Raw genomic sequence first — 144,179 nt, forward strand, 5'->3', positions numbered from 1 at the left:
AATAAAAGAGCAAGATTATTCACTGTAGTGTATAAAGTTTCAGATGCTGCAGCAGTCCTACCTTACTAGTCAATAAGGCATTATCCACTTCAGAAACAATGCAATGGCACATTAATTAATTAAGTATATATTAAATATAACAAAGTTATCAACTCCTGTTCTTGAAATTCTGCCTTAGTTCAGGCCTTTCAACTTTCCTCATGCATAAGTCCTAAAAGGCCAAATTCTGCAAACAGCTGATACAAATCTCTGCTGGGTTGAGTAGTGTTTACTAAATATTCATTCATTTAAATAATATTTTTGTGCAACAAGAGACAAAAGGTTAAGGATAACTCTAGATATTAAGCAAAGACCCTTGAGAGGAAGTACAATATATTTCCTCAAGTTGTTCAGACATCATCCCATTAAATTAGTATTAAAGTGCTTTATAACTACATATAGAATCCTTCTGCCTCTATGCAATTATCACACTTTGATCATTCCTGCAAATCTCCTATTTGTATAAATGCAAAGTACCAGCAGCCAAATTCCTTGTATGTACCATAACCACATGCAGGTCCAGTGTTTAGGCAGCTGTACAAAAATGTCAGCTTTCCTCACTGTAACATTCCTGGGGTACGATGAGGCCAGCTGAAGATGCCAGCCTTGGCTTCATCATATTTTCATATTCTAGGCCACGGGTTTGTCTGAGCTCAGACACAATACCTAAGATAAGAAGGCAGCACTTGCCCAGATAAGGAGAGTTACCACGCTGTGAATCACCGTGTGAACGTACAGCACACTCGTTCTTCAGCAGATCTGTGGGTGGGCACACAGAGCAAACTCCTCACAGGCCTGGTGCAAACCTGCTCCCTGCTCTGCCGACACTTCCCTCCCGCAGGGTGACTGCACTGGGACATTCCTGCCACGCTGTCAGGGAGATTCACACCAGCACTGACTGTGCACCAACCTCTCCTCTCAGGCGAGCGTGGAGATGACAAAACAGAAACGTCTGCCTGGGCATTTGTTCAGGGGCAGAACAGATGCAGTTTGCTGAGACCTGGCGAGTGAAGCCTCTGAAAAACGTGGGACTTTCTGCAGGAGCACCCACACAAGTTGTAAGTGCTTTAAAAATTGCACATGGATTTGTCTGAGCCCAAAATTCCCATGCAGGCAAGTTCTCTGTGAAATTTCTGGAGCTGCACTGTGTTACCATCATGCAAGTTAAGGAGGAAAAAAGTGCATAATGTACTCCTCTAACTTACTAATCACTGCTACCATAGTTGTGGAGAACTCTGCCTATCGTGCCCTGTGCTATTAAGGATTCTTGGGAGTATACACACACATAACTAGACTTGTAACACACAGAGGAGTCCACTTCAAAAATAGACTTAACCTATGCAAATAATGCATACAGCATGTCTTAGATTTCAGAAACAAACTCCAAGATGTAGTTGGTTTTAAATATCAAAAGGCACTATAAATGCAGTTTTAATCAGAAATTATTTTGAATCTAATTGATTTCAAATATCATTTTATGTGATCCAAAAAGCCCCAGACTTGCAGTTTCAATTTAAAGTTTAAGAACTCCTGAAATACAAATTTAAAGAAAAATTTTTAAGTTACTATGAGTAAGATGAGTTCCCAGCTTTTGTTTGTCATGAATGCTTAAAGATTAGCTTTGACAAATTTCTGATGTACTTTCAAATAAGTAAATATGTAAGCAGGTGTTTTAAGATTATAGTAATCAAGTTGTAACCCTACTATTACTGGATAATAAAGTATCACAGCTAACTGATTTGTATTTAACTATAAATGGCACTCAAATTACCATCTTCACAGACACTTTGTAAGATATTCTAATTATTTTCTTTAACTCCATGTAACAGGAACCAGGATTCTCTGGTCTGAAGTTAGTGCTGTGAACAGACTCAGGAAGAACACTGGTCATAAATGAATTCTTTGCCATCCTGAATAATTTTCAGGGCTACAGGCTGCTCCACTTTCGTAGCAGAACTTTTTCAGGACATATATGAGTGCCTTTTTCAGAGGTACACAGGATGGCCAATGGCACTTGAAGGTCTATTAAAAAGCCTGTATGAGTTAAGGGTTTAGTTGCTGGAAGGGGAAGGGGGCCAGGGGTCTGTTTAGAAACAAAGTTACTTATTTTTTTTTAAATGATCCACCTTCTACTCTGCTTTCCAGGTACTTGTCCAACTCTGCCTCTCTTTTCACCGCCTCTGGTGATACCTTTGGTGCATTCGGAAAACAGATCAATATCACACTCATGTTGTCTCGACTTCCCTGGTGGAAAAGAAAAAATGATTTGAGAAATGTATACACACCAGGCTAAACACACATCAAAGCATTTTAAATACAGAAATTCACAAATCATATGAGATCAGAATCCAACTTTCACTATTATGGATTAATATTATGGCTAGAATTAATCTCCCTGTACCCCTTACAGAATTCCAGGCCCATTCATTTGGTACAATTCTTCAGTCATTGTTTTTTCCACTTTTATGGTCTGCAGACTACATGGAGCCACTTAAAGACACCCCATTGTCATCTAAAAACTGACATGACTAATGAGTGACGTATAATTACAAAGTTGTGTTCCATCTTTTTTAAGTGCCATCCAATCATTTTGGGAAAACAGCTGTATATGTGAACAAAACCATTACTGCTCAAAAGCACTAATCAGGAAGGTGCTAAATTCAGACAGTAATTCCACTAAAAATCACAGCTATTAGGTTTTTTCTTCTCCTTTTCATTTAAAACATGAAAAGTTGCAAGTGATAGAATTGTTAGAAAACCAGCTGTAAGGTACTCAGATCTTTGCAAAAAATGTTTACATTTAAAACTCCAAATAAATGAACCCCAATACTTGAATACAAACACATTCTGCTTAAGCAAAGTAACTGTTTGGTTTACTTTCAATACCCCTGAGCTTTGGCCTACAAACATGCATCCACAGGCTTAACTTTTAACACTAATTAACTCCACTCATGTCAGCAAGATCAAGAAAAAGCCAGTGTGCAAAATAACAGTATATGGGTATGGGGAGGTGCTGACAGTTGGCTCCTGCAAAGCTTACAGCACTCACATGCCACTGTTCCTTTCCTGGTATTTTCTTTTAGGATTGCCAAAGAAAAATAGTAAACAAAAATATAACCATTATCAATCTGCCAAGGTGTTGGAAAGCAATTACAATTTTCTAGAAGGGAAACAATGATCCTGTTAGCCACGTGGGAAGAGCAGGGATGTTGTCTTGTTTCTTTAGAAAAAAGTTGGCTTTTTTTGCTTTATGACTTCCAGTTTACCTTTGCAAAATAAGTATCAAGCTATGAAACTCAGTAACTGCATCACATTGCAACTTATTAATACAAAGTAGAAGTTAATGCAGACAAAGTTACATAGTTTTGTTAAACCAAACAGTCTCATCTTCATCTACTAGAGCTGGTTTCAGAGCTGTACCACACAACAGTGAGTAAGAAATACAGTAATTAAACCAAAATAAAAACTAACTTAGGAAGCCAGGTCTTCAAAATATGAAGTCAAGGTTCATTGATTCTGCATGTATCTTGATGCAAATATGACAATAATGTTAATACTATGTGCCCAAGGAAGCAGGGGAAGATTAGGAAGGGGAAATACACTCCCTAGCCTGATTAAGTCTTAAGAGTTGAGGTTTTGTAAAGTACATTATGAAACAGAAAAGGGCAGTTATTGTCTTTAGCTTGCCCATAAATTCCCATTAGCTTCTAGTTTTCCACTGATCACAGTGTATCTGTACATGATTAATTAACCAAAACCACCCAGAAAAACATTGTTTCTGTTGTGTGTTCATTCCCCCTCTATCACCATTTTTGTAGGAAACATGGTCATCACTGTCAAAGTCATGTTACCATAAACCACTGAATATTTATAGACTGGAAGAAAAGTTATTATTAGCTTGCTCATAAACTTCTAATAGGGAAAGCACAGTAAACTCCTTCTCTCAAGTCTGGCTACCTTGTACAAGCAGGTGTCAACTATCTCATTGCAAACTTTCTCAAGGTCATCAGTGACTTCAAGTCTGGATCTTACAAAGTCACACAGCTCTTCATTTCCCATAACATCCCAGATACCGTCGCACGCCAGGATGATGAACTGATCGTCTTCTTCTGATCTCTCAATTTCATAAACTTCAGGCTCGGGTGAGACCAGCTGTTCTGTAGGACCTTTCCCATGGACACATTTGTAATCAAAGTCCCCGAGCGCCCTTGAAACAGCAAGGGAGCCATTCACACGCTGAATCATTACGGAGCCACCTGCGTTCTGTATACGCTCCTTCTCCAGCGGGTTACTTGGTTTGTGATCCTGCGTGAAGAAGTGAACCTTCCTGTTTCGACAGAGCAAACCTCTCGAGTCTCCACAGTTGATGAAGTACGTGTGTTGGGGAGAAATCATGACACCCACAGCTGTTGACCCACTTCTGTCTGCGCCATGCTTCTTCTCGGAGATGACTCTCATGTGTTCATCAATTTGCAGAAAACCTGTTCTGATGCCGCTCTTTACACTTTCCACAGATGGTGGCCCATCTGGCCCTTTAAAATCCTGGTTGCTCGTGATGTGATCTAATAAATGCTCACAGCAGTACTTGGCAACCTGGGATCCAGCGTGCCCATCATAGACAGCAAAAAAGGACCATCCATCAAGTCCATTTGGCAAACCAATGACAGCCGTGTGTGCATCCTCCATTTCCACGCGCCAGCCCTGCATACTGCTCAGACCGTAACGCAGCCCGTTCCCCTGCCCCTGGGCGTTATGCTTCTCCATCTTTGGCTTGTCTAAAAATGCTCCCATGGTGACCTTCCTTCAGTTCTACAAAGGAAAAAAACAAGGATTATTAAGATATTTCTTAAATGCCTAGTTTAAAAATCCTGTTGGAAGACATTAAATAATGGTACAAGTCATGCTAAGATGCCCAAAGTACACAGCTATAAAGCTGATTTTTCTGTGTCTCCAGTAAAATTTGCATTGCTTTCATCTAATTGAAACAAGGACACTACTACTAGCTGAACTGCACTTTTCACATTTTTCTATTTTCAGCTGTTTTACTTGAAAAATTTATGTTCACTGTCATTCATGGTTCTGACAAAAGCTCTAATAGAACTATGTATGAAACCAGTTTCAAAGAGGACTTGTTAACTGGCACACATCTGAATGGCTGTTCCCTGCAACTACTGAGCCATGAAAGAGTTCAATGTTTCCAGGACACTGGCATTCCCTAGATCCCTACCTGCTGGCCACAAATTCCTGCTAGCATTGCTTTTCTGGGAGCGATGGGGAAATTAAAGCAAAATGATTAGTTTGGGGTTTTTTTTAAGAAGGGGATTTCAGGGTTTTTTGGGTTCAGTTGTTATTTGGCTTTTTTTAAACAGATAAATTATAAGAATGACCAAGAGGATGCCAGAGTCTGCATAAAGGAAAAAGCAACATGATAAATTAGCAGCAGGACTGGGAAGGAACACAGCAGCTGTCCCTTTAGGCAGCAGCAAGCCATTAGTTTGGCTCAGCCATCTTGTGAAAGCTCATCCTTAGATTTTCGGTTAAATTACGCAGCAGCTTCTCAGATGTCTGTGCTGCAGATTTACTTAAAACCCTCATGTATTCATGCTTCACTGGAAGACAACTGCCCCTGACAAGTCTGAGGAAATCTGTTTGGAAATAAAATCACGTGTATTGTATATTCTTGTGTGAATCAAGATTCAAGCCAGACCCATACACAGCACCCTCTCCTCCTTCACTTCCTCCCTGGGATGTGATGCAGCGAATATTCATGCTTAAGAGAGTAAGAGTTATATTAGCAGGCAGTATAAACTGACTGGTTTATCTTCATGGCTTTCACACCCTAACCATCCAACCCACCCTTCTAATCCACATCACTTTATTTGTGCATTCATTATTAAAAAGTCATACAAAACAGGTCACACATTTTACATACTTGCAAATTATGCCTTGGGAAGCATCAAAAGAGTCTGCAAATCACTGTTACACAATACAAAGTAATGGAACAAAACTATGAGCTTTTCTGTTTGAAGACTCTGGACAAAAATTAGCTGTGAAAAGAACCTCAGAAACAGATTTTACCTGAGGCCCCAACTAACAGCTACACTAGCAGAAAAATCAGTACACCAGGGGTTTCAGTACACCAGGGGTTTCAGACATGTTTAGCTTGACCATGGAATATATTTGATTAGTTTTCTAAGTGACAACATCACGTTTTTATAACATGCTTTTATTGCAATACAGCACCAGCCATTAGTGACACCATATATCCAACAAAGCTCTTCACACTGTCTCTTCCACTGTCAACCTTTCTGAAACATCTGTGTTAAAATAAACAGTCAAGAAATGTTTATATTTGATCTCACCACAACAGTGATTCAAATGTGAGGCATGGGGACTGGTTATGCACTCTTTGGCTCACATGCTTTGCTAACAAAAACAAAACACATACTTCAGCTGTAGGGGGATGGCAGCAGCAATTCACCTCTGCTTCCCCTCACCCTAAACCCTGCTCTGGAGTTCTGTCTCTTCTCAAGTAAACACGAAATACTGATGCCCAAGCAAGCTGTAACTAACCAACAAAACAGAGTGTGCACCATGTGTCTTGTGTCCCAAGCACATGCAGGAGGTTCACATTACTGCAGTTGCTAGGAAAAAAATACGACTTAAGACTTTTTTATCTTCACATGCAACTCTAGTGAAGTCAGAGTGATCAAAATAATTACAGAATGCTGCAATAAATCACATGGGTAATTATTTTGCTGAATAACACTTTTTATTCATTCTATGATAGGAGCAGAGTTTAACACTGAATGTTCTTTTTGTTGAGGAGATCATTAAACAGAATGCAGATATTCAACTTTTTTACCTTAATTTAAAGCTCAAAAAGCAGAAACTGCACTAGCAAATATACTTCCGTACAGTATTTGACATTATTGCTGAATTTAAAATAAAACAGGAAAACATTAAGACCAGTGTACAGTTACACTGACAACACTGTCGAAATCTGGACTAAAAAGGGCCTTTTTTCTCCTAATCTCTCACCTTAGTATGCACACAACATTCAGAGCTATGCTTTGTAAACTGTTTGTCCTGCTCAGTAGTTTATCATGCAAATTAGAAATATGTACAGACAATCTGTGTGAAGTTCTAACAACTACAGAACTGCCAGCACACCTTCTAAGTTAACAAATCACTCTCCATTTAAGTACCAAATTGCCTTATCCCTTCCCAGAGGGAAACCTGAAAGCTGGAGGTCCTTGAAGCTAAGCTCTGTAGGTGAGATGTTGATTCAGGATTCTTCAGGAGTGAGAGTTGCCCACCATGGATGAGAACACAGCTGGGCAAAAGGAAAACCACGGTGTGGCCATGGAACAACTCCTTCAGAAACTGCCCACAGCAGGAAGTGATCCCCCTCTGAAAACTGCAATAACAGACTGCAGTTGTCTTCCCTGCCATATTCCAGCTAACCAGACTTTTACCAGAATAGCAGTCTAAACCTGGAGAATAGGCCAGGTTTTCAAAACCCTCACTGTATCTGCTGAAAAAGCATTGTTTATTTGTGGATAAGATGAATGTGCCAGATCTTCAGTTTTTTTCCCAGAATTCCAATTCTCATTCAGAAAAAATTCAGTTAAAACTGACCCATCTGTGAATTCTGATGAATTGGAGACTACCTGCTACTTCTCCCTCCCCATATCCTTAATGTGTAATTAAAACCTAAAGAATTTCAAGAGTCTTAGCTACGAACAAAATGAATCTTAAGGTTTACAAGAAGGTATGGACACACACAGAGAAATGCTGACATAAGAAAGCCATTTCTCCTTCCTGCTAGAAATACCTTTCAGATCTGTTTTTGAGTCCATATCTACAGAAACATCTTTCACACATCAGTGTCTACCTAAATTATGAGCACATTTGTCATTCTTTGATGAGGTGCTGTGTGCACTCAGTGACTGAGTTGGAATGACACCTTTGGTTAAGCACATAACTCCGTATGCAAATCTGATTAACCTATAGCAGTGTAAGTGCCCAAGTTACAGCATGACTTTGTTATGTAAAAACACAGACCCAGAACACGCGTGCAATAAGTGCAATACATAAAACAGATCCTGACCATGGCTTAACTCAGCCTCTCTTCATGTCTTTAGTCATCTTTCTTAAGAGAAGCCCTCATTTTATGATCTTTATTCTCCAAAGAATTAATCCAGTCACACATTTCTATGACCACATCAGAAAACTGCAGTCTCATGGCAGGAGACAGAACCAGTCCTCTACCCTGGAAGCCTCAACTTTTGGAAGCCTTGACTGATGCACATATGTAGTGAAGGAGACAGACATTCTTCCTGTTAAAGGCAAAGTAAGAGAAAAGGCACTTTAATCATGAAGTTTAGTGGCAAAATACACCACCCTTTTTTTTTTCCTTAAAGCAGGAACATTCTGAACAGGACTGTAAGGGTGGTGCCTTGTAAAAAGATCAGAGGTGCAACATTTTTTTCATAAATGGTGATTCTCACACATCATCTGGTGCTACAACTGCACAGCCATCAGCCAAGCAAGCTTCAATTTTAATCTAAGATGATTCCTGGATCACCATTTCCAAATCAGTGACTTCCATTAGTTTTAGGTCCCAAAAGACAAGAGCTTTCTGCAGTCCAAGTTTCTGGGTTTTGGCTCTGAAGAAGAGAGAAGCATCTGAAGAAAACTACATGTGAAAATGGACCCCTGTGAACAGAAATGAATGTGCAGGGGGGCGTCTCTGCATCTACAAGTGCATTTTAACCACAATTTCTGAAACACTGATTTTGTGGAGGTCAAACTGAAGGACAGCCTCTCCAGCAAGTGCACAGAAATCTCAAATTTCCAGACAGAAAAGTAAGAATACTGCACACAGCCTAGAAAAATCAACACAAATAACAAGGTCTTGGATAAAACACAAGAGTGCCAAAATTCAAAGGACTGCAGCATTAGAAACAAAACTGAAATAATGAATGGAGCATGCCAAAGAGTCAGCAGCTAAACTCTGAACTCCTTGAAAGTAGATGCAACTGGAGAACAGAGTGGCAAAGAAAAAGGAGGGTAATTAGTATACCAGGCCATGGACAACCAGGGACAACCACAGATACATCACTGGAATGCATGAAATCTCTTTGCCCCTTCATTTGTTCCTCAAATTGTGCTATCCAGGCAGCACAACTGTAATGCTTTCTGCTACACAGGAAAATAAATTTTACTGGTTTGCTATTTGCATGTTTATTTGCCTGAAGGTTCAAACGAAGATAAGCCCTAAATTGTTCACAAAAGACAGTTAATGCAATTCCACATACCCCTAACAGAAATATAAATTTATTTTTCCAAGGAATTTGGACAAAGATTTGATCATTTTGTCCCAGAAAACAAACCACCCCCATCTGAAACTTTCACTTGAACAATATGTAAATTAATAATCCTTTTTAAACAATGTTCAAGCTGTATTCCTTCCACTAGGATAAGCTGCTTACATGAACCACACTGAAGTCACAGGCACTTGTTCTAACCGAGTTGAGAAATACCCCCACACTCCAATTTCCTGGAACAATTCTCTCAGTGACACTACACCCTGTGTGTTGTAATGAGGACCATAGAGAAAGATTACAACCTTTACTTGAACTACAGGACACAGAGCAAGTCACCAAATTATACAGACTGCTACTGACTAGAAAAAGGGTGTTTGTTCACTTCAACTCCAGCCTGATCTGCAGCACTTTTCCCTCTGCCTTAAGCAGGCTGGATGCAGTAGCAGACAGCATGTAATTGTGCAAACGTGGAAACATTTTCAGAAGTTACAGCCTCCTGAAAGAAAAACTGACAGTACATACTGGATGCCCCAAATCAATTAATTTTAACAAACAACATGTCAGAGAACATCCCAGGGATCGGAAGAATGACTAAAATAAAACAGAACACGCAGATGAGGAGACATAATTACACCACAGTCATGGGCTGAATGAAGTCATGAAAAAGCCTCTTGCCAATGAAACTATTTAAAAGCTATTGGAGGCTATATGACTGAGTTCTGGCACTCATGCTTTGAAACATCAATAAAACACCAAAAAATTACAGTTGATATTTCTGAACGTGTACTTTCAGACACAGGAATATATGGCAGCTAGGAGACATGAACCGTTTATGTAAAAGAAATAAAATACAGAACTGGGGTTATTTCAGTAAACACAGACTAACCCACCAGAACATTTGTTTCTTGGGGATGCAACTGTAGTCTGTGTTCTGTTTCAGTCAGACAACTGCAAAAGGAAGAACATAAACTACCCATATGGGTAAGAAAATTTCTAATAACATTAAGAACTTTTGGTTTAGAACAGATGTAGGAGGTATGGCTTGTGGCAGACTAAAAAAACAAAAAAACGAAAAAACCAAAAAACAAAACAACAGAGGAAGCAAGGAAGCAAGTTAATAACTGTCTATATGAAGGAAAGTATGAACTATTCCAAATTTCCCTAACTTATCCTCCCTCTCTTCTAATAATTAATATGCAACAGTGATGGCTATTACAACTTCACAGCACAGCAGAAAATACTAAAATCACTGCACCTCTGATACAAACACCTATGAGCTCTGACCTCTTAATAGCTGGTCCACAGGCACTGCCATTTCACTGAGCTAAGTTGTTTGGAGAGTTGGTTTTTTTTTAAACATAACTTCTGCTTAAAATCCCTTCTCCTTGCTAGGAGCTGACAGCCTTTCCAAATGCCTCCCTGTACTAAGCAGCAAAATATTTTATCCCACGTGGTGAGTATGGCAGGGCAGGTAGGATTTAGGAGAGGATTATTAAAGCCTTCTGGAACACAGAAGGTAACCATTTCTAAGTTAACACCCTCCCTCCAACAACATGTTTCAGCTTCTTCTTAAAACATTATTTTCTGCTCCTACCTACCTTTCCTGCAGACAACTAGACCTGTTCCAAGGTTAAATGAGAAGCTTCTCAATATGAGTGCATTTTGGCTGAGGTTCAAACTCTCTCCAGCAGAGACACGTGTAATCTGATTTTTGCAAAAGGAAGCCTTGGACATTGAAACAGATAATTCACCTCTAACAAATTGTTCCTTCAGAAGTTTGAAAGATGGTGATGTAATTTCAAGAATTCTTTATGGACTTAATTTTGCAATCTGGTCAGTTATGGAAGAAACTATGTTCTTTCCAGAATCACCAAGAGCACTGCTGGGAATGGAAATTCACTACACTGATTCTGAGAGGAGATACAATTTGCACCCATGAGTGCCAGTCACTTATCAGGATCCTAACACGACTGGCACCCTCAGAACACCATTAAGTGAGTATTTCTTGGCCCAGACAGAATTCTTGCTTCTTTCTAAATATCTGTACTACAAATTAGAAGTGGGAAGGCATAAGAGAAAAAACCACACCAGCATCAAAGTATGAGCAGCCCAATCACTACGAAAAACAATTTGGTTGTAGACAACCAAAATGGCACTAACAAGAATTATGAAAACCAATGAGGTAGTTCTGCATAAATTCATGTGCTGCTGTCTGAACAGCATGAGAATGAAAATGCCAAGGTCCTTGCTTGAAAGCATTAATAAGCAGAAAACATGTCCATGCTGCTGCTGAGTTCAGCACCTTTCTGGTTATACTTCACCTTCCAAAGATTTCTTACTTAGAAGTGTTGGAAGATAAACAAAAGACACCCATTTGAGGCAAAAAGCTTAGACAACTGCTTTGTTAACAGTGCAGAAATTCCTGCAGGCTCCAGCCAAAATTCAGAGCCCCATTGAAACAACAGAAAAAAAGAACTGGAAGATCCAAGGAAGCTGCAGTCTGTGTAGACAGAATTTGGGAGAAAAGAAAGGCCTTGCTTCAGTTTATATATCAATGAGATGCAGTAAGATTCAAATTTTTTGAAAGAGCAAGGCAAACAAGTGAATTTAAGGATTCCAACCAAGCTGCTCATGACAGAAGGAGTACACAGTGCTACACAGCCATTCCAACAGAACTGCACACAGCAAGTTTCACCACAAAGAAAACATGGGTGAAAGGGAAACAGAAAGAGACAACCCAGAAGAATGGAGCTATAGGAAGTCATAAAAGTTGAATTACAATTTTTTCCAGTATTTGTAATACCACGAGTGCTCTGCCACTGTCATTTCTCACCATAGCAGATCATTTCCCCACTCCTAAACACTGTGGGTCTAATTGAAAATTCCTACTTGAGTACAAGCCACTCAGAGTGCAAGAATTTAGCAAATCTGAACACATCAAATTATTCAAATAACAGCTAAAATCCTCCTTTTCTCTAAATTGCTTTTTTTTAATCTTTTATTTACAGCTTGAAGCCTCAATATCTTCATTCACTGTCAGTTTTACCAATCAAACGATACCTGCCACAAAAAAGAAAGTTAAAGATTCACAGAGTAATGTTTTCTTTAGAGGCTCACATAATTCCACTGCCATTTCTGTGCCAAAGAAAAAAAAAAACAAATCTAACCAAACAAAAAGCATTTACTTTTTTTTTTATCAAGTTCAACTAAATCTATTCAGAAAAATCAAGACAACTGGGGAGTCCTAGCCCATCCTGCCCCTACCCAAAAGAGTGAAGATATTGGGTAAAGAGCCTCTAGAGCAGAATGGGTTTTGTCCATGACTGTTCTGGTTGTTCAAATGCATCTGAAGTCAAGCTATTGCCAATTTGTCTTTGTCAGTGTTTTAGCTAAGTGTTAAAATAAATCAGGAAAAAGATGCTCCGTGGAAAAAGGTCCCAATGGGATTATTCATCGGGACTCCTAAAACAAAGGGAGGCTCAAATAACAATAATTTAAAAAACAACAAAACAGCAACTGTATTAACTGAACTATTCCTGAAATATGGGGAAAAATTATACTCACACAGCCACTCTCAGTTCAGGAAGTTGCCATTTTTTTAACATTTTTTGTTGCCTGTGGCAATGTGTACAAATTTTTACAGAACCCCACCATCCCTCTGCTGTATGGTTTCACTGATAACCTCACCACAAACATCTTAACAATTTAGTTAATACAGTCCTAAACAGTTCAAGGAAACCTAACACATGGAATCATTCCTCTATCTGCTCCTTAATTTCTCCTGTGTTTCCAGTTGCTCACCAATGTCACTGCTCCTTTTAAAAACTAATTATTTAAAGCTTTCCAACTTCACATCTTCCTAACTTCAACAAGAAGCACCAGTCAACTGTTTATGGTTTGTCTTATGAGCAATTTATTTTAACAATATGGCTGAAAGAAACCCAAGTGAAAATTAAGTTTACACAGACAGAACTTGGGAGTAAAATAAAAATAAACTATTTTGAGAAAACACAACCAGTATGCATGTGCCCAATAATTAGAAGATGATGTCTGCATGGAGGCCCCGAAACTTCCTGTTTATCAAGCACTCAATATTATGAAATAATACACAAGCAATTTCCCAGACCCTTCACTTTACATGAAAACATTTGTGGGGTTCTAATCTCAGCAACATTAACACTATTCTGGTAAGGATATAGGAAAAGCAGCATACAAGAGAGACTCGAAACCTGATGACTACACACGGGAATAAAACAGCAATAAAATAGGAAATGTTCTGCAGTTACAGCTGGAACCTGGCTCTGCTTGCAAGGAAATGACATCAAAACTATGCCAGAAGAACATTAAGACCTGGAAGTTAAATCCTCAAAGCTTAGGAAAAGCTGGAGTTTGCTCACTTGTACACACACAGAGCTTTTATTTACAAAGCTATTTTGCCCTCACATCCCCAGCATTCCTATCTCATTAAAAGAACAAGGACAGAGGATGACTGCTGCAATAAAACAGATTTTTCGCTCAAGACTACATAAAATATAAAAAAGAAACCATTGAAAAAAACAACCCTTGTTCTTAGCCTTTTATGCAGACAGAAGCTTTCAGGACAGAAGGCTTTCCTCTGAGGGCACACTGATTGCCAAGTTCATTTCTATCACTACCAGCACAGAGGTGATTTGCCCATGATAAACAAGGTTTGCTCCTCTCACTCCAAACCAGAGCTCATGACAGCTCCAAACATTCTGGTCACTTAATGAGGACAATGTTGAATTCACCTGCTCTTCAAAAAATCAAAGCAGTGCTAATGCCAGCATTTCCTAAGCTTGCAGGGCCTTGCTCTGCAGCCTCAGAATGGTTTTTTACAGAGAGCAGCAGCAGTTGATTTTTAACAAGGGTCTGTCCAAATACTTACTGTAATTGACTGAGGGAACTAGAAGATTATTTACTGACAGCAGCTGATTCTTTCTTCATTAAATTTTCCTACAATTTAATGCTAGCTGCTTAACCGCCCACATTTTTCCACATTCTGCACTCCTTTCCAAAGACTGGGTTTTACTTAACAGCTGGAGAATTCCTTAAACTCATCTCCAAACACAAAGAGCTCAGGCACAATTTACACAGTTCTTGTAGCTACTGCATTTTACAGCATTTCTAAAGAAAAAATGCCACAGAACTTAATGGATAAATAGCTATGATATATGGTCAAGAAGAATACAGGCTGCCATTAGAATTTCAGATGACAAGGACGGTTGGCAGTAAAAATGGATTGTACACATAGATACAGAAAATCATTCACATTACAGCTGAGACCCAAACACGAGAGTACATTTCATTCTCTAGGTCACAATCCAGCAAGGCATTGAAGATGAGAGCAACATCACAAATCTGAGTAGTCCTACATAATTCAGCTGCACGTGGTGCATCACCACAAGCACACTGAAGTGCTTTGCTTTATTTAAACTGCAGCTATCAAAATACAAGTCATGTTACACTTGAGTTTGTTAGGTTTGTAAATTATTATCTTAGAAGACTTTAGAGACCTTTTTATCTACTAAAAGATAAATAGTTTTGAGAATTAACCTGCTAGCAATGAAGAGGCTAATGTACTTTTTCCTCTCTCTGTAAGCTGCATTTCTCTATGTTTCAATATTGAAACATGGTTAGCCAGTTTTGCTTTTTCTTTCATAACACTCTTAGATGTTCTTTTGATACATATAGATACATATATACTGCTATAAAGTTTACACTCTAAACAGTAGAAATGTACTTCATTGGAAATGTCTGTCAGTGAAAGAAGTTTTTATTCTGTTGTTTTAGTCACATATAAACACCTTTGGAGAAGAGCTGTTAAAAAAATCTGAGCAACTGTTTCATGTATTTATAAACACACTCTGTTCTGTAGACTCCAACAGGCAGCTGAAATATCCATTAGTGAATTGTACTGGTATTTGTGTTTAAACACAAACAAAATAAATAAGAAAAAAGATAGCAACTTGACAGAAATCTGTAACTCAGAATGTGGTTTAACACAGACCAGAGTTTAGCACACAAATACAGAAAAGCAGACCTTGCAGCAGTAGCTTAACACCCAGTGGTTACTGCCTCTACCCAGGAACAAAAATCAGCCTATTCACTCCCATGGTATCACCCTTGCCTTCTCCTCCTGCCCTGATTACAATTCCCTTGGCCTAAACATTCTTCCCAGTCTTAAGAGTCAAGTGATTTACTCTAGAAATATTAAATCTTATTAAATGCTAAATTGTTCCTTCACAGACAGAGAGCAACATAAGGAAGCTCCAAGTAGGAAACGTTATCTCCACTGTGATCTGCACCACATCATGGCTCAAACATATGAATCCTCCCTTAAAAACATTTTTTCGCGTTGGTGAATGGAATGCACATAAAATGCCATAAAATGTACATTTATGCACGTTCCCTGGATCTTCTAAATATCCTAAGAACGCTGTCTTTTTTCAGGGATTACACATTGTATACACAGACCTGATACTTTCCATTTGCCATTCATTCAATGAAGAGGACTGTAGTTAAGCGTGTAAATGTTACCGAAGTTTATTTCTTATCCTACTATTCTGAACTGAAATTTGGATCATGTGATTAAAACTACAGAGATCAGTAAGAGTTCAGCAACCAAGTATTATCAAAAACAGACTAATTCCAAAAGAACAAATAAGACTACAAGCTGCGTCATTTAGAAAGAAACAGATGATACGTAAATTCTTTAATAAAAAACTAAAAGTCAAGTATGATTTACGAGAAAAGAGGAGCAAAAATTGCAAAGGTCCACATGCTATAGCAAGAATAAATGCAGTTTGGCTCAGGTTTAACTATGATAAACCACTATTGTCTTGACTTCAAACATTACTACTGTTCAAGTCTTTCAAATGTCTCTGGTTTGCAAAGGCAAAATGAAAACAGTTATGTTACAGTACTTCCCATTCTAAAACTTGTTTATTTATTAGCACAACCTGCATCATTCCATCACTTAATTGCAATGCCGTTCTGCTTAGCCAATTACGTAAGTATTTTGTACATCAGAATTGACCTGAACACATAAAAATTAAGCCAACAGCAATGTCAACATTTTAGTAAGAAATATGCTATTCTTAAATTATTTATATTTAGGTCATCTTGTAAAAGCAGCTGCTTTAGATTCCCTAGTTCCACTAAAAACGAAAAGTGCAAGATCTCTTATTGACAGCTGCATTCAAAAACATACCAGTTACATAAGGTTGCAAATTATACTGTGCCAGAGTTAAATATCTAAGCATTTTAACGACAGTTCTCAAAATGCTATCTCAGCAAGAATGACTCAACTCCACTGTATAAGCTGCACTTCAGATAAGAAGCAACCAGCTTGATTTTATAGGGAAGAAAAAAAAAAACCCCAAAACCAACTTTTTAGTATTCTGCTTTAATTCAAATTGCTCTGAGTGAGCTCTGCTTGTTTGGACCTGCAAGCTTCACCAGTCATTTGGCATTTCCATCTCTCCTCGCTTTCAACAAAAGTATCCCGAACATACCTAGAGACAGTTAAGGAAATACTTGGAAAACAGGTAAAGTTTTCTACTGTACCTCCAGGGGAGAGATTTACCTGACAACCACCAAGCAGAGGACTAAACCTGCAAACCAGAGCTAGGCCTTGCTTGTATATGAGAAGAACATGGCTGTGCCAGAGGAGAGCAAGAGGACAGACAAACTCTCTCCATGTTCATCCCAGGATTTTAACAAAGATCTCTGTGAGGAAAACATTAATAACTGGCAAGATGCATCAGCAAGTCTTGTAGCCCAGTCTCATGTACAAAAGGGAGACACAGAAAGGCCTGGGAGTGAAAACTTTAGGAGCAGCTGATGCTGGTGCACCGATCCAAGCTGTTGTCCTGTAACACCTTTCCTTTGAACACTGCTGTGACTGGACAGGTAGTGTGCAAAACTTCCCCGGCCCACGTTTTCTCTGATGTTTCTCACAGAAGAAACTATGAATAGCAACAGATGGGAAGCTATCAGAGAAGAAATGTGGGTAGAAATTGCACAATTCTTGGTCATCTGGCAATTCACTCAGGGTCCTGAGTAACAGTAGCCATCCAGCTCTAATTCCACCAGTACTTCACAAAATCTGCTTCAGCCACCTAATCACTGAAACAGCTCAGGAAGGTGCTACAAGGGCTCCTATTTGGAAATTCATTTCCTAGAATACAAGAGTTAGAACTTCTACTTCTTAAATTGATTCTGCTTACTCTGATGCTAAATATCACAATCTAAGGAAAACATCACCTACCTTCTTTCCAGCTGCTGCTCTCATGATCTAAAACTGCCTTCTGCTTAAGAAAATAAAAATTTCCTTTGGATTAAATACCTTAAGGACCTTAAACTTTAAGGTTACCACAGAGGCCACCCCAGTGCACAGCACTTTTGCATTTGACAGAATATATAGCTCCAAAAAATTTAGCTTTTCCCAAGTGCTACTGTAAACTTAAACATTAGTCCTGTACCCACAAACCTGCCATCCACATGGCAACACTAAGAAGAAATATTTTAACCGTATCAAATAAATACAAATACATATCGAACAGATGTCTGCAAAATCAATTCTCCTGAAACCGTCAAACTGTTGTATCACAGCTACTAGAATACAATTTAATGCAACAAAAAGGTTAGACCATGCTGAGAACCTCTGGCATTTCACACGCAAGCCCAATTACCCAGCACATCGCCGCACAACTTTCTCACCGAGGACAGCATTTTCTTCCACGGACTTTTACCACGCACGCCGTGACAGATCACAGATCGTCAGCGCAACCTTTGCTCACGACATTGTTTTCAAAGGCACCGAAATCTCTCACAAACTTTAAACGCCCGAAAGGCGTTGGCGAGGGAAAGCCGCCCGCTGCCTCACAATGTCACTATTTGGGGAGCGCTTGATGCTCCGACCCTCACCAGGGTGGGGTGCTTTATAAATAGATGCGTGTTGTTGTTTTTTCTTTTTTTTTTTTGGTTTTATTTTTTTTCCTCCCAGTCAGCGCCGTGCCCCGAGCGTTAGGGTGGCGATGGGAGAGGAGGCTGTTTATAGCCTTTATTAAATGAACTCTGGGCGAGGAAAGGAGGGGGCAGGGAGAAAGGGAAAGCTGCTGCTCCTACCTGAGCCAGGCCCAGACCCCGCTGCTCACCCTCCTCCCGCCGTGCCCGGGGGGCTGCGGGGACACCCCCACCCTCAGCAGGCGCCTGCAATGCAGGGGGCTCCCGGCAGCGGCATCCCAGCGGGATCGCTCCCCCCCGTCCTCATCCCCTTCCCCATCCATCTCCCCTCCCTTCCTCCGGCCGCCCGACCCGCTCCCAGCTGTGCCGCCGGGGATGGCGCCGAGCTCCCGCGCTCTCCGCGCTCCGCCGCCCCCGGTTGTTTACAGGCCCCGGGGCCCCGCAGCGCCCCGGCCCCGCCGCCCCCTCACCCCGCCCCGGCCCCGCACTGCGCACGGACACACTCGCACTGCGCTGCTGCCGCCGCCGCCCCTCTGCGCAGGCGCGCACGCCGCAGGGGAGGGGAGGCGGGAGCGCGCGCGCGCGCCCCCGCGCCCTTTCCCTCCTCGCCGCCTCACTTCCCCGTTTAAAAAAAAAAAAAAAATCTCAAATAATTAGAACACGCAAAAAAAAAAAAAGGCAAATGGAGCTTTTCAGATTAAAAAAAAAAATTAAAAAAAAGGCGGAAAAAAAAAAAAAAGCAGCACCCCGGCAGGGTACCCGGATGTCGGACGGAGCAGGGCCGTTACGGGTATTACATCACCCTCCGCCCCGGCTCCCGCGCCGCGCCGCGCCGCGCGGGGCGGTGACGTCATCGGCCCCGCCCCTGCCCCTGAGGGAGAGAGGCTGGCGTGAGAGCTGGGGAGGGTGTTCCCCTCCCGATCCACATCGCCATCCCAGTCGCGATCCCAATCTCGACCCACATCCCCATCCCGATCGTGTTCCGATTCCAGTCCGCATCCCGGTCCCGGTGCGGCGGCGGCAGCAGCTCAGCCCACCTGAGGACGATGGAGCGCACAGTGGGTCCCGAGGCGCTGGCGGGATCAGTTTCTCTCCCTGAATCACGGAATCATTCAGGTTGGAAAAGCTCTCTGGGATCATCGAGTCCAACACCACCGTGTCAGTCACCGAGTGCCGTGTCCAGTCGTTCCCTAAACAGCTCCAGGGATGGCGATTCCATCACCTCCCTGGGCAGCCCGTTCCAGTGTCTGATCACCCTTTATGTGAAGAAATCTCTCCTGATGTCCAACCTGGCAGAGCTTGCGTCCTCTGCTCCTGAGGGACTCACGCTCGCCCGAATGGGAGCCCCGCAGGATTTCCCGTTGGAAGCACAACCGCTGGCGAAACCAGCAGCGGATTACCAGTAATGAACGCATAATGGGTTTAGTAATCCCACGGGTTTCAGCTCCCTTTGATGAGCGCTGGCCTGTGGACAAAAGACACGGGACTGTGTTCATGAAGCGACTCCCCCGTCAGCCTGCGGGGAACAAATGGAGAGGAGAAGCTTTTAGACAAACCTCTCTTTTGTCTCAAGGAGGGGAGGAAGACGCTCAAGGAGGCTGCGATGAGAGGGGGTGATTCTGGGAGGAATGGCTGATTCCAGCAAGCCAGGGTTCAACCTTGTGCCTGGGGATTTCTGAGGTGGAGTGGGTGCCAGGAGGAATGCTTCAAGGGGAGGATTAGGAATGCACATTAGGTAGCTCTGAGGATGTGAAGAAGGAGTTGAATACAGAGGCAGAGATGCTGAGGACTGGGAAAGGTGAAGTGGGTGCTTGGCAAGGTTGTCTAGATAGTTTCCATCTTGAACAGTAATCGCAGCAAACAGCCATATTTTAATGGCTTTAAACTGAGAGTAGTTTTAGATTGGAAATTATGAAGACATTCTTTACTGTGAGGGTGCTAAGGCCCTGGCACAGGTTGCCCACAGAAGCTGTGGCTGCCCCATCCCTGCAAGTGTCCCAGACCAGGCTGGATGGTGCTTGAAGCAACCTGGTGTTGTGGAAGGTGTCCCTGCTCAAGGCAGGAGGTTGGAACTGGATGGTCTTTAAGGTCCTTTCCAAAACCAAGCATTCTCTAAACTGAACATTCAGAGAGGCCTCCAATTGCAGCTTGTGTTCCCGCTGTCAACAACCATTAGTGCAGTTCATCAGTGACTCAGGGCAGTTTACAGCAAAACCCTGCCAAGAGAGATAGAAGAGTTGTGAAAAATACAACAAAAAACCTCATCGCTGTATGGCTTTCCTGTGCTAGATGACCTGGCCAAATTTTCGTGTGGTTTCAGAATCTCCATTTCCCATTGCTGCCTGTGGCTGGATGGAATGTTTGGACCCAATCTCCCTGTATTCAGCCTAATCATGATCCTTATCACGATACTGAGCACTGTTCAGTCCTGCTCAATGTTCTGGTAACTATTAAGGGCCTTTAGTTTAGAAATTTCAGGCCTTTATAGTTAAATGCAGTAAAATTTGTTGGTGGACACAGACCTTTTGAGACATTTAAATGCAAGCCCTAACCTTTCCCTTCCCAAGATTGCAGGGTTGTTCCTGCAGGCATGTGCCATGTTTCTTTACCTTCTCCATTTAAAAATAAATTTAACTTTTTCCACTTTTCCTCTTTAACTTTTTCCTTTTTTCCACTTTAATAAAGCTCTCCTAGCACTTCAAATTATATACAATCATGAATTTCATTTAGATTCCTTGTTACCTACATCCGTGTTTTGAGTGCTTTTTTAAAATAAAACTGAATGAAACCATGGCCCTGTATCTTTTTGGCGATGCCCTCATTTTAAGCTGCAAGAATGTAATGACAGCAGAGAGTTTGCTGCTCTCATTTGCTATTTATACACTTTTCAGGGGAAATGGGACTAAGTCAAATTACTACAATATTTTCTTAAAGCATAACTTTTATTTAGCTCCCTAGATTTGCTTGGGCTGTTGCACTGACAAGGGTAATAAATATTTACAAGAAATTCAAGCATCACTTGTAATTAGGATAAAACATCTGTGTATATAATATCCCTCTACTAAATGTATTTGTAGTTGATAAGACTACATCTCCCAGCATACAACTATTTATCTTCTCTTTAGCTGTACATCAAGTTGTGATACAGATGGTTTGGACCTGCAGTCACCACACTCACTAGCACCACAGTAACAAGAACCATTGTGAAACTCAACTCTGTATCATAAATCATTTATGAGTTATTGAGAAGGATCATATTTTACTGTTGGAACAAGAAAATTCTTTTAGCATTGTAGTCATATTTAAAATTATATGCTGCTCCCCAGCCTATTTTTGGAAAATATTATTTTGGACAATTTAAATTCTGTTTCCTGTTACAGCTTTTTAAAAGTCTTTAGATGGATAGTAATTGCCAAGAGCATTTCTAAAAAAAAAAACCCATAAACCCCTGTGTGTCTAAATAAACAGTTTTTTTGTCACCAATGCACACTCAGTTATTGCAGGCAGGAGGATGACTTTGTCCTGTCTATTCATTAAAACTCGATTTAGAAAATTCCACACTTAGCCCGATGAAGCTGTTCCCAATGACATCATTTCCCATAAAAAGAGAAAATGGGACCACAGTTGCTACTGGGGTCATGTGGCAGTGTAACTGCACTTTGGAATCAGCTTCCATTGCAGGGGCCATATTCTGTAGGAGCCTGCTGTAATCTCTGCATGCTGTATTGCTCAATATTGCTCAATACCTCTTTTAACTCTCCCTCGTTTAATACCAGTGATTAACCTTTTATTGTAAGGCATATCATGAAGTATCACAGTTTTGTCTGTGTTTTCCTCAAACAAGGGACTTTAAATACCAATATCACAGAATCACAAGATTACAGAATCTTGGAACAACCAGGTTGGAAAGAACCTCTGAAGATCACCCAGTCCAACCCCTGCCAAGGCAGGGTCACCTGGAACCGTGACACAGGAATGCATCCAGGTGGGTTGGAATGTCTCCAGAGAGGGAGACTCCACAACCTTCCTGGACAGCTTGTTCCAGTGATTTGCACTGTCAGTGTGAGGAGTTCTTCCTCGTGTGGTGGTGAGCCTTGTTGTTCATATCTTTTCTCCTCATCCTGTCTCCTTTTAGTTCATGGTCTTTTCTCCTCATCCTTTCTCTGGGCACCACCAAAAAGAATCTTCATGGCATCCACCTTTGAGATATTTGTATGCATTGATGAGATCACCTCTCAGTCTCCTCTGAACTAAACAGGCCCTCATCTCTCCTCATAAGAGGGATGCTCCAGGCTCTTGACCATATTTGTGGCCTCTCCACTGGAGAGGGTCCAGCTCCTGCTGGACCCTCTCCAGTAGCTCCTTGTCTTTCTTGAACTGAGGAGACCAGAATTGAACACAGGGCTCCACTAGGGCAGAGTAGAGGTGGAGGATCACTGCTGTAACTGTGAACAGTTGTATTGCAGCATTTAGATTTCTTGACTTCTCAGACAAAAAACCTGAACTTCTCTCATCTGAAACCTTCATTTCATCTTCCTTTACTTACTGTCCCTGTTCCTCCTCTCTTTTATGGTCTGCCATGAATATCTGATGTAGGTGGGAAATAATACATGTCAAGTTACTCTGAAGCCTAAAAAGTTGGTAAACTATGAGGTTGTGTTTGAAAAAGGATTTGTATCATGTGGTAATACTCATCTAAATATTAGATGTATAATCAAGCTGTTGTCCAGGTTACCTTGGTTTGGTGGAAGGAGACAGGTGATCATTACTGTCATGTTTTTGCCAGTGCCTGGAGCAGGTTGGGTGAGTCCTTTGAAGGTGACTTTTTCCTCTTCTGTGGTTTCTGTGAGTTCAGAAGAAGCCGAGATGATTACTTAGACTAGATCCTTAATTTTTACATAGCTAAAATTAATTCATTACCTTCAATCTTAGAGATGCTTAGAGGTCATCTACAGAAATCTTCATATTAATAATATATGTGACCTGTAATAGTGGGATGTTGCCACAACTTCATGTTTGGCTTGGGAAGTACTGATGCCCTGCCCCATCCCTTCTCCAGGGGGCTGCACCTATTTTTGGAATCCCAAAGCCAGATGGATGATTACTCTGCAGGCTTTCCATCTTCCTGGTGCTATTCCTGCAGTACCCTGGTGTGATGGCACCTGTAGGGATCTGTTCAGGCAGCTGTGCCTTTGGGAACTCCAGAAAATGCTGGCACTGTGGTGATGATTAATAATCAAGTGGTGTTTAAATCATCAAAAGCACACACCTAGGGTGGATCCTGCATCCAACCTGAACTGATCTGAAGGATGTCACAAAGATTTTGGTCACCACATACAAACATCCTGCGTTCCTGAAATGCAGCACTTTTGATTTAATTCCCTTTCTGTTGGACTTTTGAAAAGTGCTTCCCAATCTGCCATACTTTGTTGCCTCTGAGACCAGATCCATGCTCTGCTGATTGCTTTTAAAAACAACAGTTATGACCTCATTTAAAAACCAAATGCTGGTAATTTTCAAACTACAAAATTAGGTACAAAGTCATTAGGGCATCACAATGTGGTTTTCTTATTTTAGCTGTAAGAGAAAGCAAGTGATGCTCAGTCATGAGTTTTATTTTTCCAGGGAGAATTTGCTGATGGGAGTAGCCTATAATTCAAGAAAAGCAGCAAAAGCAAAGTACAGTAAAGACCAAAATATCAACAGAAGCAAAACCCTTTTATGCTGAAAATTAATATAAAACATATTTAATGTAGAACCATAATAAAAATGCGAAGCTTGTAAAAATAAGCACAATAAAAATATAAAGCATAATAAATATAAGCATAATACAAAATAAATAATATAAAATGCAAGCATATAAAATATGTATTATAAAAGATTAAAAGGAGAGTAAAGGTAATATATTTACCATTAATGTAAATTAGTATATAAAATATTATTAATATTTTAAAATATTGGGGAAGGATCATCCCTCCATTTTTCTCTTTTTTGTATATGAAATATGGGAAAAGCTTGGCATCTCCCAATTTCTTCAAAAGCCCAAAGATGACAAAAATCCAGGCAGCTCAGAAAGAGAAATGCAGTTTATCGAGGTTTTCAGAGCTCATCTGCAAAACACCTGCATTTCACATGTTTCCTTCTATCTGTAGCAAAATATCACCAAAGACCCAGTGGCTAGGAAAATTTGCTTTTCCTGTGACATGGGGAAATTAAAAAAGAATGTCAATAAAAAGTCTGCAGGAATTTTAAAGAAGATGAAAAATGAGAGGAAAGAACAAAAACATTTAAACAGTGATTTTTTTCCCCCCTCCCTTAGAATTTCTGCTGCCTTGGTAGTTGAAATGGAAAAGCCTTGCTAGAAAGCCTGTGTATCCTGAACTTATTATGGAAAAAGGGACAAAATAACCACGTTTGATGTCTGGAGAAGTGCTGGCATGGCTTGGCTGGCTGTGCCAATTCATTTTGGCCCCTGTCCCTGAGCTCTCCACCAGTTTCTCAGCAGTACAATGCATATGGTCTCTTTGGGACCATCTGTGCTCCTCCGCAGCACAGAAACCATCAATCAGCTTAAAGCCACATTAAGAGAAGCATAAGTTCATTTGAAGTATTTAAAAGGCTGGGGCAGATTAGTACACACCAGGGCTCCAGCAGGGATACCTTCCACAGTTCCTTCCAGCATGGAGGGGTACACAATTTAATCTTCATCACTGGACACTAAGAAATGCCTATGCCTTGGTATTCCATTTCTCAAAATCTGATTCTCTTGACAAGACCTTTTGCTGCAAGACAAGTTATGAAGTGGAGAACACCCAGAATACTTTGAATACTTTATCAGCCAGGCTTTCGCCTATTCTGTTTATTAGACTCTCTTCTCCTTTCAAAATGTGAGAGAAGTTGCTGGTTTTGTTTGCTCTTGGTCCTTGCAGGGTGTCCTCACTGCAGCCGGTGACAAAGCTGCCACTGACCTCGGCGTCGCAGGATCAATCCCCAGTCATTAGCGAGTTGTAAAAACCACTCTTAGCCAGCCAGTTGTAATGGGCCTGCCCACAATTGCCGGTTGTTTAACCTAAGAATTAGCTTAGCAATCACAGCTGAAATTACATGAGAGACTGACGATGCGTAAGAATATTTCATCCTGAGTCATCGAGAGTCTTATGATGCTCTTAAGGGGTTTATGATTATTAACATCCAGGCAAGAGACTCTGAAATTTGGTAAAGACTGAAATTTCCAGATGTGAGGGAGATTAGTTTGGATGAAAGGATGAGATTTATATTCTGTAAACTCCCTTTCCCCCCCTTTTGTCTTACCAGTCCTTTTCTTCTCTCAATATGTAGTCATCTTCTTTGTACAACCACGTACTACTTATGCTTTGCTACGTTCATTCACATAAATGTGTTTAATCAGTTGTCTCTTTTAGTTAGCTATGACACAGCTGAGCAGATGAAATTTTTTTTGTGTCAATTAAACAGTTAAATTAAGCTAAAAGCAACATCTCTGAGTCAAATAACCAAGACAGGGAGATATTTAAAATCTAAACATTACTCAGTATTTTGAAAAATAAGTTTTCCGCAGTACCAAGGATTCTGGAGAGTCCCAGATTTACAGGATAATCCTGGTCTGGAGCTGGATTTTTGCCACCTATGACCTTTTTTTTATTTGACAGGATAACCAAAGTTTAAATTTAGTTTCATTACATAGGTGCTGAAGGGGTATGACTAAGAAGTAAAGACATTGTTTCATGTTTGCTGGCATAAGGGAATTGGTAAAAATGGATATGAGATCACAAGTTCCATGTGTTGGCTTTCTTAGGAAAGCAAAACAAGCATCAGTTTGGATTTTTAGCATTTTATGGCAACCCTCACACTGCAGTGACAGTGTTCTGTTTTGTTGGGGATGGTGAATAACAAAATATTAGCAAAACAATAGGGGCCATTATGAAAAGAAAGTGCTCGTTGTGCATTTTAAGCCCACAGGTAGCAGGAAAAGAAGACCTGTATTGCAGGTCACATTAGCATACATTCTTTTGGAGAACATTTAAGGTGCAGCTTCATATCAGAGGATTACTCAAAACATGGATGCTACTTGGAGATAATCCAAGTCTCCACCCTAACCAGAAAAGTATCCTTCCTTCTCAGGAAATTTCAGTTAATCCAAAGGATTAAGACAGCTACTTCTTGAGGGATTGTGAATGTGATTTCTTTTAAGGATTTGAAACAAGTAAGTTTCCTTGCTTGTTTTCTTTCCTTGTAGTATATGACTCCCATATTTATTAAGATAAATCTATGTTTCCATTCTCTTTGTGTGTGTAAAGGCATTCACTATGTTTTTACAAAGGCATTGGCCTTTTTTTCTTTCATAGGAATAATCAAAATAATTGGCTAGTACTTGACATTTATCGTGTTGTAATTACTCCCTTGTGTTGTTTTCCTCTGTTTCATGTTGAAGATAAATAATAGGATCCCTTGTAAGAGACAAGATAAGGAAGGAAGAGTGGAAAAGCTTGTCTTACAAAGAAAAATGATGAGGTGAAAAACGGAAAGTAGTGGCCGTGGTAATTCACAGCAGTCTGCTGAAAACAGAATTGGAACCTTTAGCTCACTCTACAGAGGTCACAGGATTGCCATTCTATGACATAAATTTCAATTATTATAGACAGTGTCTCAACACGAAAGCAGCAGTTGACCTGAGCTGAACCCACGTTAGACAAGAGGCTCATTACCAATAACACCTGGCAAATGGGAATTTTCCTGCTGAAACTGAAAAGTGGAATTACACCCACACAGAACACTGAGCAAACTCCTGCTCTGCTGGTGACCCTCTGGGCAGGATTTGTGACTTCTCTAAAGACAGCACTTCTCATCTAACTGCAGAGACAACCTATTGAGAAACTCATAGTTAAAAAAAACCACAATTTCTAGTGTCACCTACAAAGCTAAAGTTTAGTATCTTTTCTGAACATAATCCTAAAAGCATTGAAGTTGATCCAGTGCCTTTCAAGTTAAGCTCAAGATTCCCACTGACTTCAGCGAGTCTGGATTTGGTTTAAATTTCTTATTCACTCATGAGAACTGTCAAAGTAACTTCCATCAGGTTAAGCTGGATTAATGATCCAGTAGTCACTCACCATAAAATCATGGAATATTTTTGGTTGGAAGGGACTTCTGGAGTCACCTGGTTCCATTCCTGGCTCAAAACAGGTCCAATGAGGAGTTGCTTAGGTTTTTGTCCAGCTGAGACACAGAATCTTGGCGTATCCTGAGTTGGAAGGATCGTGGAATCCAGATCCTGACCCTGCACAGAACAACCCCAGGAATCCCACCCTGTGCCCGAGGGCACTGTCCAAACCCTCCTTGAGCTCTGTCAGCCTTGGTGCTGTGACCACTGCCCTGGGAGCCTGTTCAGTGCCAGCCACCCTCTGGATGAAGCACCTTTCCTAACATCCAACCCAAATATCTCTGAGAATGGAAATCTCACCTGACTGGGCACTTGTTTTTGTTTCCCACCAGAATTTCCTGTGTTATAATTTGTGTTGTCTCTTATCACTATGTATCTCTGAAAAGAGTCTAAGATTGAAGGCAGCAATAAAACCTTCTCTTATCCCTCTGCCCTTACAGCTGAGCAATGACAGCTCTCTAAGTCTCTCCACCTTGGCTGGCCTCCACTGCACTTTCTCCAGTACATTCATGAATTTTCTTACCCAGGGCAGGTAAGATTTAAATACCCGTGGCCAGGATCTTGCCTGTGACATGTGAAATGCTTTTAAACATAATAAAAAAATCCTGCAAACCCATGCAAAATAAACCATTATTGTCTTTTGTGACTCTTCTGAACATCTTTGGGTTGACACCTGCGCTACCACCCTTTTCTGCCTGATCCTGGGCAATGCAGGAAACATTTTTAGGTGTTGGCATTAGTTAGAGCAGTCTTGGAGCTTCTTTTTCTTAGGTTTGGATAGCAGAAAGGAACTCCTGGAATACCAGGTGCACCAAACTTCCCTTCTCTCAATGCCAACGTGTCCTGCTCTTCATCTGGTTAAGAAAACACTGTGCTTTAATTCACTTCTCTGACATCCAGGGATTTCCCCAGATAATCAGATCTCAGTTTTACAGTGTTGCTGGAATGGGTGCTAATATTTAGCCACCTCCTTGCCTGTTTATCTCCTTCAAATATTGCTCTCTGAGCAGGACTGCGGCCTCTGGATTTTGTTAGCTGAGATCCACAGAAAAACCTCATCCCCAGCAGCCTATGCTTCTCGAACTCCTTACATAGTATCTTCATTAAAACGCCAATCACAGGGTGCTGCTAAGAGCCAGATCAGGCTGGGATCAGCTTTTTAGGCCATGTTCACTTTTGGACTTTTTGCCTGAGAAATTCCACAGGTTCACATGCTTGATTATGCAATTATTTTCTTGAATTCATTTTAAAAACTGCCCCTATGCTGAGTTCACAACCCCAAAGCTGATCTTCCTTGTGATTTAATCTCTGATAGTAAAAGGTTAAGAAAGAGAAATCTGGAATTTTCTCTTAAAAAGGTTCATTGGTAATGAAAAATCCCTGGTATTTTGTGTTTTGCTTTGGGAAGACCAGCAGAGGGGGCCTAAGCCAGAGAGCAAACCCCGTCCCAGATTTGTGCTGGAGTTGTGAACAATATCAGTGTAAAAAACCCAAAACAGCCCCACTTTATTTTACTTCTCTATTAAAACCAAAGCAGAATACACATGTGAAAAGGAAGGGACCGTAGCTGTCTTAGGAAAACTGCACTATTAAGAGGCTGTCCAAAAAGTAGTACTAATTATTAAGGAAAAAAAATTGTCAATTAGGAAAGAAATTTTCATTATATGACTCTGTCATTGGCTAAGAGCTACTAAAGGACTGATTCCTTGAAGTATCTTTTTTTGGAAGACATTCCCTCCACAAACTACTTAAGTTACCTCTGTGTCAGGAGATGGAGGAAGAAAACTTCTTTCACTGCAGGATTTAGAGCAGGCTCCCAACTTATGTTCCATGGCCACCCCAGGGAACTCCATGGTGGAGTTTTTTTTTCTGCTGACTATTGCAGGTGGCCAGTGAGGCAAAACTGAAGAGTCAGCCTGTTGTAAATACTCCTTTTCCTCCTCCTGCCCCTCACTCACAATATTCAATGTTGCAAGAGAGAAAGTTTTCCCTGTTCCCTTTGAGGAATCCTTTCAGTTCTAGTCCACTGAGAGAGCCTACATGGAAAAAAAACACCCTTCTGGAGTCATCACAGCAGATCTAAATGGAATAAATACTGTATATATACACATATGTAGAGATATATACATATATAAAATTCCAGATGTGTAAAGGGAATGCAAACCTTTCCATTAAATTTGGTGACCTTGGAAAAACCATCCCAAGCTGATAGACACAAAACAGGGACCTAAGAATCAGAGTGTAAATAACAATGATATTCTCTGCCTCTTCACCATGAGAAGATGGTTTGTTCTGTAGCAAGAAAGCAAGAAGGCTGTTCCTTTAAAGCAAAACAGAATTAACAACTTCTATCTTGACTTCTTCTAATGTTTCTTTTGAATAATCATAAAGAATTATGTGGAAGAAATGTCACACAAACAAAATGTTATTATCATCAAATGGGATTTTCTTCAATTTACCTGAACATGTTCTCTATTTCTGTTATTTAAATAAACACAGGTGATGTAGTCACACCCCTAATGTAAACTAAAAAAAAGTATGTTATGAAAAGGAAATGGATAATATGACTCAAGGACTCTGGGTTCCATCACTGTCCCTTCATAATAAACAAATCTTATCTTCATATAGATGGCCCATCTCCTGCAAACAAGGCTGAAGTTTTTCTGGATTTCTCTTTTTATTATTTCACTGAGTAAAAGTGCTTTTAATGTCAATAAACAGGAAGAGAAGTCAAAATAGAGTGGTCTGGAGGAATGTGCAGGTCTCAGGCAGACCTGACTTGGGTTCACCCTTATGTGAAGGACACATCTGGATCACTTCAGTCACAATAAAATATCCTGTTGGGTCGGGGGGTGGGGGGAGACTTGATGTGCAGGAATTCTTTGGCTGGAGGCAAACGTTGTCCTTTAAAAGTAATGTGCCTTTTTAAAACAAATACAGTTGGTGCAGGTGTCAGTGAATGCTCACACAGCACTTTGCAAACAAAACCCAAAGCCAAGCAGTTTATAATCCAATTGAAAAGTCATGGATGTGAAATTGGGGAGAAGGGCAGGGCCAAGTGGAGCTGCAGGTGGCTGGGATCACTGCAGGGTTTTACTGCTTCAAACACAAATGTCACACCAGGTACAAAGTGGAAAATGGCTCTTGCTTCTTATACTGAGGAAATCCTGCCCAGGGTATGCCACAAAAAGTCACTGACCAACACCGAGGAATCATCCTCTGTGCCAGAAGATGCTCCTATTTTTGTCCTGGCTGACTGAATAAGTATTGTCTTACCCCTGTGTATTTTATATTGCTATTTTGTATTTTTTCTCTGATGCTCTGTTGTTATAAGACATTTTTCTATCTATTTTTGTTTTTGTTTTTTTTTTTTTTTTTTTGGGGGGACCAAACAGGGGGGGGGAGGAGGGGGAGTTTTCTGTCTATTTTTATTTTTTTTTTCTTTCTGAGGGAGCAAACAGTGAGGTGTGAGGAGGGGAGAGGAGGAGAGAATGATTTACTCACAGTTACACTTCACTTATCTAAACAGCTGCAAAGACTTGTGTAACCACCTTTGCTCCGTCTTTGCTAGCAAGTAAAGCAATCTTTGAGCTTTCTAGTACTGAGATCAGCTGGACTGACCTGGACTGTGTGTGTAGCTGATGTCCCTCAGACATGCCCCACATTCCTAGGGACAGTGCTTGTGTGCAAAGCCACACCAGGAACCTCAGAAAGAGATTGAAAATGTGGATGACCATATGCCAGCGTACAACTCCACACCCTGGCCCTGTTTGACTGACTGGTACAGATGCAGCTTACTCTGGCAAAAAAAAGTGCAATGTCTCTAGTTTACCATCTACTGCTTGGGAACAGGCTGTATTGAACGATAAAACAGTGGCTCACAGCTGTATTTACTGTTTTACACACGGATAGAAGACACAGTATTTCATCTTGTCCTAATTGTTCAGCCTGGAGAAGCAAAGGCTTCAGGGAGTCCTTAGGGAACCTTCCAGTGCCTAAAGAGGCTCCAAGAGAGCTGGAGAGGAACTTTGGACAAGGGCCTGGAGTGACAGGGTAGAAGGGAATGGCTTTAAACTGACTGAGGTTAGATTAGAATTTAGGAAGGAATTCTTCCCTGTGAGCGTGGTGAAGCCCTGGCACAGGGTGCCCAGAGAAGGTGTGGCTGCCCCATCCCTGGAAGTCTCCCAAGCTAGGCTGGATGGGGCTTGGAGAAACCTGGGATAGTGAAAGGTGTCCCTGCCCATGGCAGAGGGGTTGGAACTGGGTGATATTTAAAGTCCTTTCCAACCCAAACCATTCTATGATTCTATGATAATTAGAATTAGACTTCAAGTTTTAAACTGATGGGAGCTCACACACAAAAGTTTCACTAAGAAAAGTGAAATGAAATGGATTCAAGACATAAGCAAAATTAAGGAATGATTTGAAGGAAGAAAAGATGGGAGTTATTTTCTTCAAGTCTCTAAGTTGCCTGAGAAAGGCAGCAGGCAGAAGGGGCTATGTGTGAAAAAACATGAAGGTGGAACAACATTCTGCTAAAAGCTGAAATGAGAGGCAATTAGGGGAGATAGGAATGCAGAGGCTTAAGTGCTGAAAACCTCAGAGACTTGAACTCAGAAAGGTAACTTGGATGCAGAAAACAGAGGAGCTTGTGCTGTTTGTAAGCAAGAGGAAAAATTTCATTGATGTACTGTCAGCAGAGTTGTTCCTTGAATCAACATCAGATCACAATGATTGCCTCATTTAAAGCTCAAATGGATGATTCTTACCTGGGATACAGTTTTAGGTTTTCAGTAAATGCCATTACAAAAGAGATGACTCTTTCTGAAATAGTAATTTGTGGTTAAACAAGGTATAAAATAAAATCAATAGAGGGAAAGTACACATCCATTGTCTGATCAGACAGATGTATGTAAGAAGTATTTTTGGCACTCTGTTACATTTACATGGGACTGTCTTTTCCTGGATGTATGTTTGTTTGTCTCCTCTTCAGGCAACACTAAACCATACAGCACAGATCACATTCTGAAGCAGATAGGATGGAGACATGGCCTTACTTCACTTGCATTCATTTTATGACAGATTCTCCCTGAAGTTTTGTTTTCCCAAACAAAGCAAAGAGCTTTTCTGCTTATAAAGTATTCTATTTTGTTCATGGTGAAAGAGAAAATAGAAGAAGAGGGTGCTCTACTTACTGTTGTTCATTTTAGTGTTGTTGTACTCTCATAAATAATTGAGTGAAGTAAGAGTGTTTTTCAAATCTATGTTTTACACAGACACTGAAATAATCTCAGATAATTGCTCTGGAGCTTTATTCACTCTAATGTGGATCAAAGAAATTGCATCACAGCACTGTGGAAAATACTCACACCCATGCTGTCAGAGTATTATTAGCAGGGCTGGCAGCAAGTCATGTGAGGCCCACCTTGTGAACATTCCAAGAGGAAGCACTTCACCCATAAATCTGTGCAAATGTACTCATTTTATGGAATCACAGAATGGCTGGGGTTGGAATGGACATGAATGACCATCTCATTTCAACCCCCTGCCATGGGCAGAGACACCTTCCACCAGACCAAGCTGGTCCAACCTGGCCTGGAGCATTTCCAGAGCAGGGCAGCCACAGCTTCTCTGTGCAACCTCATCATCCTCACAAGGAAGAATTTCTTCTTAATATCTAACCTAACCATGCCCTCTTTCAGTTTAAAACTGTTGCCCCTTGTCCTGTCACTGCAGGTTTTGTAACCTTTGTGTTTCTTAGATGTCCTTTTATATTTTAGCAGGCCACAATAATGTCTCCATGGAGCCTTCTCTTCTCCCAGGTGAGCAACTGCAACTCCCTCAGCCTTTTGCCACAGGAGAGGTGTCCCAGCCCACTGACCATTTTCATGGCCCTCTTCCAACAGGTCCACAGCTTTTTGTCTCAGAAATCCATAGCAAGACACAGACCTTCAGTCTCACCAGTGCAGAGTAGAGGTGGAAAATGTGGGTTGCAAATCATATTGCTGGCTCGTGTCCAATTTTTCACTCATCAGTATCCTCAGGTCTTTCTCTGCAGGACAGCTCTCAGTCCATCCATCCCCCAGTTCTACTTCTACACCAAGTCTCCTCAATACTGTACAGCTGGAGAAAAAAAATGTAGAAAGTGCAATCCAATCAAATCTATATTTCTGCCATATTTCTTTAGAGACAGAAGGCAGCTTATCTTGCTTTTATTTACACTAAGTGTGTCAATATAATTTGTGTAACTCTTGAGAATAAGGCTCGTTATCATATTATGTGCTGAGTTTAATTGACCTGTTATCTGCTGCCACCGACACAGCAGGGGAACCTCAGCAAGGCTCACGGAGGGTGTGGAGCAAGACTGTGACCTCCCACATCAGTAACTGCTTGTGATTTTGTTTTCAGGGCCTTGCACTCCAGCTCTGCATTGGCTCTTGCACTTCCCAGCTGGAGTTAAGCACGCTGTGCAGATATCAGGATGTGTTTGCTGAACTCCAAAGTGCCATCTGCACCAGCCACGGGGCAAAGTGCAGCAGAGCTGTCACTCCTGCTGCTGATGTCCAGGTTGACTTTGGTTGATTTTTAAAAGCTGTTAGCAGTGATGGCCTCTTCAGAAAGTGAAAATTAGCTTCTCATGTGGAAACTAACTTCAGGCACTATAAGGAGAAATTTTTTTTTGGTCTTCCTTGGAAACTAAGATGATGGTCCAAGGGCCCTATTATGATGTGATCCTTTCAGAAATCATAGAATAGACTTGAATAGAAAATTCCTTAAGAATTTTCCCAACAATTCCTTAAGAATTCTCCCTACCTAGCTTGGGAGACTTCCAGGGATGGAGCAGCCACAGTTTCTCTGGATAACCTTAAGATGTACTTACCTATCATTAAGATCATACTAATGAGATGAGTGTATTTACTTTTCATAAGTTATAAAACAGCAAGAATGGACATTACCTTGTAAAGGATGTTTTAAATTTTCCGAGTGCTCTCCTTCTGAAGCTCAGGTTGACACCAAGCAGGAACTTCATGCCTGTCTCAGGGCAGGACATAAAATCTCAATTGATGGAGACTATGCAGTTGTACAAATGCACAAAAATCCCTGACTTAACCTTTTTTTTTTTTTTTTAACAAGAGAAATATATCTTACTCAGTTTTGTTGTAAAAGAAGGGTTGAAGCACAGAGTTAACACAATAAATTCTCACCACTAACCAATCACAAGATGCTGGAACTTTATCACAGGATGCTTGTGAGTTTCTCCTACTCATCTTTTCTGTGCTCAGCCCCAGCTGCTTCATTCCTGTGTCTTTGGGGATAGCTGGGAAAACCCCCACTGGGAATACACTGTGCAGCTGCAGTTTACATCCTTTTCCAGCTTTATGCTGCATGTTTGGGTGTGTTGTGGCACAAAGCTCCACAATTGTGTGCACCCCCTTGCATTTGGCACAAGTAGGAAATGAGACCCAGGAAACAGTTTACTTACTTGCTATTTATTTATATTATTTGTATTTTTAATGATGTTAAGGTTCTATTACACTGTGCATTGCATTAACACAAGATAAATAGTTCTCAACTCAGCAAAACAGGAGAAAACAGAGGCATATAAAGAATAGCTGTTACCTGTAACTGTGTAACTGTGAACATTCATAGTTCTGTGACTTCCTTTGTAACCTTCAGAGGCCTGCTTCTATTCTGAACTACCACAACCACTTAATTTACAATTATTAGTTTGGACATGGTTGATGACTGGGGCTATTTACAGAAACTAAGTATGTTGATGGTGTATTTTTATTTTCTGTCACCTTTCCCTTGTCATATTGGATGGATTGGGTTTGGACAGATTTGCTGAAAAATCAGTAAGAGCCCAAAGGTTCAAAGGTAGACCATGGCTGTGTTTTGCCTCAAAAAGCTGTAATGCAAATTTTATGGTAATTCAGGAGGTGATTCATGAATTCTTTGCTCACTGGTGGAGCTGGAACAGACTGAGCAGCTGCGTGTGGTAAAGAGCCATCCTGTGCTGCATCTGCTGGCAGATCAGGGGCCTGAGCCTGTGAGATTTTGGGAACAGGATGTATGTCCTGTCCTACATAAGCTCTGCATGCATTTGTGTCATATCTGGTGAGGAGCCAGGAATTACTGTGGGTTACCCTTTTCATAGAATCACAGAACAGTTTGGGTTGAAAGAGACCTCAGATCATCTGGTTCCACTCCTGCTGCCGTGGGCAGGGACAGCTTCCACTATCCCAGGTTGCTCCAAGCCCCATCCAACCTGGCCTGGAGCACTGCCAGGGATGGGGCAGCCACAGCTTCTGTGGGCAGCCTGTGCCAGGGGCTCATCACCCTCACAGGGAAGAATTTCTTCCTAATACTAAATCCAAAATCCTACCCTCCTTTAGCTTAAGGCCATTCCTGCTTGTCCTATCACTTTATGTCCTTGTAAAAAGTCCCTATCCAGCCTCTTTTTTGCATCTCTACCTCCTCTTGTGAAATACTCTGGTACATCAAAGCAGTAAGAAGAGAGTTTTTCACCTCTGCACATAAGCACTGATAAATCTGTCATTAAGAACTGTAGATGAGTGACATGGTGACCAGAAATGCTGCAGTCCCTGGTGGTTTTAGTACTTGGGGGTATCCACCACCATGAATTTTGGAGCCCAAGGTCTGAAACATTGGCCAGAGCGGGTACATGTGAGAACTGGGTTCGCATTCGAGGGCAGCATTCCTGCAGGAACCCGGCCGGGAAAGGATGTGACCTGTCACAGGGACTGGGGGTGGCTGCAGCTGGGCTGGAAGCCCTCGGAGAGCTCCAGGGGGGAAAGGAATCACCGGTGTCTCGTAGGGACAACCACGATGTTCTGCAGGAGCACGGGCACTGGTTTTTGCTCTCGGAGCAGCGTTTGCCCTCCGCGCAGCGAAGCCAAGCCCTGGCCGCGCTCCCGCTGCCCGGGACGTGCGGTGGGCAGCGGGGAAAGGTCGGGCAGCCCTGGCTGCCCTGGGGGGCACGGCGAGGAGGCGAAACAAAGCTCAGCGCTCCCAGAAACCGACCTTCACCGCCGGCGGCACGCTCGGCCTCTGCCCCAGGCACCCCGCGCTTATCGCGCAGCCTTGGCGGCCGCGGGGCCGGGCGGGGAGCGCCTCCCGCCGCGGGGGGAGCGCGGCCGGGCCGAGCGGCCGGGGAAGGGAGGGGACGGGGCTGGAAGGGAAGGCAGGCGGGAGGGAGGCGGCGAGGAGGCCGGCGCTGGCTGCGGGCAGCGGGGGCGGCTCCCGATAAAGGGGCGCCGGCGTGCGGGTGGGCGGCGGCGCGGCGGCGATGGCGTGGGGGTGCGCGCTGTGCCTGGCGCTGGCGGGAGGGGCTCTCCTGGCGCTGCTGGTGCAGCTGCTGCGCTGGCTGAGGGCCGACGGGGACCTCACCCTGCTCTGGGCCGAGAGGTGGGGGAAGAAGCCAGGTAATGCCGCCCGCCTGCAGCCCCGGGCAGGGGACCGCGGTGGGAGCGGGCGCGGCGCGCTCGGTAAAGGGGGTGGCGGGGGGCGCGGGGGTGCTGGTGGCATCAGCTGTCCCCTGGGGTTGTCCAAAAACATAAACATACCCCAAAAGTGTACTTTACCTGCCCTTTACCTGCCCTTTACCTGCCCTTTACCTGGAAAAGGCTCGTGGTGCCCCTCGTCCCGGCTCCCAAAAAGCCGCTTCGGGGCACCCGCGATCTCCCGCGGGTCTGGTTCCTTTGGGCCAGAACTGCTTGTTTTGCACAGTTTCTGGGCGGGTTCCCGGTGCTGGCAGGGCCCCACGAGCAGCTGAGCGCAGGGACAGTGCGGGAGGAAGGCTCGGGAAGGGACGAGGGTGCCTGGCCCGTGTGGCCGGGACCAGTGGCTTTGTGTGCTGTTTGGCTGCTGCTCCAGCCTGTTTGTTCTGCGATCTTCAGGCAGATTCTGCGTTCACAGGGCTGTCGGCAGTGTTTACGGCGAAGTAAACGCGAGTATTATTAATGCTGGGGCTAGCAGGGTTTCCTGTTCCGTGGGTTGTGCTCTGAACGGCTCCAGGGAGCAGCCCCGCATGCGATGCTCTTGGGGACTGTCCCTGCATCTCCGAAAGGTGCTGCCATGGTCACCTGGGGGACAAAAGTTCAATGAAACACAGACAGACACTTCCACCTCTTGCTCGTGCTGAGCTTTCTATTCTGTGACTCTCCCTATTTCTGGACCTACAAACCTAGAAATCAAAAACCTAGAAATCATAGGTTTTGTTTGCTTAATAGAGGTTTTTGGTCAGAAAAGGCACAAAGTTGTGAAAATCCCCCCTTAGTGTTTAGCCTACTGGGGTGATTTGTGGCTGCTGTGAGCTCCTGGCTGTGGGTGCTTTAGGTGGAAGTGGCATCCCATGTGGGAATTGGAATGGGCTGTTGGGTTGAGACAGGGAGAAGGGACTGCATGGAATGAAGGTGGACCAGGAGTGGTGGAGGGAATGTTTGAGCTTGTGACCATGATTCCTTAGGGGATAGTGGTGAAGTTTGGTGTGAGGAACAGCTGGAGAGAAGAGGAGGACAAACTTGAGATGTCCTTGTCTCCTGCTCTCAGCAGAAGCTTCCTGCAAACGTGCATCCTTTTCTGTTCTCCGTTAGATGGACTAGCACAAGTAATGAAGCTCCAAAAAATACTGCGTTTAAATCAGTGTGAACAATCTCTTATAGCTGTTTGGGTACTCAGCCCAAATTTTTGTATCAGCTCCATCAGAACATTCCCTTGCAGTAACAAAACTGCAAGAAATCTTAGCGTGTGGACTTTGTAGAGAGCACGGAAAGAATCAGGGCAGAGAAGTGAGATAAATCTTGACTAATACAAACAGAATTGAAGTTTTGTCCTGAGAGTTCTATGTGCAATATACATCAAGATGTAGGAGCCCTCTTGGGTAGACAAATGCCATTTGAGTGTAGCCTTCAGAATTATTGAAGGCCTGGAAACCCTTTAAGTAGTCTAAAAATTCACATGCAAAGACCAGTGTTGGAATTTTATGATGGGGTTGTTTTAACATGTAATACAAGAAGAATCAGGCAAAAATTCATCAACATAAGAGGTCAGCTGCATTTTGGCCACCTCCCCTTTGCCCCCAGCCTCTGTGCTTGTTGTTAAGTAAAATATTTAACTGAAATGGTACCATTTAACAAACCAGGTAGGAAAATAGAAGACACAAACACTAGAAAAGATGTTTCATAAAATAACTTCTCCCTTTTCCTTCTCCCTACATTGTGCATGCAATGTAGGGTGCCTAGGTAAATAATAGGTTGATCCCTTAATTTTTAATTAAAGATGTTATTAGAGCTATCACTCTTACAGTCATTATATTGTGTTATCACTTCTACAACATCATTATGGGTGTTCAAGTTCTTGGAGATGAAGGTGTTTAGTAGAAAGTGGACTGATCTCCTGTGTTTCTTGTGCTATAAACTATAATTACAAATAAAGGCCTTAATAAAATTTGCCTTGGTTCCAATTCAGTGATTCAGTTCTGTAGAGAAATTTGGATTTATTCATTGGCATGTGCTGGATTGCGTCCAATCCTCTGAATATGTGTGTTGTCAGGAGAGAAGGATTTTTGGGTGCTGGATGCCTTTCCTTCTGTTTTGTGTTTTTCTGAGTGCATAGAAGTCACCCTAAACCCTGTGCTTTTCACAGGCAGCTTAATATTATGAAGCTAAGGGGGAACCTTCCATGTATGAAAACCCTGCTCTTAAATTTAGGAATAATGATATGATTCTTTAGGGCTCTGGAGTAGATGTTCTGCTTTAAACTTCACCACTTCTCATCATTTTCCTGAAAGAAATGACATGGCAACATTTGCTATAAGAACTATGAAATGTTGGAACAAACTCTAAGCAGAGCTACAAACCAACTTTTTGGGTTACTTGCAGTGCTAGTCTGTTCAGCCTCTCATTTGTTATGCCTTGTAGCACAGTAGTTAATAGTTAGTAATGGCATAATCTACTTTTATTTTTTAATTTGGCATGGTTAATTTTTAAGCTTATTTCCAGCAACAACAGGACATTTATTCTGGAGCAAAGTTGATGGTTTGGTACTTGTTCTGCACCAGCATTTGAGGTTTCCCATTGTGTTAGCTCTCAGCAGCTCAGTGCTTGGAAACAATCAGCTCTGGGGAATGGGTGGGAAAACTCTCCTTATCTCAGTTAATTATTCTGTTCACAGAACAAGATCCTCAATAACTGCTGAGAAGCTGCCCAAGACAGGTTTGGAACAGGGAAACTAAGTGGTAGGAGGAGGAAGAGGATTTGTTTTCAGTAGCAAGAGGAATGAGTGTGGTAAGCAGGGCTGAAATTACGTCCATGTGTTGTTTTGTTCGTGTAGTGTTTGTCTGCCTGGGTTTTCTGCAGGGAAAAAAATGTTGTAGGGGAGGCAAACTCCCATATTTATTGTATTTAATTCAATAAATATGTTGGAATATGTTGGAATAAAACTGTAGGGAAAGGGTGTGAATAAGCTTTGCAGACAGCAGCCATTTGTTCTAATGATGGACACAGTGCATATTTCTACAACTTCAACAGAATCTCTTTCCACCTCCCTAGTTCATCACCTAGAATACTTTGGGAAATTACTCCTGTTGCTGTTGTTAGTGTTTTTAGAAACAAGAAACTCCAAACAGCCCCAAGCCACAAAAGCCTGGGTTTAGGAGGGATTTTTTAGGGCTGAAATGCAGTCAGCTTAAGAAAAGACAAATAATACTGCCAGCCCCACAAAGTCAGGCTGGGCTCTTGAGTGCTCACTGCTTTTGTCTGAAGGGTGAAGGGTTTTGGTGCTGGTCTCTTTGTGGGGTCTGTGTCATTAAGACTCCAAAAATAGAAATTTGAAACCCAGTGTGGTGTAGAGAGAACCAGGAACTGATTACTGGAGAGAGCAGGAAGTAAAAGCAGTCTCGGCCACAGTGGAAAAGGAGTATTTTTTAATAAATTAAATTAGTGGTTAAATTGCAGTGAGCTCAAAAAAGCTACTCTGAGCCTTTTCAGAGTGGAACTGGCTTTAAGTCTCAGGAACTGCATTTGGCTCTGATGTTTGAATTATGCTGTGAAATCTTTCTTGGTTGGCTGGATGTTGGAATGCACAAACTTGAGAAAGAGAGGGAAGAGCTCCTGTCAGCAGTGCTCTGAGTGAGTCAGATTTTCCCCAAGACTGATACTCACCGTGGCTGATCTTGAGGAACACAGACACGTGTCAGGCAACGGCTGCTTCTGGAAAGTGCTCTGATATTTGTGATCTTTCAGCCCTAAATCGTGTTCTGGAATTAGTTGAGTGATTTTTCAGCCACCTGTGGTATTGGATGATTTTGGATATAGGCTTTTCCCAGTGGCCAGGTGTACCATGGAGTGGGAATAATTGTAGACAAGTGGGAGCAGGCATTATCAGCAGAGCCGTAAACAGAGCAAGATGCTCTTAATTCTACTACAGGTTAAAAAAGCGTGTCAGGGCAGGAGCTGGGGAATCCACATGTGAATTTACACCTTGGGAACTCTGTGTACTGTGCCCTGGCCAGTGCAGGAGCTAACCTGCATCAGATGCTAAACAAAGTGGATGAAAACCCATTTGGGATTTTGTGATTAGCTGTCTTTCTGTTCAGGGAATTTTACTCAGTCAGCAATTACTCTGGAACATTTTTTGGGATGAAACATTATTTGGAAAGACTTGCTTAGGCTTTTGTTCGTATTTGCAATACAGTAACTGTTTCCTGTCAATTCCAAGAATTCTCTTCCCCCTTTTCCTCTGAAAATGTTTTTGATGAGGTTAGTGGAATTGTTATGTGTGGATGGCCTGCAGAAATGCAATCAGATTCCTTCCCTCAGGTAAATAACCCGTGTTTATTCAGATTAGCCTTGGAATAAAGTTCAAATGGCAACAGAACAACTATGAACAATTTCACAACTGCATGTGACTAAAAAATAAAGTCAGGATTTTGTAATACCCCCCCAAAAAGAGCACATTTCTTAGAACCAGCACCAGATTACCTCCCTGCAGTGAGTTAGATGCTTATCCTAGCATTGGCAATGTGTGAACTGCTGTCTTGATTCTTTTGACAGAACATGAACTGCGTGGCAAGGTTGTCTGGGTGACAGGAGCCTCAAGTGGCATTGGAGAAGAATTGGCTTACCAGCTGGCAAAGCTGGGAGCCTTGCTTGCCATCTCTGCCAGAAGGGAGGATGAGCTGCAGAGAGTGAAAAAGAAATGCCTTCGTAAGTACAACCTAGCACTCCATGCGAGCAGTTCCACCCTGGCTGGGCTGGAATTGCCACAGGAACACTAACCCACATATCACCAGAATAAATTTAATGAGGAAAGTCAACTTTATACAGAGCTGGTATCTTCTTTTTGTGAGTGAGAAGCCTTTGTATAGACATGCATTTCAACTTCCTACATAAGCCACTGTTACCTAAAAATCTCATTATCAATTGAAAGTGCTTTTGTAAGATACTAGATTAAGAAATGGAATAAATACTATGGCGAATGGAGGAAACAATCCCAGGGGTATGATCCTGTAAAAACCCAAACCACCTAGCTGCTTGCAGCTAAGAAATATTCTTTCTTCAGGTTTGTGCATGTTACAGGCTGAGAGAAAACTTTGCTCTTCACAAAATGGACTAATAAAAATATTCAGAAAAAGTTGTTCTAAGAATGTGGAAGGAGGATCTCCTGTAATCAAGAGGAAAAAATGTGGAGCAAAATTTTTAACTATTCCAGTTATCTTCCAGTTAGTTCTTAGCCTGATGACTCAGCTTCTTTCCTCCTGTTTCTCTTTTTCCCTTCTGTTTTCTGGCTTGGCAGCAAGAGGAATAGGCAGTTAATTCACACTGATAGACAGAGGGTTTGAACATGATTAACATTATGCATTTTTTCAGACTATTTATCCTCTGTAGCTCAGGATGGAGTATTTTATGTGGAATGTGTTGTCACACCAAGAGTTCAGTCTTAGTAATGTTGACAGAATGTCCACAGTCTTCTTGGAATGTGTGCTAGAGAATAATCAGATGTTTTTCTTGGATTACCACCTAGACATGTCTAGAAAGCTGAAAGTTGCAGCAGCCTACTCAGGAAAGCTTTCAAGGAACTTTCAGAAATGCACAACTCCTTTTATCCTGGTTTTATTTTCTGAGGGCTCCAAAAAGCAGTCACCTAAAGAGTTTGATATTTAAAAAGAGGCAGGGGACACGTGATGACAGTGTGGTGAAGTGACAATTGTGACAAAATCCCAGTGCTGTGTGATGCAATGGTCAGCACCAGTCTGCGACACCATTTGCGTCCGTGGCTGTTTGTTGTGATTGCAAAACTGATGACACCAGACAGGCTGGCAGCAGCTGCAATCCTGGACAGGCACTTTCAGGAAACACTTATGGGATGTGCTAAGGAATATTCAGAAATATTATTTCAAGGAATGTGGACCAAGAGCATTGATTTAGCTGAGACGATTTCTGCCTCTGTGTCCCTGTGAATGTCTGAGCTGTGCCATACACATCCTTGGAAGTCTTATGCAGCCCTGTGCTTTGCAAATGTTTGCTAATGAACTTTGCTTTAACTGAAGGTCTGCTTAGTGGGAGTATTGGAAACTCTTCAGTAACACAGAAACATAACCAGGGCAGGAAGTGACTGGGCAAGGGGGAGTGGATTTAAACTGACAGAAACCAGATTTGGATTAGATATTTGGTCGAAATTCTTACTTTTGAGGCTGGTGAGGTCCTGGGACAGGTTACCCAGAGAAGCTATGGCTGTCCCATCCCTAGAAGCATCCAAGGCCAGGATGGATGAGTAGCCTGTCTAGTGGAAGGTGTCCCTCTCCATGGCAGGGGTTTAGAATGAGGTGGCATTTAAGGTCCCTTCCAACCTAAACTATTCTATGATAGTTCATGTTTTCTACAGCCAGCTTCTAAGTAGTGCAAGGTAGTAATTGGACACACATCCACTCTTATCCTTTCCTTCTCAAGGCTGTGTGAATCCAGCTTCCACCCCTTTCTTTGACTGTTATGTGTGCTAGCCCCTTAACAAACTTAGTGGCCCTATGCTCCACTGTCTCCAGTTTATCAGTGTTTGTTTTGAACTAGGGGTCCAAAATTAGACACAGTGCTCTAGGTGCAGTCTTAGAATGCTGTGTAGAAGCTCTTAAAAATCACTTTCCCTCAGTGTGCTTTTGTTAGTGCAGCCCATTAGCATTTGTCACTGCCAGAGCTGCTGGCTTGCACTCAGCTTGCTGCTGTCCTTCCATCAGGACATCTCCTCTTTGGAGATCTGACCCTCTGGATGTTGGCCTGCAGTATTACAGAGCAATGTCCTGTCCCAGGTGTGAAAATCTGCATTTTAATTTATTGAGCTTAATGAGGTTTGTCAGATTATTCTTAGAACTTGTTAGGGTGCCTCTGCGTGGCAGTCCAGCCCTGCAGCAGGACTGCTCCTCTGAACTTGATGCTAAATCAAAATTTTATGAAAATCTGTAGTCTTTTTCCCATCTTCTGGGTCATTAATGAAGATATTCAAACATACTTATCATGGAGGGATGCCACAGCTGATCACAAAAAGCAATTGAGTTGGTCAGGCCATGCTAAATCCATGGTGGCTTTTCCCACACACCTTCTTGTCCTCCATTTACTTGGAAATTGCTTTCAGGAGGAATTGACACATAATTTTCTTAAGGACTGAGGTTAGGCTTTGTGATATTTGTTTTCTTGCTGTCCCTGGGAAGCTACTCTACTTAGAATAAAATTCCAAAAAGGAGTGACATTGGTCAGCTCTTGTACAACACGGATGCATATTTTGCCCTGCTTGTTTGTCCCTAATTTGTCTGACTCTGGCAGTGTTTCTTTCCCCAGAGTGTAGCCTCTGGAGTGTGGGAGACCTGAGAGGAGATCTTGCCAGAGAAGACTGGGGCAAAGAAGGCATTGAGTACCTCAGGTTTTTCTGTGCATTTCAGCATTTCCTCCTCACCATCCCTGTCCAGCAGTGAGCTCACCCTGTCTTTGGCTTCCCTTTTGTTGCTGTTGGAGCTGAGAAGCCTTTGCTGCCTTTCACATTCCTCAACTCCAGTGGAAATTTCAGTTTCAGCTCCACCTGGGTGTTGATCTTCCTGACTCCATCTCTGCATGCTTGTCCACGTGCTTCCTGGGCAGCCTGTGCCTGCTTCCACCTGCATGGTTCCTCTTGGCAGCTGAGTCCAAGACTGTCCTGCAGGGTTTGAGTAGCACGGGGTGGATGAAGCCTGAGCAGCAATGTGCAACATCAGTGTGAATTTGGCTGATTTATGGGCCATAATTGGAGCTCATGTGCTGCAACACGCCTGCTGAAGAGGTTGAGCACTGCAGCAACTGAGCTGTGTCAGAAACAAGCACATATATCTTGTTCAAAGTTTAGTGACACCAGCCTGTGGTACAGGTTTGTGCGTTCTACACTGCTTAAAAGCTGAAGGGGAGAGAGAGGGAGAGAGAGAGAGGTAATCCCTGTTGAGTCATGCATGTGCCAACTCAACCCTTTGCTGCACTTGGGCAGGAGGGAGAGAAAACAACTTGTATAACTCACTCAGCTCCTGCAAGAGGCTTCTCTGTTTCCCCCAACCACTCTTTCTCTTTCTTTTCTCAGAAATGTTGGAGGCTGTTTTCTCTCAAAAACCCTAATAAGAAAAAAATAAAGTGTGTGGGGGGGAATGTTTCTCGGTTTGGCAAAGGTCAGATATGATTTAATTATGGATAGGCCAAATGAGTGACTGGCAATCTCCAAGTTCAAGATTTACACAGTAATTGAGGTTGAAATGGACCCCAGGAGGTCACGTTGATCAGCCTCTGCTGAAAGCCCAACCTCTGTCAAAGGCCATTTATACAGGGAGAAAGAAAAGACAGAAGAGAAAATGCAGAGGAGCTGGAAAATACTACTCTGACCTATAATGTTTATCATCTAATGGGAAACTGCCACCTGAGATTAACATGTATTGAAAAGAGTTGTTAATCTGAAACCCAAGCAATGAACTTTAAACTAAGGTCTCCCACTTGTACTCAAGTTTCAGCTTTTTCTGGATATCGTAATTGTTCCTTTAAAACCTCACTTTGGTAGCAGACAAAAGGGACAGTGGAATATTAGGGTTTGCTGGTAAAAGCAGTGAGGAGCACCATTCTGGCAGTGCATAAATTGGGACCTATATGTGCCTTCTACACCAGGCACAGTGCTGGTCATCAGCCAGAAAAATAATGGGACAGTGAATGGGAAAAGGAGTTCAGAAAAGGGTAGCAGGAATGCTTGGTTTTTGGAAAAGCTGTCTCTGAGGGGTGCCTGAAGTAAGGACCACTCACCCTGGAAAAGAAACAAGGAAGCTGCTGAGAGGCACAGTTTGAATGTGGAAATCCTGTACAAAGTTTCTGGTTTAAAGTTTCCTGATGTCAGACATTTCTAATATCTTATAAAAGAGCCCTTCCTTCCTTACCAGCAGCCTGTGTCTCTTGCTCTGCTCTTCCCTTTCTCCCCTGTGTAGATTTCATGGCTGGGCTGGCCCTGTGGTCTTGTTAAGCCATGGCAAAAATATCCACACCCCAGCAGGTACCAGCACCCCAAAAGGTGCCAGCTGTGCAAATCTGCTGCAGGCAGCACCAGGCAGAGGTGTGCCCCTGAGAGGGCAGCTTAAACTACATTTACTGCTGTATTTCTGGAAGAAATGGAGGAGAAAATGCACATGGAGGGAGCAATAAATGGAAACACTGCTAGCATTAAACCAGACAGTTGGGTTTATTATTTATTTATTTAACTGGTGGCTTAAATACTAATGACCTTTGAACAGAGGCAACTCATGGGTTTAATTAACCTCTTTATTTCTATATCACTGTTAAGACAAAGTTCAAACTTACTCTACACTAAGTGGTAATTAAAAAGTCAAAGCCTGAGGCTCTCTAGAGAGGGCAGCTAACACATGTGGTTAAGAATTGATTTAGGAAAAAAAAAATAGCACTAACAAACTAATAGAAATCATGTAAAAATTCTTGTTAGATGTAGTTTAAAAAAAAGCTTGAAATGATGAAGATTTTATTTTTGTGAGTCATCTGCCCCAAAACCCCAGGGTAACAAATCAGTGCTCAAGAAATGCCTTCTATGGAAAAGGTCAGTTGCTCTGAAGAGACAGTGGGGGGAAAACGTGACAAAAAGGCTGGAGCTTGATGGCAGCTGACTTTTATTTCAGGGCATGGTTATGCACTGAAACAAAAGTTGTCAGTTAAACAAAAGTCATTTACCTCCTCCCAAAAACTCCCAATAATTCAGTTTCTATAGACTTTGCCTCATAGCTGCTCAGGTATGTATGTTGGGTGTGAATTGTGCAAGTCCCGTTGTCAGGAATAAACATGCTTGACCTGTTGACATCCAAGCAAAGTGTCAGGGCTCCCAATGTGCTTCTGAATCCCTCAGTGAAAAGTTTCAGCTGGATTTTACTCCTAACTATTGGAATTTGTTTGGAGAAGTGAAACTTCTGTATTGTGCTACAAAGCCTGTTTTTTGAAGTCAGGCTTTTCACATGCAAAAACACAGTGAGAAAAACACTTGGTAGGAACAGATTAAAAATAGATTCTGTGTGGGGGTCAAAATGAAAACAAAGCAAGCATTTTATTTCCAACCTGGTGTTATGGTTTCTTGATGTCTTCTTTGTGAAAATGTGGAGTTTAAAAGCATGTTATGTTTCCCACAGTTCTGACTTTGGGAATCTTACCAGCTCCTATTCCCTTATGGTTGTTCTTTAGAGATTAGCAGCCTGAGTGAAAATGATATCCTCGTTCTGCGTCTCGACCTGACTGACAGATCCTCTCATGAAGCTGCAACCAACAGTGTGCTCAAGCACTTTGGCAAGGTAAGATGTGCTTCTGGGGTTAAACTGTTATTTCTTTGTCTCCTAGACCTGCATTTATGCTCATATTTCGCTTCTGTTTTACTGCATGATAAGTTCAGAGGTGCCTACACCTTCCTTCAGCTTCAGTATTAAACTTGCCAAGAAGTACTTGCATTTTTATCCCTTCTGTTGCTTGCTTCTGGTTTTCATCAACAAACAAATAATCACTGGTCCTTCCCAAGGACTAAACACTCACTGAATTGCCTGAGGAAGCACAAATATTAAAGAAAATTGTGTTTATATTGATTTATCTTCTTATCTCTCTGGAGATTGACGTTCTGGTCAACAATGGTGGGCGCTCACAGCGCTCCCTGTTTGTGGACACCAACCTGGATGTCTACAATGCCATCATTGAGCTCAACTACCTGGGCACCATCTCCCTGACAAAGTATGTCCTGAACCACATGATCCAGAGGAAGAAAGGGAAGATTGTCACTGTGAGCAGTGTCATGGGCATCATGGGAGCTCCTCTTGCCACCGGCTACTGTGCCAGCAAGCACGCTCTGCAGGTGAGTTATGGGCTGGAAGTTAATTAAGTTAATTAAGAGGAGCAGTGCCAGTGCTGCAGCAGAGGGATTTGTTCCGTGCAGAAAACACAAGTCTCACCTGAAATTTCACACAGCATATGCAACATGCTCAGGTATTGGAAGTCCTTTAGAATTAATTTGCTCTGAAATGTGAAATAGCTCCCACCATAGATTTTTTTCCCTGACTGGAATGCAAGTGCCAGCTTAGTTGGTTCTAATTAATGGTTAAATTCCAGTGTGAAACACAAAACCTCAGCCTCTGGCCTTCAGATGAGGAAATACCTCTATGAGAGCATTATTCTGTTCCATACAGAGCCCTAAAGTTCTCAGTTCTTTTAGGGTGAAAGAGTCACTGGTGAGAGTTTTACAACTTGAGGAGATCTTTAGGACAGTGAAGTGAGAACAGTGAGTGGTAAGGCAGACTGCTCAGAGAAATGAGAACTCCTGATCCATCTGGGAACAGCTGAACCACTCTTCCCAAGAGTTCTGGGTCTTTCTGTGGTGTGAAGAACCTGCAGCTCACAGTGCCATAGGAAATTATCTTCTGCCTAACACTTAGCACTCAACATTGCCTGGAAAAAGTTTTTGAAAGCAGTGTCACTTGAGTAGAAAAACATAAAAGAGGAGTTCAGAAAAGTTCCTGCCTGTATCATTGAGGAATCCCTTGTTTAACTAGTAAATTTGTTTGGGCATATTAGTCTTTCACCACTGTTTGGCCTCCTGTTAATGTACATTTTGATCTCAGTAAAACAAACTTCGGCTGTGCTCAGTGGTGGTTTAAAAACTGGCATCTTCTTACTCCCTGCTGCATTTCAGCATGTGAACAGAACAAACAACTGCTTAAGCCAAGGGATCAACATCTTTTTGACAATTTGACCAGCAACAACAAAAATGTAACAAGTGGCTGACACTGCAAAGCCTCTTGAAAATACAAGATGTAGAATATGGTGGCAGGTCTTTGCTAAAAAAATTTCAGTTAGTTTTGGGGAGAGATCTGCTGCTCTTCATCAGAATTGCCCATTACAGGCCAGCTTTTGGATTAAGCCTGGTAGATTAAAATTAGAAGAATGCAATGAGCAGAAGCCTGACTTGCCTTCATGCTCCTTTATTTATTCAATGTTCTTTCGGTTGAATTATCTTTGGGTGTGGTGCAGCTGGGCTAAGCATGGCTAATTAATTGCAGAGCACAAGGAATTCACGTGTTGCTTTAAAAATACTCAGAACTCTCAATCTCATGTTAAGATTGAGAGCACAGACAAAGCTTTAAAGAGATAGTTTACTAAAATGAATTAAAATTAGCTGACTGAACTGTTTCTATCTTTATTAGCTTCTACCTCTGCTCAATAACCAGGCCAGACTCCAAACCTCCTTCCTTATTTCTTCCACAGTAAGTTTAGGAAGACTAATTGCAGTTGTTGAAACAGGACTTGCAATATTGGTTTTGGAAATACTCTGCCTTGAGAGTCTTTGATCAGTCTGGAGTTACAGCTTCATGAGGGCATGAAGCCCCCAAAACAAGAAAAAACTTCTTCCAAAGAACAAACTCCACCAGGGCAGTTCAGATAAAGGAATTCTGTAGGAATGGCAGCCCTCCTTAGCCCTGTAGTCCATTTCTGATGGTGACCAAAAAGAAATAGAGACTGGAAGGGAGGAGGGGAAAAATAAGCCAAAGCAAAAAGTGGTGCTTTTCCTGTTCATGTTTCCCAGCATGTATCCACCTGTCCTGTTTTCTAAGATCTTCTTGAAGGTTGTGTTTTGGCCACCAGTTATTAAATATGTGAGCCCATCTGACATGGATTTTTCTGTTGTGGTTTTTGCCTTGTTTTGGTATTTTTTTTTAATTCATGCCTTGGAGTCTGTCACAACTGACACACTTAATGCTGCAAACTTAATTACACCTCTTTTTGAAAAAGTTCTTCCTTTTACTTGGTTTTGTTTGGTTTTGGGGGGTTTTGTTGTTGGTTTTTTCTTGGTTTTTTTTTTTTTTTCTTTTTTTTCGGGTGGGTTTTTTTGTGTTTTAAAAAAATTCCTTTAAATGGCAGTTGTAGGAGGAAGGAAGGAATTCTGCCTGGAAATAGAATCTGTTCTTGAAACAATCATGCTTTGATTCATGCCAACTGGAATTCTTCATAACAATGTTGTACTGATGAAATTACCCTTTATTTCAGTGCTGGCAGTGCTGTAAGAGCATGAGTCAAGCCCACAGGAGTCTGCATCTGCCTGGTGCAGTTTCCCTCCTGGAGGGATGATGCTCATGGAGATATGTGCCATTCATCCAGCTGGAATTCATCTGCTTGGTGGCATGGATCAGGAATGGTGGCCTTCAAAATGTTCCTTCATCAGGAACTTGTCTAAGCACACAGACTGAGCAGCAGCAGCTCCTCTCTCTGTTCCCTGTCTGGTCTTTAGTGGAATTCCTTCAGTCTGGGCTTGGTAGGAATACTCAGGTTCTTCCTCTTGCACTGGAGTTCCTTTACTGCTCCCAAATCTGGGTCTGTCCCTGCCTGAATTTCAATAAGAGAAAGCACTTATTTTTCTTGCTGAGGAATTTAAAGCTTCTCTTCTGGGAGGAAGCAGAGGAATTTCATGCCAGCTATCTTTGAATATCAAGGATAAGTGCTGGGATTAGAAAACATGTGCCTGCTGTACACAGAGCCTCCAGAGGGGACTGAGTCCATGTGAGGTTCTGGTTTCCAAGAGGCCCTTGGCAGTGTGCATCAGCCAGGATTTAGGGTGAGTGAGTGTCCTGGCCCTCCTGTGTTGCTGGTGAAGGCTGTGCCACTTGTCTGGTGTAAAACCTTGGATCTGCAGCACGAGGGAAGGATGTGGGACAGCAGAATGGCTGCAGAGCAGGACCAGGAGCTCGCTGGCATCTCTGGCTACTTGCATTTCATGTTTACAGGCTGTGCAGCCTTTAGTGGAATCACCCTGGCTTTGACAGTGCCCTGGAGCTGCCTGCTGCTGCTGTGTGCCTCTGTGGCTGCTCAGGTGCCCAGCTTTAGGAACAGCTTGGATCCCAGGAGCCTCTGAGCAGGTGGAGGAGCTTTGTCAAAAGTAACTGAGCCATGCTCTGGCTTCCCTTCCATCACAGCATTCCCAGACACACACCCTCCCACCTCCCTGACTCCTGGAAGTGCATCTTGAGTGTGTTCCCTTCAGACAAAATGGGAGCCAGTTCTGTTCCTCACCTCCAGTGGGCAGGGAGTGGTGGGCAAGTGGGTGTCTGTGTGCCTTTTTAGGTGTGATTTTATGTGCCTTTTTAGGTGTGATTTTATGTGCCTTCTTAGGTGTGATTTTATCTGCCTTTTTGGGTCTGATTTTATCCTCAGCTGGACTGAGTCACCACCTTTGGGGCTTTTCTGAAAGAAGTAGGCTCAGGGTCCCTGAGGGAAGGAAGAGGATGAGGAAAGTGCAGGTTGGGATGTAGGATTTTCCTGGAGTGCTGGATAAAACACAGCCCTGCTTGTGCACACGAGGGTGGGGAGCCAGGCGAGGCCTTGGCTTTTTAAACCAAAACTGCTGGGTGTCCAGGAGCAGATTCCCATCTGTCCAGGGGCAGATTTCTGGGCACGTGAGTTTCCAGTATTAAATTTAATCCTCTCCAGGCTTTGCTGACATGCTGTGCAGATCCAGCCCCAGATCTGGGGTCTGTGGGTACTCACAACTTTAAATTCCTGCTCAGTGTTTTTAGGGAACTGAACAGCAAAGCCTGTATGGAATACATAAATTGGAATTAGCCACCAGTAACTGGGAAACTGGAGCCCTCTTCTTGGTCAGAGTGTGCTGCTCCCTGCTGAGCTTTGGTGGCTTGTCCCAGCTGCTGCTTCTGTGTCACCACAGGCTCATATCTGACTGGTTTTAGCCTGTGTTGCAGCTCAGGGAAGAGCTCTGGGGCAGCCAGCCCTCCTCCCAAGCTGGATGAGAGTGGAGTGATAAAATTTTACTACAGTGGGAGAAGTTTATCAGCCTGAGCTCACTCTGTGTCTCTGTTGTGACACAAAATTACGTGTTGGAATAGATACAGGGGAGTGCTGGTAGCCAGGTCAAAGATAAGACGTGATGGGGTGTTGGCTAAATCATCCTCCAGAGTGTTTGACCAGCAGCTTTGGAGGAATGCACCCTTCTGAACTGGCCATGTTTCCCATAATGGTTGCTGTCTAAACGTGAATTACTACAGAGATTCAGAAAACCTTGTAACCTCTCAGCTTAAAGAAAACAAGTACTCGCAATTTTTGTTATTTTGGTTTAACTTGGATACACTGGTAGCATATTCCTGAACTGAAATGAGATTTCTATCTATGTTGCTGCCAATTTCAAACTCTGTAGCAAATTTGGTGCTGCAAATTAACCCACTTGAAGTGTCAGGGTGCATTTTTGACTTTGCCATGCTGGAAATTTTCCACCTTTTCTTACATGAACTAGTGACACTTACTTCATAGAAACTGTATAAACTCTTTATTGTCACCCCAAACAGCAATTGACCTGCAAAAGGTAATTTCCATGATATTGCAATACTTAGGATTGGTGGCATTTCCCCTGCCAGGCAGTAAGGCTTGTCCTCAGTACAGGGACAGCAGAATCTGGCTGTAGTTCAGAGAAATTACTGGGTATTTGGTCAGATGAGGATGGATTCCTCACTGGTTTATGTATCAATGTCTGTAAGTGCTGATAAAATGCTAAATTAGCCATTGAGTGTGAAAAGTCAAAGAAAATAGAAGGAATTGCTTGTATTGGAATCTTGTTATCTTTACAGTATAAATTTGTATGAAAAGATGTCATCAGCTAAACCTTGCAGAAAACATGGGAAAGGAAGATTTCACTATATTTTTGTCTTCTAGGGATTCTTTAATTCTCTGCGGACTGAGCTGACTGACTACCCTGAGATAAGCATTATCCAAATCTGCCCAGGGCCTGTGCAGTCCCAGATCATCCAAAATGTCTTTACTGAGAATCTTGCAAAGGTAAGGACTCAGTTCTGCTGTGACAAACCCAACTTCTGCTGTGAGGCCAGTGATCATTTTGTGGGGTGCTTTTGTCTGGTTTTGTCCTCCCTGCAAACTCTAACCTCATCCTCTTACCAAGAAAGGCTTTGAGTGGTGCAGAACTGTGTACACTCTTGGTGGTATCAACTGAAGATTGAGTTTGATAATTGCTATTCCTTCTTTCTTGCAACACAAACAACCCAAGTCTAGTAAAATGTGCTGTACAGCCCCCGTGCTGCAGTTTTGGGGGGGAAAGCCAGGATTTTCTGGACACAGCTGTGCCTGGGGAGTGCTGTCCTTGCTGCACAGGTAGGGTTTTGTTTGCCCTGGTCACGCTGTGCCCTGGTGGGTGACGCTGCTGCTGGCACAGCCCCGGCTCAGCTGACACGAGCTGTGCATTCCTTTCCTGTTAGGGATCGTTCCAGGAGGAAAAGCAAAACCTTCCAACTGCACAATGGCTTTTAGTAAAGGCTGTCTGACAAAGCAGCTGGCAAAAATTGCTACTGTGATGCATCAAAATGTAATCTGCCCTAAATTCAATCGATTTGAAGCTCAGGATGACCCACCAGAGAGGGGGAGGGGATCTTCCATTGGTGAATCGAGTTCTGGAACTATTTTTGTGTTGCAAAACTTCTGACTCGCGTGAAAGAAAAAATGTACTTTTTGAACAATGGTGAAAGTTGCAAAACACATTCCTCAGATTTCAGTGTGGCAGAAGACCAGGGAGGAGGAGCAAATCTAGACCAGGACTGCTTTTGCCCCATGAAACAGAAGGACAGATTGCTAGAGTGGCCTGTTATTGCTGGAGCGAAGTGTGCACAAGTTCGCAGGGCTGTGGTTTGTGTTCACTAAATGAGTGAACAGTGACAAGACTGGCTGATGTCCCTGCTCCACTTGGCTGAGATGGAGAGAACTGGCAGGAATATTTAAGTTTATGGGGAATGTGGCCTAACCTGGCTACTTGAGTAACTTGTAGTGTAGAATGGGGCAGGCACATCTGGGAACTGGGGAGTTCCCATTCCTCAGAGCTGCAGATGGGGGAACTTGTTCAACAGTCCCCATCAAGTGGAAGCCCTGCTGAAGCAGGACAGAGCTTCGAGATCCTTTTGCTTTTTTTAACCTTTAATCCATCAATAGAGGCATTAATCAAAAGGGTTAAAATTTGAGCTAAAGGAAGGTGGAAAGTGTTCTCACATGGAAAACAGAGGATAGTGAGGGATGGGTACCCCAGTCTCTGGGTGAGTCCTTGTGGGGAAACTGGGAGGAATGTGTGGCACGGAGCGTGGCCCTTTTCCTCTGTCACTCCCAGGGCTGCAGTTCTAACCCCTCCCTGCTCTGTCCCCCCCAGTCCCTCGAGAACAGCGGGGACCAGTCCCACAAGATGCCCACGGACCGCTGTGCCCGGCTCACCCTGGTGAGCGTGGCCAACGACGTGAAGGAGGCCTGGATCAGCGACCACCCCTACCTGGCCGTGTGCTACCTGTGGCAGTACGCGCCCACCTGGGCCTGGTGGCTCATGAACAGGATGGGCAAGAAGAGGATACAGAACTTCAAGAGTGGAATTGTGAGTGTGCAGAGTGCCCCTCCCTCCCCTGCTTGCTCGTTGCACACACTGCTGCTGTTCCCTTCTGCTGTGGGAATGTTTGTTGGGATTGCATTGCTCCTCAGTCACACTTAGAGCCCTGATCCTGCCCTGGGAGATGCTATTTATTCTTTTGGTACAAAAACCCCTCCCATCTCCAAGTACTGCAAGAACAGGAAGTACAAAAGTAAGGGTGGCACATGCAGCTTAAAACTTTGTGTATGGTTGTGTTCGAGGGTCCCAGGATGAGGGAAGAGATAAGAATCTTGACTCCATGTTTCAGAAGACTGATTTATTATATTATGATATTATATTAAAATGCTATATTGAACCTATACTAAAAAGAATAGAGAGAAAGGATCCATCAGAATGGTGGAAAGGTAAGAAATGATAACAAAAGCTCACGACTCTCAGAGAGTCCAACACAGCTGGATCTTTGATTGCTTATTAAGTAGAAACAATCCACATGGACCAGTCACAGATGCACCTGTTGCATTCCACAGCAGCAGATAGTTGTTGTTTACATTTCTTTCCTGAGGCTCCTCAGCTTCTCAGGAGAAAATCCTATCGAAAGGATTTTCATAAAATACGTCTGTGACACTTCGTGCTTTCACACTGTAACTGCCCATGGTCACAAGGTGTTTCAAAGGAAGTCTTGCACTCACAGTGTTGTTTTTAACACAGGGTGGGGAAATACTGATTTAATGTCCTCTCCCTCCAGGATGCTGATGCCTCTTACTCAAGGAAGAGGAAGTAAGGACGAGCGTGTAAGAAATCCTGCTGTACTTGTGTTAAGGCTGAGAAACTTTTCATATTGCATGACTGCAAACAACAGCTTTTTTTGGTTTTGTTATGTCTCTGTCATCCTGTAACTCGACAGATCTACCGAGCTGATGACATACTTGACTAAATAAAAATCTCTTTCTAAACACACCTGTTTCATGTCAAACTCCCACAGGCTGAAGTTTTAAGCTTACAAGGACTGAAACACTCAAGAGGCTGGGCTGCTGCTCTGACATGGGCAAATACCTGGTGAGCAGCCTAAAATGACAGACCCCAGGATCCTTTTCCCCTCACTTTCATTCTTAATTCATGTTGATTAACAAAAGCCCACAAGAAGAAGGGTGTGGTATCGAGGGTAGGGGTGTCTGGTCTGTGCTTGGGATGTGTTCCTTGTGCAAAATGTGTGTTCAGGGCTAAATCCTTTCATTTCTGACACAACATCAGGACTTACCCTCTGGCCCCCTTCTCAGCTCTGCTGCCCTTACACTGCCCTGTGTGTGATCAACATCACAGTCTAAAGCAAGGAGGTGTCGGGAAGAATTAAACAAAGCTCTGCACACACCTGGTTAGAAGACAGAGCACTTCAGGGGTCACAGTGGGTCCCAAGCTCAGTCCCATTGCTGGGAGCAGGATGCCATCAGTAATCCCAGCAGCAGCCTGTGAGCACAGGCAAGGCCAGGGCTGAAGGTGCTCCAATTCCTGATTCCAGATAACTCAAAGATACGCTCCAAACCAAACAGGCCATGGTTCAAGAACACACAAGCACACCAACTGAACAGGGGCACTCAGCTGCACAGATCTGTGAGACAGAACAAGCAGCTTTATCTCCTGTTTCTGCCAAAAGCAGGATGCAGGCAGGTTTAAGGTGGGGGTACCGTGCCTCAGGGCTGTGAGCGCCCTGGGCTGTGCCAAGGGAATCTGGTGTGGGACACGCTGCCTGTGACAGCAGGGGACAGGATGTGGCAGGGCAGCACAGCCCAGCTCCACAGTCCTGTGCTCCAGCAGGAACTCTGCCCATTGCTAATTGTGCTGCTCCATCTGGTGCCAGTCAGGATCTCTGCTGGAACACTGGGCCCAGTTATCAGCAGCTCTCCTCAAGGCTGGGGACCAGATGGACAGAAGCCAGAGAAAGGAAGGGAAAAGGATCACAGCTCTCTTCAGCTTTTTCTCAACTGGTTTATTCAGTTTACAAAAGACAAAGTATGAGGGCAGAAATTACAGCCTTCTTTGAGTAAGGACTGCTGCAAAAAAAGATAATTAAATTTTCTGTGACCATACGGAAGACAAGTAGTAAGAAATTTACAATGAGGCAAGGGAGGGTTAATTAGATTTAGGAAACAGCTCCAACTTTCCAGCTGCTGCAAGACTGGAGTGAACTGCTTGAGGAGTTCATGACACTCCTCACCTTGGAAGATTTAAATCAGAGTAAACATTTTCCTCCTTGTGAGAGGGAGCTGAAATAGGTGCTCTCTATAAGCCCCTTCCACATCACTTCCATGGCTCTGTATTTCCAGATGCAGCTCAGGGCCCAGCATAGCACCAAACCTGCTTTGGAAACCCACTACACCACTTGCATAGTTTTTAAAAACCATTTCTGGCCACTATCTAAAGGAACAACCAGCAGCCAAGTACAAGGTTCTGTGGCAAATTTCATATGAGACAAAAGGTCTTAAAGGTGAGAAGTAAAAGTAATAAATGGGCTTGGACTCAGACAAGGGTGGGTGTTCCAAACCAGTACTGCTTCAGTTATGGAGCAGGTCTGATTTAAATTGATTCTGTAGGAGTAGGAAATACAATTACCTACTCCCTGCTCAGCATTTGCCTACAGTGTAACCATGGAATTGCTGAGAAAACACAGTTCTGTGCTAAGACTGGTGGTAGTGAACAGGATAAATGAGCCACTGGAAACTGGACCTGGACCTGTTTTCAAGGTAATGTTACAAACCAGCTGTCCAGGTCTGCTCCAGCTGTAGTGAGGTTAAAAAAACAAATAGTTCTAGCTGGATTTTCACCCACTCCCCATCATGAAGCTCTCACTGCATTTGTGGAAGACCGGTTAGGGAGGTGGAGAGAGGTTGAAAGTAACAACATATATATACAGATGTATATAATATATATCATATATATGGAGACTGGAAGAAGGAGATGAAATCATACCATTTGTTCTTAAAATTTCCTCTGTCCCCTAATTATATACATTTACTTCTTTCATCAATAAAGTCACCCAGGCTATCAATGTGTCAGCACACACTGGTTAACATACATTCTTTTTACCAAAACAAGTAGTTTGGTAAAAATTGTCCCTTGGAATTCATTTAAAGCATGGCTGATAATTTACTACATGTAAGGAAGATCAAGTGAAAGTCATATAACAAATGCTAGAACTGAACTCAGTCCAATATAAAATGGCCACAATAAAAAAAATTCATATAAATAGTCCTATGTACACTTTGGTTGCCAACTCTGGGGTTGACAACACTACAAGAAGCTGTAACCTGACTGGCAGTGCAAGTCACCTGTCCAAAGGAAAAAAAAAAAAGTAAAAATAAATCAGTATGCACCAAAAATAGTTAATGATCGGAATTATGGTAATGATAAGAATTATGTTGCTTTTCTTTAAGCTGGAGAAGAGAATTTCAGCATGTGGCTCATCAGCCACACGGGCAATGGTGTCTTGTGTTCCAGCAGCAAGCAACCAGTCCCCAACTTCCTGCCTGCTGAAGGCTCTGGCCAGCACCAACCCCTGTACCCAGGACATGCACTGCCCTGGTGCCACCACCCTGAGAGTAACACCTGATCCGTAGCACACAAGGGAGCGTGGACATTTGACTGCAACACACGGAGGAAAAAGACAAACCAGTGACAGCCACAAGTGACAAGAGGACAGCCTAGAAGAGAGGCAGCTGCAGGAGCTGCGAGGAGTAGACGGGGTAGCCCAGGGGCGGGTCGGCCGCCTGCACGGTCAGGTTGCGCAGCAGGGCCGGGTGTGCCTGGATGCTGTAGCGCTCCTCGTCGTCGTTGGTGGCATAGAGCAGCTCCCAGGACAGGTTGGCCCACTGGCCTCGCACAGCTTCAGCGTTGAGCTTTCCCACCTGGACTAACAGCTCCTGCAGAGTGAGGACTCGCCCCGTGTAAATTCCCTGCAAGAACAAACAGATCAGGATGTCCAGTACATGGTCCGAGAAGAGATGAGGGCATTTTTGGTTACAAAGCACTGAGGGAAGCTTTGGGGCTGCACTCTGTGAACACTTTAAACACAGCAAGTATAAACCAGTGCCCTCAGTTCGGTGCCTCCACTGGAATATAATCAGGAAATATTGCTGCATCTGAAGAACAGTGCAGTGGGGTTTTCAACAACAGTGGTGCCAGTTCCTCTTCAGTACAAACCAACCTTGCAGAGCCTTCATGTTTTAGAACATAATTACAAGGGGGGAAAAAAAAGAACAGTGAAAAAGAAACCCAAACTTTGACCTAGTGATTTTTCTCCTTACCATGCTTGGGTCATGCCCCAGTGAGAACAGGTATGGCTTTTCCTGCAGGACTGCTTGCTGCCACTCCAGGTCTGACACCAGCCCAATGTACCAATCGCTGTCATATTCCTCCAGGTAATTCACCAGCTCTTCGAAGTTCTCCACTGGGCCCAGGCTGGCTTTGTCCAGCATAAGTTTAAAGGTGTATCTGAAAGGTGCAGAACATCACACAGTCAGTGTGGCAAGGACAGGAGGGAGAAAGGCTCTTCAGGCCACAGAGGGTGGAGAGGCTCCACCAACTCTGTCAGTCACTGCCTGCCAGCTGAGTCACTGCCAGTCAGTCTGGCTGTGCTTTTAGCTCACCCACATGTAAAACACATCAGCTTAAACACCTCTCATTCACCTCCAACACTTCCTCACTGCCTGATAATGGTTAGTGCCAAATACCTAAATCCAGCACAACTGAGATCTGGGGTCAGTGAAAACAGGTTGTTTTCCCCCAGTTAACACAGCAGATTGGAGGCAGCTGCTGTGGAGAAGAAAGAAGAACATCCCTACCACATACCAGGCAGTACTTATATAGGAAAAACCTACAAATAAATTTAAACTATATGGGTTTAACAAACCATTAATGAAGTGACACTTCTCTACATAAATTTCTAATCTCAGGAAATGTTTTTCTTTTACCTGAATGCTTTTAATGCCAGCTGGAAGAGCTCAGGTTTGCCTGTTAGCCAGTCCAAGCCGGCAGACCAGGGAATGCCACCGGTGTACGCCCTGAAGACGTGGCGAGGGGCGGGCACGGCGTTATCCAGGCCAAACAGACCAAAGCAACACGACAGCACCCCGTGGATGTACAGGTCTTTCAGAGCTTTATCTTTCATAAGGTCTGTGAGTAAACTGGAAGGCTTCTCTTTCAGATGAAAAAAGTCCAGTTGGCTCAAAACAAAGTGGTACCATTCCTCTGGAAACCTCTGCCTCATTTCACTGACTTTGGAAGAAGGCACTGGTGCTGTTCTCCATTCTTCAGGGATGCTCAGCAGCTCTGAGTAAGAGCAACTGAATTCTACATGAGGTAAAACTTCTGGCTGTTTCCCTTTGTCCACAGCAGGCAGCCCAAGCACCACAGCCCTGTTTAATTTATCTTCTGGAGATATTTCTTGTAGGAAATCTTGGCTCTGTGTTTCTATAGACCCTGGAATAGACAGGTGCACTTTTGGTGTCAGTCTCAACTGCCCAGGTTCTTTTCTGTCTCTTGTTCTGCTACTGGGCTCAAAATCAAAAATGTCACTATCATCAGTCCAGTCCTCCACTGTATCAACACTAAAGCTGTCTTCTTCCCTCAGAGCTCTGGATCCTTTCACTGCACCGCTATGCTGGTTTTCTGGAAATGATCCTTGTTTGTTCTTGTTGGCACTGCCTGGGCTTTCCCACGTCTTGGATTTTTTGTAACAATACTGGACAAGCATCCATACAAGCACTTTAACAAAATCATCTTTCAGGTGCTTTAAATTCTCATGGGAATCAATTATTCCAGATAACACATTCCTGGCATCAGAATACAGCCGCACAGGAACCACAGTACAGGGAGTCAGGATGTGTCCAAAATGGGGATTGGGAGACAGAATCCTTGCGTGCTCCTGATGTTCAAAGGCCATTTCAAAAATTTCATCCACTCTGTGAGCTTCAGCAGCATGGCAGGATGTTTCCTGCAGTTCTAGCCCCTAAAGCACACATGAAAACAGCTTCCTGTTAGTCTTCACCAGGACATAACTTTAAATGCTAGCACGCTGTTTGCATGCAACAGAATAATTCTGAACAAGATGATTGTCAGTATTTCCACAACTGAATCTACAAATCTGTCTAGAGATAACAGCAATAACAAAGCACTCACTGCAATATTAGTCACAGATCCATGTCTTAAATAAATCTTTGCCTGATGCAGCCTTATTAGCCAGCTTATTAAAGATATTCTGTCACAAGCTAAATGATAAAAAAATTCACATCTGCTACTCATGTAAATTGCAAGACTAATTAGTATAACACTCATCTTAGAAAATTAAATGTAAATCAGTTACACTGCTGAAATGTTACACAGCAAAATGTCTGCACTATTTCCAAACATCAAGAGCTCAGTGCTCAGCATGCAATTACCTTAATGTTAACACCACAGTATGTGAAGCCCTTTTCCAGCACCAATATCCACATCAGCCTGTCCTGAAAGCGGCACAAGTAATGCGACCCAGGCAGAGAGAGACCTAGGCAAGGAAAAAACCAAACAAAACCTACATATTACCTTTTCTACATGCCAATGAAAGGAGCCAACAGCAAACAAAATATTTCTGCATCAGCATCGCAGTCAGTTAACACTGGCTATCCAGCACCTTAGAATCTTGAAAAAATTGGCTGAAATTGCAGCTTAAAAAAGCTGTGGAAAGTTGGAAAACCTCACACAACTGCAGGACTACATTATTCACACCAGACCAGGGTTAAACAGCTCCACCCTCAATTCCCTTTGCAGAGATGACTTTCATGATTAAGGATCATTTTTTGGCTGCATTTCCAACCACATAGTTCCCATTGGAGTGTTCTCTGGAGACCTAAAGTCCTCCTTACTGAGAATACATTAAAGAACCATTATATAGCACAGGAGTTTCCTAATGGCCCAATTTGCTGTGGAGTAGGAAGTTTATTTGTTATTAGAGAAAGAAAAATATAACTGAACTGGAATTTGAAAATCAGGTCCTGAACAACAGCAAATTAGTACTCAAAAAAAACCCCAAAAAACCAAACCAAAACCAAACCAAACTTTTTAACTTTTTCTTTTTTTTTACCTGTCACAAAAAGAGCAATGCCAAATTTCCTAAGAACTGGTGGTTATACTTTATTTGAACTACAGCTGAATGTCAATCCTCATAACACAATGGTTCTATTCTTAAGCATGACATTTGCTGCCAGTTTATGACCTGCTTCTGCTGTCACTCACGTCTGGTGACCACTCACTTGCAGAACATTTTCGTTTTAAAATGTTGTAAGGTGAAATCAGTGAAACCAACCATTAAGCTGTAGTTAAAATTTAAGTAACCTTTTCTATTCCACTGAGCTAATGAAGTGCATTTTCTTGCTAACATTTTGCAAAGACTTTAATTCCTTTCTTGCTAGCAGTTAAAACTACTAAAACTCCTTTACACAGAAAAAACTATGAGTTTAAATTAGTGACACACAAAGTGGTATCACTTCCTTTTGAACTCATCTGAGAGCACCAGTTTTTCTTGCTTCAAGACATTCATTCACAGATTTTCCCATTAAAGAAGAGACTTTTTACCCCTCAAGACTAGTGTTTTAAATTATTTACTCTAAGGCACACAAGCCACCACAATCAGGATGGGAATGGGGGAGAAAAAAACCCTATTAAAATATGCACATATATATATATATAATATAGATAGACATAAGATATGGATAACATATATATATATGACAGATAGCTATATATTATAATAGTAAATATATCTATTGTAAACACAAAACATAATGGACTAATACAGTAGACAAACTGAAGTACCCTTCTTTAGAGAAAAAAAGACTTCCAGGTTTTCTTGAGTACCTCTCTCTAACCAGTGATGAAAGTGCAGCACATATTTCCTAGTAAAGCCCCTAGATATATTCTTCAGAAAAGCATGATTAAGGTTAACTTCCACTGCCTTCAACTATTAGGCCACTTTTTCCAGCCATAAGCCAGCCATTTTCTAAGAGGGTTATGTAAATATTTGCCTCTTGTCTAAGGGCTACAATCTTCTGATTATTTAGGTTACACAAAGATTGTTTCTCAAGAAAATGACCTTGCAATTTTAAAACAGTTACTCTGTCTCCAGCTGGGAAACAGACCAGGCATTTCTTCACCTCTGTCTCTGTAATTCTGTGAAAACCCCATCACAATGCCTTTACCAGGCTGTAAACCCAAGAGTGCTGCTACAATCCCACCCCAACTGCCTGCACAAGACAAGACATTAAATTTTATCAACAGGATTGTTCTCAGCTGTTTAGTGCTACTTAGGCTACACCATGTATTTCACAAACATCCAGTCAATATTCACCATAGCCAATTAACACAGCCAAATTAGCAAAGTCACTTTCTGGATGCTGAGTAATGGGACAGACAGACCTGCAGAGAGCAGTGTGACACACATCCTTCTCTATGCTGTCTGGCTAAAGAACCCAATTTACTGCCTCCAGTTAGCTGGGATCAATGCATTCCATCCTTTTTATTCAGTACAGAAAGATTAGGATTGATACTGTTTCACCACCATTTAGTCACTCCTTTAAGGTAACAAAATAATTATTTTTTTAAAGGATTGTAATGAGTAGACTTTGTAGAATCATCAGCTGGAAAAGATCTCCCAGGTCATCAAGCCCAGCCTTTGACTGAATACCACCACCATGTCTGTGAAACCATTTCACAAACTGCTACATCTACTTGTTTCTTGAATGCTCCCAGGGATGGTGACACCCTGGGGAGCCTGTTCCAACGCTTAACCATTTGTCCAGTCAAGAAATTTTCCCCAATATCCAACCTGAACCTCCCCTGCTGCAATTTGTAGCTGTTCTATTCTATCCTTCCCCTTTGTCCTGTTTGTATTGTTGGTTGCACAAGAAGGATAAAAGTAACCACTTTATCCTGAGCAATCTCTGAGTATCAGAGTTTCACGCTGTGAAACATGGTTTTCTGTCACGGATTCTCCTCCACTGGGAGGAATCTGATCCCAAGGGGTTTCAGGACATTGGGAGGGATCTGATCCAAATGGTTTTAGGGCCTTGGGAGGGATCTGGTCCAAATGGTTTTGGGGCCTTGGGAGGGATCTGGTCCAAATGGTTTTAGGGCCTTGGGAGGGATCTGGTCCAAATGGTTTTGGGGCCTTGGGAGGGATCTGGTCCAAATGGTTTTAGGGCCTTGGGAGGGATCTGGTCCAAATGGTTTTGGGGCCTTGGGAGGGATCTGGTCCAAATGGTTTTAGGGCCTTGGGAGGGATCTGGTCCAAATGGTTTTGGGGCCTTGGGAGGGATCTGATCCAAATGGTTTTAGGGCCTTGGGAGGGATCTGATCCAAATGGTTTTGGGGCCTTGGGAGGGATCTGGTCCAAATGGCTTTGGGGCCTTGGGAGGGATCTGGTCCCAAGGGTTTCAGGGCATTGGGAGGGAGCTGATCCCAAGGGTTTCAGGGCATTGGGAGGGAGCTGATCCCAAGGGGTTTGGGTGGAAAACCACGTTTCCTGAAGCATTTAGCTGCAGTATTTCAGTGCTGCCTGTACATACCCAGGCCGCCGGCCGCCAGCGCCGACTGCAGCGCCGCGGCCAGGCCGGGCACGAGCTGCCGGTAGTACACGGTGTCGGAGCAGACGCAGGCGGTGCCGCCCGCGGGGCCCGGCCAGCTCCGCAGGGGCCGGGGGAAGCCCACCAGGAACACGGGAAGCGTGAAGAGCGGCAGCAGGGGCGAGGAGAGCAGCGCTGAGACGGCCACCAGGGCCAGCAGGACGGGGGAGAAGGCGAGGTTGAGCGCGATCAGGGCGGCGCTGGATCTGCGGCGCTGCTTCTTCTCCGTCCACGAGGTCAGCAGGATGGCGACGGCGAAGTGCAGCTTGGAGAGGAACTGGAACAGCCGATCCCGCAGGAGACCGACCTGCGGCACAGGGGCGGGAGGCACACGGTTTGTAGCCTGTGGCACACTCAGCACAGCTACAGTAAGTTTATGAAAATGAAGCATGGTTATCATTGCTTGGTGTGGGGATATATCTTAGTACAGATTTTAGCTTTTATCTGTGGGTCCTGGCCCCTGTTGTAATGCTCCAACAGAAACAGAGACTTCAGATAACAATTAGCAGCTTAATTGTATATTATGACCATTACCAGCAAGAGTTTGATTCCTGTATCAAGGCTCCTGTTCCACCAGAGGTCTGGATTAAACACCAACATTTGTGCTGCTGACACAACCACCATGTCTAGTAAGGCATTTTCTGTATTCTGCCAGACCTAAAATAGAGGTATGTTAGAAACACATTAAAAAACATATCTATTTATCTCTGCTTTCATGACCTGGAATATTTCTTCCAGGTCACTTTGGCTCTCAAGTCATCTAGAAGAGCATTTCTAAGGCTTCATATTTAAAATTCAAATTACCATCCTAAACATCCTTGTGAATCCAATGGAAACAGACACGGAATGCAGGTTCTGTAGCGAATGGTCAAGTGACAGGAAGGCTATCATAGCAAATGGAGACACTGCAATTGAAATAAAAGAATCACTGATCTCCTTCCAAAATCACAACAAAAGTCAACAGAGGTAAGCAGTCTTATTGCAGCATGGAAATCCCAGCACAAAAATAGAAACTTTCCCTTCATCATCACAAACTCCTCTTTGTATTACACTCCCACGATATCAAACTATTTATTTGCACTAATGGCCCAGGACAACAAACATTTAAATCAATGCTTAGTTCTTACTTGCTATTAGTTCTTTTATTCTTTATTTATTTCTCCAAGAGAATACTCAACTAAGTAAAAAAAAACCACCATGGAATAGCAGTCATCAATGTATTTCCCCAAACTAAGGCTTCTTTATGAAATTAAATAATTTAAATAAATTTTTATTCCCTCAAAGTAGATGGATTTGTCTCTAACCTACCAGAAAGGAGGCTCTTCAATTTACTCGCAAGCCCTAAGAACCAAATATTTAGTCAGCTTGAAGACTTTAAACAAATTTTGTTTCCAAGTACATCTTTTCAAAAGTGGGTACTGGAGTTGTAACTAAAATCCTTTAAAAGATCCTGCTTTTTCAGCTGGGCTTTTAAAAGGCTCAGTTTTTTAGGTTCACCCCTATAAAATAAATAAATCAAATCACTTTCAAATATGCTGAACCAGTAACCTTGACCTCAATGCACAATTTAACAAGATATCAACAAATATTTCCAGCCACTTGGTTTCCCTTGGTTCATTCCCAGAATCTTGCACACACAGCAATTCTAGAGTTTCAATCTCCCTACAAGCATCATCTAACAAACAACAGACAGTGGTGTATTCCTACCTAGTGTTAGTAAAATCCTCCTGACAACACCAACTTTCATTAGCCTTCTTTGCTTCTCCATGAACACAGCCACAGTCCTGACATCCTTTGGGTAAAAGGGGTTTCGGAAGACTCCAAACAAGTACACTCTCTGAATCTCTCTAAGAATCCACATAATTACAAGTAATAGGATCAGAATGTAACTTGCTATGGCCTGGGGACTGGCTTGGGAAAATGATGAGGAGCCTGCAAATTGATGCAGCAGGCCCGCTTCTGTGAGAGCAAACGTCAACACAGTCACGTAGAAAATAAATTCCCTCCACCCAAATTGTATTCTAAGACCTCTGTGAGTATTTTTAGATTTGCTGGAGGCTAAATGGCTGATCATGGTGTGTTTGAAGGCAAACCCAATCTCACTTAGGTTAAGACTCAGTATGAACCCAAATCCAGTCATGAAGAGGATCACACCGAGGGGGCTGGGAATGAAATACGATGCTATTGCTGTTCCAGCAGAAATGAGAAACATTACTAACAACCTGTGAAGGAGAAAATAAAGAAGATTTGCTTGAAAAGAAAAAGGTTATAAACAATACTGATATATTTTACAATTTTATAAACATTTACTTTGTGTTACTTGACATAGGTGAACCTCCTAGTCCAAACTCCAACAGTTGTTCCATTCCCCAGAGAAAAAGCGCATCAAGCGGGGGCAGAATTCCCATTGCCCACAAGAATGGCAGAAAAAGAAACAGGATGTGCAAAATCTGGTTTGTCTGCTCTAGGATGGGTGAGTTGGCAGCAAACCTGGATAAAAGAAGAAATGGATTTGACTTCTGTGAAGGGAAAAATAACTTCTGTGTGGGAAGTTATTTACTACAGCAAATCCCAAAGTAAAAACCTTACACATTCAACCTATAAAACCCAATGAGTATCTTTTAAAAGGAAAAAAAAGGGACATATTTATGCTTGGGACAGTAAAACATTAATTAGAGCACCAGAACACGGACTAAATTTTCATTTAAAAGATTTGAAGCCTTCAGATGAATACAGTGATGCAATTATCCCAATTATTTTTGTTATTGTTGTGATAATACACGAAAAAACACTTGTGCAAAAAGGAAAGGTCCACAGGCTCCAAAGCCTCAACTGTTTAACAAAAAATTGTAAAGTATTTTTTTCAGAAACACAAAAGCAAATTTTTATTCAATTTTAAGGCCCAAGATCTAAGCTTTAACACTGGAAGAACTGACATGTTGCCATTACACATACAGATAATATTGTATATTCCTAAAGAGGGTTTATTTCTACATAAGAATGGCAAAATCTTCCTGCAAAAATACAAAGATCAGTATTAGAAATTTGCATAAATTCTAACCCATATGTAGTTTACCAGTTAAAGGTGGTAGACTGCCAAGATATTTGGTTTCTCTCTCCTTTTTAATAAGTAAGCAAGCCTCAGAGGAATTTTATCAGGAATTTCGATAATGTCTTAATCTTCTCCTCAGGAAACTGAATAGAAGAATTTGGAGTCCAAGACCACATGTATAATTCTCATACCTCACCTGAAGTGGTAATTAGGGTAAATCATTAACAAAGACATCTCCTAGTGCAAAACTAGCAAATTCAAACATGTTTTTTTCTAAAGTTACCCACCCAAAAAACATGTACATGTGACAAAGTGCTACAAATATCACCTGACAGGGAGAAAGAATGCAGAGAGTAAATCTAAAAGCATCTTGTTTTAGGAGCCTGAAACTACAAATACTTCAGCTAAGACACTCATCTGAAAAACAGAAATGTGACTCTCCTAATTTGTAGACTGACACAGCTCTTTCATACTGGAAAAGCATTTAAAAACCCAAGTTCCAAATCTGTATCACAAAGCCACAGCAATATTCCCATTTGCTTATCCATTCATTAAAACCAAATTCAGAGGTTTTTGGGTTTCTTTTGTTTTGTTTTTGCCTGTTGTATAAAAGCCTCTGCTATCACTTTACAGAGCTTAAAGTAGAAAGTATTCCAGGATGAAATCTGGACATAAATCCAGTAATCCTGAAGCTTGCAGTCTTCAGATTTATGATTCCAGGCCAGGAACATGTGTTTTCAAAACACATCCTTTAAAAGGATATATTTGCAAATGCTCCAATAAAAATATGAAAAATGACATGGTAGAAGATAGAACAGTTTGTAAGTAAGGGATAACTTTTACCTTTCTAGTTTACATGGAATGCAATAAAAATTTAAGAGCCTTTTATACACAGCACAGAACCACAATTTTTATCATATATGCATCAATCTTCTTCCTTTGAAGTTACTACTTCCTTTGAGTTGATTAGAATCTCAAAATAAATTTTCCTCAGAAGAATAACTTAATTTAACCTTTCCCTTCAAAAATACACCATATACAAATATATAAAATACACAAGAATAACCATCACTTTAAGTGGCCAAATGCATTATTACGTTTACCTGTGTGCAAGATCCACTGCAATAAAGACAAAAATGTAGAAAGGTCTCATCAGAGCAGTGATTTCATAAGTATCCAGTGCTTGGAAAGTGGCTGTTTCGGTGGCTGTGTTTATGATTAATGAATACTCTCCTATACATATGGTCACCCATCCAAACACAAAGATCACAACAGTTCCTCCAATGTTGCTATATAACAAGGTTATTCTGTTTGGCAGCAAATACCAAGTCCCCAGCCCACACAATACCCCTGCCAGGAGGGAATGGAATACAGTGTTGATTATGTACTTCTTGCCAGGAATAATAAATTTTACTGTCTCTGAACCTACACAGCTGGAAAATTCAAACTCATCTTCATCTGTCAGGGTATTCTGAATTTGCATTCTTTCTACTGTCACTGTTTTCTGCTTTGCATAGAGGTTTGTCATCTGAAGAGCAAGTGCAGTAACAAACATGAGTCCTCCCGACAGCGCTGCGGTGCAGAAGTCCTTCATCACTCCCAGCTGGTACAGGAGTGTTCCCACTCCTCCCCAAAGCCATGGTGTCAGGAAAAGGATGATCTGGTTCACATAGACGTAAGGAGGGGCACAGTAGCCTAATTTGAACCTGGGACCTCCCAGCACAGTCTGAGGGAAGCGCTTCAAGAAGAACTCCTGCTTGTAGTCATTGAGCAGGGGTACATCTGGCCCCATCCTGGTGGCTCAGGAATGCTGGCTGGGGATCATCTTTCCTGTAGGAGACCAGGAAGGAATACATGGACACATTACTGATTCTGGAACTCAGAACCCAGGGAATTCTTGTGTCTTCTTTTTATTTACTAAGCTACAGTGGAATTCTGACATGTTGCTGTTAGAATTTCCCAGAATACAGCTAATAAGCAAACATCTACTTTAAAATGTGAACACACTCTTTCATCTGAAGGTTGCAAATAAAAATAGACAACCTGTTCTTGGGAGATGACAAAACCAACCCATCTCCCCATCAGAATACCTTCCTAAAACTGACATTCTTCCCACTTAATCTGATTTCAATCACACCTTGCCACAGACCTCCAATTCCAAATCCTGTTAAGGATCTCTGTACACAGAGTCTGTGATTCCAGGGAACAGTCACACAAATGCAGAGACTCAGGCACACCGAGGTCCTGTAAAAAAAAAAAAAATTAAAGCTTTATGGAATAAAGCTTTTTCTACATAAATATGTTAAAGTATGTAAGTAGAAGTATCACAAATTGTTTTCCACATCAGCATTTTTACCGTCCTCCCTACACAGCCCAGTTGCAGGACAGGATCTCACCGTAAAGTAAAATAAACAGTTCACTTTCTGCTTCCTAAAACATATAAAATAAAAAACCACCCCAAACACAATACTTGTGAGTTGTAGCAGAATTAGCACATATTCTTCTTGGTGCCAATGGAACAAGCTGAAAGAAAGGAAAAAAAGATACCTGTAGACATTTACAACGACCCACCAAACAGAAGTAGGTTTGAATACTCATTCAGAGAGGATCAGGCAATGTAGAAACAATGAATGTAAGATGATAACTATGATATTCAAATATAATTCTATGCTACTACTCATGAAAGCAAGAATCTATGAGTGACAGGCAGAAATACTCAAACTAAGAAGTAGGGTGGAAAAAACAGCACCAAAAAAAGGAATGCCAATGTCATTAATAATAACTCTAAAAAAGAGATGGTATGCATTAGGAAATGTGCAAGGACAGAAGTTCTGACTTTCTTCCACTGGACCTGTACAATCTGATGAATACCCATTGCCATCACTGGTGAGACACTAAAAATTAAACATCTGGCTGCCACAGAGTCCTCAAACTATTGTGATCCCTTTTTTCTACAATACCAAACATTTCTGAGCCCTTCTGAGAACAACTCACCCCATTTATTTAAACAGGTCTCAGTCACTTGATTGTTGGTAGATGCTGATCATTGGGGAATGAAGTTGGAAACAGTGAAAATGAGATTTTATGCAGTATCATGACTGAAAATTTACATTCTACATCCACTAAGTCAATACACTCCATCATGGAAAACAGGACCCCACAGGCTTTGTAACTACTCTTCATGTAGGCTGTGAATTTTTAATTTTTTAAAAAAATAAAATATTGAAAACACAGGTGTTTTGGTCCTACTGTTTTAAGCCACTGAAAGTTTCTTAAATGTAAGGAGAAGGCAGCAGTCAGTCCTACTGGAACTAATGGAAAAGATACATGTTGACAATGGAGAGGGGAATTCATCCCACTCAGCTCAGGAATTTGAAAATGTAACAGTGACACACCCAACTAAAAACAAATTTCAAATGTAATTATAAAATATCACAATTGAATCAATCTTCTTTAGCAAAACAAGCCCTGTTTAGAGGGTGCATGGGCGTGGAGCTTAAGTTGCTGGGATAGTTACATGCAGTAGAAGATTTATAGGCATGGAAATGACAGAAGCTGAGTTTAAAAAGAAAATATAGAATCAATAGGTGCGGAGTTTTCCTTGAAAAACAGTTTTTGGGCATTGTTTTTCTGCTTTCTGAGAAGCTATTTTTCTTTCACGTTCCAGTCTGCATTTGTGTTTGTCAGTTTATATTGCTAACCAAATGTTAACAAAACATTCCTCTTACAGTTTCTGTGTAAACAATAGGCATCTTTGTGTGAGACACAAGAAGCCACACACATAAACAATATAGTTCCACTTGCCTCTGCTCCAAAACGAGCCATAAAAAGAGGTGAATTTATTTGCTGAAGCTCACTAACTATGGAAACTCTTCCCTCTGCTGTTCTCCTGGCTTCCCAGTACTCAGGTAGCACGTCAGGACTTCAAAGAGGGACTCATCCACGTCTTATTCCTGTGCAAAGCCCTAGCAACAAGGCTCCACGCATTTGTGAGTGTTTACAGGACCTGGCTTCAATACACATTCCTGACATACAGGCTTGGCCCCACTTTAATAACTTGCCTGGATACCCAAACAACCCCTAACACAACAGTCTGTCATCACCAGGGGGGATCCGTGCCACTTGGATACTATCACAGCAAGGATGGAAAAAAGGGCTTTAACACCATAAAGGCACTTCACAAGTTTTCCCTGCAATAACCTCGTTATGCCCTTATTACAAAGGGAAAAAACCAAACTCCACCACAAATTCAGGCAGGAATTCACAGGAAGGCATGATTTTTTGTCTAAACGAACACCATCCTTCACGTGGGCCGATGCTGGATCAGCTGAGTTTAGTTTACTTTTATTTTTAGCAGATTACAGAATATGTGCACAGCTGTCTGCCACCTAAGCAGCTGAAACACAGAGCTTAAAGATCCTTTCCTCGGTGGTCTTGCAGGTGTTTAAGGGTAGGGGTTACAAAACACCTGCTAGCCAAGCTGGAGATGATAAGGGAGGTGAAGGGGAGGCTGTGGCATCCCCTTCACCCCTGCCCACCTGCGTGCCCACACACCTGGATAAAGATTCCCTGGAGGAACATCCGTGGCTAAAGACCCCACTGTGCTGCAGGCCAGCTTCCAGCCAGGAGCCAGGCAGAACAGGCTGCGAGCCCCTGCTCAGCAGTGTTGACTCCATTCCCCAGGGGAGATAGCATTTTAGGACAATGCATCCCATCCCGTCACGGGATGAGCATCCCGGGATCACCTTTGCGAAGGGTCGCTGGCCGCCTCCTCCCGAGGCACCTCTGCCCCGGACCAGAGGGGCTCCCACCTGGGCCACCACGCTTCCCACCCACCCAGCTCCCCTCACCTCTTCTGCAGGCACTGAACAAAAACACCCAACACCAAGCGGCTACAAAAAACACCTCTGCGGTCTCCGGAGGAGAAGGGCCGGGGGGCAAACCCGCGGCAAGGAACCTCGGCGGGGATAGCACCTACCTGTGGCCCGGGCTCGGAGCGGGCAGGGGGCGGCAGGGCACGGGGCCGAGCCGGCGCTGGGAGAAGGAGGGGGAGGATGGCGGAGCGTTCCCGTTCTCTGCCCGCCCCTTTTTCCCGCCCCTCAGCCGCCGCCGCCATTTTGCCCGCCTGAGGCCGGCGGTGGGGAGCGCTGCCTGCGGGAAATGGCTCCGGCCAGCCCCGGCTGCACCTCGGGTACCGCAGCGCTGAGGGGCCGCGGTGCTCCCGCTCCCTCACGGCGGGCAGGGCCCCGCAGCACGCCAGAATGGATCCGGGGGGAAAAGACCTCTGGCATCATCGAGTCCAGCCCATGGCCGAGCACACGGTGCCAGTCAGAGCACGGCGCTCAGTGCCCGGCCAGTCTCTAACACCTCCGGGAACCCAGACTCCGCCGCTTTTCTGGCCAGCCCATTCCAGTGTTTAATCTTCATTCCTGGAAGAAATTCCTCCAATGTCCAATTTCCCTCCCCTGGTACATCTTCAGACTGTGTCCTCTCATCCTGTCCCTTGTTACCTGGAAGCAGATCCTGATTCCCACTTGGCTTCACCCTCCTGTCAGGGAGATAAAGAGAGCGAGAAAGTCCCCAGAATTCTGACATCCTAACAGAATACCCCCAAAAGTTCCCCAAATCTTGACTATTAATGGCATTTATGTATTAACTAATTGAAGACACAAACACTGTTTTTAGCCTCAGAACCAAATTAATTCTGTTTTCTTCTAGGTTAAGTCAAATTAAGCATTCAGTGGCGAGCTGAAATAGAAATCCAAATACTGCAGTACCCCTTCAAATTATGCCTGTTAAACATCGAGAATATTTAGCAGAGTCAGCATGCATGCATTTTGGGTAAGGTGTAATTCATATCTAATAAAATTAAAATGTATAATTCAGTGTATCAACACCAGGGCACACATGTCTACCTTAATACCTGTTTGAACAATCACCACGTAGATAGTTAGAAACAGTTATATCCGTTTTAATATGAGTATGTCATTTAACACACAAGCATGTGCTGGGAATTTTAGACAGAGAATTGACCGCAAGTAGTTCTTATCAGAAGCATCATAACCTTTTTGTAGATGTGTTATTCTTTATTCTTCAGAGATAATAAAAAGGCAGTTGGATTGGGGAATCCACTGTAAAACCTTGGAAACACCACCAGAGGACAATGACCATTTGTCTTTATTGAATTTCTTTTAAATGTAGTTCAGTGGCACAGATTATTCTATCCTCTTGCATAATAAATTGTAAAAAGTTTTTTTTTCACTATCTTTAATCTAATATTTTTCACCCTCTGTTTCAAATGCATCTGTTGCAATCCTACTAAAATTATTTATATCTCATAGGTATTCCAAGGTAAATAGCATCTCTTCACAATTCCCTAAAGGTTGGTAGCAGGTATTTACTTTTTGTTGTCAAGTTTCATCCAGTCCCTGTTTCCCAATTCAGTTACAACTTTGTAAAGATGACAATTCTCTTCTGGAATATTTAAATCCTAAATAACAACAGTGGAGTGAGGGAAGCAGACGCTGGATTTAATTCTTTGCAAGCTCTGCTGCTTGTGTTTCAAAACTCACATAAAGCTCCTTCAAAACTCTGAGGAATCATTTCCTGTATTTTCACTCTTGCTCAAAACAATAAATCAGAATTTCAGGCAGTGCAAACACCAAGCTACTGCTGAAGGGAGCATAGTAATTTATTTCTCTTAAGAGTTCTAAGAATTTTCTTTTTCATATAAAATGAGATAAAACCTGCTAACAGAATAAACTGTTCAAGGTAAATTCTGCTGACCTCCAGCTGTCTTTTTCTGATTATCACACAATATATAGCTGGAAACATGAACTATCTCACTTAATTTAACAGGACTCCTGATCCTCTTAAAATTATGATACACATAAAGTATATCCGGGTTTGGGACTTGGTTTTTGGCTTGCTTGTTCAGTTTGTGAAAAATCTGTTAGTCCTAACTCCCTGAATAATAATATTAACATCTCCATATTTTTAATGTTGGCTTTGTTTGGAGTAATACAGGTACAAATATTTTTTCTTACTGACCTTTCTTCTCTTCAAAGATAAACCAAAAAAGTGTTTTCTGTTTGGAAATGCATCCTTATGTGCTGCTATAAGGGTAGGGGGACCAGATGCTTTCTTACAGCTATTGATTACTAAGAAAGAAAGAGCTTGTAGGATTTTTTTTTTTAAGACATTTACTGCTAGAGGAAAAAAAAAAAGTTTACTCTCAAATTAGATTATGGAACTGTCTTTTTCCTGATGCCAAAAGTTAATTATTTTTTTATTGCAATTTGCAGGCTGGCATTCCCTAAGGGAGGATGTCAGAGTGAAATCTGACTCCTTGTTTTACTCCATCTGTCCTGCATCCTGCAGGGGACCCATCCTGTGTCTGTGTGTAGGTTTCTGGAGATGTGTGTGTGCTGGATGTGTGTTATCCATGACTACTTTCCTGTGGCTCCCTTGGCAGTAATGTCTTTTGACAACGTGGCTGTAGGCTGATGGAAAAACACACTGAGGAACTCACTCCTTTCTGGGTGACTTTATCCCTTTAAAATAAACTTTAGGCAAAGGTTCTCCATTCCTGCATGTGGAAGATACCCATGTTTTCCCAAAGGGAAAGGCTTTTGTTGACATTTCTGAGCAACCATGAAGAGTTCCAGGGTAACATCCATGTAATAAATTTTAGTAACTGAAGCATCAGCTCCCTTTCAGGTGCCCTTCCTGCATGGCAGCTGAACATATGCTTCAAGTAATTTCAGTATTCCTACCTAGCTGTTTCTTACAACATCAAAACATGAGAGTATTTCTCATCAATTTAACTGTCTATAAAGTGTTTTGGATTTTATAAGAACTGTATTCTTCAGATGAAGGATAAAATACTGAGTTTGCAGATTTCTGTTTAATTTGTGTAGGATATTCTTAAAATCAGGAGCTTCGAGCTGAATTTTTTCTGTTGTTTATCATGGTAGGGTTTTCCTTTTTTTCCTCCTCTTTGCATTTCATGCTGAAAACATCTTGATTATGGAAGCAATCTAGTTAAATATTGTATGTTTGGGGAAAGACTCACTTCTCTTGGAAGTCTCTTTCAATTGCTGTATTTTGAGAGTCTGTCACTGATCCGACGAGAAAGGGACAGAGAGAGAATTACAAATAGCAAATTTTTGTACTATTGGAATCGTAAGTGACAACCCAGGATTGACTATGGGATATTCTGCATCTTCAGTTTGACAGGGTGCAACAGTCCTGTGGCCATGCAGCCTTCACAGTTGTCATTTATACCCCAGTGCTTGGCCGGATGCTGTGGATACAAACAGAGACAGATCATGTGGGACACTCTCCGCTCCAGCGACACACAAGCTCCTACAGCTGCAGCTCTGGGACACTTCGTAGCTTCCAGTGGAGTTGGAATGTTTGAGTCACCAACAGGGCAGTGTGTCCTGTGTCCTTGACCACTTCACTCAATTAAAAATGCTCATATACACACTTGCTGCTTGTTAAAACTTGGCTCAGTTCACCACTGTCCAGCATCCAACATCTCAAAGATTTAAAATCTTCTTGCCCAAGAAAATTCAGAGATCTCAGTGCAACATGGCTTTGTGGGATATTGGGAGTGAAGGAGATGTCTCTGGAGGGAGCTGGATGCTTGTTAAGTGTAGAGCTGCTGCACTGGTCATTAGGAAACGTGTCCAGAAGCAGGTCTGAGCTGCTGGTTTGTGATGGTGCAGCAAGTGCCTTGGTCCACTCAGAACTGGGATGTTTAGGATGTCCCTGCTACCTTCTTCAGGAGGAATAAAAAGCAGTGGTCTGGTGTCAGACACTGCCTTGTTGAGGGGGTCTAGTGGCCCACCCCAAGAGGAAGGAGACCAAGGACCTTCTTAGCTCACTGTGCCACTCCTAAAAGATGTCCTAACCATGAAGCTGTGGACAAGGCTATGGAAGAGCCACTAGCAGCTATTCTAGTGAAATCAAACTAGAGAAGGAGCCTGATCTTATCACTCAAACACATTTCCCTGGTGTGTCTGACTCAAACTCCTTACCTGTTGTTTCTAATTGTGTCTTCAGAACAACAGCAGCAGTCTTAAGAACAGGTCTCAGTGTGAAGACCCTCCCGTGAAATTCCAACAATATTGAGAAGTTCAGCCATGATTCCTTGGTATACATAATAATTGTAGTAGTAGTAGTAGTAATAACAATAACAATAATAATAATAATCTCTTGCCCCTACAGCATTATAGACTATTAGGTTCCACATGGAGAAGGATTCGCAGCCAACCATCCAAATCCTCCCCAGGAGCAAAGCTGGGCCTTCCCAGCTCTTTTGGGTGGCAGTATTGAACTGCATCTTAGACAGCAGAGAAGCATTTTGGGTAAACTGGTTGCTATTTGTGAAGAGCCATGGGCACACCTCTGAGCCTGTCTAGGTCTGTCCCAAGTAGTAAAACAATATATAAAGAGACAGAAATGGTGAAGTCCTCTGCTGTGCTGATGTGCAGCACACTGCAATACTGTTAATTAATCTTTGTTATTTTGATGTCCAGTTTTTCTGACATGGGTTTTGATCTAATCTTGAAGAATTCTGAAACTCTCCTTTTTTTCTTTTTATGTGCAAGTACATTTAGGAGAGATTTTCATAATTTCTTTGTGTCCAGCTTCTCTAACAAGGTTGGACAGATTCTCACAGTTTCTGTTGCTAATATGATTCCTGGCAAATAGAGCAGAAGGTTCAGGAGAACAAAAGAAGTGATCTAATTTTAGTAATGGTGCAGACTGAGTCTGTCATTTTTCTCTCTCTTTTATCCTGCTACCCTTTCTGAATGTCAGAACCTCTCCCAGCACTGCCTCATTTCAGTTTGAATTGAATTCTTGTTCCTCGTCAAGGACTGGGCATGATGAGTTTTTAGATACTCCTCTGAACAGACACTGAGTATTTGAGAGGCTGATCAGGGAAATTCTGACTTGTCACAGGTAATTTGCTAAGAATGAACCACTTCCAGTGAAGCTTTTTTTGCAGATTAGAAATTCTCATATCTGAAATTTCACTTAATATGTATGTCATATTTCTATTCTCCATTTTAGATCCTAAATTGAAGTGTGAATCTATTGCAGTGTAAAGACAATAAAGGAATTTAGTTTCTGAAAGACAAAGGAAGTTGCATTTACTGCAATAGATCTGCTATTTGTGAGGTGCTCAGATCTTGGTCCAATGAAGGTCTTTAGCTTCTGCATAATTCAAGTGTGAGAATTTCTGTAGAAGCCTTAACATAAAACAGATTCTCTCAAAGGCAATGGAAATACAAGCATGTTTTAAATTAAATACATGCTTACAAACTTTTCTAGTTTTGGATCTCAGAGGATTGTTCTATGAACAGCAATTATACTTGTTTTAGCCAGCCTTTATTCTTAGCCAGCCTTTATTCTTGTGCTCCTGTTTTGGATGTGAGAAATAAACAGGCTGTGTATGCAATTTGGAGGATGGCAATTATATACATCTGATGTGCAGAACTGGACAAGAAAGCAAAGAGTAAAGAATAACATGGTTTGAAGTGAAAATTGCTTGAGCAGTGACAAAATGCAGAGGATGTCCTTTGTTGGATGCTTATTGAGCGTGCTACAAAAACACCAGTATTGTAGGGAATAAATTATAGTTCAACATGTAGAGACATAGTATTTTACAAAATTAAAAATAAAGCCAGCCTAAAGATTAATTTTGTTCCTGCGCAGGTCTACTTAATTAACCATGACAAAGATGATTAAAAATGTGCAATCATTTTTCAAAATAAATAATTCCATTGCATCTAGCTCCACTTTGTTTCATTTCATGTCATCTGTATAAAAGAGGGCAGGCAAGCATTGCAATTGAATCTATGGAACCTACAACCATATGATGGTTGATGTAGCAGACCACACTATTAGATCTAAAAATGGGCTGTGGAATACATTTGATGTACTTTGTGTCTTTGCAGATGAAATAATTAGGTAGATCTTCTTCCCTAACTTACATGATTGACTTAAAAACTAGGCTGAAGGATTTTGAGACGTGAGGAGTGTTGCTTCTTAGTTTGTGTCTTTAGGAATTATGGTCACATTGCTTTTTCTGAAATTGTTAGGCCTGAAAAAAAAAAAAAAAAAAGCAAGCTTAAATGTATTCCAGAAACTGGAGCTTAAAAGAGCCCTGTGCCAGTCAGGCAAAGCTGGAAACGAAATCTCCCTTATCACAATCAAACAGCTCATCGTTTCACCTGAAATTGGAAGGGAAGGACCATTCTTTCTCCATTCCTGTTTTCCATCCATGAAGAGGCTTGGATGGTTCCACCAAGAGGCTCAGCTGCCAGCCCACCCCTTCAGCAGTGTTCAGTTTTGCTTATCCCTTACCTTTTCCTGCTCTGCTGCCTGCTCATTACTCCCACTCCACCTGCAGCCATGGAATAGCACAATATTTCTGCTGAAATGAATGTTCATGAAATACTTCTCCTCCAGGGGCTGGGTGGCAGACTAAAAATGAACAGGGGGATCTGAGGGCTGCTGATAGTTACCCTCAGAGTACGAGAAGGCCAGGTTTGCCAAGGTCTCTCTGTTGGCTGCTCTGGAGCCATCTCCATAGTTCTTTCCTGTATCTGACACTTGTTTGCCACAGGGTGATTTTCTGGCTGGGCTAAGGCATCCGTACCACTTTTGCTGCAGCAGATGCCGTGGCACAGGCTCAATCCCCATTTCAGACAGCCCCTCCCACTGCTATCACATGCAGCTCTTATCAGGCTGCTGCTACTGTGGCTAACAAAGTCGGTGTTCTCGAGGCACATCGTGAAATCTGGCACCCAGCCCTCAGCTAGGGCTCAGATTCTGCAACAATAATGTTTACGTTGGCAGCCCATCGAACAGAAACTCGCGTCCTCTCCAGCTGACTGGTGTGATTCTAGCAATTAATTCAGCTTTTCCAGTCACAAAAGTTTGTTGATACAGCTTGTGGTTCTTCCTGTTTCCAAACACATCAGTAACTTGGAAAAAAAACTGGCTCGGCAGTCACAGAATCACAGAAGTGTTGAGGCTGGAAGGGACCTTTGGAGGTTGTCTGGTCAAGCCCTGCTCAGAGCAGTCAACTTACAGCAGGTTTCTTAGGGCGGTGTCCTCTCAGATTTTCAGTATCTCCAAGAATGGAGACTCCAAAACAACTCTAGGCAACCTTTCCCAGTGTTTGATTTCCTTCCCAGGATAAACTTCTCATATTTAAATGGAGTTTCCTCTATTGCATGGCATGTCCATTGCATTGCCTCTTGTCTGCTCACTGGGTACCACAGAGAAGAGTTGGTCTCTGTCTTCTTATTCCTTCACATCATGGATTTATGTAGATTGGTATAAATCTCTGACCTTCTCCAGACTGAACAGCTTCTTCAGTCTCTCCCTGTATAACAGATTCCCCAGTCCCTTTGTCATCATCATGGCCCTTTGCTGGACTCACTCCAGTATGTCCACACCTCTTTTGTACTGGAAAGCCCAGGACTGGGCCTGGCTCTGCAGATGTGACCCCCACTTGTCACTGTCATATTTTCTGGAAAGATCCCTTTTCTCTCCTGGGAAGCTGAGAAACCTCAGAGAAAAAGGAAAACAATATTATCTCATTTGCTTTTCCTGTGTCTTGCTGCTTTGGAATGTGGTTTGGAGATTTTTTATCCAACAGGTGGTTTCGTGTGAATAGTTTTTACTTATTGGCCAATCAGGGTCAAGCTGTGTCAGACTCAGAGGAGAGAGTCACAAGTTTTTCAGTAGTATCTTTTAGCCTTCTGTCTGTATCCTTTCTGTATTTCTTTAGCATAGCATAATATAACAAATAATAATATAATATAATATAATATAATATAATATAATGTAATATAATAATAAATTAGCCTTCTAAGAACATGGAGTCAGATTCCTTCCTTTCTTTGCCTTCGTTGGGGGCCCCTGAAAATGCAAGACCCACTAGTGCTGAAGAGAGTATCACTTCCCTTGACCTGCTGGAGGTACTTTCCCAAATGCAGCCCTGGATGCTGCTGGCCCTCTCTGCTGAGTGGTCACCTTGCTGGCTCATGGTCAGATTGTTGTCCACCTAGACTCCCAGAGCCTTTCCTCCAAAGCTCTTTTCCAAGCTGTTGGTCTCATCCTGTCCTGGTACGTGGGGGTGTTAATATCTGGATTCAGGACAAGGAGCTACTGGAGAGGGTGCAGTGGAGGCCACAAGGATCAGGAATCTGGAGCATCCCTCTTATGGGGAGAGAGGAGGGAGCTGGGCCTGCTTAGCCAGGATCTCATAAATGTGTACAAATATCTCCACGATACCGCCACAAGGATGGTACCAGATTCTTTTTTGTGATGCCCAGTGACACCATGAGGAGCAGTGGCCGTAAACTAAAACACAAAAAGCTTCATCTCAGTGGGAAGAAGAACTTCTTTACACTGAGGGTGGCAGAGCACTGGAACAAGCTGCTCAGGAGGATCATGGATTCTCCCTCTCTGGAGACATTCCAAACCCATTTGATACATTCCTGTGTCACCTGCTCCCGGTGGCTCTGCCTCAGCAGAGGGATTGGACTTGATGATTTCCAGAGGCCCCTTCCAACCAAAACTGGTCTGTGGTTCTGTGACTTTGTAATTCTTTGAGTTGACTTTGATGATATTGCTGTTTGCCATTTGGAAGTATTTATAAATAAATGCTTGGGATAGGGGGATGGAGATGGAAGTGTCTGAGGTTCCCACAAAACACACACATCACGTTTTACTTCATGGCTCTCACTCTTGTAAGACCTCATCATCCTGAGCTCTGGAGGCTGTTAGAGCTCTGAAATGTGGACAAAACCAATCCATACAAAGATTATCTGTGTAAATCTATACTGAAACAAGAAGCTGCAGTTATTTAATTCTCTGTGTTGTAATTTGAGTTCTAAAATGTTGCATTTGCAGCATTTATGCTTAAATAATGGCAATGCTGCCCTGATATAAATATGTGTAAATGGAATCCTCTTAGTTACAAATGAACCACTTATATTCTGTATATTTATATGACTGAAATGGATAGTTTCCTTTGTATGCTGGTTTTTTCTGCATGGTTGGTCTTTCCAACAGCAAGACCTCTCTGTCTCTGCCCTCAGCTTACCAATGGTGAGAATGCAGAGTGTCCATCTGGTTTCCTGAGAACAGAGGATACAGCAAAATGCTGGTTGTGAAATGTCACTGACTGGAATTGCCAAATGTCCTGAATATGTTCAATTTGTTCTTTGCCTTTATAATGTTGCATGCTATTTTGGGGTAGAAGGACCTAAAGCCTAATAGAACTATCTGAGAATTCTGGTCTGGTTTTTAGCTTTGATTTGCCATTCACATGGGACAGTCAATGATTCACAACATGGATTTACACCCATCTGTGAAATCTGTTACTTTGTGCTTTACCTTGAATCCAGACTTTCCTGTCTATATTGGATGGCTCAGACAATGCACTCAAGACATTGGAGAGCATGATCCTGATTTATGGGAAGTCAGGAAGGAAGATGCTTTTGTGCTGCCTTTTTTAATGTATTTCCAAGCATTTGGAGATCAGGAAAATTCAGATCTGTTCCTTCATCCACACTGAGAAATTTAAGCACATTCAGAACCCTCTGCCTACCTTTCTTTACCCAAACTCACTGACTAATTTTTAACATTAACATAGTTTACTTTTATTTTACTTCTCTGGTTTGAAATGTCTTAATTTTCTTTCAGGTTTTATCCTGAAAATTTATCAATAGTACCAAAAGTTAGATTTGTCAAAAACGTGTGGGACTTGAACAACAGCATTTTAAAGGGGGTACAGCAGAGAAAGGAAGTAGAAATGTTGCCAAAATTAATTTATGATATTTACAATTAATCTGCTCCTAACTTGACTGTTGGAGAAGGTCAGGGTAGAGGGTCTTCATGGCATGGTTGTATGAATATCTTTGGGTTCCTGAAAATCAAGGCACCACATTTTAACCCCTCAGCTTCATTCCTTGCATGGCAGGATGTAGCCTGGTGCCTTGCCTGGGGCTGCCTTGCTCTCTGCATTCCCTGCAAGTGCAGTTCCCCATGCCTTCCCTTCAGAATGCTTCATTTGAAGGGTGGAAGAATGGCCATGAGTTTGAGATACTGGACTGAGACACAGCCAGGCTACAATAGTAAAAAAAATATTTTCTTTAAACAGATGCTATTTCTTGTGGCCTTCTGTAAATCTGCTAACTTCAGCTTCCCCCTGCAAATCAGGTACTGTCCAACTAAGCTGGTTGGGTACCAGGTAGTAGGAAGGAAAGCACAATTATTAATAATAAAACCCCAAATCCTGCTTCATGTACAGAGCTCATCTCTTATAAGTAGGTCAGAGTCGTTTCAGAGAGCATAGCCACAGTCCCACAGTGTTTAATAGCCCCTGCTAATGTTTCACACTTCCCCCTCCTTTTAAAACTTCCATTTCAGAGTCAGATGAGTCACTACAATATGTTTTTTTTTTCCTTCTGCAGTTCACACATTGTCCCGGCATCTTGGCAGCAGCGCTGGAGAATCCAGGTCCCCCGGTCTGCGAAGGAAACACCCCTGAACGGGTCCCTGGGATTAGGCAGGAAGCAGAGGCTTTAATGAAGCAGACTCCATTCTTCCAAGGGGTGAAGGGAGGTAAAGGAAGCTCCTGTTGCTTATGTGATTATTGCTAATTACTGTAATTGAACATCCTCATGACAGGAATATTTGGTGCCTGAGGTAAAGCTTGTTTGCTTCCATTCCTTTTTTCAGCTGTCTCGTGGTGCCCTCTCGAGGTAGGAGAGCAGCCCCTTTTATTCCCTTTTTTATAGCTGCAGCTGCAACACGAACTGGAAACACAGATGCTGGTGAAGAAGCTGAGAAATTGCTGTTTGCTGTGAAAAAACAAATTAAAGGTGATAGAAATCCATGCAAAATCATCGGGGTTTGTTATTCCCATTTATAAAAGCACACTAGTCTCTTTGTTTCCATCTTTTCCATGAGACCCAGCACTTGAAAGGACACAGGGGATTCTTCTTTGCAGTGCCCTGAGGCTACAAAGGTGCATGAACCAGCGGATGATACAAGGTTAAAGGCTATTTCCATGAAGGAAGGGAATGCATTTCCCAAAATGTGCTCTTGTGCCCTTAAGGCAAAGCACAAAATGCATCAGGAAATGCTGATGTGTTTGGATATTAAAGTGGATTAGGAAACTTGACTTCCTTGGAGGAAGGCTGACCTTAGGGCTCAAGTCAAACAGAGGGAGCTGTGCTTGTGAGGGAGGTGTGTGAGTGAGATGCTGGTGTGAGTGAGATGCTGGTCTCTCCAGGCTGGAGGAAGCCAAATGCCTTGGATGTCATCACCACCTCACTGTGAAGGACTGCAAACTGTTGGTTTTTTCTGTAAATGTGACTGTTAGATGCATGGTCTTGAAATATCTCTCTCCAGGTGACAGCAGATTGTCCTTTCAAGGATGATTCATCTTAAATTCATCAAGGAGCAAGGACTGGAAATACATTGGGTCTTGAAAAGGCATTGAATTAATCAGTTTTGGTTTGGGCTGGGACGGGGTTGATGCTGAATGTTTGGGGCAAGGACATCCAGTTTGACAGATGAGCACACTATGGTGCTGATTTATGAAAAATACTCGTTTTCTAAACATCTCTGCTACTCGTAGATAACTTTTGACAGGGATGAACGTAAACAGTTGCTGAACAACATGCTGGATCTGAAGGCATAAATCCTCTCCACCGAGCAGCAAATTGAAGACTCAAGGCTGTGGTTGTGTTGAAAAGGGACTTTTGGGCCCAACAAGGGTTAAGATGTTAATAAAACCTTTGTTCACTGTTACAATAGGGAACAGCTAAATGTGGTTTGGGGTTTCTGCCAGTTTGACTTATTCCCATTGCCACAAATGCCACTAAGAAACCTCTTAGCATCTTACTAAAGATAAAGAATGAAAAACAATGAATACTCTTCATTTTAAATACTGGAGTTACATCAAAAGCTTTCATTTTAAAAACGTCATTTATTTCCTTTCCCTTTTGGTAGACTAGAGGCTTTAAAGAAAATTCACATTTTATGTGGCATTTACTCTCTTTTTGTGGGGAAAGAAAACCTTAGCTTAAGTGGTCTAAAGCTGGCACTGTCTTTAATATTAATGGAGTTTTATTTTTTCCAAGGTGAAAGTTCAGGTGTTCTGAATCCCCTCAAACACATCCTAACCTGGCTTGTTTTATTATTTCTTTCTCTTTGGTCTGTTGGGCTCTGTCCATCTGCGGTTTGTCATCAGCAGGAACTATGAGCAGCACATTCAGCCCAGGACTGGACAGAATTGCTGTGGCAATTGAAATAGCAACAACAAAAAGCCATGGAAAAATAAGGCAACATTAAATTATTATTTCCCCGTTTTATTTCTTCAGCAAAGAAGGGAAAAAGGGAGCTGGTTTCTGTCTGCAGTCCTACCTTTCACTGTGCTGTTAGGGAATCAGAGGCCACTCAATACATGGTTTTGGAAACCTGGTGAGTGAGTGTGAGGTGGCAGGAGGTGTTGGTTTAGGGCCATCTCCACATGACATTATTGAATTATCTTGAGAACAGGGAAGAAATGGAGGAGGGAGGTGTCAGGTGTGCCTGGGTGCTCTGGGCAGGATGGGATGTCTGGAGCATCAGGGTCACACAGGTCCCATGGTATTTAAAAATAAGGCTGGCAGAATATGTTGAGATGACAATCACAATCCCTCCCACCCTCATACTCTCTGCTGTGCTCTGTGCCACCCCCTCATCTGAGGAAAGGTGGCATCTTTGTTCTGGTAGAATTAACTAATCAAATTACTCTGTTGGTGATTTCAATTATGAATGTTCCCTCCCATTCTTAAAATGTTTTCACTTGTTTTCTTGGCAGGATCTTGAGGATCTCTCCTGAGAGCTCCTTTCACATAGATATGCACAGAATGAATAGTTTATCTCCACCTCCTGCTGACTTTCATGAATAATTTGATGTAAAAAGCTAAGTTGGACTTCTGCTGTGTTGGATAAGTTGGGAGTACCAGCTTCTAATATTCTAGCCACAGACAGAAACTGATTTTCTAGTTTTAGAGGATAAAGTGGCCTCTCTGGTTTCCACTTAGTTCAAATACCTAACTTTGCCCTCCTTCCCAACCATAACCAGGCTCCTTTGGGCTTCCCAAAAAATGAGAGGCTTCAGAGGCTTCCAGCTGACAGAACATCCCTTGTGAATGAAAACTCTTTATGTAGACAAAGAAAGATTTAGTGGGATATATGACCATGATTTTTGCAATTTCTTGTTTGCCTCTCCAGGTATATGCCAGAAAATCCTGTGGTCACTCCTGAAGCTGAGCAGCTGATTTTAGGGACTGCTTTTTGCTGCCCACTCTCACTGAAGGCAAACAGAATTGCTTATCTGAGTAATGTCACACGTGTGCCTAAATGATTGCAGAAGACTGAAAGGAGCTGGGAGTAGAAATAATAGCACTACTTCATCTCTCACAGAGCAGCGCCAACAAAATAATGAAGCCTTGTGAATAAAGAACCAACATAATAATCAAGCTCTAACCATTTTTGGAAAATTAGCACTTCTTCCATAACAGTCACGGCTGCTGGGAAAATGGTACAAAATATTAACTGTCAGGTTAAGCACACCTTAATCAACATGTGCCAAGGCCCACTGATGTGTCCTCAAACCTGTTACTTAAGTACTTGTTAAGGCCCATTAAATAAACAAAATTTTAAAGCTTAATGGCATAAACCACATAAATAACATAAAAGAACCATAATGGTTGAATGGGTGGGTGTTTAGCCCTTCTTGATTTAAAACAGTGAAGTGAAAAATGTTGGAGCCCTTGAAGGTGATTTCGAAGACGAGGAAGTGACTGTGCTGCACAAACAGCAATCAGAGACAATTAAGAGAACTGGGACAAGTGCCTCATTCTCCCCGCAGACTGCATGGGAAATTGCACTTTACATTTCAGTCTCATTGCATTTTCAAATAAGGCCCCCAGCTATGTCATTTTTCAAGTCCAACTCAAATCAAAAGATATTGCTTAAAATCTTCCTATTACTCCAGAAGTAAAAGGAATGATTGTCTATGCTGATGAGCCTGGAAGATTGTCTTGGAAAGAATTTGACAGTTTTGTCTCCCAGTCCCATTATAATGTTATTACTGCCCTGAAGAAGGCTGACAGAGGCTGAATGCCAGAGTGAGTATGAAGGTAGCTGAGGATGGCTCTGTGCTGCTGCAGATTTTGTGTTGTCTCTCTGCAGAAACAGCAGAGAAAATGCTCTATGCTGTGCATGTGTTTTCTCTTAAAGCTCAGTCTGATGAAGAATCTCAGTTAGACCCTATGTTAACAATACAACAGAACATATAAGCAAGCTCAAAAAAACAACTCTCGTAAAAATGGAATGAATTAAAATAGGGAAATTGGAAAATAGTTATCCGTGTCTAATTATAACCCTGTCCCTATACAGAAAGCACAACCCACCACAGTACTTTTTAAAGAACTTTCTGTTAAGCATGGGAAATGTTCCAGTACATGATTCAGAAATTTCCTCAAGTGTTGAAGAGGTCCCACTTTTGCAGCCTTCTCCCCACAGATGGGAGTACAATGATCTTGCAGAGCTGCTGGAGCTGTTTAGGTTTGTCACAATGAGTGGTGGTGCCCAGGAATGAACCCTGCCCTTGCCCCTGGCTCCTCAGGGGGAGCCAGTGCTGACCCAGCCGCTGCTGCTGCTCCAGCACAGGTTGGAGTGCAGAGGGAAGCAGGAGGAGACCTTGCATCCCTCTGACTGCCCTTGTGGTGCCCAACAAACCTTCCCTTAACCAGCCCTGACACCTCTGCTCGCTGCCATGGAAGCTGTGAAATGGAGGAGCTGTGGTGCATCCATAGAAGTGATGCAAGCTTTGCCTTAGAGCAATTTTCCCATGGAAGTATCTGTGTCAATCTCATCTTCCCGTTTCCTTTGCCCAGGGCACATTTTTATTTCAAAGATTTTAGCTTAAACTCCAAATAGCTGCTCCCCTTCCCCTGTTTCCCTCTGGTGACAAAGGGACAAAGGCAGAGACTCTGGGCTGAGATAATTTATTGACAGCAAACAGCCATGGGATGAGACATTAACACTAACGGCAACAATATTTAAAAAAGCAGTGTACAAAAGGGTGATTTACACACAGAGGGTGCTCCAGTACCTCGATGCAATTCCACGTGGCCACTGAGACAAAGACAAAATGGCAGATATTTCCCCAGCCTGGGAGTTGCTTCAACACAGGGAGAGTTTTTCAGCCCTGTGTGGTGCAGACGCATGGCATCACACACATCACAGTAATCCATCAGTCCTACTGCAGGAGTGCTAAACTGTCAAAGCCATACATCTGTGTGTGAAAATACACCCCCATGTGATGGGGTGAACCAGATGGAAACTGACCATTACATCAAAGTTAGCAAAGGGTTTGACTTAGCTGTTGTATTCAATAGAACTCTTTGCTCTTTGTCCAGGGCCAAACCACAGACTGAAGTCTTTTTGCTTTTGCTACTCACAGAAACAATTCAGTTCACCCTGGAGCTCCAGGCTGTGCCCCCTTCTCATCTCATGAGAAAAACTGGGACATTGCTAAATGGAAAAGTTAATTTATAATGCTAATTAATAGAAAGTTATCCTAAGATCCCTTTACTCAGATACAATCAACTCTGCATAAATGAGGTCATCATTGAAAACAAGAATGTAAATCAATTATTTCCAATTAAAGATTCAAACTTTTATGTTTCACTCTATAAAAATTGTCTGAGAGATAAATTATGGTTACAGTGACAAGCTGGCTTTTGCTGTCCTCAATCCAGAACATAAACTACTCATATCTCAGAAAAAAAAACAAACAAACCATGCTTTGTTGCCTAGTGATGGTTGTAAAGCAAATATACCCACTGAAATTAAGAAGAATTTATGAAGGAAATAGCCTGCTTCTAAACCAGGGATTTAGAAGTAATTATTATTTGTGATGGCCCAAGAGGAAGATTTTTGCAGGGTGGGGTCAGAAAGCACCTCCAGCATGATCATTTACATATGGAACTATGTAAAAGAAAGAAAAACACTGCAAATCCATGTTCTCTGCACTCAGAATTTTATCTGCAGTGGATAATGTCTCTGGCAGAAATTAATTTATTTTGGTGGGACTTCCTTGGAGCACAGTACTCTTCAAATGATGTTTGCAAACCTGGGTCCTAACCTGCTTGTTTTAAATCAGATTTAGCAAAATTACATTTAGGGTGAGTTCTTGCCACAAGAAAACCAAGGGAATTTTTGTGATTGAGTTTTCAAACTGTACAACAATTACCTTTTGTTACACATTCATGTACCTCAAGTAGGTAACTCTGAAGTGGAAGAAACGCATTTATGTACACAAAAATGATGTATATAAACATTCAGTATTTATTGTTTTATGTTCACTAGTGTCTCTGTGGCTCTGCATCAATATCCCTCTGTCGTTTTCTGAAACAGAGCCGAAAAGGCCAACGGGAGTGAGATACCAACCTGAGATAGCAGTCTAGCAAGGAAGGCAATGCTGTCACTGCAGAGGGACTTGGAGCAGAAGAAGTGACACTTGCAGTTACTGAGGCTGTCAGTCCAAATCCCTGTTGCTTTGGTACCCTGGGTAAAGATGGGGCCAACTCAAGAGCTGGCGACACACCGCGCAGACAGATGGACACGGCGGTGAGCAGCAGAGACTGTGCTGGAGCATCAGGTGGGGGTTCTGAAGGCAGCATTCCTAGCTGGGAGACTCCAAACAGCTGGCCAGCCTGAATTTTTTAAAAACAATTCATGTTTTAGGAAATGCTGCAGTTTGTTTGGTTCTGGATGATGTTGCACACTGAACAAGCTGGAGATGAGGAGGGGTGTTGTTATTTAATGCTGGTAAATATGGCCTGAGCTGCACAAAGAGAAGGAAGTGAAAAAAGGCATTCCCTCTGAGCCCTGCAGAGAGTGAGGATGTGAAATGAGAATAGAATTTCCCTGTGTTTTTCTGTGACAGGGCAAAACAGATCCCACACACTTCCAGGCAGAGCAGCGGAGGGAGTGTCAAAGCTGCACATTGGAAATGGGGAGGAGAAATCTCACCCTGGATTCAGAGGCTGGAATTCGTCATAAACTCACACTTCAGCCTTCCTCTCCCAAGAGGATCAGAGTTAGGGTAGCAGTCCGGTGGGACAGCTCCTTTCCTGGGACAAGGATAGACATAGGATAACTTGAATTTTTATTACAAACTGAAATTCAAAGGTAAAAATTGGATACCAGTGCACTTCTTTTTTAAAAATAAAATAGTTTAGAGGAGTTCATCTGTATATTTAGTTTTAAGCAGCTTATGTCCTTGGACAACAAACTTTAAACAGTTTAATTAAATAATTCAAGTGTAACTAAAAATTAGGCTGCTCTATTGGAATGTGAATGGATGGTTCTCACATGCATCAGCATCTCTTTTTCTCAGAATATTTCATCCCTTCTGTTTGCAAAAGGTGAAGAGTTTTCCCAGGCAAATACTTTATCTGGACTGCACCATATTATGTTTTTGAATAATCAATCCGAACTGCATGTTCTCCATTTTCTGTAATTGAGTCCTTATTTACTTCAAATTCCTGGGTTGCCTCATGTCTCTTTGCCAGCATAATGCATATTGGGCAATCAGGTCATTTTAGGTTGCTCTTGTTTGTGTTACTCCTGTGAACTCAGTTTATGCTTAATACTGAGAATAACAGACATAAAAGGCCAACACCAAAAAAAGAAAAAGAAAAAGATGATGCATCCAGTGCAGTCAATATCATGTCCAGTCATGGAGTTAGAAGGGGACAGAATGAGTGAGGAGGTTGATGATGGGCAAAAGCTTTTTGGAATTGGTTTAGGTTTGATAAATTAGAAACCTATTATAAAGCAAGGTCACTAAATTACTGCTGGGTTCCTGTCTTAGGGACAGCACTTCTAGTGCCATCTCAGTTCATTCTTGCATATTCCCTGGCCACTGCAGCTCCCCCATAAAGGTAACATGCAGAAAGGCTGGGTGGTTGTTGTTGTACTGTTGGTCGTGTTTGGATGACCAGGGGCCCAAGACCACAGCTATCAGCAGTGACATTACCTAATTGTTTGCCTTATCTTGGCTGCAAAGAGCAGGCACAGACCATTGTGCTCCACCAGCAGAGGGGACAAAGCTACTACCATGACCCCAGCTCTAAGACAGTGTTACAAAGGAGTGAATCAGGATTTAAGTCCGCCTCATTTTTTTTTTAAGGTCACTGATTCTCTTTAGAGAAACAAAACAACACACAGACTTGTGTGCACACAAACACACACACACTTAATAATTAAAAGAATTAACACCGGAATTAGTTTGTGTTGCAAACCAAGAGACTGTTGTTAAGTGGAAATTTGCCATATGCTCTCCAACAGTAGACACAAAGAAGAAACTTTTACCACTGAAACCTCTGTCTTGCTGTAGAGCTGGGATGCCCAATGCTGTTGATTGGCTCGTTTAAAGAGCATTAATGTTTCTTGTTGAGTCTGTATATCAAGGATATCAAGGTTACTTTGAAGTTTTTGGAAACTCTCTCAGGCTGCTGAGCTTTTATTTTAAGGAGAAAGCAACACAAATAATAAAAGACAGAGGTGCCAGTGGGCTTAGTGTAAAGAAGACTTGGTGGTTTATATTTCTTTCCCTTTTTTTTTTAAACAGTCCAGCAGTCCAATTATATACCACATAGCAGCAACTGGGCTAACACCAGCCATATGATGGAATAGCTTGTAATCCGGTTGTGGGTCTAACTCCATGAGACAGACTCCAAGTAGATGAGTTTTAAATCTCCTTAGAATTAAGAAGGGTTTGGCAACCAAATTAATTGTTTTGGAAAAATCCTGCTTTATGGATCACGAAGAGGATAAAAAGGGAAAAAACATGTCATCTGTAGTGGTTAGTCAGATGTTCTTTTGGAGTTACAACGATTTCCCCTCTAATTCCTCTTCTTGTTGACATTCCCGTTAAAAGAATAATGAGCACGATGTTCGTTGCCTTAGCGCTGCTCATCCCTGTGTACATTACGAAATCTTTGCATTAAGCCACCCAAATGGATTGAATCATACCGTGAGGCAGACACTGAAAAAACAACTGCACTCAGCTGTGAGCAAGCATGAAAGCCACGTATAAACTGATACGAGCGGCGATAATCGCCGGGACCCTGTACGGGAGTTTGTTTGAAAGCAGCGCCGGGGCCCAGGCAGCCAGGAGAGTGCCTCGCTCTGCTTTAGCAGGGCTGAATTATTTTAAGTCTTGGGGTTGTTAATATTGATGCAGTTACCCTTTTACCAGGGAGGTTGTGATGCTTTGGAAAAATGTGTTCTATGCATTATTAACGGCATGTTTAAATAATGAGAGACAATTAAACGATCGCTGGGTGATAGTTTCCCAGGTGTATTCCTGTTTTATGTGGTTTGTAGATCTATACTGTACTCTCACAGAGGCTGCATTACTTAATTACCCTGTGCTTTTACAGTATTTTGGTAAAAAGTAGGTGTGCAAATAAAGGTATTATTATTTCACAGGTGGCATAAAAGCAGCTTCATTAAGGAGCTTGGTACTAATAGTGCTTTAATTCAGAAAGCCAGAGATGAGTCTTCACATGGTACATTAAACAGTGAAATATGCCAATTTTGACTCGATTTCTATGCTGCTAAACTACCCCACATTCATTTGCTTCAGCTTTAAGCCCTTCCATTCTCATATTCTCTAGCCCTGGTTACAGAATTGCAGCTTGCTTTTCACCTATCTCCTAACAGTTTAACATGGATGTCTGGGTCCAGCCCATTGTTCCAATTGTATATAGTTTAAAAAGCTCTGCAGTATTTTACTCTTTCCATTATATCTTGGCTTCCCTGAGCGCTCTGCTCACTGCATTTTGCTTGTACTGGCTCTGTTTTCTAAACCCATTTATGGCTTTTTTTTTTTTTTTTTTTTGTACACACTTGTTCATTGGGGAGCTTAAATTGACTTCTCTCTATTCTGTTTCCTTAACTAAAAATGCACCATTAAGGTTGATTGAAGTCTTTTGAAAACACTTCATAAAAAATGAAAGGCCACAAGAAATTAGGCTACCAGTGTTTGCAAATACCTGTTTTCAGACAAATGGTGGGAAGGAATAAGAACTGAAATTTAAAAATGCTACTGATATGTATTTGGTTGCTGGTTATTTTTATAAGAATTAAAAAAAGTGTGTAAAACATTTTGAGGAATAAAATACCAAGACTTTAACAAAATGTGCCAGGCAGTAGCTTGTTGTTGCAGAAAACCTTTTCCCCAAAAAAACATCAGGCACAGTTCTGAGAATAGAAAATGTCAGAATGAACAGAAGTATCTGGATCAGTTATTTTCATGATTTTCCATTATAAAAAAATATACATTTTACTCTCAAGTATTTCTTTTCAGAGAGTACTGGAAACTCTTTAACATCTGAACCATGAAATGACAAATTTATCAGGAATAGGAAGAGTTATTAATAAATTTCTTTACAAATGAGGAAAAAAGTTTAATTAAAGCAATGAAACTTTGAGTGCCTTTCAGAACAAAAACATCTGTTCAGAAGTTGAGGATATTAAGTATGTTTTACATTATGTACACATATCCTTAATGAACAAAGCAGCCTCATTTCACAAATCCCCCACCAGGAATCAGGGAAATCATTCTGAGCAGTGTGCTGAATTGTCAAGGAAACTTTTATGGACATATGGAAATGCATCTGCTTTAAAAAGAGAAATATCAAGAGGGATTTGCACAAAGTTAAAAGCAAAGCAAATGCTTTAGAATCAAAAGTGATTACATTGAAAATGGCAGCTTGCTTGTCAGAGCAGCTGAGGCGGCTCCTCACCAAGCAAAATACTAATTGTTCCAGCTGTTTCCAGGCTCTCCTAATACTGCTGCTTGTCATTAAAAAATATGTACTTTATAGAAATGTGGAAAGTTCTAAAAGAAAAATCATTAGATTTTGGTTTATTTTTAGATTTTTTTTCAGACTACTGCCAAAGATATTTTATTTACAACATGTATGGCTTCTATGGCTTCTTCTTCTATATTTCAGAAATATAGATATTCATTCTGACAGTCATCTCACTAAGTAGAGACATCTAAAATGCAGAAGACTTTCAGTATAAGATTTTTGTTGCAGAATAGGAGCAAAAAAATCTGCATAGGGTGGGTTTTACAGTTCTAATGGACTTAAAAAAAATTAAAATCTTAATATGGAAAAAAACCCACACCTTTTGAGCCTCAAAATCAAACTCAGGCTTGAATTCATCAACAAAGTTGTAAATGACAGCTGTACCCAGACTTTGCCTTTAATAATATGATGAATTTAAGATTTTTGATCCTTTTTATTTTCTGAAGGCAATGGAATCAGCTTGCCAGGCCTTGGCTGTGGACGTGTTTGAAGGTGTATGTGAGCACAAACTGCAGGCTGTATCCTGTGCTTTATGAATTCTCCCCTTAATGGAGGAAGAGAGCAGTGAGATCAACAAGCAAAGTAGCTGAGCACAAGGAGGTCATGCAGCAGCTCTGAGTTCTGCTGCAGAGCTACAAGGAAACCCTGTCAGCTTCCATCCCATTAAACGAGCCAGGAGCTACGTGTTGGACTCACTGGGATTACCAGCAAACCCCTCCCAAGCTGTCTGCTGGCTCTTGCTCACATCCTCTATCAATTATTCAGTTCCTTTTATGCAAATAATGTTTCATGGAAGCGATGGAGATTCATAATGGGGAGAAGAGTAACATCCATTTAGGAGAATTAAATGGTAGATGAAAAGCATGACACTTTGTGGGCAAAAGCTATTGAAGTGGTGCAGTAGCAGGGCTCTTGAAATGCATGCACAGGCAGGGAGAGTCAAAGTTTTGTTTGCTTTTTTTTGACAATCAGCACTGTACAAAATTAAATAAGGTGGGAATAGACACAGACTGCAGCATCCCTGGTTCTGCCCAGGGGACAGAGAAGTGTGGCCTCTGTAGTAGATCTGTCTGTGCTCTGTAGGCTCTAAGCTTTCTGTTTGTGTCTTACAGGGGGTCTGTGCAGAAAGCCTGGATGCCAACGTGCCTGTACTAAAGAGAGGCTTCATTGCTCCTTAGGTCAGGAGTCACAAAAAAACCAGGGCCATTTCTGCCTTCTTTTATCAGGCAAAAAATTAGTTTCAATGCAAATATTGGATCAAAACTTTGTGTTAGCCCCATTACACTTCACAGGGCCAAACTCAGTCCTGCTTCTTTCAGAGATTCTCCCCACAGAAGAGATTGGTGAGTAAATGCAGACAATCCTGGGTGCATCCAGCCAAAGGACAATCCTGGGTACATTCAGCCAAAGGACTGATCATGCCTCTGCTGCAAGCCTTTAAATCCTTGTCTGGGATTTTACTTGCAGGTTTATCCTTTGTCTTGTCAGTCAGCTCATGGTGGTTTTCCTGCTGAACTGTCTGTGTGCTGTTTGGCCACTTGTGTCTGGGTCTGCACAGTCAAGTTTGGAAGTGGTGGTACCCACTGATGTGGTGCTGGTGGAGCTGCCTGTGCTGAGCACAAACAGATCAGTGGTGGAGAGAACACATCCACCATCCTGTGTGCTCCAACATCAATGACAGAATCTTATAAAAATGTTGGATTTTATACCAGCAAGCCAGTGTTTGGTAAGGCAGAAACACAGAAACAGCACCACAGCCTCAAGGCTTCTGTCTGTGTCCTGCTGCAGTTCCTTTGCTGCACTGCTCCTCTTTGTGTGCAGGGAGTGTGAATCAAAAGCAACCAAAAGTTATTAAAACACAGAATCATAGATGTATTTAGGCTGAAAAGGCCTTTAAGACCATTGAGTCCAGCCATTAAACCAGCTCTGTCAAGCCCACCGTGTCTGTTCTTTCAATCTTTCAACTTCATTTGGGAGACAACAGCCAAGTGCTAAGAAAGTTCTCACGTGTTCTGTATTTCCTGGAATGCACATACAAGATCATCTAGACATAAAGGCATCTCTTTTAAAAGCTTTGTAATGCAAGTGCCCTGTGTATTTATGGTACTTCAGCATTTAACTATCTTTAATGACACTGTTTTTCAAAAAGGAAGTTTTTTGCTACACCAAGAGAGACAGCAAGTGTGTTCTAATGGAGTGCAGTTAGCCTCCAAAAGCAAAATAGGCTTCCATTATAAAATTCTGCACTTAGAGGAGCCCTGGCTATAGGCAGAGATGGAAATTTGAAAGAGTGTTGTGCACTATAGATAAGTTCAAGAGAATTAAAGCATAGATAAATTCAGAGAATCAAAAAGAAGCAGGGGGTACAGGAATATTTCTGATTTTGTGTTTGCCACACTGTGCTTTTGCAGCCCAAGGAGATGGAAGCTCTTCCCCTGCAACAGGCAGTGCTCTCCCTCTCAGGAGGAAGCAGCAGGCCAGTGAAACTCCAAGACCTTGGGAAATTTCAGCTGCTTTAGGATCATTCTACTCAGGATGATACAAGGCTCTTTCTGTAGGGTTCAGAATTGCACAGAGAGCACAAGAGCAAAATGCTGCTCAGAGAACTGAGCTCACTCAGCCCTTTCCTCTCCCCTTATCCCACTTAAGGCCAATTGTTAAGTCTTGCCTTAAAATCCAGTTTTACCTCTGTGGGGCTGGAGCTGCCCTTGCACACAGATCAGTAACACAAAGCACTTCCACTCTTCTCCTCCCTCCACACAGTACTTTTACAACCAGTTCTCTCATAAGGGACTGTCTGCTGCTGTTTTTGGGCTGTTCCTCTGCCTACTTCAGCTACATTTGTGTACCTCACTCCTTCGGGCTCCCTTTGCAGGTACAAACTGTGTTCCCATCCTTCTGCCTCAGAGGAGCGCCTGGAAACTGCTGCCAGGTGACAGCCAGGCAGCGACCAGCGTGTCTCAAGTTTTCTCTACCCAAACCCAGGCAAAATGCAAAGAACGGGATTTACATCTTCGATTTATCCTGTTATAAATCTGCCACAAGCCGGCTGAAGAGGCTCAGCCCTGGTTCTCCAGTACACAGGGCTGTGTTGGGATCCCTGATGTGGAAATTCAGCGGTGCAACAAAGACACCTCGTGGCTGCCCTGCAAAGCACACACGGACAAAGAACTAGGGAGTGTCTGCTCTGGTGGCAATCTTCACCCTGACAACTACTTAAAAGTGTAATTAATACCAACTCCTCTTTCAAATCGCCTCGGAGAAACAAGGAATGGTACTAATAAATTGAGTATGTTATGTTAATTGTGAAGAATAAATAATGCACTCAGTAGAAATGTGATGTTGGGTTCTGAATTAAGCTTAGGAACTCAGATTATTAGATGAAAAAAACCCTTAAAATTCAGTTCAATTCAATAATTTAATTTGATCTGATATTTAGGAACTCAGATTACTAGATTAAAAAAACCCTTAAAAATTCAGTTCAATTCAATAATTTAATTTGATCTGATATCCGTAGTGAATGCTGTGAAAGATTTATCAAATCTAGAAGTAAGGTCTTATAGTTCTCTAAAGTCTTCTAAGAACTTTAATTTCATACTAACATGCTAAGTTATCCACACTTGCTTTCAAACTACTTACAATTTTATTAGAAATCAGCAGGTACATGTTTACAGTTTTGTATACTAGTATGTATTTTAAACCCCTATGTAATACTACATACACTACCCCAAACACTCTATTTTTAAAAATACAATATGAAAAGTGAAATGTATTTTTAAAAAATAGATGGAATAATGAAGTCCATAATTACAATCAGAGGTAGTTTCATTGTTATCCTTGACATCACCTCACACAAACATATATGTGAGAAAGGCTCTACAGATAAAATAAACCCATTTATTTTAATAAAGTGGCAATGTTTTTGGATTAAACTGTTTCTGAACAGCAAAACTAAGTCTTGCACAGTGAATGTACCAGCATAAAACCTCGAGCTGATGTGGACTCATGTTTTATTTCCTTCCTCACCTTTGCATGAAAATTCTTTGTATCATAACCAGCTCAGTAAAAAAGAAGGGTAATTAAGTTAGATAATTAAGATCTTGGAAAATAGACCAACCCACTGTGTAGTAAAATGGGAGAGATCAGATTCTGCCCTTCATTTTTTACCAGTGCAAATCTGAAGAAATCATATTAAATCAGACTTATTGTAAACTAAATTCTTAGATTTTATTGCTGATTTCTACCAGGGTGACTGAAAAGAGAACAAACCAAAGGCATCTCTGAGTCCCACAGGTATTCTGCATATGTGTAAATGGTTGCTTCACTGAATTAAATAATTTCTTTACATAATTGATATTTCATTTTCATTATGCATTCATGATCACTGTATTAAAATGAAAGTACAAATGCCCAAATTCTCCCTTTGGTAACACCACTTAAGTCTGTGGAACAATGCTCAGAATAATTTTTTTTCCCCCAGAATTTATCTCATTTTTGCAGTTCTTTAAACCCTTAGGTTTTATTTAGGTGGGGAGACTAGAACTCTCCCTTTGGTAACACCATTTAAGTCTGTGGAACAATGCTCAGTATAATTTTTTCCCCCAGAATTTATCTCATTTTTCCAGTTCTTTAAACCCTTAGGTTTGATTTAGGTGGGGAGACTAGAAACAACTCCACATTACACCACAGAGACTTTGCTTTTAAAAATATCTATTAATTTATAGAAGTAATAATTATAACAATACTTATTTAATATATTAGTAAGATCACATTCAGTCCTGTCATGTACCCTCATGACAATAACTTTAATATGTTCTGTTCATGCATGAAAGCAGGAATTTGTTAATTTATTTCGAATTCTCCTGCTAATACAGACAAGTCAGGGTTTCACCATCCACCTCAGCACATCCCTCTAAAGCATCTTTAGAACTTTGTTTGTTTTAGAAAGAAGAGATAATTGCAAACAAGATGAAATACTGAATTTGCTTCCCTAAAACAGGAATAAAGAGCAGAGGATTGTGCCATTAGTGGCTCCTGAGCATCCTCTTGCACCTTTTAGCTCCAACCTGTTGATTTCTCTGGTTAATCAGAAAGCTTTTACCTTGTTCCAGTGGTGACACCATGAAAGCAGCACTGCACTGGGGCACACGTGTCCCAGGAAGGAAGGAACCTGAAGGAACCCCATAGATAACAACAAATTCATTAAACAAATTTAATAACAAATTGTTATTAACAAATAACACATTTATTTAAAAATTATTAGATTTATTAACACATTTAATAATAAATTATCTCATTATCCCTCTCATCTACAGGGCTCTGGTGCATGGAGTGACTCAGTCCAAACCTGCTGTCTGATGCCATCAAAGGATAAAATCCCAACAGTCTTTAAACACAGGTGTTTCCATTAGGGTCCAAATGATCCCTTTCAAAATCCTCTTTATTTTTTTTTTCTCCAATTTCCCCTCTACTGAAATATAATTTTCTACTGAAATATTTAAAATAGAACAAAATGAAGCCTGGAAATTTTTAATATTCAGAAAAGCAGACAAATGTGATGCTCCCTTTCAAGCTGGGGACTGTAGTGGAGACTCCAGTTGTAAAAGAAAGTTGTTTTACTAAATGAGCAAGGATCCAGACTCCTTCTTTTGTACATGAAACAGTGCATGCCTTTGTATATTAAAGAGCTCATTACCAACCCTCTAATAGAATGGGAAAATTCAAGCATTTGTTACTTTTTGAAGAACTGTGAGGTGAAATTCTGTCTTTTAAGAGCTTTGCCTTCCATGGTGGGTTGTTTCTTTTGATCACAGCAAAGGAAAACACTTTAAACTTCTAAAGGAAAGTTTATATATATATATATATATACATATATATATATTATACATATATTATGTGTATATAGAATATACATAGAATATGTATATTCTATGTATATAATATATTATATAATATATATATATATAATACAAATAATTCATTTACATTAGTTATCTCACAGTAAGTTTAAGTTGTAATTAAAAATCATGCCCAAGTGTTATGTAATCAATAGGCAACACACAAGCTGAGGACAAAAATTCAGTTCATATTATACAAAGAATTAATTTACATTAATTATCTCACAGTAAATTTAAGTTGTAATTAAAAATCATGCCCAAGTGTTATGTAATCAATAGGCAACACACAAGCTGAGGACAAAAATTCAGTTAACTGCACCAAAGAGTAAGGGAGAAATGCATGGGTTCAGATGGTTTTTGGGGCTGGAATGCAACTAAAAATTTAGCTCAAATGATTACTTCAGTCTTCCTGCTTTGATGCATCAGTGAATCTTCCTTGAAGTTTAAAAAAATAAATGCTGATTAAAGGCAGATCCAGTAAGCAGAAACAATGAACTGTGATGCCTAACAACATTTTTGTTTCATTTTTATTTAAGGTTTCTGTGCAAGATTTCTCCCTTTTAATAAAATCAATCGTAAATAGAAATTAATAGGTAAATATCAGTAATAACTGTAAAAGATGCTACAAATATCATGTCAGTTAATAAATATAGGGAAGATTATACTTCCAAGCAATCTAACCACAGCAAGATTTAGGCCGTCAAGACACCAGAATAGCTTTATTTTTACCTAAAGAGATGCCATCTTTTTTATGGATTTAAAAAAAGCGTCTCAATTGCCCTAAACCATCACTTTTTCTGATGTGGGGTGGTGTGACTTGTGTTGCTTAGTGAAAGGCCAACATTTTGTTGTTTTTTTTTTACTGTCTAGGTGCCTTTGTGGTGTTCTTCTTCTAATTTTAGCATGTTGGATTTAATGAAAAATACTGTTAAACTGGAAACCCTCAGACACTGAGCATGGAGTTGTAAAGTTACAACAGGCTGAGAGATATGGGGAAAGAAGAGATATGGGAAAAGATCCAAGAGCAGATGTGGCATGTGAGGAAATGCAAACAAAACTACTGACAGAGGATGCTTGCTGCAGCAGCACATCTGCATGGCTTCAAAATACGTGGTGTCCACGTGTTGGATTTTTAAAAAAATGTATAAGGATCCATGACAAAATAGGGAAAAATTCATAGATGCTGCTTTAGGCCAGAAAAGCCCATGTTTTAAATAGCTGAGAGAAGTAGCAGGATCCTGTGCAGGGCAGGTGGAGTCCAGCCTGTGGAGGGGCCAGCTGAGGTCAGGGCCAGGGGGAATTGAGCTCTGTGTAAATCAGCCACGCTGTAATGGCACTTCCTCTGACCACTGCCTTCTCATCTGCCACATCTGAGTCAGCACGGCCCTCCTTTGTTTAAGTGAGGTTTATTTAAAGAGTTTCCCCTCCAGAGGTTTGGTGGTGTCAGTGTTCCTGTGGAAACTGCTCCCGTCACCGCTGGGCTTGTGTAAACACCAGCTGAAGCTGCTTGTGGAGAAATATCTTTGGGAACAAGCCCTTAACTATCACTTTTTCAGTCATACAATTTTTAAATTTCCAGCAAAGAAAAATCACGGCTTATATGTGGTGTATAAATATAGTAATACATGAGATATACCTAAGAAAAATGTTTGTTTGGGACTAATCTTACATGAAAATTGACTTTGCAGAATGATTGCAGAAGGAATCACCTCACTGGCTTACACACCTGATTTTGAGGAAATCTCTCCTGGTAATAAATATTAATAATCAAGGTGGAAATGTAAAAGTCCAAAATTCCAGGAATTTGTTCACGTCCCTGTTGTGAAGAAACATTTCATATGATGAGAAATGTTGGTGTAAAATTCAATCATGTGCTGGTTCCAGCCTCTAGTCAGAAATAGCAAGATACTGCTGTTTGCATCATAATTATTATTCATAATATTATTTAACATAGTATTTATAATATTAAAGATAACTATCTTAACTATAAAATATTAAACTATTAACATTTAACTACAGTAACAGCTCTACCCATGCATTGCTGCTTCCATACTTAATATTTTTAATTGCTAAGCAAAACTAGATTTCATGCAACAGAAAACAAATAAAGCAAAGTCTTGAGTTAGGGATAGGAAAGGATTAAGCATGGATTTGGGAGATACCAGCTTATTTCAGTTAAACAGCTGGCTCCATTTTATAGTACAGTCATTGTTCCAATTGCAAAATTTTAAATTGTTGTTTAAATGCTTTCTTAGATGCATTGCAAGTTTTATCAGGAGAAAGAGAACAAATATGTTTTTAGTGCTCTGGAAAATGAGATAAAGAAAAGAGAGAAAGGAAAGTAATGTTTGGAAAGAAGTGCCTTGGCTGCAACCCCCATCCAAAAAAACCCCAAAATAGGAAGAAACCAGAACGTTTGGGGCTGGTAAGAGCCTCACCTGCCTGGTTCTCTGTGTGGCCCTGGTGCAGTTGCTGGTTCGAGCTGCAGCACTGTGATGCACCAAATGGTTTAGAAGATTAGTTGCTGCTCCTTTGGCTTGCCCAAGAACTCTTTCCACATGGATGCTTCAAAGATTATTTGTTGTAATTCCCGGGTTCTTAGGCTTATCTGTAACACAAAATGCACATGGATATTATCCCTGCGTGGCCTCCCCAGCTGCCGGTCGCCAAGTTCAGCACACATTCTTCTTTTCTTCTCAATTTTCCTCACCAGAACAATGTTTTCATCATTTCTTTTTGGTTCCTAGGATAGTTAAAACTTCAATTTAGAGTCTAAAATTAATAAATTGAAGGAAATAAAATTAATAAATTTTAAGGTTAATAAATTGAAAGGGAAAAAAAAAAAAAAAATAAAATTAGTTAATAAATTGAAAGGAAAAAAAAAAAAAACCCACAAAAAAACCCCAAAACTTTTGAAAGCATTTAAAGGCTAATTCTCCAATCTGAAGGTCCACCCAAAGGTGAAGAACTGAGAGAGATAGATATTTTTCCAGAAAACACATTTTCCTCAGGGAAGGTTGTGTAAAAGTTACAGTTTTGCAAAACAACCAGGAAAGATAAAATAGTACTTGTTAAAAATGCTCTATATGACCGTGTCACATGTAGTATGAAGGACTGTGACTGTGTTAAGTATCCAGAATATCACAGAATCACTGAACAGTTTGGGTTGGAAAGGATCTTAAAAGATTATCTCTTTCCAACCCTCTGCTATGGTTGGGACACCTTCCACTATCCCAGGTTGCTCCAAGCCCTGTCCAACACGGCCTGGAAAACTTCCAGGGATGGGAAGGGGTAATGAAAAAAGTGTAACCTGAAGGAGTGCAACTGTGTTAAGTATTCAGGAATCTATAATCCTATTTATTTATGCTTGCTTTCATTAGAATTATTGAGGGGACTCTCTTGTGTTCATGACCAAGTATAAGATCAGAGCCAAAAAAATGGTAAATGTTTTCATTCAGGTTCCCATTTGTTGTTCTGAGAGGATTATGTCTTGTAAAGTTTGCTGGCATTCCAGGAAATCCAGAGTCCCCTGGTGAGTTTACAGCTGGGAAATGATTCATAAGAAAAGAAAAAAACTCCCCCAAGCGATAAAGAGTCTGTATCATAGTCTTTATGATAGAAAAGTCTTTTTGGTTTTGCAGTGATATAAACAGTAAAGATCAACTTCTTGTGAGTAAAGAACTGTAAATCATCTCAAATTTGGCAGTGAGAAGATTAAAAGAGATTTAATCAATAGCATGAAACAAGAAAATATTATTATGTACAGAGTGTTCTGGTATCTACCTAACCTGGTACTAAATAAAGTGCCAGCCTACTCTGCTGGGAAAAATCTCTTTTGAAGCTGAAGATCAAAAGCACTTTTTAAGCTTAAGCAACACCATACGGTTTCAATTCTTTCTTTCGAGCAAGCACTTTAAAAAGCACAACTAAAATGCAACTGACAAACTCAAAAAATCTTTTGTGTTGTTCCACTTGGATGATCTAATGAGAAAATGGCTCAGTTCTGTTGTAGCTAATGAGGTATAACATCTTCACTGAACCTGAATATAAACCAGATACTTCTCTGAAGATATAGTCTGAACATGCTTCTGTTGCTTTGCTCACTCATTCTGCCATGTTTTTACTTAAGTGATGTCCAATGAATAAAAGCACGGGTCAGTTTTGAAATAGAACATTTACACGTGAAACAACTCATTCCAAAAGTGCTTTGAACTCTGTATACAAGCATTGTGGCTTCAAGTGGGAAAATTGCTAACCCCTGAAGGCCCTGAGTCTGCAAACAGAGATGTTGGTGCAGACAGAGATCTGTGCTAACACACTTTTGACAGATGAAGTTCTGAGACAGAGCCTGAGTGTACATGGATTTTAACCTACCTGTTTTCAGCAGCAACCTGCTATCAACGTGAAAACTGAGGTTTGGCAAAGCAGTGAAATAGTGCCAAATCACAGCATTTGTTCTGGTAGGACCTAGAAGGTAACATCCTGCTAAAGAGTTTTATTTATACAGTAAAATATTTACGGCAAGACATTTATACAAGGATACAATGAAGATGTATGGGAAGCAAAGAAGTGAGATTTAGTGCATCAAGTAGCATTTGCAGCTCAGCAGCAGTTTAGATGTGGCTGAGCATGGGGACAGCCCCCTGGCAGTAAAAAATTTAAGGAGACAACTGGAAATAGAATATCCTTGTGCTGTAGGTGTGTACTGGTAGAGCTTCTTACTATAGAAGCATGGAATCCAAGGATGGTTTGGGTTGAAAGGGACCTTAAAGATGATCTTGTTTCACGCCCTGCCAAGGCCAGGAACATCTTCCACTAGGGCAGGTTGCTCCAAGCCCCATCCAGACTGGCCTGGAACACTTCCAGGGATGGGGCAGCCACAGCTTCTCTGGATACCCTGTGCCAGGGCCTCACCAGCCTCACAGCCAAGAATTTCTTCCTCATACCTGATCTAAACCTGCCCTCTCTCAGCTTTACATCTGTGAATACAGGTATGGATATATCAGCTTCATCATTAGAGCAAAGAGGAGTTAGGAAAAGTTGAACAGGTTGATGAGGATGTGAAAATAAAACTGACTGTACTGATGCTTCTCATCATCCTTAATACTTGTGTTTCAGGTCTGTAAAAAAACTGTTTCTGTGTTTCATAAATACAAAACCATGACAAAAGGAGAGAACTGGCTTGCAGAACACAAAGTGGGAACAGACTCCACATCTCCTCATTACTCAGTGGATCCTTCTGGATAAACCAGTGTTAAAAGGACTACTGCAGGCTTTTGAGCTGGGAAGAAGGAATTCCACTCATCAAACAAATCACCAGTGAAGTTTCATGCTGTGATACAAAAAATACAGGTCTGCTGTGGGACAATGAGCTGTTTCAGTGAGTGGGGTCTTGGTGATGAACTGGATTACAGAGACAATGACCCTTCTGTTCTCGGGAGACACGTGCTGGGCTGGCCTCCTCTGTTATTGCTGTTATTCTTGTATTTAGGAAACCTAGCAGCGAGTCCCTCTAAAAAAATCTCTGTTCCAGTGAATTTATACTGTAAAAAGAGATGAGGCACACCCAACGAATGCAGACAGACAGATGGGTGAGCACAAGCAGATAATGAGCAATGAAATCGGTCAGTGTGGCAGGCAGTGAGCACAGCAGATGCCCAGCTGTTGGAAGCTTTCTTCTGAGGTTCTCAGTCAGTGAGGATTTCAGGGCAAGGTCTGGAGGAAAACAAGGCCCAGGCAGCCCCTTGTCACCAAAAGGGGCAGCAAAGGTTGAAATATGGCAAAAAGGGGTGTTGATGCTCATGAGGCAGGACACAACCCCACTTTCCACAAGAAGGATGGGCAAAGGCAGGACTGAATCACAATAATGGAGGAGGAACACTGAGAGCTGACTCAAACCAACAGGCTTGTGGCAAAGCAATAAATAAAGACTATTTTCTGTGTTATTTGTGGAAGAAGATGGGATAAAATAGCATCTTTCAAGACAAGGCAGTATGTTCTTGCATTACCAAATTAATGTTGGAAATAACTGTGTGGGTGACAATCATCAGGAAGCTAAACTGGAGTCCCAGTTACTGATAAAAGATGGACAGGGAAGCTTTAAGGGTGAGTATTGCACCTTGAAATTGCAGTTTCAAACATTCAGGCAGAATTGCTGTCAAACTGCATTAGGTAGCAACATTATGAGGCAAGAGAGTAAGTTCTTTCTGAAACTTTCATGAAAAATATATCAGATAGATACCCTGTGAAAGTGTGGGTATTTCTGCTCCCTCTCTTCTTCTTCCATGGGGATATAGTTGCATGGCATTGTGTTGTGATTTAACCCCTGCCAGCAACTGAGTTGCCACTGCTCATTGTCTCACCCCATTCCCAGGAGAAATAAGAAAAAAGGTAAAACCTGTGGACTGAGATAAAAACACTTTAATAACTGAAAATTAAAAAAAATGTTATAATAATTCTAGTGACAAGGAAGACAACAAAAAGAGAGCAAAAATGAAACCTCTAAAAAGGAACATATACCTTTAATTTTTTTCTGAGTTTACAAAGCCTGAGGTTGCTATAGAAATTTGATCTAGAAGGGGGAAAAAATCTATTTTAATACCATGATAACTGCATTAGGGACCCATTATAGATTGCATTAATATTGTCCTTGGTATCTGAATAACACTTATTTTACTTGTTCAAGAGGTTGGTAGGCAGCTCTCATCTTTTTTTGTGCATTTGCTGGCTGTCAAAACACAGGCAATGATCAGTGGTTCCACCTCAGCAAAAGCCACTCATAAGCTTTCTGAATTGCTTGTGTGTTGTTTTGAACCACTTCAGTGACAGTGGATGACAATGGGTTTGATTTCATTTATCTGCCATCTCTACTGAAAACAAAATATCTTCCTAAATAAAATCTGGGCATCCTGAGAAACAAGGCTCAGGTCAATCATTATGATTGGCATTGGTTATATATGTAATTATGAAGAGTACATATGGATGACTGCAATTTGATTAATCACTGGCACAGATTTTGTAGGAATTATATCTGTATATAATAAAAGAGATGTGCTGAAAAAATTAAACCTATTACTTGGAGGTGTAAATATTACATATATGCAGTCCCTCTCTGTGGAAGATAGATTAAATCCTCTGCATCCAGACCATGAATATCAAACAAATTAATAAACCCACCCCTCTGTTCATTGAAGTCAGGGGACATGAAAAGAAAACAGCTGTAAACTGCTGCTTACTTTGGTAAAATACTTCTAGAATCACGGATTAGTTTGGGTTGTAAGGGACTTATTTGGTGATTTCTGTGTGTATTCTCACAACAATTGAATGACAGCATAATAAATCAACTAAATAAATCAACATGCTAAATAAATCAACATGAACTGTTCCACTCATCTGCTTGTGCAAGCTTCCTTTATGTTCTGTCTGACCTGTAATTAGGCAACATGAGCTAATCGATTAATAAGAAAGAGAAGGGAAAACAAGTGTTCTTATTTTACCTTTGCTTCTTCCTTATGACCCAACTAATGCAACAATGGGCGTGGAAACCCCAATTTCCACAAAACTGCTAAATATTGGTGATTGCTGAGCAGGTAGAGGACATGAGATGGTGACATTCATACATCACACACAAAACAATATCCAAACTGTACGTTAATAGGCAATATTAATTTGTGATAAGGTGTGTAAATATATTGTATACTTTACTACACAGGCTTATCTCAACAAGGCTGCCAAATAAAGGGCTAATTCAATTTCTGGAGAAAGTGTCAGCAGGATCTGGGGGTGTTTCACACTTTTTTTTTTTTTCTCTAGAATACCTCATACTTGAGAAAGAAAACAACAGTCATTAAGAGGAGAGTATCCACATAGTGGGAAAGCAGATAGAATAAATGGAAAAATAAAGAAATAGACACTAAGAAGTAAAAACTTAAAAAAAAAAGATGGAAAGAGCAAATGCAGAAAAGTGGAGAGGGAGAAACAGTTTGAGTGTATATCTATACCAAAAGTAACCTAGATAATATTACTGTACTATTACTAACTGAAGATTGTAGAAGCATCAATAAATCTGAAATGAGGCATAGGTGTTTACTAAATACTTTTGTGCTGCCTTTGTGTTAAAAAAATGTCAATTTTATATATGTCATACAGTAGTAATGAAATTATTTCTATTTCAGTATTGACTAAATAGCAGCTACTGAGCTAAAAGCTGTTTTAATCAGTGACTCTGAGCAAGTCACATTCTGAGAAGCTTCCTGAGAAACATCATGGAATATTTATGTTGACTTACACTAAATTTGGCAACATCAGCCAGGTATCAGGGCTATTTAAGAAAGGTACGTGTTGAGGTGAACACTCCATGTGTGGAGAGACAAGGCTTGACTCTATTTCAGAAGGCTGATTTATTATATTATATATTATACTAAAATGTTACATAAAAACTATACTAAAAGAACAGAAAGAAAAGATGATCAGAAGGTTACAAAGAACAGGAATAGAATAGAATGCATAACAAAAATCTTGTGACTGCTCACAGCCTCGGCACAGGTGGCTGTGGTTGGTTATCAATTGAAAACAATCCACATGGACCAAGGGAAGATGCACCTGTTGCATTCCACAGCAGCAGATAGTTATTGTTTACATTTCTTCCTGAGCCTCCTCAGCTTCTCAGGAGGGGAAAAATCCTAGGAAAAGATTTTTAATAAAATATCATAGCTACAGGTACATTTTCTCATTACTTAAGAAAGGAGAGGAGAGGAAGCTGGAAGGTGTTAGAGTGAAAAAAATATTTTCCATCAACAAGAGGGGCATTCCTACAGTTACTGAACAATTATTTCAAGACCAGTCTGTGTAAGGAATGTTCATCTCCTGTGAGGAAACAGACTCACAAAATGAGCACAGAAATTTGTGCTTTTGTGATGAATGGCCAGACAGCCCATATCCATGTGTGCTTCTGTCAATGTCCCTTTCCCCCAGAAAATCTGAAAACAAATTCATGTTTTTCCCACCCTCCAGATGCTGAACACATAAAAAGAATGAAGGCAAGAAGAGGTGGGTGAAGTCTTGAGAAGGATGCACACAACACCTGGGTTCTGTGGGGTTCTCTGATGCTCTGCCTCTCTTGCTTCTATAAAATTGAGCAATGTATGGAGGGAATTCTGCGTGGTGACTTTGCCAGACTTGTCTGAGTTGATGAAGCTGAATTTGACGATGGATGTTGCCTTATACATACAGAAATGAGTAAATGAATCCTGACAGCTCCCGGAAGTTTCAGCCCTGAAAAAGTGCCCAGATGAGAAATGCAAGCTGAAAGGTGATTTGAAAATGCTTTTTAGGACACAGGCAAATCCAGCATTGATGGGAAAAAGAAGATGAAGGGAGTACGGCCGTCTCCTTCAGAGGATGACGAAAAGAATTTCACTTACGGAACGAGCAGAGGGAAGGAGGGTTAATGGCAGGATGAAGGTCTGCTCAGACTACACACAGTGCTGCAGAAGAGCTTGGGATGAACCTTAAAAAAGCCTTCTCTATGCTCATGAAATGTGCAGTAATCTGAACTGACTGAACTCATTGATTCTAACAAGGAGTTGTGACTGCCATCAGAGCATCATACACTGTAAGACAGCTGAGTTTTCACACGTCAGGCTCAAGGGACTGAAATACTATCTCAATATATTTCTCACCATCTGAATATATATTTCCAAAATTTTTTTGTGTGATGTGTTACAAATTTAGGAAGGAAAACAAAATATCAGTGATCAATCTGATTGGATACACATGGACAAAATCTCCCAGTTCAAATCAGCAGAGAGACAGGTGGTTCCTTTGCTCAGAATGAAATCCTTTGCAGTAAGGTGAAAAAACTCAACGTATGCCTGGCCCCCTATGCAAAGAAGGATCCAAAATACAGATGATGGCAGCCTGGTACAGTTGGTTGGATGAAGAAGTGGCCTAACAAGCTGTTCACAAGGAACTTAGCTAAGAAAAGACGAGGTGATGCCCCACATGCCATACGTGTGAAAAACAAAGAAACAAAACCAGCAATCTACTGGGTTTTTTCAAGCTCAGAAGAGGTAAAGAAAAGGGAGATACAAAGCTACTGACAGTGAAGGCACCTCCTTCCTCCTCCATGGAGTACAGGAGAGATAAAAGTATATTTTAAAAGCTGATGGCACTTGCTTCTTTTGGCACATCCTTGCTGTCCATAGTCACAAGGCCACCTCTGAGCACAGCTGCTCCCTCTTTGTTACCTGATTTGGGAGCTTTTGTCCAGGCAGTATTGATTCAATCTGACTGTAGCTCAGCCATAATCCATGTAAAAAGGAAACACACTTAATCAAACAGAATGTTCCTCAGCTAACACATTAGCAAAACTGCCAGTTACACTCTCCTGATTTGGGGATTTGATCTTTAGGGGGATGATTGGTCAGTCTAAGGAAGTTTGGTGCAATTCACTGATTTTGGATCAGATTGCTGCAACAGTACTGTAAAATGGAAAGAGTCGCTGCAATCAGCTGGTGATGAGTGATTGCTGTTGTTACAAGACCCACAAACAACACAGTATTAAAGGACATTAAAGACTGTTTTCAATCAAAGGAAATTAGTTTATCATTAGTATTATTACAAAAAAACAGACAAGACTGTGTTAGGAATCCCCCTTGGCATTAGGAAGATTAAATGTGAAAGACATGAGATTGTTGTTCTATAAATTCACACTGCAGACATTTCCAAACTGATCTGCAAGCACCACCTCCACAGTTCTGAATTAAGCAAAAAAACCCCAAAAACCAAAAACAAATATGAGCAGAAAAAATACAAATGTCGATACCAAACAAGTATTTTACTTTCCTGGTTGTGAAATGAGTTTCTTAGACAGGATCTGACTTTGGACACCTGGCAGGAAGCTTCCTGTAAAGGTGAGGCAGTCAGGGATCATGACTATAATCAGTTTGTATGACTGGGACTCTCCATTTCCCATCTACTATGGTGTGTTAGCAATCATTGTTCAACACAGAAAAAATCACAGAGTCCCAATCAAAAAAAATTCAGATTATATTGTCAGGGCCCAAATCATCAAGTACTGTATCTAGTTTGTCTGTAAGACAATCACTAATAATCTGTACCATTAGGTTGCTTTTTAATGACTGAAGAACATTTTGGCTGTATTATTTTCTTTTCCTAGAGTATTTATTGTACCCTTTATGAGTCCCTTCTCTCTGATGTCACAAAACATACATGACATATGCTAAAGCATTAATTTTCCTGGCAATTTTTCTAAACATGAGTTCCCTAATGCACACAGAATGAAATGCTACAGTTATCAGCAGAAATGTGTTTTCCTCTAGCAATTCTATATTCTGATAACAAATTGAACTGACAGAGCAGCTTTTAACCTTTCATACTGGGCAGATTAACATGATTTCAGCTGATGGATCGGAACAGGTTAGGATGACCTTGGATCTTCCTCCACTGAGTCTTGTGGCTTTTTGCTAGGTCACTTTCCTGAGGAAACAAGCTAATGGGATTATGCTATAAGCATATCCATCTGCTGGCCTTACTGATAATTTTTTAACCTATTAGTGAGTTTTGGACCAATTTGTCAGACCGGCATTTCTTGCCTTCCTACAAATTCCGTGAAAATGAGCAGTTGAATGAGTGTTATAAACTGATGGTCCCTGTGAAGAAATAGCTGCAATATTGGCTCAAATACAATGCCTGGCTCAAATATTGGCTCAAATGCAATGCCTGGCGCTGGAGGATCCAGGAGAGACCTGTTGTGATTGATCTGAGGAACCCTGAGAATTCACACCTGATTAAGCACTGGCTAACCCAAAGTTCCCTCCTAAAGCAAACCAGTTTCCCACAGTCCTGCTGCTCATCACCAACTACTTAATTAGTTTGTAATTTCAAGTGGTCTTTCAAGGTAAGAGATGATGCTCAGAGGGTTATTCTCAGTGTTTGCTGGTTTGAAATTAGATATACTGGCTCTCCCCCTGCAATCTGCTTTTCATAATGGTGCTCAGTAGACCTCTGAAATTTTAATCCTGCCTGATCACAAGAAATGGATTAGTGTGGAGGGTTCAACATGCACATGGCAAAGTTCATTTGGCTTTAGACATGAAATAAGCCTCTAAATTTTAGGGCAGGGTATATTTGAAGGGTCAGCATTAGAAAACTGTGTTGCTATGTATGTAGTAGAGAATTTATGTTTTTAGAGTTTGCTAGGAGAATTAATGTTTCAACATTATACTTCTGTGACATCAAGAAAAAGGTTAGGTTCAGAATTGGCAGAATAAATAAACTGAGCACAGCTGCTGAATGTTCTAATAAATAATTCTCAGAGCCAATTTCTACAGATCAGGGGGAGAATGCAAAGGAGCTGGCTGCAATTTCCTGAGTCACACTGGTTCTGTCATTACCTTTGCCACCAGCATCCTTTCTCTTTAAAAAATTGCTCAGTCTTCTTGAGGCTTCACTGACACTGTCCTTTGAAATACTTCCAGAGCATTTAGAATTCCTGGAATCCTTAAATGAAGCAAGTAAATTAAGCACTTGATCTTGGCTTTAAAAGAACAAGCAAGTGTGTCTCAGAAGCACACTGCCCATTTTACAGCCTTGATGTTCTAAAAAGGAAATTTTTCATGTGCTACAAGCAGGCACGAGCAAAATGTCACCAGAGTGACACAGAAACTTGATCTAAAAAATGTGAAGTCTGTTTAGGAGATGTTTAAAGATGCAGAAATACTAAATACTTCATCAATACACACTCATTTACATTAAAAACATCTTCACTCTCTTAAGTTTACAGATAAAAGCAAATATTCATGAGCCCTGCTGGGTCAGGCCATGGCCCTTTTATTCCACTATAGCAGAAGTGAATGAAAAATAGGAAAAGTGATAGCAGTGAGAATTAGACAGTTGTTAGAAACACAGATTGCTGAAAATGGAAGCTAAAATGTCAATGAAAATTTGATGGCTCATACAGATCACAGTCAGGACTTAAGGAAATTCAAGCAATGCTGTAGGATTGAGCCTGTCCGAGGATTTAAAAATAGTCAGCGTACAGAAGGGAAAGATAGCTCCAATGAATGTTTCTCTACACCTTTGGGAAGAACCATGGTGAGATCCTTATAATTTGCATGGGTTAGAGAAAATATTTTGTATTTTGTTTGCAACTAAAAAGAATCTAAACATGCTCATGTTTTTAAAGCAGGCATGTCTCAATCAGGGATGTTAATGAATCAGTTGCAGAACTTTCAGGTCATTTTATACAAATAGTAGTAGGCTTGGGAACTTGTAGAAGGTTATGAGCAAATGAAGTGATAATAATATTGAGGATAAATGTCTTTGATCAGAAAGATAGTAGGTTTAGATTAGAAATTAGGAAAAACCCTTGGCTGTGAGGTTGGTGAGGTCCTGGCACAGGTTTCCCAGAGGAGCTGTGGCTGCCCCTGGATCCCTGGCAGTGTTCCAGGCCAGCTTGGATGGGGATTGAAACAACCTGAGATAGTGGAAGGTGTCCCTGCCCATGGCAAGGATAGGAACAAGATGATCTTTAGAGTTCCTTCCAACCCAAAAAATTTATCATTCTCTGATTTTCCACTTCATTGTTTCTATTTGTCAAACATAGTTACTCTTGCATTCTGGACTCAGCAGAATTTGAACATGACTATTTCCAAGATCATGCTAGAATAAAATATTTGATACCAGTCAAGATCTTTGTAGGATCAGTGTTTAATAATTAATTTCTGACCTACTGCCAGAGGCAAGGACAAAACTTCTGTATTCACAAAACCCAGAAAATGAAATTTGCATTGTAAAAACAGACGCAGAACTTTTCCTGAAGATTTCCTTTTCAACAGTACCTGGTATAAGTTGCAACAGAACATTAAGCCTCATTCATCTTTGATCCTGCAATATTTTGTGATGTTTCTGTGACTTCTTAATCAGAAATCAGGACTTGATTCAGGTCACTGAGCCCAGTGACACTCAGCTGAAAATATGGCTGGCTTGGAGATAAAATAGTTTAAAATTTCTAATATAACTTAAATAAAAGAAATAGACTTGTATTCCTTTCTGTTTGGTGTAATGTCACCTTGTTGATGACAGGAGCCAGAGCTTTGCTCTGATTCCAACAGAGCCACTGTGCCATCCATGCTTATGTTGTTTGCTGAAATCACATGGGACAAGTTACCTTTGAAAGTTTTGGTTGTCCCCATTTTCTGTGACATTGACGGTGATAAACTGCTCTGGAATCACAGGGGCTAGCTCAGAAGCTGACTCATCTTGCACAGCTCACTAATATATAAGATGTATTAGTATTTGTGTTTATAATCAAGGTATTTCATTTATGACCTAGAAATAATATCTAAAAAATCCCAAAGAAAGCATCATAGGACACATGAGAAATACTTAAAAGATTTACATGTGGCACTGAAACCTCAAAGCATCACCACAAACCTGTCTTATATATAGGATATGTTGGACTGCCCATGTTATATTTAACATATAATACATGAAATACACACTTCTCACATCATGAGGAAAAATGTCTTTGTGAGTGAAATGTAGGTATATTTTAACAACCAAATAAGCCAAAAGCAATCATAGATCACAGAGTTTTTTGTGTTGGAAGGGACCTTAAAGATCCTCTAGTTCCAGTCACTTATGAGGTTTAGTGCTCTGTAATACTCAAGAGTTGTTGACACATAGAGCTGGTGACAAAGAACACAGCAAAATTAGAAGTTTGTTATGATAAATACCTAAGGAATAGCAACAAAGAACAAGAGACTGGAACTGGTAGCTCTTATTATTTTGTTTACATCTTAGCATGTGTTGAAGAGATTAATTGGAGCTTAATTGACAGGACAAATAGACAAGGCAGCATCTTTTTGGATGTTTCCTGGGTGCCCCAATGGAGTTCTGTTTCCTCTGTTGGCTTCTTCAAATTATTTCAGAGCTATTCTGTTCGCCTGGCTTTGACTAGTACAAAATATTAAATTTAAGTGATCATAAAAAAAAAAACCCAACTTTTTAAAGAGTGTCTCAATGCCTCAAATTTTTGATGTCTAAATCTGCCAGTTCTGATGAGCCCTTTAAATAATGCTAAAATGTACTCATTCAAGGGGCATAAAGGACAGAGAGAAAGATTTGTTCCAGAAGCTGCTCGGGCAACAGGGATGAATGAGAGTCAGAAAAAGGGCTGAGTGTTGGCTCTGTCCCCAAAGCTGCAGCTGTGCTGCTGCAGGCACATCCAGGCAGAGCAGGGACTCCCAGTGTGCATACACCTCCCCAGGGCTGGGAATGTCTCTTCCCAGGGCTGGGAATTCCTCTGCTCCCACGCCTTGTTCAGGGCAGCTGAGACAGCAGAATTAACACTAGGGCTTGGTTTTGATATCTGGCACAGGCCACAAATGTGTTTGAATCCTAAGCAAAAAAAGAAAAAAAAAAAAAGGGAATTTTTTCCAAGAGATGGGGGGTCAGGGCACCCCAGATCAGACAGAGAAATATTCCTGGTCCCTGGGTTTCCACATCTCTGTGCAAAAATGTTGTGTTTTATTCACTTGGTCAGGCTGGGACTGTAAAAAGCAGTGAAGGCCCTGTGAGAAGAAAATGCCATAACACAACCATGAGGCCTCTCACATTGCAAGAGCCTCAGAAATAACAAGGTGGAGGGGCAGATTTAAGCCTTTACAACTGTTAAAATGCTTCCCCAGGAATTCCAAGTGCTGCTGCCCACCTTGTGCCATGGGTTGTGTGTGATGTCAAGACTGGCTGTGTTGGTAATGTGTTTTTGTTAAATGTTTATATTGTCCCTGGGCCTTTTTAGCTGGGTCCAGCTCAGGTTGAGGAAGCTGAGCACTTTGTTCAAACCTCTCTTGCCCTCAAAAGTGATCACATCAAATTTATGTGATTCACATCAAAATATTTGGTTAAAGCAATCAGACACATTTAATGTCGAAGTACACCTCTCTGGATCCAGAGCCCAGGACTCCCCTTGCTCAGTATTGGGCCTGTTGAGGGGGACCCAGGGTGCTCCAGGAGTATTTCTTCATTTGTTGAAATGAAATGACCATCATCAAGGTCAGATGGATGATAAACTGTTATCACATTGATGCTGTGATTGAAATTGGAGGTCATATAAACAGGCACCAAAACTTTTGGCTACTACTGATATCCCAGTATTCGTGATCCAGGTTCTCCTTCCCGTGTTCATCCTGGCCCAGTCCTGTCCTGTGGGCTCACCTCACAAAGCAAGCAGATTTCTGCTACTAAATGTTCCCTATGAAGGAAATAGAGCTTAATTTCTCACCAGATCATACAAATAATTTAAGGAAGTAAATTCATGGCAGCTGATGATAAGCTTTAGAAGAGTTTTTAAGTCCAGAGATGTCCCACAGTGTGCTCAGGCCGCTCCTGCTCAAACTCAGAACCCAGGCCAAAAGTAGATCAGAAATTACAATTTTGCCAGACATGCAGCCAAATTCTCTAATGCTCCATGGCTGCCTTTAAAATGAGAAAAGTTCAACTGTGTTGTGCTAATAAAATATTGTCCTACTGCTAAACCATAAAAAATATTATAAAATGGGAATATATACTGAATGAAATGGCAAAAAGTCAGCACAGGCTGTGGTGACTCTTTTTCAGTTTTTTGAAGACTATTTATTCTCTAACTTCTCCTTGAAATAAAAGTAACCTGGGTAAGATGGGGGAGTCAGAGAGAAGGGAACAGATGCTGTTGATGCAAAGGTGGCACCTTGGTAAAATAGGAAGAGAATTGTTATTTATCTCTTTCTCCTCTTCCTGAACATTGCCTCTAAAATTTCTGGTGTTTTTTTTTTTTTTCCCTCAGGCTGCATCCTCTTTCTCCTCTTCCTGAGCATTGCCTCTAAAATTTCTGGGTTTTTTTTCCCCCTCAGGCTGCATTCTGGTGACATCAGATTTCACAAAAAGGAAAATATTTTCCTGAACAACTGACATAATGACATGAAGTCACATATTTCATAAAATTCAAAGGACAGGCTGATAGTTTAGGTTGTGTCCTATTTTCGATACATTCCTTGTAACATATTTTTTCTTTGAAATTTTGTGCCCTTTACACAATAAGAAATGCAATTAGGATTCAGCCCAATAATTATAATTCACATTGCATAATAACTGATAGGCAGAGAAATACCAGTTCTAGTTATGTTAAATAAATGTAGGTAGCATTGATCAGAATCAAGCCCAAATGTTAATTTTTAACTTTTGTGTTTGGTTTAGGTCATGGGCCAAGCTGAATAACAAAGTAACAGTTATATAATGCATTCACTGCACTGAAAATTTGAGAAAAATATCTCACTTGTACCTGACTAAATATTGGCCTTAAACACTGTAAATATTGTGGGCTTTTTTCATTTCAGCAGTCTGAGGCCTGACCTTTACTGTCAGTTCCATGTTCAAAACACCATCATCACGTTACAAATCATGAGAGAGATTAATCTTTCTGTGTTTTTCTTTTCTTCTTCCACAATTATATTGAACATAGGAGACAGATGCTGGTTTTTTGAACTTTATAAAATTAAAGGCATTTGAAATCTGTAAACTTTCTTCTTTTTAATTAAATTATAAATGCAATGCTGAGTGTAAGATGAGAGGAGTTCGATTAGTAAATGAATAGAAATCAAGTCAGGAAATCATCTTTCTATAACACTGACCTTCTAGAAACTGGGTTTCATTTCTCATAATCAAAGTGTACCAAATTCCAGTGTAAGACACGAAAATCCAGCAGTGTGTTCTGGCAGGACCAGCTCTTGCTCAAACACAAACCTCTCACAATGCACGTGGCTGCAGTCCCAATTCCCCTATCCCAAGGAAGCCCACATTCCCAAAACGGCAAAACAGGGTAAATATATTGAGGTTTTAAAACTAATTCTGATAATTTCAGAATGTTGAGTCAAAGGTATCTTTTTTCGGTGAAGATCCATCTGTTTAATTCCTTTCCACCATTGGAGTTCTTTGCCACGCAGGCTCACACAGGCTGATAAAGGAGTTTAACTTGGCTGATACCCTGTGCAGAATAAACAACTGTCAGATTCCAGCATGAAGATCTCAGCCTGTCAAAGTCTGGCTTAGATCCTGAGAGCATGGACAGCTCTCCTGCAGTGCTTCTCTTCCTGCACTGTCCAAAACTACTCCATACTTGTGAGGATTTGAGAAGGGATTTTGAATGAGCTAGAGACAGGACTTCTGAGTTTTTTAGATGATGCAATTTATTTTTCTTTATCTTCTACACAGACAGGAAGGGTGAGCTCAGCTCACATCTTTACAGCATGGTTCAGAAGGTCACAAGACTTCTAGTTATGAGACCTTTTAAGGATTTATTGACCAATAAAATATTGCCAACAAGGATATTTATGTTTTTTACTTAATCCTTAAATATTTTTTCTTATGGACTTGTGGTACAGTGTAAGCTTTTTTAGCCAATCCTGTTATGACACACAAACCTACAGAGCTGCATTCTAAACTTCTTGTTTACCTTTGTAACTGCTTTTATTTTTTTCTATATCTTAAACTCTAAAACTCTAAACTTTCCTCCACTTAATGTGTCTCTGCTTTAAACTATAAATCCACATTCTCACTTCTAGCACCTCAATTTGGGAGCCTCTTTCAAGGTCTCAGATCAAATCCTGGGTTTAGCTCTAAGCTTTGGCTTACAGGCCCAAAGTTCTGAGAACTCCCTGCATTTCAGATTCCATCACATACTCTGGTGTGACCCCCTTCCAAATTAGCTTTCATTTCCTCCCTTCTGAGAACCCAGAAACAATCCCAGTTCATTCAGAGAGAGAGTGAGAGATGTTGCTCCCTGTTAGCACTGAAAAGCTTGGAGGTTGTATCAGAACAGATTAAAATTATTACTGAAGTGAACCCTGTTTCCTTGCAAAAATAGGGTAAAGCAGAATACATCAGAGGATAAATATGACAGTGATTTAATCTGGTTACTTATAACTCTATTTCACACTGTTATTTGCTCAAAGAGTGTGGTTTTAAGGGTGAAGATTTCCTCTGTGCTATTTGCATTTTGCCTTTTGCAGCCCTCACCCAGTCCCAGGGGATGAAGGGAAGGTGTGAACCTGATTTTAGTGTGGACCACGGCTAAAGAGCACCATGGCCCCTCTCACATCCACCCTGTCAACTAAACAGGAACAAACCTTTCAGAGAAGATTCAAGGAGGAATCTTCTTGCCTGTTATTTCTTAGAAAAAATGCACTTCAGCTGACCAGAGATTGTGTTCTGAGGAATAAAAACCCTGACACAGCCCAGAGTCAGAGATGAGTTTAGAATACAAATGTTAATTTAACCTTAACTTTATGCTAATGAGTGCCTACAAATACACACCACTGCCAGAAGTAGATGCATCACTTTCTTGGCATTTCCATGGCCTGAATATTGAATCAGCTCCTGGGTATTTGGCTTGATGGATTTGATTCATTGCACAAGCTGGAGAACTGTGGCCAAGGAAAACTTTTGCAATTATCACTTTCCCTTGGTGAGGGAGAAAGGACAGTTAATGGTTCTAATTCTAGCTTGGGAGTGCAGATAGCATAACTCAACAGGGATGTCAATGCAATAACAGGCAGGCTGGATCTTGGTCTGGCAAATTAATATGCTAATATAGATGTAGTACATATGAATACAAATAAGTATTTTATCTATATAATGATTCTGGGTTTATTGTTTTATTAATTAAAATAGGAATAAAAATAAATATTTTATCTATATAATGATTCTGGGTTTATTGTTTTATTAATTTAAACAATATACTTTGGCAGGAAAAAAAAAGTGATTGGACTGTGAAACCTGACATTTGTAGCTAGCTAATATTTAATACCTGTGAAATCCAAAATACAAATAATTTCATAAAGACTGGAACCTGTGAGGCCAGGTATCCTTTGGATTTGTGTCATAAATACTCCATTACCTTTAAGATTTCCTTACTTTTATTTTCAAATTTGGTGGAAATCTGGCCAGTCCTAAGCCACTGCAGTGGCAGAGTCACACAACTAATCGGTGTCATGAAAAGATCAGAGACATCTAGATATTTCTCTCACTCTTCAAACTCCTGTCTGGGAATTACTCCCAGTAGCCAAAGTCCTTTGTGGAGTTATTTAACATGCCAAAATGCCACTGGGAAAGAATTCAGCAGTACTTCAGAGCTTCTTTCAAGGCTGCATGTGCCACCCCATGGCCACCTACAGTATCTACAGACTGTTCTTCCTGCAGCAGGAATTATTCCAGCCCTACAGCACATATTTTACAAGAGTTCTCCAAACTTAAAAGCGCTCCTGCAAAGATTGAAGCAAGGGCCAGGTGTCTTTATTTGACTGATACCATATTTGAAACATTTAAGGAAATTTAAGCAACATGAAAATAGAACTATAAATAACATATAATATACCATAAAATGTCTGATAAGGGATGGCATGCAGGGAAAGTGAAGAGCAGTGAACAAGGAAGCAGTTTGTGGTGTCATTATTGCAAAAATCATTCTGTTGCAAGAAAATCAGACCATTAACCGGGGAACAGAATCTTTTTCCTGTATGCTCATTTAGCATTTAACACCTGTGTAGTGCTGGTAGGAAGGACACAATAACAGCAAAATGATGTTGTGTTCCAATGAATACAAATGAAATAGTTTTAAAAGCAGCTCATGAAACCACGGAGGCAATCTGTTCCACAGGCAGAAAATGCAGGTGCTGCAGATGGTACTGGGGGGGTCTTCCAAACTTGTCCTGCACCACTCCCCCCAAACCCTGGTGGGGAGCACTGGTGAGAAGTGAGTGTGCAGAGACAATTTTGCAAAAAAAAGAAAAAAAAGAGAAAGGGCAAGGTAGGAAGAAGATGATAATGAGAAGAAAAAGACAAGAAAAGACATTCTGACCATTTAAAGTTTACACATAGCACAGCAGTTGCTAGGTACAACAGACTGTGGTTAACACAAAATCCATAATACTGTTTTTCACTGTCACTATGAGATCACTTGTAAGACTTTTTTTAAATCTTGCCTCTTTATAGTCATTAAGAGGAGTGTCCATGCTCAGTATTACAAAAAAAAGTCCCCAAAACAATACCCAACCAAGTTATTTTCCTCAGGGCACTTTCCACTGTCCCAGGTTGCTCCAAGCCCCATCCAACCTGGCCTGGAACACTGCCAGGGATGGGGCATCCACAATTTCTCTGGCCACCCTGTGCCAGGGCACCACCACCCCAACTCCCTGAGCAAACAAAAGAAAAACCTCTTAAAAAGTCCCGAAACATAATTATGCCATGAAGTGAAATACTGCATCTCTGAATAGGATTGCTCTGAAGCCCAGGGAATTTGTTTTGGTCTTGGCAGCTGAAATGTTCTGAGCTCAGAACCTGCTGTCCCTCAGGGAGATGAGATTTTGTTTTCAAGATTGAAAAGGTCTCTGTGCTCCCCTCAAGCTCTCAGCTTACATACAAAATAAACTTTTACATGCTTATGGTAAATGCGCTTCAAAAAGACAAAAGCGCCGTCTTTACTAGAATTGTAACAATACAGTCACAAATATCAAATATGCAAAGGAAGAAATGGATTCACCAGTTCTGTCTCAAAGGTACAAATGGGCAACTGGGTGTCCTCAGACCACTGGTGACACAGCTCTGAGCTGCTCAGGGCAGGGCTTATGACCTTGGAGCCAAAGGTCTTGGCTCCATCACAATCTAAAAATGATTCTTGTAAGGCAGTTGAATAAATGAGTGTAGTCATGGAAATTTCAAAGCAGAGATTTATCCAGAAAATGTTGTGACTTGCATGGATAAAATGCACCCTGTGACTGTCCAGACATGCACATGCTGTCCTGTGATACAATGAAATGCAATATCTGGCTGGGATTTGATTTATTTCTGCAGTCCAGGAGCCACAGAAACACCAACCATGGGGACTTTAGGGGGTTTCAAGCCACCTTTGTCTGGGTAAAACTTCTTGATAATCTTCAGTTACTTGCTGCTTTGCAAAATGTTTCTGTTCTTATAATCATAAAGTTAAGCAGGCCAATGCTGCATTAAATGCCTCATAGAACTTAGGCACTTATCCTGCTACACTGAAAGCTTCTTTTTACAGAAATGCTTGAAACTTCTTAAATTTCAGCCTCAGAATTAAATTGGGCACTCTAAATATGCATTTTGTTTTCATTCCTGTGATACTGTTTACTCTGAAATCTCTGGTAGAGAATCATGATTGAATTATGCAGCATGAACTCAACCCATGTGCAGAAATGCATACAGAAAAGAAGCTAATAGTGTTTTCTCTCCTTTTGCAGGATTTTTTTTTCAGTTCTTTCTGCATGACTTTCTTCTTTTTCCCACTCAGAAAAAAGAATCACAAGCATTACCTCTAGCCTGTTTAATTTCATCAGAACTTTGCTCTCTTGAGTGGAGCCAAATAAATGTATTTTATTCAAGGGCTGCATTCCAAGTTAAGCACGAAATACCAATATCTAATCACATAGTGTTCCTTTTCTTTTTTTGCAGTGTCATATTTTCAATCTGTTTAAATCCTTCTAAACCAGTCTTGGTTTGCAAATACTTACAATAGTTTCTACGGTCAAACTTGACAAAAAACTCCCATACTTCCATCTGATTCTATAAGATTCCTTAAAGAATTTGTGGTAGTCAGTCACCTTAAACAGAGAATCACCCTAGAAAGGAAGCAGGTTCCCCAGCTTTTCAATTAATGGAAAGTTTTCTTAAAAAGAATGAGCTGTGAACGCCAAAGTAATTACTGCAGCTGTTAAAAATGTTCTTTCTCAAAAATGGTTATGTGCTAAGATTACTCATCCAAAGCCCTTTGGTTTGGCTTTCATCCCTACAAGGCTGATTTATTAATTTCTCCTTGCCAGAACAAAAAGATCCTTGGCTCAAGAGAGAGCGGCATTAAAAGCGAGCAGAATTCTATTTATAAACAACCTCAAATGCAAGCTGTAAGAACAGCAGTACCTGCAGCTCTAACAAACATCCCTGAGCAGGGGAAGGAGGCACACCTGAGGTGGACAAGTTTGGAGTATTCAAGCAGAAAACAGTCCTTGAAATACTGCCAGTCTAAATTTGAATCTCCCCTCCACCGCGCGTCAAGGTTGCTCGTACAAAGGTTATGTAAGTGACTTCCAATGCTTCCCTACAAGAAAGGATGTGCAGCAACTCACAATAATCAAATTGCTGTTGTTAGGAGGCACTTGGATGGCTTGCTTGTTCTTTTATATTTCCTTTTTAAAATCAAGACCTTCATATATAGAAAGAAAAGAAAAAGGTGACAAAAATTCAGTCGATGTGGGCTCAAAGCTTCAGCTGCCACCCGGAGAAGGAAAGGAGAGGGAGAGTTTCCTTTCTTGCCAGCTGTCTCTAAATGGAGCTCTGATGGTTCAAAATACTCCAGATCCTTGTAATAAATTTGTCTTGTTAAAAGTTATTAACTTGGAATAATAAGAAACAGCTTCTAGTTGGACGTATCTGTAAAAGTTTACCATGGATTATTTAATAAGTCTTCTTCAAAGTGAGCTTTTCCCACTGTTTCCAATTATGTCAACAAGAATTGTACTACCAAAATAAAACTTTGCTTCATTTCCACTTTGAAATATTAAATTCTGCCTGCAACAACAACAACATCAACAACGGACAATTGACGTAATTTTGATTTTTTGTAAACTACAGATTTGGAGAAAATAATGATTACAGGAAGGTTTGTTTGTTGTCTGGATATTTTTGTTGTTGTTTTTCATTTTTTAATAAGTCTGAAAGTGATGGATGATTCCACTGTAAGTGGCTACAGTCATCCTACAGTGTGGATATACTGATCCCATACTGACCCACAGCCCTGAGCCACATTTGATGCAGGAGTTTCCAAGCTTTGCTGGTGTCCAGCCCTGGATCTGTGGCATCACTGACACCCTCCACATGCCCCATTAGTGAGGGATTCTCTGTGTGTAGACTTCGTGCTGGCCATTGACTTTAGGTGAATTTGACTTGGAAGTCCTAAGCCAGAATTGAGAATGACCAAAAAAAAAAAAAAAACTAGTGAGGGATTCTCTGTGTGTTGACTTTGTGCTGGCCATTGACTTCAGATGAGTTTGACTTGGAAGTCCTAAGCCAGAATTGAGAATGACGAAAAAAAAAAAAAAAAAAAAAAAAAAAAAAAGAAAAGATAAAGTTCACATTGGAATTACAGGAAACCCTTCCCATTCAAAAAACATCAAAAAACCCCAAACCCACACAAACTCACAGCACTTTTCTGGATCTCTGTTGTTTAAAGGCCCAGAAAACCCTTGCAATCTTCCAAGAATTTCTCCAACATAGCTACTCACTAAACAAGCTATTTCAGTTTTCTCTTCCAGAAAGTTATTCTTTCGTTTAGTAGATTTATGTTTTTGTAAGATTGCCCTTTCAAGAATGCAATTTCAGTGTTTTTCTTACCATGAACTGAATTTTCATTTTCTAGATTATTACTCCTTAGAGATTTATTATTTGATGTTACATCCAACACTTGCATCTTGCTCAATTCACATTCCAGCTGATAAAAAACCCCATTAGGATCCAAGAGCAAAAATTTACATTAAAACACGGCAGGAAAATGACTTTGTTTATGTACCTCCAAAAGATAAGCTCTCTATATGTGTACTAAAATGTATAAAAATTCCATTAATTCTTCTTAAGACAGCTAAATCCACTCTGCCCATACTTCTCAATGTGAATATCTTTCAAAATGTTCAAATATGCAATTTCTATAAGCACTTTTGACAAAGAGATGAGGTTACAGAAGCACATTTCTGCTTCCTGGATATTACCTGATCCACCTGTGGCAGGAGCCTGCACCAACAGAGTCCTTGGTCTCTGCACCCTCACTCAAAAAAAAACAAACCTCAGTTGACTCTTGATCAAAGCACTTTTAGGGGTCCTGTTTGTGTAATCAAGATTTTCTGGTTCTGTTTTATGGATTTATGTGCAAAGACTCCTGTTTTGATGCAGTTCCTTTTAAGAGCCCTTTAGACAAAGCTCCTACCAGAGGTTTGAGGTATTTGGTTCAAACAGTTGTGAACCCAGCAGAACTGAAACTGGAAACTGGATTCCTGCAACACATGAAGTGTTCTAGAAACTTGGTTGTGGATTTTGCTGAAGAATAGTGAACAGTGACATCATAAATGTAATAATTATTAATTTTTTCTGTGTCCACTCAAAATGTATGGATAGCATTTGGAAAATTGTTTTTTGTTACAGATCAAGATACACCAAGAAAAAATATTAGATTCTCTAAAATCTGCTTAGAAATGCAATCTTTATTCACATTTCCATTTATAACTGAACAGCCTTGATTTACATTTAAATTAAGTGCACTTTATACTAAAGGCACTGAAAATTAAAAATAAGTATATGAACAAATCCCACTGATATGTATTTTCTGTCCTTTTTGACATGACTTCGTTTGTGGAAAGGAGTCTGGAGTACACAAAGATGAGCCCTGGGGAGTTTTGACACAGACTTTGGGATGCTCAGGGTTGTGTATTTTGGGTATGACTTAAAATTGTGCAAGGTGGTAGGACATTTTTATTAGAATGAGAGAAAAATGAAACCATTTACATAAATCCCTGATAATAGTGAGAATGATCATGATAAAAATGCAAGACTGGTACCACCTTCCTATTTTTCCTAAGTTCCCACCGGAGGCTGACCTCTCGCAAATTCTGCGGAGTATGTAAGCCCCGTGAATGTTTTAAACAATACAGTTTTAATCTAATATAGTACTGCAAATGCTGAAGAGCCTGCAGGCTAACAGGCAGATCATTCAAATGTAAAAACAAATTTGACTGGAGTCTAAACAATGTTGGCCTCTGTTGTGAACTATAGCTTCCTTTTGACATGGAAAGAGAGAATGCATTTTGCCAAGAGGGGATTAGTTTGGAAAGCCTCTGTAAATGATACTGAGATGAAAATAAACAGTTTCACGGCTGGGCATGAGGAACCTCAGAGATCATGCCTCGTGTCAGGAGTGCTCGTTAGCTTTTGGCTGCAGCCCATGTCTTGGCCTGGGGGAAAATCATGAGAGCTAAATCACTGGTGTCAGTCATTTCCCTCCACCGTGACAATGCAGTTCCTTGCAGTGAGGTGCCACTTCTGTTTGTAGCGTCCTTGCTTGTGGGAATCAGAAAAGCAGAAACTTCCACAGACACTGGAGGGTTTGGTCTGCAGCCTTAGAAGAAGTTTATATTGATGTAAAAACAAAATACACAAAGCAGAAAAATCACAAACGTATGTTTCTACAGTTGTAAGTAAGAATATGCCTTATGTGAGAAACTATATTGAAAAGATGGTGAAGGGTTTATAATGTGAGGTTATATATAGTTTATAATGTGGTTGTATAGAGTAAGCTAAGAGTTTATAATGAAAGCATATGTGTATATGTGTGACAGAAGCCCATTAGGCAGAAGTACTGGCAGTGCAGCAAAATTAAGTAAAAGTAATAAGTTAGGAAGCAAAATAAATCTTTGTAGCATCTATCCATTAGACTGGAAAGTCAAATATTGTCTTATAACAAAAAACTTGTAACTACTCTTAAGGTAAAACCACCTGCTTACTCTCATAAGTCTCACAGCCTGTAAGACTGATGTTTATCTAAGTAATAAATTGTTCTTAGCCCAAAAGTTCCTATTTCTTCATTAATAGCAGCAATAATGATACTTGGTAGTAAGGAGTGATTTCTGGAAATGCTCTGCTCCCTTTACACTTGTGCTTTGTCAGCTCTAATTTCTCAGTCTTCCCTTTCCTTATCATCATGATCCAATTTCTCTCTCCTTGTTTTTTTAACAGGTTTGAAGGCTGACAGTGATTTGGTCTCACTCATCCTTATCAGCGTCTCCTGCTCTGGCTGCTTTTGCTTTGGGATCAGTATCTCCCTCTGCCTTTTTGCCCACATTCTCTCCCAAGGGAAAATGGAGAAGCAGCAGCAATTCCATCTCCCTGTTGGGGTGTGGAGAGCCAGGGAATCCAGAAAGCCACATGGTCTGCTAGAAAAAGGCATTCACACATTTCTTCTCCTTTTTTCTGCCAAATTTTTGATCATAGAGCTCTTGCTCGTTCTCGACCAGGTTCCAATTCAAAGATTAGTATGGGGGGAAAAATAATTTTTCATAGAAGATAATCTGATGCATAAGAGCCTAAGAAAAAGACAGGATAAAAGTTCCTTCTCAAAAGGAGTTTATGTCTCCAAGTTATACCAGAATAAAAAGAAATTCCAAACACACAAAAAACCCCAAAACACAAAAAAAAACCCAAAAAAACAAACCAAAAATCCAAAAAACCAACCAACCAACCAACCAAAAAAAACCCCAAACAAAACAGAACAAAAAATAAAATAAAAAAATAAAAACCAACAAAAGAAAACAACAAAGCAACAACAAAAACCCATATGGCAATCCTTTCACATAATACTGAAACTGAGACAAAAATCTGCACATATAAGAAAAGCAAAAAACCCTTTTTATTGGGAAGAATATCAGAAAATACTTGGAAATGAATGACTTATGTATATGCAAAAAACTTCGACAGTTAAGAAAATAACGTTTCAGCCTTAATTCTTATAAATTAAAGTTACAATTTTTCCACCTTGTTGTTCAACAGTTCTATAAGTTCCCTACTTGTTAGACACATTTATATACCATATTATTTAAGTACCATACATCAGACCACTTAGAAGAAAAGAAATACTAAAAAGGACATGAGACTCACCTCCATATTCTTCATCAGGTTATTTTTCAACCAAAGTAGGTTGAACTTTTTTAGAGCATCCAGATTTTCAATCCTGGAAATTTCATTGCAATAACAATGAATCTTTTGCAAATTTACACATTTTTGAAGACCATCTATTTTTTATTTTCTCAGAAGAACCATTACTTTGGAGCACTGAAAACAAAATCTCACTTTTAAAATCAAAACATTAATAACAAAAAGTTGTTAGGTAGTTCCAAATAATTTGGGTCCCACTCTCTGTGCAGAATTCTGAGAAAGCTTTTCAATCAAGGCAGCAAAGTAGTAGCAGCTACCACAATTCATAGAAATAATTATATGTTTTAAAATAAAGTATTATTCATTTCAGTGTCTTGTATCTAACCAGTTTCCTGCAGAAGGCTTCAATTTAATTATATTTTTAAATATTGTTTCAAATGAGAAAGAAAAAAATCCCAAAAGAGGTTCTAAATAACAGAACCCTCTAATAAGTAATATTTGATTCTTACATAAAACAGGATTTTTCAACACTTAAGTGAAAAATTGCCAGAATCCTGATTGCTTTGAACTGTGCCTTCTTCCTTGAGCAGAAGAAAGGAGTGCTTGTGAAAGAATATAATTATTGTTGCAAGGTGCTGGAAATTGTATACATTTGCCTAGGGAGGAAACTCATATTTAACTTCCTATTAAGCAGCAGAAGAATCTACAGCTCCTTGAGCAACAGGCAGGACTGAAAACTTTTGAATATTTTATCCAAGGAAAATGTTATATATATATAAAAAAAAGAAAAAAAGAAAAAAAAAAAGGTTTGAGGAGTATTTTGTGCACACAAACTTGGGATAATCTGAGAAAACCAATTCTCTTTTTAGTCCCTCTTGATCAACATCCTCATAAGACAATCCATTACATCTGTACTGGAAATGCAAATATTATTCTATTTATGTCCATGCTGTACAAAATGCATTATGCAGTAGAATATCTTGGTGCCATTACAGCCAATCAGAGGGAGCTGATTAACATCAAATGTGTCTTTTAAAACTTTCTCTGCACTAAAATCTGCAGTGTTTGCAATTTTGGCCCTGTGCAGTATATAGCAATTAAGTAGCTCTTTTTCTGCTCCCAAAGAACATTTGTAAAGTCTCACAGGAGTACTTTATACCATCCCCCAAAATGCACCTTCCATCTAAAATAAAATATTTTACAATTATTTTGAAATGTTTTCCCAAAACTAATTTTTCAATTATTGCATTGCAGAATCTGTATTTCTAATAGAATTACGATGGGAATCACAATAAAAGAAATTTGAAATTGGTTGGAATACTCCACTGCCTTTTTAATGAATGTTTTTTTCTTTCTGAGATTCCAAAGTTCCAGGAAAAAAAAAAAAAAAAGCCCTTTTGACTGCCTTCATAAGGAAGGGTGAGGAATTGCACTCGCTTTTCCTTGGACTCAGTAAGATGTATTTACACAAAGCATAAAGATGAAGCAAAAACAAACCAGGAAGAGCTAATAATCCCCCAAAAACCTCAACAAAAGCTCCTCTGCATGTGTGAAAAAAAATCTACCAAAATATAATTGAGAGTATAAAAACCTCTGCCAGAATGTTTTGAAGCAATCACACAGCTGCTATGATTAATCCTTAGAATTAGCACTTATTAGCAATGAGTGTGGTTTTTGCAGGAGGTTTTATTTCCTTTTGCTCCACTTACACGGTGTATTAACCACACTACACAAAAAACTACACCCTGAATAAACCTTCCACGGGATCAGGCTGCTCCAAGCTCTATCCAGCCTGGCTTTGGACACTTGCAGAGATGGGGCAGCCACAGCTTCTCTGGGCAACCTGTGCCAGGGCCTCACCACCCTCACAGTAAAGAATTTCTTCCTGAAATCCAATATAACCCCGCCCTCTGGACTTTAAAGCCTTTCCCTCTCGTCCCATCACTCCAAGCCTTTGTCAAAAGTCCCTCTCCAGCTCTCTTCTAGGTCCTTGAGACACTGAAATGTTTTTTAAGATCTCCCTGGGGCTGGGTATGATGGTGACTGGGAGAGTCTAGACATCTAGATATTTTGATAATAAAAGCTATTCTGGCCATCTTCATAAGGAAGGACAAGGAATTGCACTTCTCCTTCCATTGGACTCAGTAAACAGCAGAGTAAATAATTCAGAAATAACTGTACTCAAAGCCTGTCTCGCATTTCTGGGCACATCTTCTCTGTATCTTCATTATCATGAAAATTTTCAGTTTCCAGATTCTTCCTCCTCAGAGATTTATTACTCGATGTTTCACCTGACATTTGCAGATTGGCCAGTTCCTGTTGCTCTCCCTGGAGCCTTTTCTTCTCCAGGCTGAATTACTCCAGTTCTTCCAGCCTCTCTCCATGGGAGCAGTGCTCCAGCCCTAATGGGACAGTGAAAACTGGATTTTTTTGAGCTCCTCAGCCCTGCTTGGCTGGCAGTTTGACAGAACCCCTTGGAGACCTTCCCCACCCCTCTGCTGGGCTGCAAATTTGAGCTGCAGTGACATCTCCTCTTGCTCTGTTCCTGTGTAGAGGGGTGGAGTGGGGCTGGTAAAATGGGTTGTGGAATGTCAAAAAAAGAGGGTTAGAGAGTTTTCCTCTGTCCTGTGCCATGTCAGTGGGGCAGGGGAAATGCAGATTAACTGTGCCAAGCTGCAGGAGTTTACCGAAGCTGAAATCATTGACAAATGTGAGCCCCTGCTGACACAGGCCACTGTCAAACCAAGAAAGAAGTGCCCACTGAGCCATTTACACTGGAATAATTTTATCAATGTAAGATGAATTTTAATTAAATCACTATGTTTTGTTGGGATTTTTTTTCTCTCGTTATTTTGCAGTGAGACCAGCTGCACATTTCCCAGGGGTAGGATTACTTGGCAGAAAATCAGTTCCTCACTGAAACAAATGTCATCAGAGATGTCTGGTTTGTGAGTTTGGAGGTTAAATTTATTGAAAATTGGAAAGATTTTTGTTGAAGTCTTTGCATTAATTTTTTTAAAAAACATTTTTAGTAGGGAGGAAAAAAACTGCTCAAGCAGCTGCTGCAGCTCTCAGGTGGATCCTCTGTCTGCAGCTCGCTGCTTGTGCTGCTTTTTCCTGTCACAAGATGTCCCTCCAATTCCATATAAAGCAGAACCTTCCACATTTCTACCTTGCAAAAGATGTTTTGGCTTGATCTTGGACTTTGCATCTATAGGTGCCTCATTTCACTTGCACAAATATGTGTGTATATATATATATATTTGTATTTAAACGTACTGCTTCTTTTAGCAGAAGTCTGTAACAAGTCTGTAAGTCCAAATAGGTTCTCCTGAATTAAAATATCATGGCAAGTATATAATGGAACAATTTGAAATTATAATAAAGATATGTTAATCATCTGAAAATTGTGCACATTTTCTATTTCAAGGAAAAAGCCCCAAAGCAATCGTCTACTCCGAGCTTTCTTTAGAGATATTCTTATGGAATTTTGTTTAAGTGTTCTGTTCCCTTTACACCACCTCCTGCAAGAAAGAGGATCTTCTATAGCAAATTCTTTTCTTTCTCCTTGACAGAAATTTACTCCTTTTTTCTTTCCTTTCTCATTGACAAGAAACCTTAGGAACAACCAGCTCTGTAAATTAATTTATGCAACAAGGTGAACTGATACCATTTTGTGATCTGCTTGACATTTTTAAACAGTAATTGAAGGACAAGCATTAAAACTGGACATGGCATCCAAATTCAGAGATTCATTGGTACCATCAGTAGCAAATTGGAGCTGCTTTTGTTTCTGAGTGTCTGAGGAGATGACTCAGTGTTGGCAGGGAGGAAAGCCAAACGATCTAATTTGGGTATAGGGATTTCTGCTTGACTGGAAGGAGCTCCTATCTTACCAGGGGGGAATTATTGTACAAATCAACACCTTGGCCCTTTCTAAGTAACTGAATCATCTCAGAGTGACCTGCTCTGGCAGCCTCAAATCTGAGTGCCTAAGATTCTTAATCCCTTTAGCTGCAGCACACACACAGGGCAGCATTACAATATTAATCATTAACTCAGCTCATTAAAAGCTTGCTAATGTTACTGCTAGATAATCTTGTGGTGGTTCATAAAGCCATTAAAATGTATACTTGCATGTACAGTATTTTTAAAATGTCTGGCAGCAGTTGCTAGGTTTCTCTTTCAATGTAAAGGATTTTCAAATCTATCTCAGACTGAATTAATCACTTTGAGTGTTATCTTTCACCTTCTGCTGTGGCACATTCTGCTCTAATTCTCCTAATGCCTTTTACTATAATTTGAAATCATTTCACAGCAGTGAAAGCAACTGTTTAAGTGCTGATGGTGCTTTGCTGCTGTATATTTACTTTTGGAATTGTCCTTGTACTTTTGCTGACTGCCATGGAAACTTTTGAAACTGATGTTCCCCAGATTCTCATGGATCACTGTGTGTCACAGATGTGCTTCTGTCTCTGCCTTCTGTGGTGTTGATATTTGATGGTTTCACTGACATTGCTAAAAAGTGCAATTTTTTTGCATTTTTTTGTATTTTTTGTAGAAGAGTTCCCCATTCTTAAAAAAAATACTGTTTGTAATGGATGTGTGGCTTTTTGTCTGCTTCTGCTTTGTATCTCTGGGGTATTTCTGACTGTGGCATTTATTAATCCAAGTGATTCTAGAATCATCTCTGCAAACCAGTGTGTGTCTAGATGAAATGTCAGATTAAATGGCAAGAAGCAGTCATGATAGAGCTCATGTAAATGTTTAAGAGAGATTACATTTCAGCAACTGGGCTCTCTGTGCCTCAGCCTTAATAGAACTGTTATCATTTAGCTTTTGGTATCAGGTAAGATCTATGAGACAGTTTTTGGATTGGGTGATTTTTTCCTAACAATTTTAGCAGTAAAAATATTTGATATGAAATGCAGCTATGACTTATAAGCATTTAAAATAACAGATATACAGACACTACCTGGGTAATGTCAGCCCTTCAGCTGTGATTGGAAGCAGGATAAGCACAGGCAACAGTTGGAAAACTGATTACTTACACTGATGCCTCCATCTAACAAGGCAGAGTCCTTACACTCGTAGAAGTTGACAAAAATATTACTGAAACTGATGCTGTGGAGTGGCCAAAACAGAGACTAGACAAAATTAAAAGAATAAAAGCAGGTATTTATTGGAGGCCTTCACTAGGTGCACCTTGGGCAGCCAAAGCCTCTGAGGGGCTACACCCAAGATGGACAATGGTCACAAGTTTTTCATACAGTTTTTTCCATTTATGCATCAGGGGTTAATCCTCCAATTACAGTTTCAGGTAATGAAGTTATTTACTCCAAGTTTGCCCCCCACAATTCACTGTTTGCATCTGTCAGGGCCTGAGACAAGGAGGCATCCTTGGGTTTCAGGCCTAGAGAGGAGTTGTTTTGTCTGAACAAAATGGGAGAACAGCAGCTGACAGGCTGTGGAGTTTTAGAGTTACACACTAAAGCAGTACAGGACCTCAAAAATATAAAAGCTAAATCCTAAGGCTTCAAAACAAGACTTTGAGGGTTTGATGCAGGAGTGGTGATGCATTGAGTGTGCTCACACGAGTCCCATGTGCCACAGGCATGGATGTGCTCAGGGGAGGAGAGCAGAGAGCGCTTGCTTGGTTTTGGCAGTGCCAAAAACAGATGTTATGTAGGGAGAACTGTGGCAGTATCCCAACCTAGTTACAGCCTCATCTTCAGGATTCAATGGGGTAAGAGTGTTTTTTGTCAAGTCTGTCACTTGCCTGCATGGAATGGGGCTGCTTCTCGTGTATCTGCAAAAGCACATAGGAAGGCTGAGTTATCTCAGATTACTTTGGGCATTGCTATTGGGAGTCCCTAAGGAGATTATACCCCACCCTGCACAAACCAATAAAGCTTCACTAGTGCTTCTAAAAACAACAGGTAAGACATCACTTGTAGAATGTTTTATTATTGCAGTAACTTCCTCAGCCAGCTCTGGTCTGGGTGTCGTGCTCACAGACAGAAATGAGATCAGCATTGATCTATAAATTAGCAGTTGCCTAGTGACTCATGGTCTTGGCATCCTCACTTTACGCAAACAAAAAATATCACTATGCAGTAATGGATGCGTGCCAGTTTTTTGTTAGGGTCACTGTCCCAGGGCTCACAGCAATTTTTGACATAAATTTTGACAGGGAGAGTTGCTTAAAAATGGAAAATGTTGATGGAAGCGGGGAATTGTTCAGAAACCATCAGCTAGGTAGCTACAGAGGAATGTTGTTATAAACAGACTGCAAGGGGAAAAGAACACACACAAATTATGAACCCAAATGTATGAAAATAAGCAGTATAAAATAAGATGGAATTTGCAGGCCACAAGTTAATTGTATAAGAAATTGACTTAAAAGCATATCTCAAAATGGCAAAAATAATTTTAATTATTATTGATCAATTTAATAAAGCTATCTAATCATCTTATTGACCATCCAAATGGGAGCATGGGTCCCTGCCAATTAAATTTGCAAATGGCACAGACTTGTTGAATAGTAAGTAATGAAGTTACACCCACAAAATTATTTGAATTACCTAATTAAAAGCTGATGGTCCAGCAATAAGCACTTCAATAGAGCTAAAAGCTTTGACACACCAGGTGTGTATGGGCTACAGCTGCACAATGGGTATTCCCATCTTGGAATGCTTTGGCTCAGAAAAGGGATAAAGGGCCATCCACAGAAAACTGGTGCAGCCTGAGCTCCAGCTCTAGTGCTCTGTTTAAATTAACCAAGGTGATCCCCGGGTTTATCAAGTAGATGAAGACAGAGAAAAGGCCCAGAGAAGGGATTTTTCTTTGGTGTGCAGCACTCATAAAACAGCCCCTGTGATGGTGCTCATTGTTTTGCCTGAGATCCAGAAAAGGAGGGCACAATCTCAGCTATGAACTGGAAACCAATCCTGATTGTTCACTGCTGACACACCCTCACTGATGGATGCTGAAATGAATTGAATAGGAGCTTATAAAAAGCTACAGAAAATTAGAGCTGGTAGCAGTAAAGTAAATAAGGCTTTTGAGTATGACAAGGAAAGGTACTGCAATGTCCAGCCTCTGCAGTTTTAAGTTGGCCAATGCACTGTAAAGTGCATGTGAAGTATTGTCAGCATCGGTGGGGTTGTGCTGTGTCACTGCCGAATCCTCCTGCACCATCAATCTCAGCAGGATCAGCTTGGAAATCAGCACCTGTAAATTTCATCCTGGTATTTTCATGGGCAATCTGGGAAAAAAAAAAGTGCAAAGTAATGCTTTTCACTAATTTCAGCTTTATCCTTCCTTGTAAATTATCAATGATATCCAATGCACTAAACCCTTTAAAAATTACAGCTTATATTTTTCAAACCCTATGAATGGTAAAGTAAATAATTTCTCCAAGAGGGGGGGAATAAAATTCTCCAAGCTTTCTAAAGAGGATCTGCATGTATAGGAATTTGAGTGTGCTTCTCATCTTAGTAATGAAGAATGTTTCCAGTTTTTATAAAAGAGGAAACTGTGCTTGCACTATTTCACAGTGCTTCGAGAAACATCACTGTGGCACTCACATTCTCTGAACATGATTGCTTCACCCAGGGTTTTTCTCTTGGGAAGCTGAAAGGCAGCAAGAGAGGCCTTAGAGAAAAGGAAAACAATTCTTATCTCATTTGCTTCTCCTGTGTTTTGCTCCTTTGGAATGTGTTTGGAGATTGTTTACCCAGAGGTGATTGTTTCATTGGTTTCTGCTGTGAGTTGTTTTGAATCTCTGGTCAAGCTGTGTCAGGACTCTGGAAAGAGTCATGAGTTTTCATTATTATCTTTTTAGCATTGAGTATCCTTTCTGTATTCTTTAGTACAGTATCCTTTCTGTATTCTTTAGTACAGTATAGTATAGTATTCTTTAATATAATATAGTATAATAAAGTAATAAATTAGCCTTCTGAGAATATGGAGTCAGATTCATCATTCTGTCCCCTCGGGGGTGCCTTATTTTACAGCACATCACTGTCTTTGTCTCTATCCTTTTTATCTTTCTTTTCATCCAAGGCCTGAGCAATCTTCTCTGGTACAAAAGTAAATCTTCCATTGGACATGGAGTCATTACAGGCTTGTGAATTGCAGAATCATGGAATAGTTTGGGTTGGAAAGGTCCTTGAAGACCATCCCATTGCAACCCTTGCCATGGCAGGGACACCTTCCACTAGACCAAATTGCTCCAAGTCCCATCCCACCCAGCCTTGGACACTTCCAGGGATGGAAAGGCTTTCGTCCACAAAAGGCTTTAATTTTGGCCCGCATTTGCAGTCTCTGTGCACTCCTGCAGCTCCACTGGATCCCATGGAATGATGCCAGTTTTGTCCCCACTCAAGGCTGGATTCTGGTCATATTCTTCCCCGGTTTTGGCTTTATTTACACACAGGACACAAAACCCAACTGCCAGAGCAGATGTGGAAGAATCACTTCAGTCTTATGAGGGTCCTTACGAACAGTCCTTTCCCAGAGCCTGGGAAAAGGATCAAGAACTCCTGCTCCAGTGTGGAAGGGAGCAGCAAACAAAAGGAGTCAGGAGAGTTCTTGAGGAAATCCTGCAACAGCAGCTACCAGAGGACTCTAGGGAATGTGAACCTCAAAAAAGTAGCATTGAATATTTTGTCTACCATTCATGGCAAAAGAATGGCACTTGAGAGCAGCAAAGAAATGCAGTGAAGAATTCTTTTCCTGCATTCTTCCATGGTGAGCAGCACATCTCTGCTCTCTGAGGCACAATAGAAATTGAAAACCTGCAGGACTGGAACAAGTGCCCTCAGCTTTCCAGGATGAAATAATACTTTAATGGTTCTGTCTCTATGGAAGAAAAAAAAAAAAACCTGCCCAAGTCCTATAATCTCATTCTGACAGAAATTATGAAAAAAACCCACCCTAGATCTGATATCAGCAAATCTTCCTTGTGCTATTTGTATCTTTTAATGAAGAGAACTGCTGATGTGATTTGCAGAACAAGAATGCTTTAAATCATTGTTTTGAGCATGTAATGGACTCCTACATAACCACCTTAAGGAAGTCTTTAAAAGAATATTTGTATTTCTCTTGTATGTATTTTTTTCATGAATATTTTTGGCCTGCATCAGAGACACAAGGCTAGCAAGCCACTTGGGAAGGCACCCCTTCACTCCAAGGCAGAATGGGCTTTGTCCAAACCAGACCCCTGTCCTGTTTCTGTAATCTGCTTTTTAAAGCATCTGGCAATGGAAATTCCAAAACCAAAGATGAATGGCAAATTTTAACCCAAATGAGCAGAGAAAGTTAGTGAATGCAAGTGAAAATAGTGGTATTCTTAATGACCCCTTGGTATTATATTGTTGTAGATTTTCTGTGGGAGGTCAAGAACCTGGAAGTTTCAAAGATTCATCTGACTGTGTCAGTTCTCTGAATTAATTGTGCAAATTTGTTTTCCTTTATATTGCCCAAGGAATACATTTCTTGTTCCAAGTCATGAGCTGAAGATTGATAGCAGGAAATGGAATTAATTTGCTTTTTGACTTAGAATTGTGATAGAGGAGAATACCGCCCCCCCCCCAATTTAGAGTTTTGAACAGCTTAAGATATCAAAATCCTTCAAAATATAAATACTGAAAACATCCAAAACATAACTCTGTTTTTGAAATTATCTAACAGGAAATCATATTTAGCTGTCACCAGGTCCCCACTGTAAAATAGTGAGAAGACTGAGTCTAAAGAACTCAATTGTTAGAAATATAGAATTAATAATTAATAAAGTTACTATTGTGAATGAATAAGTTAATGAAACATCCTGAAAGCTGCTAAACAATGTTATACTTTAGGCAAGGGAAGACTGAGATGATCAGCTTGTATTACTATAAAACAACTCTATTTTGTAAAGAAGAAATTAAGGCTCTCTCTTTGTGTTATAGTTAATTTGAAAAAAAAAAAAAAGAAAGTGAGGAAGTGCAGCCCAGTTCTGAGGACCACAACTGATGTATTTCTTTTGAAAAGGAGCAGCAAAAACGTGTCTTTGATCCCTCTTGTATAGCCATAGGTAAAAATGTTCCAGGACAAAAGGATTATGTATGAGTTTCTGTTACAGTGACTGTGCTCTGACAGCTTGATGTGCTGATTCTGCCAAGGCAAAAGAGAATTCTGAGAAGCCCAGGTGATTGAGTCCATCTGGAATGTGGAATGATTCCATCAGGAGAGGTGTCAGCCAGTGCAGCCCTGAATACCAAGAGTCCTGACAACTCTCTTCAGTTGCTCTGGGAGGGGGATTATGGTTTCAACAGTGTGGCTGAAAGGCTGCACTCACATTTCTGGGAATTATTTTAGCAATATAATACACCAGTCTTTCTGGGCATAATATAGGAACTAGCTACCAGGGCTCAGGACACTGCAGTGTTTCATTTTTGGAGTGAAGAAAATGCTTTTCTCTGATGCTCCTGCTGCTTGTGTGACATCTGATGTTGAAAAGTTAATGTCTACACCTTTTCCAGACCTTACCACTGCTCTCATTATTTATAAGAAACTAGAATAGAGAAGAATGATAGAATATAATAAATAAAAAAGATATAATATCTTTCTCTGTGATAGAATTTTGAGTGATAGAATAAAATAATTTAAAAATCATTGGAAGAGACCTTCAAGATCATCAGGCTTCAGCTCCCACTAAACCATATCATGATCCCATACACCCACTTTGTGAACACATCCAGCAATGGGGGCTCCACTATTTCCAGGACAGCCTGTTCCAATGCTTAACCATTCTAAAAGTGAAGAAATTTTTTTTTCCCTAATATCCAACCTGAACCTCTCTTGGTGCAGCTCGAGACCATTTCCCCTTGTACTATCAAGAATCAGACCTGGATCTCTTGTGCCCTTTTAGATGCAGCTGGAAAAAGAGCAGAAACCGAACACCATCACCATCACCCCCCCAAAAAAAGCAAAACACGGCAAAAAAAGCTTGAAGAAAAAGCAAATCCCACACACGAGGTCCACATGTGTGGCACTCACATTCTCTGAAAGAATCCCTTCACCCAGGATTTTTCTCCTGGGAAGCTGAGAGGCCTCAGAGAAAAGGAAAACAATGCTAATCTCATTTGCTCCTCCTGTGTTTTGCTCCTTTGGAATGTGTTTGGAGATTGTTCACCCACAGGTGATTGTTCCATTGGATTCTGCTGTGAGTTGTTTTCACTCTTTGGCCCATCAGTGCCAAGCTGTGTCAGGACTCGCGAAAGAATCACGAGTTTTCATTATTATCTTTTTAGCATTGAGTATCTTTTCAGTATTCTTTAGTATAGTATAGTTTAGTATTCTTTAACATAATATAGTATAGTATAAAGTAATAAATTAGCCTTCTGAGAACATGGAGTCAGATGCATCATTCCTGCCTTCATCGGGGCATTCCCTGCAAATACAATCCACACGGCTTAAAGGCAGTCACTGTTCATTCCCAGACTGGGGGAAGTCCTGGATGTGTGTCTCAGGAGGGAATTTCCACCCAGTGCAACAAAGAGGAGAATTTCTCTGTTGGCAGAAACACAAACACTGACAGCATCAGGTGCTTGGCTTCCTGCAGAGGAAGGGAAATGTGGCTCCCCAGAATGTTGGTTGTTGTACAGCACCATATTCTTGAGCACATCTTGGGCCAGCTGTGCTTCAAATTGTTTATTTCACTAAACTAAACTCTTTCTAAAACCCAGTGGAGCAATAGTAACAAAGGCTGGTTTGCTACCAACACCAACATTCACATGTGAGCAGAGAAAATGCCTCTGGGGTTAGGGGGTTCAGCAGAATTAATGAATTCAGCTGATGAGACTTTTTTCTTGGTTGTGCTTCCCACAGACCAAATTAATTCCAACAGATGAGTAAAAAATGGAAAGACATGCTAATTAGCAGCTTTTTTTAATGAACCAGTTCTCTACTTCAGAATCTAATTAGCTTTCTAGATAAGTCTTAGGCTGAAGTTTGTTTCTCCAGTGTAAGGATTATGTTCCTATTTCTCCAGTGTTTGAAGAGAAATGCTTTGGATTGATGGATATTCACTTCTATAGTCCTTACTTATAGATTTGTAAATTGTATATAAACTTAAATAGATGATGAGGGCCTTCTCTCGTTACAGCTCTGGGGAATTAAACACCACATAAATTCCTCCAAGACAGAGAAGGCAGAGGGAACAGAAAGGGTTGCAAATTGTGGATAAGAGCATTTTACCAGAGTGATGGAGAGCAGTCGTGGTTGTGAGACAAAAACTGAGGGAGAAGTGAACAGGAGGAATCTGAGGGGAGCCACAGCAAGAGGAGAAAAAGTGAAAGGAATTCAAATCTATTTGCTTTTCTTACAGTTTATATGTTGAAGAAAGAAACCAGAAAATATTTAATGGAAAACAAGGATAGAAGCAAATGTGAAATATAGATAAAAATTTAAAAAAAAACCAACTTGGCTGTTTAGGTTCAATTGTCTGTAAGGATAAGATAATCTCCTGACAAAAGTTCTGTAGGCTTGGGGGAAGATAAGTATGATAAATAGTTGTGCTGAAAGAAATAGAGTCATAACACTCTGCTGTTTGCAGCCCAGCACAGTGGATTTACTACCATGAAACATGCAATTTTAAAAATTCAAAGTGATACTGGTGAGTAATTTCTTCCAAACTTCCAGGTTACAATTTTTAATCAATGTTTTTGAGGAAAGAGGCTGACATGCTAGGCCAGGGCCAAACTTGAACTATATTTTGCTTTAAGTCTGATTTCAGAAACACTGAGGTATTTAAAAATAACGGGATGCTAAAATATTCTCTGATTTATGACATCCATGAATAAATCCACAGAGGAAGTGCATGTACTGTACTGCAATAGTGGTGGCATGTAGTGAATAAAGCCTTTTTGGCTGTCTTAGCATGTTTGGGAGACAAGCTCTGAGCCTCAAGACTGCACAAGTAGAGGACTGAGGTGAATTAATTTCCTGCTTGGTGTTGGTACAGGTCAGCCACAAAGGATACTTTAAAAAATCCACCCAACGCCCCAGCAGCTTCTGGCAGTGTGACAGATCTAGGACTGTGCTGCCACAGAGGTAATAAAGACAGGCTCAGGAGTCTGCTTTTCCCTTCCAAAACTAGCTCACATTTCTAGGGACATGCTGAAAAAAAAATAGAGGAGAAAGAATGAGAAAGATGTTAAATTTGGCGATGATAATGAAACTCTGCATATTGAACGAGGATCAAGTTAGACTGATTCTCTCTTGCCAGGGAAATTTGATTGCTTTTTTAATAGAATTATAAAATGTAATGGAAAGAGGGAATCCAAAATTTCCCTTGTATTTAATGGAATATGTATTTGATACATCTCAAAACTTAATTCAAGGGGGTTTAGAGGGGGTCTGGTAATACCAATTGTGTGAGACCCAATAATGAAACCAGCCATGATCAGGTGAAGTCTTCAGCTTTCCAATAAAACAATGATATCTCAGATGTCTTTACAGAAGTTAGTGAAAACAGAGTGTGGTGCTGCCTCCATCAAATCAGAGACAGAGGGCCCTGGAGCTGCAGGGGAAGGAATGGCCACGCTGATTTCCCCACCCAGACACATCAAACACAGCCCACACTGTCCTCATCTCTTCCACTCAAAGTTATGGCCAAATTAATCTGCCTGTACTACATGTGTCCCTGAGGACTGTTTATGAGATTATGGTGTGAGAGACAAGTCAGAAATTGGTGATGTGTGGATGGGAAGCAGCAAACTGTGCAACATGCTTCTAAATTCTGGTTCAATGGTCACAACACTCCCTACTCTCTCACTGCAGTGAGGTTTGGTGTTGACAATACTCTTGGAAAAGCAATTTGGTCTTTATGTGGGATTTAGACTCTCAGTCACTACAGGAGATACCAGAGGTCCAAGCTGGGTAGAAGCCAGGCAGAAAGTAACAACTTTTTTTAGCATTAGTTTACACACCATTTTAATCTCTAGAGTTTTGGGACTGCAGTTGGATTCAAAAGATGGTTATGTGGGTTAGATTCTATTGCTCCTGTTTGTTGTTGTTGTTTTTTGGTTTTTTTTTTGTCTGGTGTTTGACCAGGATTGGAGGAGATGGATGAAGCTCCTGTTAAGACAGCTGTAACAAATCCAGGTGGCCTCCAGGCTCCCTGAAGAGCAGGGCCTGAAAACCAGAGCACCAAAAGAGTGGGAAATGATGGCTGGGAAGAGGAGGCAGAGAGGGCAAAAGAGTGTTCCAAGGATGGATCCTCCCAGTAACAATCAGGGGGGCAAGTGCTGGCTTTGTCCTGCTCTTCGTACTCATAAATGATGTGGAAAACAGAGAACAGTTGTTGGAATCCTGGATACTGAGAGTTTTGGGCTTTCTGTGCTGAAAGGCACAGAGTGGCCTCAAGATGACACTACATTTGGCCTGAGACTGTGGAGAAGGCTTACAAAATGGAATGACAGAACTGGGATTGTGAATGTGGAGTTCGAATAGAAGTGTGTAATATCACGTGGTGGAAAATTTAGAGTTTAAGGTTTTAGAATATAGGAATATATTAAAGCTAAGATGGAGGTTTCAGGAGGCTGGTCCTTCTTCTTCACTTTCTTCATGGGTTTGGGTCGCGTTTTGTAACTGGACAGAAAAGTCTGGATTGCGGGACACGAGGGATTATAAAAGTGAAAATATTTTAGGTGTCATTTCTTAATTGGATAGTTTAGCCTTAAAACACCTTGTAGAGAAAGATGGTTAGCCATTTTGTTAGTAGAAGGCTGTAGAACTCACAGCTTGTAAGACTGTGATATAGACAAGAAACAATAAACATCTGAGTCTGAACATGAAACACCGTCTCAAACATTTCAATCCTGACCTTGACAGAGGCAGAAAAGAAGTTAAAGAATTGACAAACAGTGATGTGACCAGGACTACAAATTATGTGAAATTAGGTTAGTAAGAACTAAAGCTGTCTGCAAAGAGTTGCAAATGGGACCTCATAATATCTGAGTAACTGGATCATGAAAGTGTAGGTATCAAAGTCCACGTTGATAGCTGGAGGATGAACAGGCATGAGCAGATATGCACCAATGAGCTCCAAATTAGCTATCACATCTCAAGAAAAATTATCTGAGTCATTGTGGATAATTCATTGAAAATATCAGGAAAATATTTGGGAGCAATGAAAAAAAAAAACAAAAACCCAAAGAAACAGACAAAAATTTAATTACCACTGAAAGATGAGACAAAAATCTAGCATACTGCAGCAGCAAATCCCTAGTGTACCCACACCTTACATTATAAAAGCAGTGTGACCTCTTCCCACTTCCTCACTGACAATTCGGTTTTTTTATTATATCTAGAAAAATCTCAGGGAAGAGTACTGAAAATGATCAGCAGCATGGAATATTGTCCATACAAGGAGAGGCTAAATAGAAGTGCTCCTCTTGGAAAGCAGAGGACTAAATCACAGAGGTATACAAAATATATAAATTATGCTCCACACATGGCATGGAAGATGTAAGTGAGGAACTGTAGCCATTATTTTTTACTGTACAAGCACACCATGAAATCATCAGCAGGTCCTGAACAAACAGAAGGAAGTATTTCTGCAAGCAGTCTATAATTAAATTGTGGAACTCATTGCTACAGGATGCCATGGAAGCTGAAAGCATAAATGAATTAAAAATGAGATTAGACAAATTTATGGATTTGCCTCCATCAAAGGCTGTTAAACAGAAGGATGTGGTTTCAATATCTGACTCAGGAAATCTTTCAGCAAAGATTGCAGGAAATCTGCAAGGATATGTTGAGGAAGGAGGGCAGAGGATTTTCAGTCCTTGTGAAAGGGATCATTTATCTCCTGATTTTCCCCTGTGCACATTCTCTAAACAGCTGAAACTGGATTGTCTCAGACACAGGATGCTGAACAATCCTTTGGCTTGACTCATTATGACTCTTTATAATTCTGACTTTATTTCATTTCTCCTTTCCTGTTTTCAGTTTTTATGACCAAGCCATAGGGTGAATGAAGTCTCAGTAGCTGAGACAGCTGCTGTCTGACCAGACTTCACAACTTTTTTTGACTTCTGGGGTTGTTGGACAATTTTAGCTGTGCCTTGTCTTAATGCTCAGCACTTGGAAAAAGCAGGGAGGATTTTCAATTAACTCCTGGGTGCATGAGCCATAGAATTAATTTTTCTTGATGCACTCTGGAGGTGTTTTTGAAGACTCTGCTAGGCAAGACTGGGCAAATGTCTGAGGCACATCATGGACTGAAGACACAGCTCTAACTGCTGGGGATGACTGTGAGCTGAGCTGGGCTAAAAAAATCTAATGAATTTCCATTATCTAAAAGAGCACTTAAAAGCACAACTAAAAAAATGTGTAAATAATCCAGCTCTGGAACAGGATGCAAACACCAACCAGGGGAAAAAAACCTGAGCAACTAGGAAATGGAATCTGGAAATTAGTTTTAAAAAATTACCTCTTTTGTTAGCTGATACATCTGGGAATCACTCTGCCTTTCCTCTTCCCCATATTCCTATTCTCAAGGGGAGGCAGGAATGTAAGTAGGTACATAAAAAGCAGAGGTTAAGTGCACAGCAGCAGGGAAGTAAAATGACAGTGATATATTGAAATGGAAATGGGGGTGGTCGATTTGATCTGCATATACAGGGGCAGTATGCCATGAAGCCTCTTGATTTAACCATGGTAAAGGCACACCTGTGGCACTGCAGCTAAATTCAGAAAACTGTTAATAACATAACTAGAATGAATTGCACCAAGTTTAAAACCCACAACAAAATGAAAATAGGGAATGGCTTTAACAAAGCCATGAATACATCAGCAAAGAAAACACGAGGAAGGGGAAAAGTTCTTTAAGCTGAAGTACACTGCTGGCACAAGAACAAATAGCTGTAAACTGGCCATGAATAAATTTAGGATGGAGATTAGAAGAATTTGTCTAGCTCTAAGAGGAGTGAGTCTTTGGAACTGCTTTTTAGTAGAAACAAGAGAGACAGATCACTCTATTTTCAAATGACAGTGAACAGCTTATCTGATATTGTTGCCTGAAATAGAAAAGGACTGTTTCTGGCAAGCCAGGAAGTCCCTTATATCTTTATATTTTAAGCAATTCTGTATTATAAGATGAAAGTAGATTTGAGATCATAAACATTTGAAGGGCAGGGAGAGAATTACTTTCTTGAGAAACTTCTGAGAGTGGTTATGCAATATTTTCTCAAAGGGACTCATGGATGACTCATCATTTGGGTTGTCTAAAACAAGGCTGAATAAAGCAGCAATCCAGGTAATTTCAAGATGTGCCAGC

The 144,179-nt window shown here is 41.0% G+C and overlaps 4 protein-coding genes across 6 annotated transcripts in view; 1 reads left to right on the plus strand and 3 right to left on the minus strand.

Moving 5' to 3' along the window:
* PPM1A (protein phosphatase, Mg2+/Mn2+ dependent 1A) overlaps window positions 1-4,848 on the minus strand; it is a 15,618-nt gene extending 10,770 nt beyond the window's left edge. For all 3 annotated transcript variants that reach the window (XM_041396561.1, XM_041396475.1, XM_041396389.1), the window contains exons 1-2: window positions 3,997-4,848; window positions 2,166-2,283 (exon numbers count right to left, since the gene is read on the minus strand). In XM_041396561.1, the coding sequence (XP_041252495.1) occupies window positions 2,166-2,283; window positions 3,997-4,830 (952 nt within the window). In that variant the 5' untranslated portion in view covers window positions 4,831-4,848. The remainder of the gene's footprint in view (window positions 1-2,165; window positions 2,284-3,996) is intronic.
* A 28,541-nt stretch (window positions 4,849-33,389) lies between these two features.
* On the minus strand, window positions 33,390-49,057 carry LOC121344035. The gene is made up of 5 exons (XM_041419736.1): window positions 49,052-49,057; window positions 47,761-47,952; window positions 37,176-37,464; window positions 34,494-34,569; window positions 33,390-33,660 (listed from the first exon to the last, which is right to left on the minus strand). The coding sequence occupies exons 1-5, from the start codon at window positions 49,055-49,057 to the stop codon at window positions 33,495-33,497; spliced, it is 729 nt and encodes a 242-aa protein (XP_041275670.1). The 3' UTR covers window positions 33,390-33,494.
* On the plus strand, window positions 36,789-55,453 carry DHRS7 (dehydrogenase/reductase 7). The gene is made up of 7 exons (XM_041400630.1): window positions 36,789-36,983; window positions 41,613-41,765; window positions 47,286-47,392; window positions 47,701-47,940; window positions 52,797-52,919; window positions 54,289-54,504; window positions 55,244-55,453. Exons 1-7 carry the CDS (start codon window positions 36,848-36,850, stop codon window positions 55,277-55,279), a joined length of 1,011 nt encoding a protein of 336 aa, XP_041256564.1. The 5' UTR covers window positions 36,789-36,847; the 3' UTR covers window positions 55,280-55,453.
* A 1,014-nt stretch (window positions 55,454-56,467) lies between these two features.
* Window positions 56,468-72,306, minus strand: PCNX4 (pecanex 4). The gene is made up of 12 exons (XM_041400339.1): window positions 72,176-72,306; window positions 69,335-69,441; window positions 68,301-69,027; window positions 66,456-66,635; window positions 65,853-66,367; window positions 64,950-65,050; window positions 64,680-64,802; window positions 64,089-64,452; window positions 60,930-61,033; window positions 59,463-60,499; window positions 58,797-58,983; window positions 56,468-58,445 (listed from the first exon to the last, which is right to left on the minus strand). The coding sequence occupies exons 3-12, from the start codon at window positions 68,987-68,989 to the stop codon at window positions 58,194-58,196; spliced, it is 3,552 nt and encodes a 1,183-aa protein (XP_041256273.1). The 5' UTR covers window positions 68,990-69,027; window positions 69,335-69,441; window positions 72,176-72,306; the 3' UTR covers window positions 56,468-58,193.
* Between the last annotated feature and the right edge of the window lie 71,873 nt (window positions 72,307-144,179).

Source organism: Onychostruthus taczanowskii, unplaced genomic scaffold, assembly GCF_017590055.1.
Source record: "Onychostruthus taczanowskii isolate IOZ18803 unplaced genomic scaffold, ASM1759005v1 scaffold1, whole genome shotgun sequence".
NCBI lineage: Eukaryota > Metazoa > Chordata > Aves > Passeriformes > Passeridae > Onychostruthus > Onychostruthus taczanowskii.

Coding starts and splice junctions, on each gene's coding strand:
- DHRS7 (XM_041400630.1), top strand. CDS start 36,848: ATGGCGTGGGGGTGCGCGCTGTGCCTGGCGCTGGCGGGAGGGGCTCTC. Junction 36,984..41,612: donor GAGGTGGGGGAAGAAGCCAG/GTAATGCCGCCC, acceptor TTCTTTTGACAG/AACATGAACTGCGTGGCAAG. Junction 52,920..54,288: donor TTACTGAGAATCTTGCAAAG/GTAAGGACTCAG, acceptor TGTCCCCCCCAG/TCCCTCGAGAACAGCGGGGA.
- LOC121344035 (XM_041419736.1), bottom strand. Junction 37,465..47,760: donor ATGGCATTGTAGACATCCAG/GTTGGTGTCCAC, acceptor CTGTGAACGCAG/AATCTGCCTGAAGATCGCAG. Junction 33,661..34,493: donor TTTAAAACATCCTTTACAAG/GTAATGTCCATT, acceptor TTTTTTCTCCAG/CTGTACAGTATTGAGGAGAC.
- PCNX4 (XM_041400339.1), bottom strand. CDS start 68,989: ATGGGGCCAGATGTACCCCTGCTCAATGACTACAAGCAGGAGTTCTTC. Junction 64,803..64,949: donor TCACAAGGATGTTTAGGATG/GTAATTTGAATT, acceptor CCTCTATTTTAG/GTCTGGCAGAATACAGAAAA. Junction 60,500..60,929: donor ACTGTGGTGTTAACATTAAG/GTAATTGCATGC, acceptor TGTGTGCTTTAG/GGGCTAGAACTGCAGGAAAC.